General features: G+C 38.5%; 1 pseudogene; it reads right to left on the bottom strand.

The window, feature by feature from the left end:
- Positions 1-18,381: 18,381 nt before the first annotated feature.
- On the bottom strand, positions 18,382-88,322 carry LOC118854580 (annotated as a pseudogene).
- Between the last annotated feature and the right edge of the window lie 51,164 nt (positions 88,323-139,486).

Genomic DNA, 139,486 nt, shown 5'->3' with positions numbered 1-139,486 from the left:
CCAGAATTTTCTCAAATGACCATATATTCTTAGGATACAATGCTATTACACAAACTATCTTATACATTCTGTTCCTTTTGAAAAAGCTACATACTTCCAAAACTATATTCCAGTCATGTTTATCAATATACTATCTCAATGACCCCTATGCATTCAAAGTTCCCTCTTTGCATTGGGAATAGTCCTCAGGATGGTCATTTTCTCTATTTATAGAAAAAAGATATACAGATTACTTTGCTGGAAATCTCTGATGTTCTTTCACCTTCATTATCCATGTAATATTGTTTATTAAAAGCTAACATTTACATAGCACTTTAAGATTTGAAAATGCCCATTTTACAAATGAAGAAACTGAGACTAAGAGAGTAAATGACTTGGTCAAGGTCACACAGCTGGTAAGTGTCTGAAGCAGGACCCAGACTGAGGTCTTCTAGATTCCATGTCCAACACTCCATCCACATGCCACCTAGCTTGCCTCTTTACTCTATGCCCTCGTGACACAGATTAGGATCTTTCTCTTTGCTTCTTCTGCTCCTTTTTCTTCATTTGTTGACCCATTAAATATTTTATTCCATTGTTTTAAGGACAACTTCATTTCCCCTAACAACTTTTTTTTGTAGGAATAAATATTTTATTTTCTGTGTGAATAATCACAAGATGCAGCATGGCATAGTGCATAGAATGTTGAATTTTTTTAAAAATTTATTTATTTAACATATTTAGGTTTCAGCATTGATTTTCACAAGAGTTTGAATTACAAATTTTCTCCCCATTTCTAGCCTCCCTCCCACTCCAAGATGATGTATATTCTGGTCTCCCTGTTCCCCATTCAGCCCTCCCTTCTGTCACCCCACTCCCCTCCCATCCCCTTTTCCCTTCCTTTCTTGTAGGGCAAGATAAATTTCTACGCCCCATTGCCTGTGTATCTTATTTTCTAGTTGCATGCAAAAACTTTTTTTTGTTTTTGAACATCTGTTCCCTTCCCACCCACTCTCCCTAAAAAGTCAAGCAATTCAACATAGGCCACATGTGTATCATTATGTATAACCCTTCCACAATACTCATGTTGTGAAAGACTAACTATATTTTGCTCCTTCCCAACCCATCCCCTTTTATTGAATTTTCTCCCTTGACCCTGTCCCCTTTCCAAAGTGTTTGTTTTTGATTACCTCCACCCCCATCTGTCCTCCCCTCCATCATCCCCCCTTTTTTTATCTTCTTCCCTCTTCTTTCCTGTGGGGTAAGATACCCAATTGGGTATGTATGGTATTCCCTCCTCAGGCCCAATCTGATGAGAGCAAGATTCACTCATTCCCCCCTCACCTGCCCTCTCCCCTCCTCCCACAGAACTGCTTCCTCTTGCCACCTTTTTGCAAGATAATCCACCCCATTCTATCTCTCCCTATCTCCCTCTCTCAAAATATTCCTCTCTTATCCCTTAATTTGATTTTATTTCTTTTGGACATCTTCCCTTCTTCTTCAACTCACCCTGTGTCCACTCTCTCTTTCTCTCTCTCTCTCTATATACACATACATATATACGTACATGCACATTCACTTATATATATATATATATGTATATATATATATATATATATATATATATATATATATATACATAAACATATATATATGCATATTCCTTTCAGCTACTATGATATTGCGGTCTCATGAATCATACACATCATCTTTCCATGTAGGAATGTAAACAAAACAGCTCAACTTTACTAAGTCCCTTATGATTTATCTTTCTTTTTTACCTTTTCATGCTTCTCTTGATTCTTGTGTTTGAAAGTCAAATTTTCTATTCAGCTCTGGTCTTTTCACTGAGAAAGCTTGAAAGTCCTCTATTTTATTGAAAATCCATATTTTGCCTTGGAGCATTATACTCAGTTTTGCTGGTTAGGTGATTCTAGGTTTTAATCCTAGCTCCATTGACCTCTGGAATATCATATTCCAAGCCCTTTGATCTCTTAATGTAGAAGCTGCCAGATCTTGGGTTATTCTAATTGTGTTTCCATTATACTCAAATTGTTTCTTTCTGACTGCTTTCAATATTTTCTCCTTGATCTAGGAGTTCTGGAATTTGGCAACAATATTCCTAGGAGATTTCTTTTTGGGATCTATTTGAGGAGGCGATCGATGGATTCTTGCAATTTCTAGTTTGCCCTGTGGCTCTAGAATATCAGGGCAGTTCTCCTTGATAATTTCTTGAAAGATGATATCTAGGCTCTTTTTTTGATCATGGCTTTCAGGTAGTCCAATAATTTTTAAATTATCTCTCCTGGATCTATTTTCCAGGTCAGTGGTTTTTCCAAGGAGATATTTCACATTGTCTTCAACTTTTTCATTCCTTAGGTTCTGTTTTATAATATCTTGATTTCTCATAGAGTCACTAGCTTCTACTTGCTCCAATCTAATTTTTAAGGTAGTATTTTCTTCAGTGGTCTTTTGGACCTCCTTTTCCATTTGGCTAATTCTGCCTTTCAAGGCATTCTTCTCCTCATTGGCTTTTTGGAGCTCTTTTGCCATTTGAGTTAGTCTATTTTTTAAGGTGTTGTTTTCTTCAGTGTATTTTTCAGTATTTTTTGGGTCTCCTTTAGCAAGTCATTGACTTGTTTTTCATGGTTTTCTCGCATCCTTCTCATTTCTCTTCCCAATTTTTCCTCTACTTTTCTAACTTGCTTTTCCAAATCTTTTTTGAGCTCTTCCATGGCCTGGGACCAGTTCGTGTTTTTCTTGGAGGCTTTTGGTGTAGGCTTTTGCACTTTTTTGACTTCTTTAGGCTGTATGTTTTGGCCTTCTTTGCCACCAAGAAAGAATCCAAAGTCTGAGACTGAATCTGGGTGTGTTTTCGCTGCCTGGCCATATTCCTAACCAACTAACTTGACCCTTGAGTTTTTCAGTGGGGTATGACTGCTTGTAGACTAACGAGTTCTATGTTCCATGTTTGGGGGGGATGTGCCAGCTCTGCCACACCAGCACTCCTCCTTCCCCAAGAACCCCCAGCCTGGACTGGGCTTAGATCTTCAGCAGGCTGTGCACTCCTGCTCTGATCTGCCACTTAATTCCTCCCACTAGGTGGGCCTGGGGCCAGAAGCACAGCAGCTGTAGCTGCCCCACCTCCACTGCCCCAGGGGCAGTGGCCAAGCCGTGAACTCCTTCCAGTCCCGCAGCTTTTCCCACTAACCTTCTCCGCTGTCTTTGGTGTTTGTGGGTTGAGAAGTCTGGTAACTGCTGCAGCTCACTAGTTCAGGGCACTAGGGCCCGTTCTGCCCAGCTCCTGGTCTGGTTGTTCTGCGCTGCTCATGCTAGGCTCTGCTCCACTCCCAGCTCCCAGCTCCCAGCTCTGTGTGGGGTGGACCTCACCCAGAGACCATCCAGGCTGTCCTGGACTGGAGCCCTGCTTCCCTCTGCTGTTTTGTGGGTTCTGCAGTTCTAGAATTGGTTCAGAGCCATTTTTTATAGGTTTTTGGAGGGACTCGGTGGGGAGCTCACGTTAGTCCCTGCTTTCCAGCCGCCATCTTGGCTCCTACCCCGCAAGTCGAGGGATTCATTTCTAATGGTAAAGATAATATGCAAACAGCTGTGTACATCTAGGATATATGCAATGAAAATGGTAGGTAATCCCAGAGGCAGGAACTTGATACAGGATTTTTTTCCCTTCCTCATTCAGAGAGTAGATCAAAGTTTACTTCTCTGAAGAATACGGCAGATGGAGAGATGAAATCTTGGAGTTGTTGCCCCACTCAGCTAGAAAACCTTAGAATTTCTCCCCTGATAACTTTAAAAATAGAGATGCAGCCCTCCTGCCGTGTAAACCTCCTCTAGGACAGGAACCAAGTGTTATTTTTCATCCTTAGATCTCATATTGCTGCTGAAAAATACAATCATTCTCTCTCTCCATATAAAAATTGTCTTCGCCCTCTATACTTGCTATAAAGCAGCTCTTCAGTCCTTTGTCATTCTTGTTAGTTTTTCTTTTGGCCGACCCTTATGGTTAAAAGGTAAATGCCTATAGGTGACCTGTGCTCACTTCACTGTTGACTCAACTGATGAAAGCCCCTAATCGAGGCACATCTCATTTATTGTTGAACTCCCTTCCTTTTTTGAGATAGGATGCTCCATTATCTTCTTGTGGTTACCAAAAATGATGATGATGATGATGATGATAATCATGACTCTAATAATAATAATGTGATGTTTGGCTACATTCATAACATCATTGTGTCCAGAACAAGGAAGATAATGGTCCTCCTGAGTTCTACCTTGTTAGGTATATATGTAGTCATAAGAGCAAGTATCTAGGGAAAGGGATTTATTGATAAGAAAAAGGACAGAGTTCTGGCATCTCATTGAATTCAATTTAATAAGTGTTTATTAAATGTCTGATCTGTGATAAGCACTAAGACAGACAACCCTGGTTCCCCTTAGAACTTACTGTCTTGTTTATATGAAGTAGATATATAGCAACAAACACCCTTGCCAAAGAAGATAGTTCATTTTCACATTACTATTCCATTGAGTGATTTTTGTGAGCCATTTTCTTTGTATATGTGAGAATCAGGGGAGAAGGGCTTTCACTCTCTTGGAGCACATTGTATGTGGAGCCCAAACATTGACTGTTTGAGTCAGCAATACTTTTGTCTGTAATGCATGGATTGTAGAGGAATCCGGTTTCTCCTACAAAATAATAAAGAGAAAATTCCAGTTCATTAACTCTCATTGCCTGTGTCATGGGTCACATTTACTTTGGTTATTATTTCATTATATACAATATTCTAACAGGATAAAAGAATGAATGTATATGATAAGTTAAGTATCTTTTTGTGTGTTGCATCAACACTTATTAACCTTTTATGATTATGTCACATATATTAGAATGAATCTGCTATACTTCAGTGTTCACTTTATGTTCTATTTTCCTAAAGTAAGGTAATCCATTCAACAGCAACATTTCAACTTCAAAGAACCACTGAGCATTTGTTAGTTTTTTTTGGCATCTATCCAATATTCCAAATATTCTATGAATTGATTTTTCTACCACATTCACTCTTTCTTTCCATTTCACCTTTTAGGACAACTAGCCATTCCTTCCAGTAAATAATAAAGTTAGAGCGAAAAAGAAATTTATGAACCAGATTGAGGCATGACTAACCCAAGTCAGTCAAAAAGCGTATAATAAGTGCTTACTATGTGCCAGGCAGTTATAGGAAGTACTTTCTGCCATGTGAAATCTTTATGAAAAAAAAAAGCTTTTTAAGATTCTTCTTTAATAAAATACTTCACTATGAACTGAAAGACAGCAAGACCAGAAAATATCTCCCTTTGAAACTGAAACTAGTAAAAGTTAACATTAACATAGCATTAATGATATGTAGTAGCAAGCCCCATTACTCATCTCTAAGAGATGGCTTATAAGGATATTTCTGATAAGATATAGATGTTTCTCAGATTTCATGAAGGGAATGAAAAGGAAAGACAAAAACTTAAAATATCATAAGTTTATAAAATCCTAGGATTGTATTTTTAAGAAACTCCCTGGGGAGGCAAAACCAAGATGGCAGAGTAAAGGCAAGGACTTGCCTGAACTCTCCCCCAAACCCCTCAAAATTCTAGATAAGCAGAACCCACAACCCACAAAAAAAGATAGAGTGAAATAATTTTCCAGGACAGCAGGAAATGTCTGTTGCAATAGAGTAAGAGAGGAGTGCAGTTTAGCACAGGTCGGGCCAGTGCAGACTAGATCCCAGCAAACCCAGAGCAGGCCTTGGGGCAACTGAATCAGTGGCAGCAGCAGTAGTTTCCAGAACTTTCAGCTAACAGATGCCAAAGACAACTTAGAAGGTCAGCAGGAAAGGTCTATTGCACCCAGGTGAAAGTGGAACACAGTCCAGTGCAAGCCAGCCCTGGCCCCAGCAAATCAGCAACACACCATGGGAGCCACTGAGTTAGCAGAGGCGGCAGCTGCTTCCTGAGCTATCACCCAAAGATGGTAAGGGGTGGGGAGGTATTGAACAACTGGTCAGAAGGAGATTACAGAGGTCTCTTTGTTAGCATTGAGGCAGGACTCTGTTGCTTTGCCCATATTCAGATCGGAGTTGCAGTCCTGAGTGGCAGTCCCAGGGCAAGAAGGAGCACTAGCACACCAGAGCTTGTGGCCACAATGGGGGCAGGGGCCCTTTTCACAGTTCCAGAGCCAAAAAGAGTCCTTGTGGTACTTCATAGACCAGAGCACAGGCCAGGAGAGGAGTAAACACCTCTTGTTGAATCATACTGCCTTGGAAGAACTGAAAACTTAAAGGTCCCTAGAAGTATATCTGAAAATAGCTACACAAAATTCCTGAAGCTTGGGACAGTTCGCCCTCCACTCTGGAGGCAGAGCCCTATTTTGGCAAAGAATTAAAAGTCAAATAATAGGATGGGAAAGTGAGCAAACAACTGAAAAAAATCTGGCAATAGAAAGTTACTATGGTGACAAGGAAGATCAAAACACACACTCAGAAGAAGATAAAAATCAAAGCTCCTACATCTAAAGCCTCCAAGAAAAATAGGAATTGGTCTCAGGCCATAGAGGAGCTCAAAAAAAAATTTGAAAATCACGTAGGAAAGGTAGAGGAAAAATCAGAAAGAGAAATGAGAATGATGCAAGAAAATCATGAAAAATGAGTCAACAGCTTGGTATAAACACACACAACACAAAGTACTGAAGAAAACAAAACCTTGAAAAACAGACTAGGCCAAATGGCAAAAGAGGTACTAAAAGCCACTGAGGAAAAGAATGCCTTAAAAAGTAAAACTGGCCAAATGGAAAAGGAGGTATAAAAGCACACTGAAGAAAATAATTCCTTAAAAATTTGAATGGAGCAAATGAAAGCTAATGACTTTATGAGAAATCAAGAAACAATGAAGCAGAGACAAAAAATCAAAAAAAGGAAGATAATATGAAATATCTCAATGGAAAAACAACTGACCTGGAAAACAGATTCAGGTGAGATAATTTAAAAATTATTGGACTACTTGAAAGGCATGATCAAAAAAAAAAACCTAGATATCATCTTTCAAGAAATTATCAAGGAAAACTGCCCTGATATTCTAGAGCCAGAAGGTAAAATAGAAATTAAAAGAATCCACCAATCACCTCCTGAAAGAGATCAAAAAATAAAAACTGCCAGGAATATTATAGCCCAATTCCAGAACTCCCGGGTCAAGGAGAAAATATTGCAAGCAGCCAGCAAGAAATAATTCAAGTACCATGGAGCCACAGTCAGACTTACACAAGATCTAGCAGTTTCTACATTAAAGGATCAGAGGGCTTGGGATATGATATTCTGGAGGTCAAAGGAACTATGATTAAAACTAAGAATCACCTACCCAAGCAAAATTGAGTATAATAATTCATGAGGGTAAAAAGTAGATATTGAATGAGATAGAGGAATTTCATGCATTCTTGAGTAAAGACAAGAGCTAAATAGAAATTTTAACTTTCAAATACAAGATTCAAGAGAAGCATAAAAAGGTAAACAGGAAAGAGAAATCATTAGGGACTTATTTAACTCTTTAACTGTTTATACTGTAAACTGCTTAAGTTTAACTGTTACATTACTATATGGAAAGATATTTGTAACTCATAAGACCGTTCTCATTATTAGGGTAGTTAGAAGGAGTATACATAGACAGAGGGCATAGGTATGAGTTCAATATGAAAGGATGATATCTAAAAAATGAAATTAAGAAGCAAAAGAGGAATGTACTGGGGAAAAAGGAAAGGGAGAGGTAGAATGGGGTAAACTTTCTTACATAAAGGAGGCAAAGAAAAGCTTTTACAATAGAAGGGAAGATTGGGAAAGTGGGGATAGTGAGTGTACCTTGCTCTCATTAGAACTGGCTCAAAGAAGGAATAATATATGCACTCCATTAGGTATAGAAATCTATCTTTCCCTACAAGAAAATAGGAGAGGAAGCAGAGGGGGTAGAAGTCATGGAAAGGAGGGTAGATTGGAGGAGGGGGTAGTCAAAAGCAAAACACTTTTGAGGAAGGACAGGGTGAAAAGAGAGAGAAAATGTATTATTGGGGAATAGGATGGAGGGAAAGCAAGAGTTAGCAATAGTAAACAATTTTGAAGCAAATTTCTCTGATAAAGGCTTTATTTCTCAAACATGTAAAGAACATAGTCAAATTTGTAGAAATGAGAGCCATTTCCCCAACTGATTAAAAGTTATAAATAGTTTTCAGCTGAAGTAATAACAAGTTATCTATGGCCCTATGAAAAAATGTTCTAACTCACTATTGATTGGAGAAATGCAAATTAAAACAGTTCTAAGGTACTGCCTCATACCTATTAGATTGGCTAATAGGACAGAAAAGGAAAATGACAAATATTGGAGGAGATATGGAAAAAGTGGGAGATGAGAACCGATTCAACCATAGAGCAATTTGGAACTATACCCAAAGGGCTATAAAAATCATGCAGACTCTTTGACCTAGCAATACCATTATTAGGACTGTATTCCAAAAGAGACAAAAAAGAAAAAATGACCTATATGTACAAAAATATTTATAGCAGTTCTTTTTTGGTGGCAAAGACTTGTACGTTGAGGGGATGCTCATCAGCTGGGAAATGGCTGAACAAATTGTGGAATGGGATTATGATGGAATACTATTGCACTATATAAGAAATGATGAGCAGGATGCTCTCGGAAAAACCTATAAAGACTCACATGGGTTGATACAAAGTGAAATGTACTAGGTATGGAGGAACAGCAATATTGTAAGATGATCAGCTGTGAATGATGTAGCTATTCTCAGCAACGCAATGATCCAGGACAACTCTGAAGGACTTATGATGAAAAATGCTATCCATCCTCAGAGAAAGAACTTATGGTGTCTGAATACACATTGAAGCACACTTTCTTTACTCTATTTTTCTTGAGATTTTTTTTGTCTATGTTTTCTTTTGCATCATGACTATTATGGAAGTGTTTTGCATGACAACACATGTATAACCTATATCAAATTGCTTGCCTTTTCATGGGATGGTGGCGGGGGGGGGCAGCGGGTTGGAAGGACAAAGAGAGAGAATTTGGAACTCAAAGTTTTAAAAACAAATGTTAAAAATTGTGTTTGCATGTAACTTGTGAAAAATAAAATACTAAATTAAAAGAAACCCCTGAGTTCATCTAGTTCAGTAATGTCACCCCACCCAAATGCATACTCAACAAACTACAGTGACTACCTAATATTTCCAGGATCAAAAGCCCTTCTTAGTCGCCAAATCAATACTGGCCTACTTACTGTAATTCACACCAGAGACATCATCTCCCAATTCTGAGCATTTTCACAGGGTGGAGCCCATGTCTGTAATGCTTTCTCTCCTCATATTTCCCTCCTGCCTCCCCTGGTTACCTTCACGTCCCTAAAATTCTACTTGTTATGGAATTCTTTCCAGACACCGACCCCTTAATTATAGTGCCTTCCCTCTGTGCATTATTTCCAATTTATCTCGTATATAACTTATCTGTATGTAATTATTTGCATTGGGTCTCCCCCTTGGCCTGTAAGCTTTCTTGATAGCAGAGACTGTCTTTCTATTCTTTGTACTCCTACTGGAATTTTTTTTTAAGTAAAGGAAAAACAAAACCCTTACAACAAATATGCATAGTCAAGCCAAACAAAATCCCACATTGGCCGTTCTAAATATATATGCATACACACACACACACACACACACACACATACATACATATATGTTACATTCTACATATTCTACATATTGAGTCAGAAGTTGGGTAACATTCCTTATTATTGCTACACTAGAATTAGAGTTGGAATCAAAGAGATCTGAAATCTGAAGTATTTCACAGTTATTCCTTTTTTTTAAACAACATTATTATAATTTGACTCTGAATCAGTTCATACAAATCTCTCCAGGTTTCTCTGAAATTGTTCCTTTCATAATTTCTTTACGCCATTTCACTATAAATACCATACAATAATGGAGTGGTCTCATGTAATGGGGTTTTAATTTCCATGACTCAACCTCTCACCTAGGCCTGTGAGATTCCCCCTAGCTCTCTGGGTTTTGCTCACTCCTCCACACTGCTCTCATACCATCAGGTTTAAATTCACTAGGATCGATCATCAACATGTATTTACATTCAACTCCTTCTCCACCCCCACCCCACCCCTGCCCTAGGGGATAATCTTGTTAAGTGGAAATATACTTGGCCTTTTCACCACTTCAGCTCTTGAGGCCCCCTCTAATGTGTTTTCTATCTACACAACTAGTACCATATTTCCCCATGTATAAAACACACCTTAATTTGGGGGCCCAAAATTTGAAAAAAAAAAATGTATTACATAAAGCTATTGAACTCAAATTTTATTCATCTGCCCATAGCTTTCAGGCATCTTTTGGGCAAGTCTGGTGCATGTATGCATGCTTAGTCCATTCCGTTTCATGAATCTGAAGCCCCAATTGTGTCCTCCTTTGAAATCAGTAACTTCTTTTTCATCAGAAATTCTTCTTGCCTCATGCTGAACCATCTTTGTGGACAGAAATTCCAGTTGCCCTTTGCTCTTCAATCCATATCTTCAGTTCCCTCTCTAAATCAGGCCATTTTGCTGACTTGCCTCCCATGGCCTTTTTCTGCCATGGCATTTTCAGTAGGGTTTCTTCTTCCTGTAGCCAGTCTAGGATTGTTTTCTCATTTGGAGGAAGACCAAACTTACATTCAGCAGCATGATTTCCATTCACTTGTGCAAACTGGAACACTTTTAACTTGAATTCAGCACTGTATGAAAATCTTTTCTGAGCCATTTCTGGGTAGAACGTGGCAAAACGTAACCTAATATAATGTTAACAAATGCGAAAAAATGAGCTCAAAGACAACAAGCGGGAAAAAGCAGGAAATGAAAGTAAAAAAAATCTACAACCACTGTATAAGATACACCCAGTTTTAAGACCCCAAATTTTTCGAAAAAGGGTGTGTTTTATACATGGGGAAATACGGTAAAGCATCCACACAGTGAAAGTTATTTAAAACTAGCAAGTCACAATTACTACACCCTTAGATCTTAAATATAATAAGCTATTAAATAATAAAGAAAATCAATAATACCATTGTTTGCTTTTTATTAAATAAAATATATTAATACTAAAATATATTATAACACATACACAAACACAGGTTACACTCTCTCCCCAATGTTCTCAGTAAGCTATGGTGAAGAAATGAATACTGGGAACAAACTTAATAGGGTCTTGGCACTAAAATACAAGAAAGTGAACATGAGCTTATGGGATCTCATAACTCTATGTTTCAGGTTTCAATTTTATTGGTCTATTCATGAACAACTGAACTAAATTTCTTCTCTGCTCATTGCCCGGCTGTTGAGGCTCATCATTCTTCAGAAGGGGAAATCTCTTCTCTATTGTTCTCTTCTCTTCTCCCCTCTCCTCTTCTCTCCTCTTCTCTTCTCTACTAGAATATAAACTCTAAGGTTCTTTCAATAAACCATCCACGTTAAAAAAAAAAGATTTTTAGAAGATACTAGCTCTAAAAGCAGTTCTCTTTAAGACAAGCAACTGCCATGCTCATCAAAGTGGCTGTAACTGGGCTACACAGCCCAGCCCAGTCAGCTATTCATCCACTTGGATGCTGTACTGTACAATCAGAATGAAGCTCACAGAAACAGATGGAGAACTGTGGGCCTAATGAAAGTACAATTAAATGAACTCATAAATTGTGTTTAAATAGACCCCAAATAATAGTTATTAATGGTTGTGCATCAGCTTGGAAAGCAGTCTCTAATGGAATGCCTCAGCAGGGTCTGTTCTTGGCCTTGGGTTGTTTCATCATCATCATCATCATCATCACCATCATCATCATCATTTTAATTCCTTGGATAATAACACAGATTTGTTTGCTCCAGTTTACTTGACTCAGAACCAAAGTGAATTGACTGAAGTCAGCCTTGAAGGATGTCTCTAGCAGTCAGCCTCAACTTTTTTTAACATTTATGAAAGCCTTGGAAGAAGGTAGATGTTGTTCTTATTATGTCTGTAGATGTCAGGAAATCAGAAGATATTAAAAACTAGATGACAAAAAATGATATCTCAAAGTATCTCAACAAGTTAAAATGGTAGACTGTTATGATTAAGATAAAAATAAATGAGAAGAAATGAACATTCAAAGATTGGTTTAAAATATCAACTATATAAGGACAGACTAGGGATGTCCTAGCTGGAAAATAGTTTCTGTGTAATACAAAGTTAATGTGACTCAGGATCACCCTCAAAAATGCTTATGAGTATAGGATTTATTTCGTATATCCTATCCAGACTAAGATAGAAAAAGAGGGATGCTGTTAGTGTTTTACTCAATCACAGCCAGATCACATGTGGAGTATTGTATTCATGTCTGGACATACATTTTAGAAAGGATATCAATAGATTGGAAGGTGCATATCGCAGAGGAGGATTGTGGGGAAATGAAAGAGGCAATGTTTTGCCTTGAGTGGTGTCTAAGTTGGAACTCAAATCCAGTTCTTTCTTACTATAATCCTAATGCTCTACACGCACAATGATGTCTTTGTAATAGGTGGAAGTTACCTTCAGGCACTTGAGGCTCAGTGTAAGGAAATATTTCAAATAATTAAGGCAGCCAAAAAGAATGAGATGTCTTGAAAGGTATTAAGTTCACTATCACTGAGGATCTTATGGCAGATGCAGGATAACTTTTTTCAGAAAAGTTACAAATGAGATTCATAGTTTGGGTGGGTATTGAGTCAGTCAATCAGTCAGCAAAAATTTATTAAATGCCTACTATATTCTAGTCAGTGGGATAAATTCTGAGATACAACAATCCTGGGAGGTACATGCTATACTTATCTGCCTTTTGAATTTTGTTTATTATATTGCAAGACTCCAAGTAAATATTTTCTTACTAGCCATAGTTAGGTATACTCCATTGCTGTTGAGAGGGCTTACAGTCTTATATTTTCAGATATAATCCCCAAATATAAATCATATTCTCTGATGCCATCTTCTTAGTCATTTGCTCATTTTCAGAATCTGTAATTCTCTTCTGCCTCTGACAGCCAGCAGACGTGAAAACACTGCCCATGCCCCTAAGGTTACAGAATCACAGATGTAGAGCTTGAAGGGATTTCAGATGTCTTCTCATCATATACATGACAAAACTGGAACTCTGGAAATATAGTATGATTTATCCAAAGACTCAAAGGAAATAAATATCAGGAGTGATTTGGAACCAGGTTCTCTGACTCCCTCAAATAATGCAGATTGAAGCTCATCCAAACCTTGTCACCCCTACATCTCTTATTAATGCTCTGCCATATATCCACCATAGGCTGGGAACCCTTCATCCAGGGAGCTTTCCTCTAGGATTCATGATGCTGTTTAGATACCAGTGGAGCACACAAGCTATACAACAGTTTTCTCTGGCACTCACTGTGTAGCCTGCCCACTTCCTTTTCCATTCATACCTCTGAAGATATTTCTCATGCTGCTTCTTTTAAAACTCTCTGTTGATAATATGTTGCTGTCTACTCAAGCCCACTATGTACACCTCAATTGTCCTATCCATGATCCTCAACTTTAATTCTTTGACATCTGTTTTGTTGCATGACATACAAGTCATGCAGTATTGCTTTAAAAATGTTAGTGATAAAATGATGTGCTTTTCATTTTTGTACCTCTCTAATATAGGGATTTATTTTTTCTTCTTTATGTGTTTTGTTACAGGGGTCTGGCTTTGCTTCTCCTCTCACCCATAGGGAGGGAAGAGGAAGAAAAATAAATATTTGGAAATTGAAAAAAATTAATAGAAATATTGTACAGATTTAACCATCTGAAAATGTAATCAATTGGTGTGTGTATGTGTGTGTGTGTATTGCATGTGCACCTGTGGTGGTAATTTCTAATTCTTTACCTTTCCAATTCCTCCTGAGTTTCTTCTTGAATAATGTGACAATAATCAAGAATCATGAAGCTACAAAAAAAAATTTAAAAATAAAGAGATGTGCTTTCGTTTCAGAGATTTTTGAGATCAAGAAAAGTACTGTGTAATTTCCCAGAGGCAATCTAGGCCCTACTTTCTTCTCCTCGTTAATTCCAGGCTCAGTTAACTGTCCATTTGCAATGTCTGTCCAAGATAGATAGACTGCATGAACTAGCACTGTGGACCAGCCATCCAACTGAATATCATAATCACAAAAAAATGGTTATTCTTTCTTAACTTGAATTTTTCTGCATGAATAGTTAGGCTAAAGTCTCTTGAGTGAATTTGGATATCATTTAGGAAGTCTTATGTTCCAGATTCTGCTACAGTCGTGAACAAACAAGCATCTGGAGAATTTTACCATCTACAGGAAATCCCTCCTTCCATTTGCACTCTGGGAATATAATAGACATATTCCATAATATTGGCAAAGACTTTTGGTAAGCAGACATCACCGTGATTTATTCCTCACTTGATAATAATCAAAGGGCTTTCGAACAAATTAATTTCTGCAGTGATATCTTCTTAGGAATCCTGAATGATTTTTAACATATGCAAGACATATGTCTTTCTTTTTGGAAGACAGCCTTTAAGGTGACACCTTACTATATCAAATCAAATGCTCTCTTTGTAGTCAACAAAAAGCAAGCCAAAAAAAATTTGCATTTTCTTTACCTTTCAGTCAATTGCATGACTGTAAACAGGCAACTGATATGCACTGGCAAAATCATGTTTCCTTCTTGGGGCTTTAAAGCCTGTGTAGATTGCCTTTATAAAGATGTTGCAGAGATTGGTCAATACTTGCTTATGTTTTGATTGCCTATTATCGTCACTAGTAAAGGCCAAGGGTTTTCCCCTCAGGCCTTTGCTGTCTGCTCCCTTTTGTAAGATATATTGAGAATCAGTCAAAATTTTGTTGCTTCCAACATGGATCTCCTCTCTTAATGCTTTATATCTTCCATCTACATTCCCCATATTTGTTTTCTCTAGTGTTGTTTCTTCTTTGTCATGACAGGATGTCACATGGAAGAGATCTTACATTTGTTCTATTTGGTCCTAGAAGCAAAACTAGGAGAAAAGAAATATGACGATAATCTTGCATCTACAGTAATATAGAGAGAATTAATGTGATCCCAATAGCACAGCACCACCCGCCACAGCTAACAACTTTGTCCTTCCTCTGGCCTCATGTAGTAGACTGTTTTTATACATTTATTATATATTATCTTATATTGATTCATCTATGTGACATATCTATTTGCTAGAATGTAATTTCAAGAGTGAGTTAATAAAGATTAATACTCAAAAACTATTAAATAATGTGCAAGGGAATGAGAAAAATAGAAATGTTAGATAAGCAGCCAAACCCTGTCCTCATGAAGCTTAAAGTCTAGGATGTAACATGAGATACATAGAGGTTTCTGTCACTTACTTCTATATAACCTTGGGCAACTGATTTAATCTCTCTGGGCCTCAGTTTCTTCATCTTATAAAATGAGAGAGCTAAACTAGATGTCTTTTAAGTCTCCTATGAGTCTACAATTGATAATATGCAACATTACTTCCTTTTATCCAAATCATCTTAGCTATATAACAGTTGTCAAGTCGGTAATGAGATACTTAAAAATTCAGCACCCTTACTCTAGCTAAGAGGTCTACAATACAAACTTGGACTCTTAACCTTGCTTTCCAGTAACTGCTAAAAATTTCTCTAAATTTTAGCTATTTCATTCATGTTTTGAAAAACATAATTGTAAAAAAATATGAAAAAATTGGTTTTACTAGCCTATAATAAACACTCCCGGGGTTCTAATCTAACCTTCTTTCATATGTCCTTAAAGAAGCCTCACCTTAATTTCATTATATATAAATCTGGAATGTTGTTTTGTTTTGGTTGTGGTTTAAATTTTTAGATGCTATTGGAATTAATCCAAAAAATTATGTACTTTAGGTAACAGTGTGATTTTTATTTTTATTCCTCTCCTCTTCCTTTATCTTCCAATTCCTTCTACAATCTTCTTGCTCCTACCCCTCCAAAGTCTGAATAGGACAATGATGTGGTGGGTAATGTGGATTTATTCAGGTCTACTGCCAATTATGCAGTGTAAGGGAGACCTAATGCTCCTCTCCTAGCATCCTTGTACAATGCCAGTGGTGGTAAGAAATCCTGGGATTGTTATTCTTCAGAATGGAGAATTGGAGGTATGAGTGAAGAGACTCCCTTCTCTACCACCTCTAGGCTTAAAGGAGAAACTAGCTCAATGATGTCACACAACTTTGTAGATACTACACGAATAGAACTAAATGTAAGATGGTGCTTCAGGACTTCTTAACCATTCCCTTGTCTGTTATCATTAAGATGCTGTCTTCCACGAAAGGCAGACATGTGACCTCATAAGATTTCTTTTGAACTTAAAATGCCATTGCAAACAGCTGAGACAGAAACATGTGTTCCTTGACTACTCTATGGCCCTTTATTATTCTATTGTTTATTAGTTGAAAGTGGTAAAGGGACAAATCGACTTTAAGTGTTCAGTTATCTCATGTTAGTGACTCAGTGTAAAGCAGAATTCAGAGTTAAGGGGTCAAAGTGTATGCAAGATAAGGACAAATAGATTTATTACTACACCAAAATTAAGATTCCAAAAATGCCATCTATCCCCCCATTCAGGCTTTGGAAAGGAAAAGAGACTCCTTAAAAATGCTGAGAGTCACACTACTCTCATCCATGCGTGTTCTTCCTTCAATGATGCAGCTTTTCCCATAATATTATAGATGGTTTCAAGATACGGTGTTTTAGTGAATTATAAGTTTAATATCATTTAATGGAGATGGGAGGCAAGAAAACAAACTCTAACAGGATGTTAGGCTAATTACTAGAGGCATAGTAGGGAAGCAATAGTCCTTCTTAGTTTGCTCTCGTCAGAAAACATCTGCCTTATCAGATTCACTTCTGAAGGCTGTATTTTAAGAACAGTGTTGAAGTTGAAAGTAGCAAAAATGAGGGTGGCCAGAAAGTTAAAGGGACTGGAAACCATACTGGATGAAAATCTATTGAAGTGGTTCCTAATTAGAAATAATTTTAGATAACATTCAGTCTAATCTCTGTCCTCCCCCTCTCATTTTTCATGTGAGCCCGACCGAGACTCAGAGGTACGAGGTGACTTGTCCAAGGGTACACAGTATTTATGAAATAGAGGAAATAGAAAAAGGTAACTTTAACAACTATTGGGAGAATTTTTAACTAAATAAGGGATAAAAATGATAACAATAAAATATGTAATTTTGTTTGCAGAAACAAAACTAACGCTGTTAATTTTGTTTGTTTTTTTAATGAAAAAGCACTCAAGGATTTACTATGGGCAAAGCACATAGAGTAGGTTTATTCCATAAAACTGCATTTTTAAAAGAGGCCTGACATAAACACATACAGGTTCACATTGGCCTTTGAAATGACGGAGGTCTGCTATGAATTTGTCCTGTAGTTCACAATTCACCTTTCCCTAAACCCAACACTGAGGAATCAGTACAGGAGGTTTGATTTTTCTAATTTGGAAATCAATAGGTTTCACAGAAGAAAACACAAATTGGGATAATATGGGGTAATATAGATATTTACAGATATCTGTGATTAGCAGAAAAAAATGTGGGGACAGAGATCAAGAGTGAGTTCTGAGAAATTAGCCATTTGGTTGACAATCCATGCAGAGCCATTGTCTCCGTTTTCCGCGCACAAAAATCTAACTTGATCATGAGGAAACCAGAACAACTGGGAAACAGAACTGATATATGGTGTTAGTCTGAGGGTCATGGAGATAGGCGCTCTTCCTTCCTTTCTCCAGGACTACCCACACACGACATGTCAGTAACACGATTGCTCTTATCCCAGTGTTTTTGAGGGTTCAGAACAGGGGTGGGGAACCTGCGGCCTTGAAACCACATGTGGCCTTCTAGCCCTTTGATTGAATCCAAACTTCACAGAGCAAACCCCCTTAATAAAAAGATTTGTTCTCTAGAATTTGGACTAGGTCAAAAGGCTTCACCCAAAGACCTAAAGGGCCGCATGTGACCTTGAGGCCACAGGTTCCCCCACCTCGTTTAGGATGTGGAGGTCTACCTTCTGAAATATTGAGAAAGAGACTTTCTAGAGAGCACTAAAAAGATGAATCCAGGACCAGATAGTTCTGTCATGTCTATATCCTAGAAGTAGTGGGATTTTGAGGTCTACTGAATTGGAGTAAATGATGTGGGAAAAGGAGAGTCTCTACCTGGGCTGCTGTAGTTTTATGACAGAAGTTACCCAGTTGCCTGGTGGTTCTCAGGCCAGTAAAGTGGGAAGCAGCAAGGACAGTACAGTCAGATGTCCACTTTACTGCTATGTCCATTTGAAAGTTTAAGATCAATTCTGACTTGTACCATTTCCCACATTTCCCATTCTCAAAGCCTTTTAACATGGTTGATGCACTTCTCAGCTGTGTGGTCCATGCCCTCCTCTGTGCTAAAGTGACCAGTGTCAAAACAGATAGAGGAGGTCTTCATCTGTGCCAATGACTCTAAGCATAAAGGATGGTTCCAAGGATGCAGAAGCTTGAGCACTTCCTGAAGACAAAGCTACATCATTGAATGCCATCAGCAGACTTTCCTCTTCCACATTGACAAAGGACAAATAGTGTTGCAGCTTGAATAGTGTTGCTGATGGCCCCTATTAATCACCACATCAATAAAATTGCTCATTATCTTTCTATCAACCTCTTTATTACTAGAGAGATCTTCTTATGGTCATTCTCCGTCTGTTCTTGTGTCATTTAACAAGCAGGCCCCAGCCCAACTATGAAGGGTGTGGTAACCATACCAGGATTCATACCATGCTCCTGGCCTCCTCCATTCTTCAAGGCCTTCAAATACATGGGTGCCAACAGCAGATGTGGACTGTACCAACTCCTTTTGGGTCATAAAGCATAACCACTAATGTTTATGATATCAGCTTTCATATCATTCAATTTGAGTGGAATTTTTTCCAACTGCCTAGGCTCCATCTGTATGGAAATATACTTTTCAGGAGTTGCAAATCTGTCCAGCGTCTTCAGTAGGTTGCTGCATTCCAGTATCATTGTTCACAGTCATGACAGAGACAAGGCTTTTGTCTGGCTGGATTGCTGACTCCAGTTCCTTCAGATAAATGATTCCACTTTTCTGCCCTGAGAGGTAAGTGACTAGATTCTAGAGACTGGCATGAGTCCACCACACATTTGGGCTGTTTGTAGTGAACACATGCTTTCTCCATAACTTATAGAACCTGATGTAACAACAATGTTGCTAGCAGCTGCTGTGGGGGTGTTAGACCAATAACACAAGCACACAGGAGGGCTGCTAGCTAAAGTTCTTTGATCTGCTTGTCTAAGGAAAATAACTTTAAGGGGTTTACAATCTTACTTTAATTAAACATACATATATCATTCACTTAGGGTGAAAAAGTCAGCACCCTGAACTTCAGAGAAAACACAAACAGAAATTACAAGCAGAAATTATATAAACAGAACACATAACACAAATCAGCAGACAGGGCTTCTAAATCTCTGTCCATAGCAATACATACATAGTTACCACAGAGAGAAGCACCAATATCTGGGTTTTCAAAGCCAAGGGGCTCCTTAATGGCTACCCAGAGTCTCCTCTGGCCAAATCACATCCGATATTCAAGACAATATAAAACTAACACTATAAATACTAGATTAAGATCTATTCTGAAATGCATAAGTGGTCAAAGGATATGAATAGTTTACAAAAGAATTGTAAGCTATCAACAAGTAAATTTTTTAAAAGTCCTACAAAACTTATTGAAATAGTCAATTACTAGGGAGGCTGCAAGAAGACAAGAACAATTTTTAAATTCAATTTTATTTTATTTTCAGTTCTGAATTCCCTCTCTTCTTCTAGCCCTTTCCCTACCATAAAGAGGGTAATAAATGCAATAGTTATTGCATTTTAAGTCATGCAAAATATATATTTTACATATTGTTCATGAGCCAAAAGGGGGGATGGGAAAAAGCAAAAAAAAAAAAAGGAAGGAAGGAAGGAAAAGAAAGAAAAAAGACAAAACTATGCTTCAATCTGCACTGAATCCATCAATTCTCTATTTGGAGGTACACAGCATTTTTCCTCATAAATCATTTGGAATCATGGTGGATCACTGTATTGATCAGAACTGTTAAATCTTTCACAATTGATTATCATTACAATATTGCTGTTACTATGTACATAGTTCTACTGGTTCTGCTCAGTTAACTTTGCATCAGTTCATATAAGTCTGCCCAGGTTTTTTTTTTGAAACCATCTCCTTTATCATGTCATACAGTAAAATAGTATTTCATAGCATTCATATATCATAACTTGTACTGACATTCTGTCATTGATGGGAACCCCCTCGATTTCCAATTCTGGGCCACCGCAGAAAGGGCTACTCTAAATATTTTTGTTCATAAGAATTCTTTTCTTTTTTCTTTGATATCTTGGTCGTATAGATGCCAAATTTCTGGGTCAAAGAGTAGTCACCATTTTATAGTTTGAGGGGCATAGTTCAAATTGTTCTCCAGATTGGTTTAGTTTGTTCACAACTCCACTAACGTTAATAGGTACATGAACATACCTATTTTCTCACATCACCTGCAGCATTTGTCATTTTTCTTCTCCATGATCTTAACTAATTTGATAGATGTAAGGGAGTACCACAGAGTGGTTTTAATTTGCATTTTTCTAATTATTAATGATTTAGAGTATTTTTCATATGACTGTTTGCAGCTTTAATTTCTTCCTTTTAGAATTGCCTGTTCATATCACTTGACCATTTAACAAATGGGAAGTGGCTCTTATTCTTGTACATATGGCTCACTTCCCTATATATTTCAGAAATGAGACCTTTATCAAAGAGATGTGCTGCAGATTTTTTCCCTGTTGCCTGTAATTCTCTTAGTTTTGGCTGCCTCGTTTTTGTTTGTGCAATACCATTTTATTTTTAGATATTCAAAATTATCCATTTTACCTCCCATGAATCTTTTTCTCTCTTGTTTAGTCATGTACTCCTCCCAAATTCAGTCATGGCTTATTCAATATTATTTTTCTATGACAAGAGAAATATTCGATTTTTCTCAGTTAATCTGGCAAATTTATATATATATTTGGAAATATTCATCCATTTCATTTAGATTGTCAGTATTATTGATATGCTATAGCGACATTAATAAGCTGATTTTAGAACCGTGAATTGGTCCATCCATTCTAGAATGCAATTTGAAATAATGGGATAAAAGTTACTAAACTATTCCTATCCTTTGACCCAGAGATCTTACTATCAGGTATATATACCAAAAAATTGAAAGCTAGAAAGGTCCTATACATGTCAAAATTTGCACAGAAATCTTTTTGTGGGAGCAAAAACCAGGAAACAAAGTGACAGAAATCTTTTTGTGGGAGCAAAAACCAAGAAACAAAGTGAATTCCCATCTACCTGGTAATGCCTGAACAAATTGTCATATATGAATATGATGAAACATTATTATATTTAAAAATATATGAAAAATTCAGAGAAATATGGGAAGAGATATAAACTAATGGAAAGTGAATTAAACAGTAACAGGGAGACAAAAGACAAGACGACCACAATAATGAAAGTGAAAAGTAAGCAAAAATTTAATTAAATACTGTATAATTGTAATTACTGATTTGACCCCAGAGAAGAGGAAAGACATTTCCCCTCTTTTCTTGGCAAGGTGGTCGGTCTAAAGGTCCAGAGTATTGCATATGTGGTCATATGAGGTGACTCTACTGGTTGTTTTGTTTTGTTTTGTTTTCAGGGTATAGAGGAAGACTCAGTGAGCGAAAGGAATATACATGCATACACACATACATAATACATACATACATACATACATACATACACACATACATACATAGATGTGTGTACACATGTACATACATATACATACACATATGTATATATAAGTATTTAAATACATGTCTGTGACAATGATATAAATTTTATTTTTCTCTTTTTAAAGAATTTTCATATCACATTGAGGCTCTAGCAGAAAGTAGTGTAGCCTATTAGTGAGAATGGCAAGCAACTTCCACAAGCCAAAATCTGACTATAGTTGTCAGAAATGTTTCTTCACTGAAAAGAAAAATGAAGATGTTTCTATATTTCTATATAACCAATCTCAGGTAAATGAAGGCAATGTGAAACAAAGCATATTAGCAGCTAGGTGGTATAATGGGTAAGAGTAATGGACTTGGAGGTAGGAAAACATGAGTTTGAATTCTGCTTCCTACTCTTACTACCTCTATGACCTGGGTGGTTACTTGTCCTCTATCTGCCTCAGTTGTTTATCATTCATTTTGAAGAAGACAAGTGACATCACAGGGTGATGTCTTGACTTGTGTATGAATTGGATTTAAGTGAGGCAGAGTTGCACAGAGTCGTCAGCCTCATTGTTTCTTCCAGGCATCAAAGTCCTTGCTACAGGACAAAAGTCAAGATAAGTGGTGATTGGCCCAGGATGCAGTGGATGACCTTAATGTCTTTGATGTCTGACCAAGCTCTAAGAGCTCCACAGTGCCTGCTTTAGCTGTCTTCATGGTCCACCTCTTCTGCCAGGGAAAGTCTTCACATGCTTGGGGTAGAAATCGCCCTAACTCACCAATGGGTTTGAGCTCTGTTGGTTACCCTCAGCCTAGTTTAGCCCATCTGCTGAGATGGTTTTACCAGGGTGTGGACACTGCACATGCTATACCTTCTTGGAGTCACAGGTAAGAGTTGAGTGAAAGGTGGACACCAAATATGGATGAGCAGTCCTGAAAAGGGCTCATCAAGTCCTCACACCAGAGGTGCTAGTCCTTTCTGTATACCTAACACATCACTCAACTCCCCCATTTACAAAATGGGGATAACAAGAATTGTTGTAAGGAACAAATAGAAAAATATGTACATTTATTGGTATTAATATTAACTTTATAAATTAACATAAAGTTTAAATTCTTCAGTTTGATATTCATTTTGGGAATGAGAGGCACAGGTCTGGATCTACAATTTCATTGGTAAAAGGAATTTGCCTGAGGAAATTCCCTTTATCAATATAGATTAGCTCCTGCTCTGTATTTCATAATCTTAGAGAGCTGTCTGAGGCACTAAGATTTTATGTGACTTGCCCAGGGTCACGCAGCCTGTATATGTCAAAGGTAGTATGTGAACTCAATTTTTGTCTGACCCCAAAACTTTATTCACTATTCCATGTTTCCTCATTGTTAATGTGTTGTTAAGTTGATATATTTTATTTTTACATCACATTCATTTCCAAATATATCCTTCCCTTCCCAATAAACTTTGCCATGTGACAAAGATTTAAAAAAAAAGCCCAGCAAAGCCAAACCCCACATCTCTTTGTCTGACCACATATGCAGCATTCCACATGTAGTCTTCTCTTTCCACAATCAAAGGAAGAAAGAGCTGCCTTCCTTTTCTGACATCAGTACTATAGCATTCCTTAGTAATCAACTGTGAATATAGTATTTACACCCAGAAGCAACCAAACAACAATGAAAGGAAGAAAAGGCAGAAAAGGCACTGGGTTTGGAATCAGAGGAGCTAGATTGGAATCCGGGGTCTGACACTCACTTGCAGAATCATGGAGAAGTCACAACGTTTCCGGTCCCCAGTTGACTCTTCTGGGAAATTAAGTGATTAGACTAGATGGCTTCTAAGGCCCCTTACAGCTCTATAAATCTATGATTAAACTATCTTCTCAATTAGCAGTGATTGATCACTGAGGGTGAATTGAACACGCAGCAGTTCCTGTCTATTGTTCATAGCCAAAACTTGTGCATCAGCTGCATAACAGACTATTCATTCTCTTTGAAGAGGCAGCTATTATCCAGCAAATGGCAAATAACACAAATGAGGTAATCAAAAATGAAAGCCATTCCCCAAGTTTTCCAGAAAGAAAACCATTATAAAAGAATTCAGAACACTCTAAGCCACCTAACAATGTTATAATAGAAACACCTTATCCGTGTCTGATCCACTGACATGAATTTATTTGATAACAAGTAACTTATTCTTAAGAAGAGAGCCCCAAATTCAATTTATATCTCATAGTCCAAGTAAATAAGAAAAGGCTGACAGATCTCCCTCCATAAATCCCAACAATTTCATGTTCCCTGTGGACATGTTGGGGGAAAAGCAGAGAAGAAAATGAGGTTTTACCCTGCTAATAGGCTACATAAGCTGAAAGTTTGTTTTCTGCAGTATGCTGAGAGCACTGTTTCAAAGAGATGGGTATGACACAGAATAATTAATACCTATTTTTTTTTAAAAAAAGTCAAAGGGTAGAAATGGAAAAAATAATGAATGCAAGTTAATAAAATATAAACTAAAAATTGGCACCTAGGCAGCAGAAATATATGATACTTGCTTTAATCGTATTTTAGCTTAAACAGGGAAAAAAGAGCCATATGTGGATATGTCTGTATCATTTATGTACAAGGGATAACTGATGTTCTTCATTCTTGAATTCCTTGTAACATCTATTTACCAGTTGAGTGTGCTTATGAGAGCTGGGATGGAGAAAGTTCTTGTACCTGCATATTAGGAGACTTAACTTGTTAAACTCTATTAGGTACCTGAAGGACAAGCTTAGAATATCTGTCACTACCAGTTACTGAAGCTGAGTTAGGACTGGGGGCTCGAGGGTTTTACCTTTGCCCTTTTAATCATTCTCTAAAAGACCTCACGATGTAAGTGAAATAGCAAGGAATACCTTGTCCAGAGAAGCCTTCACCTAGCAGAAAGGTAACCTATACCGAAGGGATGCTCTGGAGGCACTCTGTTGGGGATTGGAAATATGAAAGAGTAGGAAGCCTTGCAGAAGAAATTTTCGATAATCCAGTCCTATGTGACATATATTTGATAAACTTTTGTTCTGGTAAACTAAAAAACACATCTGAAACTGGGCCTCTGGGAGTTCAGGTCTCATGTTGGAATGAAAGAGACACTTAGGTTATTTAATAGTTAGAAGGAGGCTAACTTTGCCATAACATAGAAAGGTTACTCAACCCTTGTTGATTTAGAACTTAGCTCAGACAGACATACTACCTCCCTCCTTGACCCCCAACTCCAAACAGAAACACATCTGGTCAACGTGATGGGATCTGCTGACTCCCACAGCCTCAAGACAGTTGCCAAGCTGGAAGGGTACAGACTCACTGTGAGTGGGTCTTTTAATGTCTTTGAAAGCCTAACTGTGACTAGGAAGCCACATCAATGTGGTCTGAGGCCAAAGGACAGCCCTAAATGTGGCTTTGGCCTTAGCTCCCCGGGTCTTTCAAGCCTAGGGAACAGCATCTTTGCTTTTTGGGAAAAGAACTAGATTAACCTACCTGGAGTGCAGTTGGGGGGAGAGGAGAAATTCTGTTCAAGACTGACCCAATCATACCCATCAGCCTCTTTTTTTTTGTCCTGGTGATCTCTGATCCTTCTGATCCTTTCCCTCTCTGCAGGGTCCCCCTCTCTTTACAAAAATATTATGAAAAACCTTTCCCTTTATCTCACTACCAACTCAAAGTTATCATTGTATCTCTCTTCTCTCCACTGCCAAACTTCCAGAAAGAGAAGTTTTCATTCATTATTGATTCAGTCAGAGGAGATTTGGCAGAAAATGAGTCTTCAAAGGAATGTAGGGCTCCTGAGAGTTAGAGATGAGGAAGGATCAAATAAGGTAACATGTACAAGGCTTTTCAGACCTTAAAATGCTAGATCAATGCTAGTTATTATCACAATTACTATCATTATCATTGTTTATATTACTTTCACATTACAGATGTAGGCAATTAGCTTTGTGAATTCAGAGAGGCAAAAGATGGAGATCTAAGAATCTCATTTTGTCCTCTCCTCCTTCCATGATTTCCTCACATCACCGCGTCTCCATTTATTGAAACCTTCCTTCAAGGAAAAATTCATATTCTATCCACATAATGATGCCTTTCATGATCACTCAAGGAAGAAGTAGGATAGTTACCAACTCAAATTTATATGATTCTCTATTACCATTCCTGTGCACTTAATCATAATTCATTTTATGATATACTTATTTGTGTCTCATACCTACAACTAGATTGATTAAATGAGATGTGTCTAGAAGAGGGTCTTTATTGTAAGGAGGATCAAATCAGTGCTCTATGAGAAACAATTATAGGAATTTGAGATGTTTAGCCTGGAAAGGAGAAGGTGGAACCTCATCTTCTCTCATATGGAAGAGGAATTTGATTTATCTTACTTAGCACTGCCAGAGCAAAATAGGAATAACTTTGTGGAATTTACAGATAAATACAAGGGAAATATTCATTACTCTTAGAGAAGTCCAAAATTTAAATGGAGTGCCTCAAGAGGAGGTGATTTCCCCATTCCTGGAAATATTCAAATAAAGGTTGGATGTCCACTTGCCAGGAATGTTCTATACACACTTCCTGCTCAGGTAGGGGTTAGATTAGATGATGTCTGAAATTCCAAATCTTGAATTCTATATGCCCTTGAGGACAGGGACTGTATTGTTTTACATCATTGTAATACCAGTGCCTAGCATAGTGCCAAGCATATCATAGATGACTAATACATGTTTGTTTAATTGAATTAGACAAGCTATAGGGATTCAAATAACTGCTTTATTCCTTCATTGCCTTCATTTTTTTCTCTTTATTGATGGATGATACTTTTTGTTAATCAAGCCCTCAGAAAGAACACTCTTTAAAATGATTTAACCAAGTCATTTTTAGTATTGTGACATGTTTGGAGCCTTAATGGGATAAACCAATCATCTCACTGGAAAAAGTTGATATCAAATGGACCTCAAAGTCACCCTTTGCTTGTATTCAATGTTCACCTTTTATGTACTGTGCATTTTGCTCAGACAGGACCACAATACCAGAGAACATAGAAGATCTTCTTTTGCTCATTGAAACAAGGACTTCTTGGATATCTCTTTCTACCCTATCATTTGTTATATCCATTTGCTGGAAGGGAATGTTCTTAATAGGTTTGTCTGGATAAAGTATGATTGTGTGTATATATGTAAGTGGTATCTTTGCAAACAACTCCTCAAGCACTCCACCTTTTGACAGTATTTACTTATGAGTGAAGACTAATTAATGGTCTTGGATACATCGTTAACCTCTGGAAGTGGTTTCCTGCTGAATGGAGGGCCTCCCTCTTCTGTCAGGAATCGATTTTGAATATAGTGCTGCTTCCTCTTAACTTATGATACCAACTCAAGGGAAGAGACCACACAAAGAAAACAAAAGAATAGAGTAGAGAGATGGTGTGAAATACAGAGATGAACTAGAGGGAATGGGCTGGTCTAAGGATCTGGAGTACATAGATTGTATAAAATGTATAGATTTTATGTCAAAGAAAAGAAATAATGGCCCTGTCCAATGATGGACACTGTAATGAATGTTGTATCACGAAAAAGAAAGAAGATGACAGCTATTAAGTGAACTAAAGCAAATCTCCTAACCCTTAAATAATTGAAGATTAAATAATAAAAAGAATAAGGAAAGATGTGTAAGATACAGGAAAGGGGAAAGAAAGGACACCACTTTTAGGCCAGTAAATTTTATTGTATTTTCCTGGCAATCATCCCAGAGGCCTTCTAGAAGAAGAAGAATTCCACAAAGCTCTTGCTGTGGGGGCTGGGATTTTCTTGACACTACTATTTCTTTTCAATCTATAATGTATTTAATAGGGAAGGATTCCTTTTCATTATATGCTACCTCTAGAGACAGTGTTTCCAAACTATTTAATGTCTGTCTAGAAGAGAAAACAGAGTACCATGGGATAATGAGTTCAAAGGAGGCACAAGAAGTATCTTGTGTAAAGCTCAAGAGATTCTCTTGAAATGACTGGATGCCCATGAACTGCAGAAGAAAGTATTGACTGATTGCACAGACACCTATGCCAAGGTATCTAAGAAGTCAAATAGAGAAAAGGGGGCTTAGCAAGGCCTCTGCATGGTGGTAAGAAATAGGGGATTGGCGATGGTGAGTGGAGAAAGTACAGAGGAAAGATCAGTTGACCTAGTAAGAACAAATGTAGCTTGAATGCCCATAGTATTTAGTCCTGGGGTTTTTTCTACTCTTCTCAAGACACCAATAAACAATATTTTAATAAGTGCCTACAATGTGTCAGGCAGTTTGAAGATACAAAAACATGAGAAAACAAAATAAAACAAAACAGTCCTTGCTATCAAGGAGCTTATAGTCTAACAAGAGAAAAAACAAATATATGCCCATAAGACATGGATATAGATATCAGTACAGGATAATTTGTAGAAAATCTCAGAGGGAACAGTTGAGCATTATGTGATAGGGAAAGGCTTCTTGCAGATGGTGGGATTTTAGCTGGGACCCAAAGGAAGCCAGAAGATGAAGACGAGAAAGGAGAAGACACTAGCCATGAGGGACAGGTGAGCATATCAAATCTGCCCCTGCCACCTGTTTTCTAGAGAATCCTGCACCAAACTTGGCAAAGTCAATGATAACAAATTAATTTCATAACAACATCATTAACCTCTGGTTGCCAACGATGGTAACAACCATTGTTACAACAACAAAAAAAATTCTTGAAGTCAGATATAATTCAAATTCATTTATTAAGTGTTTGTTTTGTGCCAGTCACTGTGATATGCCCTAGTGATCCAAACACAAAAATGAAACAGAACCCCTATTCTCAAGGAGCTTATATTCACTGAGGTTACTCCTGATTTTCCAGTCCTAGAGAATGAGCCTGGCGGCAGGATTCAGCACCATGAGACAAAAAAGGCCTGATCGGAGGCCGAGTATGTGAGGGAGGTGTGGCAAGAGCTTTAATTTTTTCCGAAGTAAATCAATTGCATTATCATTCCAAATGAAGCTTTTGATCAAATATTACACTGTGCCCCACATTCATAGAATTATAGCATCATAACTTCAGGGCTGAAAGGAATTTCAGAGATCATTAAATCTAAGCTCATTATTTTATAAATTAGGAAACAAGAGTCAAAGAGAAATGCCTTGTCCCAGATGCTAAGTGGAAGAGCTCATTTTTGAAACCAGGTCCTCTCATTCTAAGTGAAACACCAAAAATCTTTCCCCTATGCCATGGCTAATTTTAAATCCCTTCCCATAGGAAAATAATAATCAGACACTCCAAGATCTTAGTCTGTTTCATAATATCTCTATGGCAGAGAAAATGTTGAATGATTTATTCAACCCAAGTTCCTTTCAAAATTGTTCTTGGCACTGTTCTGCCACCAAAAGAGAAAAGACAGAGAAGCATTTCAGACATTAGCTTTCCTTATAAAGTCTATTTAAGTTCTATGACAGTCATGCTTTGGGCTGAAGCAATAAAGGACAGAGTAGAGTGAGCATTTGGAGCACATTTGACTCCACAAAAGTTTTATATACAATCAAACTGCCAACCTTAGGTTTCCTAGCACCTAACAACACATCAACACCGCATCCCTTCTAGGAGTGGAATTTTCCCATCAGCGAAAGCATGTGCCCAATTGGTTCCATGCCATCAGCCAACTACTTTGAGCCAACATAATATAGCTTGCAAAAGCTCAATATGGTTGCCTGACTGCCCCGAAGTTTTCTCTGGTCAGATACCCTCAGCTGGGTGTTCTAGGCATGAAATTTGTGAGCTAACTACTAGAAAGGCTGCTATTCACCAAGTTGGCTAACATTAGGGTTCAAAGAATTCTGACTGTCAAAGACCCCCAAGACCTAAGACATAGGCACACCTTAGAAAATGGAGGAAGAGCTCATAATATCTTGTCAAGCTATCACTGACTTTGTGATGCAGAGTAATCTTTGGCTAACCCTTTAATGTATTCTGTGGTTAGGATTCCAAGTACATTACAGCATAAGAGAACACACACCACAGAGGAGAATGAAAATGGGGACAAAAAATGGAAAGTCTCCAAGAAGAGATATCACCTGGCACTTCTGCTGCCTCTGACAAAATCAGCTTCACAGCCATAGAATGAAATCATAGGCATTGCGAAGTCTTGATCAAGAGGATAAAGTACTGTACTTAAAGTCAGTGAGACCTGAATTCTAATTCTGCCTGAGACACTTAACTAGACAAATTCATTTAACCTCTCTCTCTGTCTCTCAACCTCAGTTTTCTTCTCATAGAGCTGTTGTGAATGAAGATGGGTGTGATGATATATATAAGGTGCCGTGGAAAGCTTATGACTAATATCACCTTTTAAGAATATCACCATAGATGTCTAGGCTCCCCATGCTTTTATGGGCTGCTCTTTGGAAAGCCACAAAGAAGACAGCGTTGGCCTTTTTTGCTTCCACAGTTTAATTGCTTTGCCTTCCTTATTGTGGTAACAGCCACCAGCTATTCTGGAGGCATATGTATCAGATAAAATACAAATTCACTTATTGTCTTAATTATATACCCATCACTATGCTAGGCCCTGGAGAGAAAAATAAAAATAAAACAGTCCCTGTCCTCCAGAAGGTTACATTCACTGAACTTACTCCTGATTTTCCATTCCTAGAGAGGGGTACTAAGAGGGAGCATGGGACAAAAAGGCATAATTTGGAGTAGGGTATACAAGCTAGTTGCTACAAGAGTTGGTTGGTTTTTTTTTGTTTGTTTTTGTTTTGTTTTTCAGATGAGTACAACCCCTACCAGAAGTGGTCTGGCCAGAGGACTATGAAAAAAGCACCAAGGAATTCGGGTAGCATAGGTCAGAAAAGCGTGGCCGAAAGAGCAGTTTAGTCACGCAAATGAGCCCACCTGTCCTAGAAGTTAACAATAATGTCTGCTGATTAACCTCTCTTCTTGAGATACTTTGATAAGAAATTCTGCCTTTTACCATAGACAATTTTTTTTCAATGTACTAATTGGGGGTTCTTAACTTTTATGTATAATGGACCCTTTTGGCTAGAATCTAGTAATGCCTATGGATCCCTTTCAGAATAATGGTTTAAATCAGGCCTAGATAACATACGGCCCTTGCCGGCCAAAGGATTTCTGGCAGCCTATGAAAAATATAGTGCTGCCACTACGCACTCTCCTCTTCGTCAGAAGACCCAGGGAAACGAACTATTATCAGTCTGTCTCTAGTCTAACCTATCTGTGACCGGAAGAAATTTACAAGTTGTGTAGGTCTGGTTTGAATGTATAAAATAAAGAAACGTTAAATTACAAAAGAAACTAATTATATTGAAATAGAGTTATCTTTTTTTTAAGTTCACCAACCACAGGTTAGGAATCACTGGAGCACTAGCTGGAAAGGACCTTTAAGGTTATATAATTATAGAATCTAAGTTTGCAAAGAACCTCAAAAGACATTCCTTCCAACCCTGATGTAGTGAGGAAGTTAATGTTGATCCTTAATGAATCGGCTTACCTTGCCAGGACAGTTGATGAAATCTCAGAACGTAAGGGAAATATTTAACAAAATAAATAAAAATCCAATAAAACAATGATAATGTTACATTTTAAAACTAAGTTCATATGTGTCCTGCAGCAATCCTGTGTGTATTAATGACCCTGTTGCTATTTAACTCTAACAGCACTTATATAGAATATTCCCCTGGTATACCGGTTGATTAACCTTATGAAGAAAGGAGATGCTACTTATCAAGATTAATTCTTTTTTTTTTTGGAGTGGGGAAAGCAGGGCAATTGGGGTTAAGTGACTAGGCCAAGGTCACATAGCTAGTAAGTGTGTCAAGTGTCTGAGTTCGGACTTGAACTCAGGGCCTCCTGACTCCAGGGCCGGTGCTCTACGCACTGCCCCACCTAGCTGTCCCAACAATCTCAATTCCTGATGGAGCCATTCTGTCCCTTGGCGATCAAAGCTTGCTTTTCTATAGGTTCCTATATGTTCACCAACCAACCTTTTGATGACATTGGTTCAAAATTCCACAAAGAATTGAAATCAAGCTCACTGGTCTGCAAGATGAAGCCTCTACGTTGAAAAGAATCAGGACATAGGCATTAATATTTCACTCATTGTATTTATAGTTCCGGTGCCTAGCACATGATATGTATCTAATAAATGTTTATTGATTGATTGTTTGCACTTATCCAATCCTTGGGAGTCTTTCTTATTCTCTGCATTCTTTTGGGTTTTTTGTTTTTTGGCGGTTTTTTAGTCACAGTCAAGCTATTTTATTCATATGTTTTAACTGAAACAGGATTGTGGTTAATGGATTTTTTTTCCAATTATTAACAGTTTATCTAGATGTCAGTTATCTTAAAACTTCAACATTGGCTCAACAATCTCCTCTACCATTTATTCCAGTTTCTTGTTGACTCGAACTCACCTTGGGCAGCTAAGGGCTCTTATCATCTCTCTACTTGTGTTAGCTACTAACCTCCTGCTAATTATGTCTGTTATATCTTTTCTGGGCCAAAAACCATGCTCCCTGGCAGAGAGAATAGAAGCAAAATTGGAGTTGAACAGGTCTGCCTTCTCTTTGTTATCCTTTAACCTCGTTGCACATACCCCCTGCAACAATCTGATCCCTTATTTAAACCTCTTCTTTCCCCCCATTATAGCTTAAAAGTGTTTTATGGACCTTAGCCGTCCTTGCTAGCCTAAGCTCAATCTGATCTTTAGCACTGTTCTTACAAGATCAAGTCCCACTTTTGTGTTCATCTGCCACATTATATGCCCTTGCTTTCATCTTCTGTTAATGTACTTCCAACCCACTCATCTTGTGGATAAAGATACAGAGACTGCAAGAAGCTATGTTATTTGCTTTCATCCATTCATGCATTTAATCATTCAAGGTCAAAGATTCTGAGTAAAGGGTAATCTTCACTGTACTGATTCCCATAGACAGGTCCAAATTTAGGCAGAACTTACCTGGAATGAGCTAGAAAATTAAATTGATCCCATCAGTAAATTGTGTTAGAGGTTGCAAGGAAAAGTTTAACTGTTTGTTGCCTTATTTATTCTGGGCTTTACACTATACCCACCATCCTACAACTCCAGAGAACAATTAAGCATTTGCCTGGTGGGCTGTGGGGGAGGGAGGCTATACATTTTATGCCCTGTCTTTTTATCCTCTGACATCAAGGAACAGAATGACCTGTTGCCTCTGAACACTCCCGGGAATGTGCTTGATCTGTTTTGAAATGGCAGTCCCACCCATTTAATAGTTAAAACAATATCTCCTTTTATCATCAAAAAGCATCAATTAAGTCTGCAATTGAATAGAACCCTGTGCTAGATGGAATTCCTTTATTCATTGGCTTTTAAAATATCTTTAAATTACATTGCTATCCAACTTCCTTTTTTTAAAGAGGGACAATAACATTGTTTTCCATTCAAAATAAAATAAACTTTATTAAAAAAAGATGAAGGAACAGAAAGAAATGTAAGTTATGACTACAAAAGGGGTTCCAGTTAATTAAAATATATTCAAATATGAATAAAAATGGAGATCTATTTAAATATAATAAACACATCACACATAAGTAAGCAGAACCTTGAAAATACATATAACATCAAATGACTACCACAATGTAAATGAAAAAAAAAACCCAAATATTCAAATGAAGATCTGCGCTTTCCAGCCATAATGGCCAATTCGGGCCCTTTCACTGGAAGATGAATAAATGCACCTCCCTCTGTTTTGGTGGAGAGGTGGGGAAGAATGGGTTCAAGATGCTCTTTGTACCACCTGGGGTTGTTGATGATTAAATTGGTTTTAATGTAACTTTATTTTCTTTATTAAAATGCAAAGTTAACTTAGAAAGTGGGAGTTTCATTATGCAGAAATGGCTGCTATGAAAACAAAAGAAATAAGTAGAGCTTCCAAGAGGTGGAAGGAAGGAAGGAAGGAAAGAAGGAAGGAAGGGAGGAAGGAAGGAAGGGAGGAAGGAAGGAAGGAAAGAAAGAAGGAAGGAAGGAAAGGATCAGGAGGGCAGGAAAAGACTGAGATTTTGTATGGTCCAAAGTTTGGGTGGCCTCTTACCAACCACGTGTAATTTTAGCTGATCTTTTCTTTTGCAACTATGCTAAACACACACACACACACACACACACACACACACACACACACACACCAGAAAAAGCCAGAGGTCATCAAGGATAGCCTCATTTTACAGATGATGAAACTCAGTCTCAGAGATATAAAAGTGATTTACCTAAAGTCATACGTAGTAAGTAACAGTAATGTTATTTAGACCAAGGTCCTTCATGTCCAAACCCAGCACCCTATCCATTGCACCATAATGTCTTTCACTATTATTCAACCAGAAAGTTTAAAAACTAAGATGACCAATAAGTGGCAATTTTATTCTTTTAAACCAGGCAGGCCATTTTACAGAATGATCTTGGTCCTAACTCATTTTGTAGAGGTAGGATTCCATTGTATTTCATATATATATAGATAACTGTTGAATGTTGCATTGTATCAGGTTGTTGGTTTTGTTCTTGTTTTTTGTTTCCTCATAAGAAATAGGTCAGTATTATTTGCCATGACAAAGGAGAAAGGGGCGGATAACATCAACAGATGTTATAAAAATCTCATTTTAAATGTTAGTTTCCACCTTTTCCACCACTTAACCTTTTACTAGCAATTAATAAACAGAATTCACTTCTCTGATTTTTTCCTCTTCTTTCTCCAGGTACCCAATGACGTAAAGGCCAAGGAAGGAGAAGAAAACCAATGGGCCCCATAATTCTCACACGGGATAACCCATTCCAGAATAACATAGAGTTGGCCTGATTTCCAGTTTTCTAAAGGACAGAGCCACATGAGGGAAGCTGACTCTTTAAGTGATTCAGGTTTCACAATTCCCTTATACACAGCTGGAATTAAATCTGAGTCCAGTCCCTAAGGCAATAGTTTAGCTACCTCCCTCTAAAACACATGGTCCCTCTGGCACGTGTTGTAATTAGGGTGACACCTCAATAAATGAGTATCCTAGAACACAGGTGCTCTGTAGCCTTTGGCAGCTGGTAAAATGAAGACATTATTTTATCCAGTTCCACAACAATTATTGTCTTTTTTCATATCCTGCTGGAAATGTCTAGGTTTCAGTTTTGCTAAGGAATGGAGAGTGGGTGTTGTTTTCCTTAGAGGGCCTGAAATTCTAGAACTTGTCTGTTCAGCAGGGCCGAGTCAACAAAGCCTTCAAGGCGTTGGTTGACCTTTAGGCTCCTGTGAAAGGGCCATCCATTTCCGAAGGGTTAGAAACCGAAGGGTAGAAGAGAGGCAGTCCCTTGGCCCCAGCACCATTATTTGTTCCAAGCACAGACTTGTTCTTCCATGGGAAAAACGAGTTCATTATCGACATAAAAAAAGAAAGAAAGAAATCACTTACAAGATAATGAGCATAAAAATGATTGCTTCTTTACCGACAGGTGAAGTGAAGCAAAAATGATGAAGTACAATTCCATAAGGCCACACAGTGAGCAATAGACCCAAACTTCAAAAAGTTTCCATTCTTAAGTCCCTGTCAACATTCATTCTACACACACAGCTTTTCTTTTCTCTCATACATTTATCTTAGGCTCAACAAGGAGAAATTTTAGTTTTTCTGAGGATGAAAGCTTTTGAAGATGGGAGAATTTCCTCAAAGATTTTTTTTTGCTTTAAAATACGTTTAATTCTAAAATAATGAGAACTTCCATGAAAGCCTGACAGAAGATGAAAAATTATCAATTAAACATGTAAGCAAACACAAGAATTCTGCAACAATGTTAATGTTGTAATAACTATCAGGATTGATTTATGAATCTAAAAGGTTTACACAGTAGATTTACAAATAAACCACAAGAACAGCTTCTTTTGAAATGATTATGATCCATTAAAAGCAAATAAATTTTAAATACTGTCATAAAGAATGAAGATCTCTACTTCTTTTATCAAAAAATACTTTAAAAATTCAAACATATGCCAGTTGAACAGGCAACTTCCTTTATACAGTTTTTCAAAGAATTTTCCTCATACCCACCTCCTCCTCACCATTATCGTATTGCTGCCTTTACATCGAACCCAGGATGGTGGAGGTTTTTTCATTGTGAAGATTTCAGAATTGGTGAGGAGGTGCTATGGAAGTGTTAAGGAAGAAGAGCCTTTATGTCTGCATCTGGATCCCTCAGTTCTACTCCCCTTGAATTTCAGCACACAGATTATTTCATCCTTTCTGTATGCCTAATTGCCAAATTCCACTTCATTTTATGTTTTGTGGATCAAGCCAATGTATAAAAAAATAGCCTTGGACTCCAAATGTAGACAAGTGACATTCATTTCAATTGTGGTGGATCAAATATAATCAGATCCTAAATCTCCTAATTTCATCTATGAAGCTAATAGGCTGTATTAATGAATTTCACAGTAGGCTGACCTTTCAGTGAAGCCAAGCTCTGTGGATATACAGCACTGTGTATCCCACCACAAATGTTTCTTCTGCTTAACTCTCCTGGCCTTACACCAAGTGGGCACATGTTTCTCTTTCCCAGAATGCTCAAGCTTTGGGTAGCATGGGTTTCTTTCACCATGGCAGACAGCCATGCTTTCTTTGACTGAAATAGACTTTGGCCGTACATGCTTCTCAGAGTTACAGGTCCAAGTGGTAAAGCCAAAGGGAATTTTGTCTGAGAGGGAGCTTTCAAATTAGACCCCATGTGATTGCCATGTTTTTGGACGTTGACTGTATCTGTTCATAGCCATTAACTATGCTGTACAGTTAGGACAGGTTGGACAGATTGTTGGAAGGAGAAAAGATTTATCATTTTTAGTGAGATCCTAGCTGTATTTCTTTTTTAAATTGTTCAAACAACTTCACTTTGATGCTCTCAAAGAGTAATGAGAGGTAAATAATATATTAGAGGCATTTGAGAAAATTAAAAAGTAGATTCAAGTAGATAATAATTCTTGATATGTTCAGCTTAATGCCTTCAGGACATTTACTGGAGTTTTAATCAGACAGTTTTAATCAGTATGCTTAATATACATAGGCTATACAACACATATTTCTTGAGGATTAGTGTCTATGCTACATAATTTATTTGTTTTGTATATTTACATATATATGTGTGTATATATATACGTGTGTATATATATACATATATAATGTAAACATTTATAGATATTTCACAGTCTTTATGGCATCCCTTTTTGGAACTTACGTTCAACTTATTCACAACTTTTCCTTATGATCCTCAGTCTCCCATGATGTGGAGCTCTCTCACATTGCTATTGAAAATGGGTTACTGCATAACAGGAAATAAGAGGAAATCTGTTACTGCATTGAATGAACGTTCGTGTGCTAACTAAAATTCTCCAGTTTGAAGTGGTCCAACTTAGAGTAAAAGGAATTTAATACACAGGACAGAGACATTAAACCTTCAAGCAGGTCTATTCTGTTTTACAGTTAATGAATTTAATTTTATTAGCTATTTATTTTTATTAGTCAGGATTTATATTATTAGTGACCATACTGTGGATGGGCTCTCAACTAATAGTGAAGAGACCATTTCTGAAATTATGAAAAATGAAAATTTTAACATACAGAATCTCAGTGGATAATCAATCAAGTTTTCTTCTCTGAAAATGATTAAGGCATTGATAGGAATAAAGATATTGAAAGGCAATGATTAGAGGATTAAGTGCTGTTCTGAGAGTAAGGAAAAACCTAATTTTGAATCCCACTTCTGACACTAACCAGTTGTGTACCTGTAGGCAAGGCCTCTAACCTATCCAATCCTCCATTTCCTCATGTGTAAAATAAAGATAATAAAACCTGTAATGCCTAGCTCACAGGGTTGTTGTGAGGTTCAAAAAAATATAATGTATGTAAATTGCTTTGTATATCTTCAAGTGTTATATAAATCTCTGCTATTATTAACTGGAAATAAATGGCAGCTAGCCTTTTAGTTTCATGAAAAGAAAAATAATTTACTTCAAAGTCTATCTTTTTGACAATATAATTCCACCTTATATTCCTATAGTGCTTCAAAGTTACAAAGCATTTCCTCCCTCAAAGTTACATTGTGAGGTAAGCAATGTTTTGTTATTTATACTTTGAAGAGAAAAAACTGAGATTCAAAAGAATTCACTTACCCAAGGTTACATAAGGCTCTACCACAATCAAGAAGTGGTGAAACTGATTTTTTAAACCACATTATGAGATGTCATGTCTGACATTTACTTTATATTTTAATATATGTCTAAGTACATTTAGTTGGACACCATTTTGAATGAGTGGTGCTGAAGGTTCAAAGAATATAACTGTTAATATTCCATAATATGACAAGGAGGAGAAAAGACAGCCATATACAAAAATCACCTTTTTTGTTCTTTAATAAATATTAATTAATGATTATTTGTCATTATTTGTCTTCCATTTGATCTTATAAATTTATAGATTTAATGGTCTTGAGTAAACTCTTATGAATTGCACCATTGTAGGGAACTCTTAGGGTGGAAACTTCTTACACCAATAAAAGTCAAAAATATGTCTATAACTTCAAAGTCAAAGAGTTTCCTGGGCCACTGAGAGATGAAGTGGCTCTGTCACACCATGAATATTAACAGAAGCAGCATTTGAACCCAGAGTTTCTGGGACCTAAGGTCCTCTCTCTATTCACTATGTGAACCTATCTCTTAGAAATCACCCCTTTGCTCAAACGCCACCTGCTACTTACTGCCTCCTTTCCAGATGCCCTCATATTTAGTTCTTTCCATTCCGGAAATTACTCCGTATATATTTTGTATTGATTTATGTGATTTGTTTGTTTGTTTACATTATTCCACCTAATAAAATGTAAGCTCTTTGAAGGAAGGGAGTCTTGGTTATTTTTTTAATCCCTATTTTTCTCACAATGCCTTGCACATAGAAGCCACAATAAATGATTGTCGAATTCAATTGAATTAACTCATATCCAAAGAAATGATGTGTTGTTGGGGTTCAGTTGTTTCAGTTGTGTCCAACTCTTTGTGAATCCATTTGGTGTTTTCTTGGCAAACATACTAGAATGTTTCACCATTTCCTTCTCCAGCTTGTTTTACATATGAGGAAACTGAGGCAAACAGGGTAAGTGACTTTCCCGGTGTCATACAGCCAGTAAGTGTCTGATACAGGATTTGAACTCAAGAAGATGAGTCTTCTTGACGCCAGGTCTTACACCTCTCTCCATTATGCCACCTTCAAAGTTACCCTATCTGCCTATTTTATAAAATTTGCGGTGATTATAAAGAAGGATAATCAAGCCATATGATTCAATTTTTTCTTGTTAAATGTTTTATTGATGTTCTTTTTTCTTTGATACAGCATCGTCAATCTCTGATGATTTCCTCGCTGGTAAATAGAACCCTCCTATGTAACAAATAATTACAGTAAATCTGCATTCTCCACCCATAGTTCGCCATCTTTTTGCTTAGATGTGGAAGGCATATTTACCAGCTCTCTTTTGAAGTCATGATGGTTCATTATATTCAGAGTTCTAAAGTTTTTCATTGTTGTTTTCCTTTACCTTATGGTAGTCAATGTGTAACTTGTTCCCCTGGTTCTACTTCCTTCACTCTGGATCAGCTCAGTCTTCTCAAGTTTTTATTCACATTTGTCATTATCTATAGTGCAATAATATTGCATTTTATTTGTATGCCACATTTGGTTTAGCCATTTCCCCAAAAGATCAACCTCCACTTTCCTTTCAGTTATTTGTTCCTACAAACAGTGTTGCTTTACTTGCATGTGTGTGTATGTGTGCGCACACACACACAAATGTGTGTATGTGTGTATGAGATTTTTCCCCCATCTTTGATCTTCTTGAGTTTATTACTAGTTATGTTGTCTCTGGATCAAAAGGCATGCACAATTAATGGCTTTTGAATATATACACACAGAGAGATATATAATTTCATGTGTATTTTGGACAAATCCACAGCACCAATACATTAGACTGCCTATCTTCCAACATTTCACATTTTTGTCTTTTGTAATCTTTGGCACTCAGAGGCATAAAGTTAAACATTTGAGTTATTTCAATTTACAATACTCTTCATATTAGTGATTTTGGAGCATCTTTTTATCTGGTTGTTGATGGTATTCATTTCTTCTTTTAAAACCAACTTTGACAATTTATTTGTCAGTAGTTACTATTTGCATAAAATTTTCATGTTAATAAGAGATGAGATGCCAAATTCAGGGAAAATTTTGTAGGTCACTTTGGCAGAATAGAGTGTATGAAGTAGAATAATGTTCAATAGATGTGCAAAGATAGGCTCAAATTAGATTGTACAGATCTTTAAATGCAAAATTTGTATATTACCCAAGACAGCTCTGGGATATGCCACTTGAAATTTCTGGTTTTTGTATGGGACCGAAGCTCAGGGAAGTGATTGGATCAGTTACGTAGATCTGTGAATCATTAACCATAAAGATGGCAATTAAATCCATGGGAGAAGGTAAAGTGCAAGAGGACTGACAGAGAGACAGAAGTCAGAGAGACAGAGGAAAAGAAAGAGGCTGAGGTGAGAAGGAAGAGGGAGAAGTAGAGAGGAGGGGACGAGGGAGAGGAGAAAGCGAGGGAAGTTGGGGAAGAGAAGAGAGACAGAGACAGAGGAGAGGAGGAGGAGAGAAACAGACACAGAGGACCTGGAAAGAGAGGAGGGGAAGGGGAATGGGAAGGGGAAAGGGAAAAGGTAGGGACAGAGGAAGAGGAAGGGGAAGGGGAGGAGAGAGAGACAGACAGACAGACAGAGAGACAGAGAGAGAAACAGATGGAAAGACAGAGAGAGAGAGAGACAGAGAGAGACAGAAACAGAAAGAGAAAGAGATAGACAGACAGAAAGAGGAGAGGAGGGGAGGGGAAAAGAGAGGGCTCAAAGAGAGTTTTTAGAAACCCACAGTTAAGGGAAGTAATAAGGCTTAGAAACCAGCAAAAAATGCTAAGAAGCATCAGATAGGGAAGAGGAGAAGCAAGATAGAATAGTCCTTTTTCCCAACAATTATTTTATTATTTAATATTTTAGTTTTCAACGTTGATTTCCACAAGATTTTGAGTTTAAAATTTTCTCCCCATTTCTACCCTCTCCCCACTCCAAGACAGCATATATTCTGATGGCACCATTTCCCAGTCAGCCCTCCCTTCTGTTACCCCAGTCCCCCACTCCACCCCCTTTCCCCTTACTTTCTTGTAGGGCAGGATTTCTATGTCCCATTCCCTACATATCTCATTTCTCAGTTGCAGGCACAAACAACTTTTTTTGAGCATCTGCTTTTAAAACTTTGAGTTCCAAATTCTCTCCCCCCTTCCCTTCCCACCCATCCTCCCTAAGAAGGAAGCAATTCAACATAGGTCACGTGTGTATCATTATGCAAAATCCTTCCACAATACTCATGTTGTGAAAGACTAACTATATTTTGCTCCTTCCTATCCTATCCCCCTTTATTCAGTTTTCTCCCTTGACCCTGTCCCTTTTTGAAAGTGTTTACTTTTATCTCCTCACCCTATCTGCCCTCCCTTCTATCTTCCCCCTTTTTATCCCCTTCCCCCTACTTTCCTGTGGGGTAAGACACCCAATTGAGTGAGTCAAATCCGATGAGAGCAAGATTCACTCATTCCCCCTCACCTGCTTCCTCTTCTCTTCCAACAGAACTGCTTTTTCTTGCCACTTTTATGTGAGATGATTAACCCCATTGTATCTCTCCTTTTCTCCCTGTCTCAATATATTCCTTTCTCACCCCTCAATTTTATTTTTTTAGATAGCATACCTTCATATTCAACTCACCCTGTGCCCTCTGTCTATATATATATATATATATATATATATATATATATATATATATATATTCCCTTCAACTACCCTAATACTGAGAAAGGTCTCATGAATTACACACATCATCTTTTCATGTAGGAATGTAAATAAAACAGTTCAACTTTTGTAAGTCCCTTATGATTTCTCTTTCCTGTTCACTTGTTCATGCTTTTCTTGATTCTTGTGTTTGAAAGTCAAATTACCTATTCAGCTCTGGTCTTTTCACTGAGAAAGCTTGAAAGTCCTCTATTTTATTGAAAATTCGTATTTTGCCTTGGAGCATGATACTCAGTTTTGCTGGGTAGGTGATTCTTGGTTTTAATCCTAGTTCCATTGACCTCCGGAACATCATATTCCAAGCCCTTCAGTCCCTTAATGTAGAAGCTGCTAGATCTTGTGTTATCCTGAATGTGCTTCTACAACACTCAAATTGTTTCTTTCTGGCTGCTTGCAGTATTTTCTCCTTGACCTGGGAACTCTGGGATTTGACGACAATATTCCCAGGAGTTTTCTTTTGGGGATCTTTTTCAAGAGGCAATTGGTGGATTCTTTCAATTTCTATTTTACCCTGTGGTTCTAGAATATCAGGGCAATTTTCCTTGATAATTTCTTGAAAGATGACGTCTAGGCTCTTTTTTTGATAATAACATTCAGGTAGTCCAATAATTTTTAAATTATCTCTCCTGGATCTATTCTCAATGTCAGTGGTTTTTCCAATGAGATAGTTCACATTGTCTTCCATTTTTTTCATTCCTTTGGTTCTGTTTTATAATACCTTGATTTCTCATAAAGTCACTAGCTTCCACTTGCTCCAATCTAATTTTTAAGATGGTATTTTCTTCAGTGGGCTTTGGACCTCCTTTTCCATTTGGCTAATTCTGTCTTTTAAGGCGTTCTTCTCCTCATTGGCTTTTTGGAGCTCTTTAGACATTTGGGTTAGTCTATTTTGTAAGGTGTTATTTTCTTCAGTATTTTTTGGGTCTCCTTTAGCAAGTCATTGACTTGTTTTTCATGGTTTTCTTGCATCACTCTCATTCCTCTTCCTAGTTTTTCTTCTACTTCTCTCACTTGCTTTTCCAAATTCTTTTTGAGCTCTTCCACAGCCTGAAGCCAATTCATATTTTTCTTGGAGGTTTTTTATGCAGGCTCTTTGACTTTGTTCACTTCTTCTGGCTATATGTTTTGATATTCTTTGTCACCAAAAAAAGATTCTTCAGTCTGAGTATGTGTCTGCATCATTTTTCACTGCCTGGCCATATTCCCAGCCAATTACTTGACCTTTGAGCTTTTTGTCATGGCATGACTGCTTATAGAGTAAAGAGTGCTTTGTCCCAATCTTTAGGGGCTGTGCTGCAGTTTTCAGAGCCACTTCTGCACAGGAAGCTCTGCCACACCAGTGCTCCTCCTTCCCCAAGAACCACCAACCAGGATTGTGACCCAGATCCAAGCACGGCAAAGCTGCCTCTGTGACAGCAAAGCTCTCCTTGTGCTCCTGCTCTGATCCACCACTTGATTCCTCCCACCCTGTGAGCCAGGGACTCAGGAAGCAGCTGACTCTGGAGCTCTGGAAGCCACCGCAGGAGCTTCCTGTTGCTTCCACTGCTGCCACCACAGCACCACTCCCGCCACCCCCAAGGCTGGGGCCAGACTGCTCTCTAACCCAATACAGTGGTTTTCCCACTAACCTGTTCCATGGTCTTTGGTGTTTGTGGGTTGAGAAGTCTAGTAACTGCCACAGCTCAATGATTCATAGCCCTCAGCCCTGCTCCAGCCCACTCCTGGTCTGGTCTGTCTTGGCGCGTCCCACGCTGGGCTGTGCTCCACTCCCAGCACCATGCGATAGACCCTTCCCAGTGACCATCCAGGCTCTCCTGGGCTGGAGACCTGCTTCCCTCTCCTATTTTGTGGGTTCTGCAGCTCTAGAATTTGTTCAGAGCCATTTTTACAGGTGTTTGGAGCAATTTGGGGGAGAGTTTAATTGAGTCTCTGCTTCCCACAAGACAGAATAGTCTTATGAAAACCCAATGAGGAAAGAGTATCTGAGGGTACAGTGATCAGCAGTACCAAAGGATACAGAAAGGTCAAGAAGAATGAGGACTGAGAAAAGAGAGTAAGAAATGGCAGGTAGTAGATTCATTAGTAACTCTGGAAAGAGCAGTTTAAGTTAAATGGTGGAATCAGGAGGCAGATAGAAAGGGGTTAGAGAGTGAGTGAAAGGAGAGAAAGCGGAGGCAGTCAGTGTAGACATCTTTTTCTAGATATTTGTCTGAGAAAGGGAGGAGAGATATAGGATGACAATTCAAGGACATACTAAATCTATTGAAGGTTTTTCATTTGTTTTTAAGGATGTGGGAGATAGGTATATTTGAAGGCAGGAGAGAAGGAATCAATAGTTATGAAGGGATTAAATACTTCTCTGCCCACCCCCCAGTCAATGATGACTCTCCCTAATTCTTCTAACATTTTATTTATATCATTCTTGGTTTATTCCTACCTCATTCACTTATCTATTTTTATACTCTATTATACCTATCTGTGGGCAGGTAGGTGGTGCAGTAGATTGGGCTCTGGGCCTGGAGTCAGGAAAATTCATCTTCCTGAGTTCAAATCTGGCCTCAGATACTTGCTAGCTGTGTGACCCTGAGAAAGTCACTTAACCCTGTTTGCCTCAGTTTCCTCATCTGTCAAATGAGCTGGAGAAGGAAATGGCAAACCAGTCTAGTATCTTTGCCAAGAAAACCTTAAATGAGGTCATGGAGAGTTGGACACAACTGAAAAATGGCACAACATACCCGTGTATGTATTATATCCCATCCCTATTTCTACCATTACTACCACCACTATAGTTATAATAATAATAATAACTAGTATTTACTTAGTGATATGATATTTGAAAGTACATTATAAATATCATATATATTCACTAGAAAGTAAGCATTATCACAGAGACTTGTTTAACCATAGATAACCTTGATTGGATGAGTAGTCATTAGGCATGTGAGAATTTTACATTTTACCTAACACTAGGGTAAACTTGGTGTGAGGTTCACTGGGCTCAGTGTTGGGGAGGTAGGCTAGTACAGTGAGGGTGGGATGGTATAGGATGTCACAGCTTTGGAGCTTCGAATCTGACTTGAGGAAGGAATTTAAGAAACAATTCTAGACAGTGAATAACAAAGTACTGAATTAAATTAAAATTAAATTAATTAAATTAAACTAAATTAAATATGGTGCAGAAAGTAAATTCTATGAGAAGTCATCAGGATCATCATTATTATTATCCAAAAACATTTATTAAGTGCCTAATTACGTGTACCAAGATATTAATATTTTTGGTGGTCTCTGTTGGAATGATTTATGACTGTTTCTGAAGACCTAGACACCATATAGCAGCTAGGTGGCAAAGTGAATAGAATGCCTGGCCTGGAGTCAAGAAGGCCCAGGGCCACATCTGACCTCACACACTAGCTGCATGACCCTGAACAAGTTACTTAATCCTATTTGCCTCAGTTTCCTTATATGTAAAATGCACTAGAGAAGGAAGTGTCAAGCCACTCCAGTATCTTTGCCCAGAAAATCCCAAATGGGGTCATGAAGAGTTGGGCAGGACGGAACAACAACAATAGAGACCAAAAGAAATGATAGATTTCATGTACTTTTAAAAGAGATAGTTCTATATATTGAGAGAAAGACCTACAACAAGTAACACAGAAGGGAAAACATCAGAAATGCAACAGCCTAAAAGCTAGCTGGGACTATTTCAAAAAGTAGTAGCAACAAATTTCATGAATACCCAGAAGAAAAAGTGATTGAAAGGAAACACAGAAACATGGAAGACAGCATTGTTATAATTTTGCTAAAAATTATTTATATTTTCTCTTTTTTATTTGGCTGGTTTTGTGGGTATCAAATTTATAAGAAAGTAATTTTTAAAAAGATTACTAGCAAAAGAAAATAATTCTGAAATCGTAGTGCTTTTGAGCAGATAATATTTGGGCTTATTGATGGAAGTCATTTGGAACTGTGGACAATTTTCCTTCCTTAATCACACACATACACACACACACGCGCACACACACACACACACACACACACACACACACACACCTGTGCATATACCCCTCCATGAACCGTGCTTAGAAGACCTAATAAACATTATTCATAACTTCACTTTTAAAGTTATTTCTTAACTACCACTTTAAATGGCTCCTTTCTGTTCGAAGGTGAAGGGAGCCTCTGGTTGAGTTGAATGGGTGCTGAGATGAGGGAGTTGCTATTACTCAGCTGAAGACTATTTCCCATGGGGCTGGATTAACACAGCCCAGTGTATCGGGTTATTCTTTGAAGGTTGAATCCTTACGGAGGAAAGAAACAGAAACATCGCAGGCAGGAAATGAAAGAAAGGTTTGTCTACTGAAAATTGCAGAATCAGAAAAAAATTGCAAGTACTTTGAGTTTAAAAGCTATTCCTTTTTTCTCACTACTCACAATGTTCTCTTGTTCCTAATAGTAAAGCACTCTTTCAGAGTATTTTTCCAAGTGTCCTTTTGTATTTACAATTCTTTTCTAACAAAGACCCCTGCCTAACAAGGAGAATGTGCTCTGCTTTTTCTATGAGTCTTTAAAGAAACTTTCATGATTCTTTGGAAAATCTTCAAAAAATACCAAGGGGTAAAATAAAAAACCCTGGATTGAGGAGACCTCGATTTTTGCTCAGTAACTAACTCACTGTGTGACCTAGGAAAGGTCACTGCCCCACTCTAGACCTCAGTGTCCTAATCTGTAGAATGAGGGGGTTTGATTAGATGACCTCTGAAGAGGCTGTTGTGGCTATAAGATTCTGATTCTTTAACTCCAATCTTATACTGGATAAAATTTCATGGAATTTCAGCTCTGCTGGTTTTCCCATAAGGAGACTGTAGGAAAAAACAGCGTCCTTGGGAGATCTTGAGACTATGTTGAAGGCATACAGAAAGAAAAAGGTCATCCATTATAGAGGAGAGAACACTCAGGGGAGACCTCGGTTTTAGGTACAAAGGCTGTACAACTTTGATATAAAGACTTGCTCTGAGACTCAGTTTCTTTTTCTGTAAAATGATGGGGTTGGCTAAATTGATGTCTCAGATTTCTTTCACTTCTAATATTCTGATTCCAAAGTTCTATTAAGGTATCTATAGTCCTTAAGCCAAAAGGTTTTTCCCCCAGGCCCCTAAAGTCTTTGTCTAATTTTGGCAAAAGAGTCAAATTTACCTCACAGAGCAAATCATTGTGTTCATCTTCGAAATCAATACAAGTGGCTGGAGTCAAATCCATTGTTCAGCCATCCCCATTCATCATTAGGTCCACTGAAGTGATCAGATCAGCAATGCTGAGATGTGATCATTTCATGCATGTACAGTCAGCCATGATTTGTTTTTTTTTTTCTCTCTCTCAAACTTCCCCCAACCTTAGATCAAATGTAACTATCTTCTGTCATATGAGAATTCTTTTTAAGTTAAATTTACATTATTTCATTAATATTGTACAAAATGTACATTATTATACATTATGCACCATATATGTACCTATCTCAGGTAATATACATAATATAAATTAATATACAAAAATGTACATTATTTCATTAATATTATAACCTGTAAACAACATTCTAGGCTGTTTGCGTAGTAGGAAGTACTATAAAAAGATTGAACCAAGTCTAGGAAGATGGAACTGAATAGGGGGAAATGTAAACTCCTATAGGGGTTTAAATAATCAATTGCATAAGTACAGAATGGAGAATATGTGCCTAGAAGGGGCAGTTCTTATGGAAAAGTTTGGATGGCAGGGGCACTTCAGACTACAAGATCAATTTAAGTCATCATTAGTATGGCGGATCAAAGTATGGATGAAAAAGTAGGCTGTATCAAAACAGAGGCAGAATAATGGACATCATCTCACTGTACTCTGCCCTGATTATACTTTATCGGTCTTTACTTATGATAATTTCAAATAGTTTTATTGTCACCTTTTGTTATTATAATACAACTATTAATCCTTCCTCATAGCAAATTGTAAGAAGAACCAAGTGACACAAGACTTCATGTGGCAGTGAAGACGCCAAATCTCTCAACCGAGAAGAATAGTTTGTTTCGCTACTAGTTCTTCAGAACTTGTCTAGAACATAAGCCCATCACAATTCATTGTCATTCAACTGCTTTTTAGTGCTATTATTTATTATTTAGTGCTTATATTACTGTGGTCTCCTTATTTTTCTCTCTCTTCTGCTTTCTCCACTTGACAACACTTCAAATGAATTCTCCCATTCATCTTTTCCTCATTTGTCATTTCTAATGGCACAAAATATACAATTACATTTATATACCACAATTTGTTCAGCCGTTCTCTAATCAGTGGGTACCCATTCTGTTTCTAGGTTTTGTTTTGTTTTATTTTAGTTTGGTTTAGTTTTTCTGCTACTGTGAAGAGTGCCACAGAGGATGTTTTGTTATATATATATATATAATGCTTTTGTTATTGTCTTCCTTGTGGTATAACTTAGGAAGGACACTGACTGCTAGGGCACAGCTAGAGAATGCGATAAAGAGGGCACTAGTGAGGAACAAATGGAAGAATTCAAGATGTTTAACCTAGAAGGGAAATGACTTTTTTATTAAGCATCTACTGTGTGCCAAGAACTGTGCTAAGGCTTATAAGTATTGTCTTATTTGATCCTCACAACAATGCTTGGAGGTAGGAGCTGTTATGATCTCCACTTTTACATTTGAGGATATTGAAGCAGAAGGAAGTTAATCAATTTGCCCAGAGTAACACAATTAGTGTCGACAACAGATGTCTATGGCCGTATTTGAACTCAGGTCTCTCCATTGTACCACCTAGCTGCCTTGAAAGTTTAAATGACCATTTCTCAAAGAAGTACTGAGTGTTGTATTAAGGGTTCCTGAGAGGCCCAAGGTGCACTTGATGGATTCTGAGGCTCCTTCTGATTCTGATATTTTTGGATTTTGAAGTAATAAAGATATTCCAGCATTGCTCAATTTTACAAGGTCAACATCAGATAAATATTTCTAATTTTCAGTGAGAAGTAAAGAATGTGGTAGTTAGTAAAAAGTAGGCTATGTATGCCAAGTGAAACTTGTAGATGTCTCTGATCTCCTGGGGATATCTGGACCGTGGAACCTTAAGCATTTATAGGAATTTGGAGCGTAGGCCCTGAGGACACTAGAAAGCCCTATTTTATCATCCCAAACTGACTACATCCTTTCTTGCCTTTCCCTGACCCAATATCACCCAGATGCCTTGCATATAACAGGCATTTAATAAATGGTTCCTGAATACAATTGAATAAAAAAATGCCATGTATTGAACTAGTAATCTGAAGTTGCCACAGCCAAGACCTATGTGTAGTACAACCCGTTATTTTCAAACAAGGAGAATAATTTTTCCCTTCATTTTCCAATGACATACTGCCAACTTTCCTGACTAGAGCCAAGATTAAATTTAGCTTCAGCACAAAAGAAGAATATTTGAGAACATTGTGAGGATAACTACAAGAATTATCATAAGTACCTCATTGATTGTTTTTGTTCCCATGGAGAAAAAAAAATGCTTTTGTTTAATAAATTGAATTTAGTTCTGCTATGAGAAATGTGCTACTTGAAGTTTTACAGAATGAATTTTCAAAAATCAAAGTTCTTTAAATGGGAGAATGACTCAAAATTCACCAGTGTATGAATGATTAATCCAACATGATGGTACCTTACTGACCCTGGAAAGTCAACAAAGCTTTAAAAGGAAACTGCTCTCAAGGAAGATTTGCATGTTAGAAGAATGGAGCTCATTGCTTTGCTTTTAGAATTATTGACTAACTGGGCAGTAACTGTTGGAAATAAAAATCTTCTAGTGCATCTAATGGTAAACACAGAGAAACAGGGCCTATGTACAGTCTCCCTTCACTGTGTGAGTTGATAAATATATCTGAACCTTGGTTTTCCACTGTACAGCTAGGAGTTATTCTCTGTTTTTCCTCGCATTTAACAACAGCGTAATCAGATGAACCACATGAATTAATTCTCCCAGGGGAAGAGATTCTTGCAGGAGAGAAGAAATCTTTGTCTCAAAAACATACTATTCTTAAACTGGGTTGCAAACCATTTTAATGGCCTATATACTAAAATGGGTTACAATCAAGGATTTCCAAATCTTTTCTCTGTGTTCTAGTCCTATCATTAGCCCTGCCTCCATTCAAAAACTCTATTTTAGAGAAACATATCTAAATGTTATTGTAGCCTTCTGGGCGGTGTGGGGGGGAGGTGGGAAGAAAAAGAACAAAGTAAAAGTGCACAGCAGAGAACAAAAGAAAACCCACAAGAAAGCAAAGAAAAGATGGACAATTCTGAACACAATGTGTATTATTTATCATACAGGCTTTCTTGAAATGAAAATTTATTGCTACACATTTTGAATCCTCTCCTACATTCTGCTATGCACTTGACATGCTTTTTTTCCTTTCTTACTTTGTATTTAAGTTTCAATATTTAAGTTTATGATATGCTTTGTTTCTTTTTTCTATTCTGTATTTGTATTCTGGACCTTGAGTCTAAAATAAAATTAAAACAAAAAGCAACTATTTTAATTTAACAACAAATTCAGCAAATATCAAGTACCTACTGAAAACAAAGCATTGTGTTGCATCTTGGGGAAATGCCAAATTGTCTCTCTCATTGGGAATATGTCAGCTATAGCACAGGTCAGATATATGAATATTTTGAACAAATATATGAATTTATCAGACATAGAGATATATCAGATAAATGAATAATTAAAATTCACAATTATCCATGATAAATAGGTGGGAGAGATCACTTTTCAGTCAATCAATCAAAAGGTATTTATTAAGGGCCTACTATATTCCAACCTCTGCACTAGGTGTTAAGGGTTAAAGTACAAAGAATGAAACAATCCTCACAAGGAACAGATAGAGCTTTACATAAAGGAGTTACAATCTACAATAGACTTTAGAGGATGAATCCTACTTCAAGATGCAAAGGTGGAGACATCACAGGCATGGGGACAAGCACAGGAAAGGAATTGAAATGGAAAAGCATGGTGTCTATGAATGGAAATCACATATTGTTCAACTGGAGTAGAAAACATAAAGAGAAGAAAGATTCATATGATTTCTATAATTTTAGCACTAGAAAAGACCTTATAGACCATTTAACACCCTTGGACACCCCCAGCTGAAAGATTTTCTTTCCTCCTTAGATTTCCCCAGATCACTTTCTCTGTATCTCTTCTTTGCCATCATAATATTCTACCTGCATTATATTTATCTATGTATATGTTGTTTGCTCCTATTAGGCTAGAAGCTCCTTATGGGTAAGGACTATGTCATTTTTTAATCTTTAGATTTCAAGCACCTAGCATAATACCTTGCACATAATAAAGGTTTAATAAGTGTGAATTAAATTTTGAATGAGAAAACTGAGGCTCAGAGAAGGAAATAATATGATAAAGGTTGTATAGCTGAGTAGTAACAAAGTGGAAACTAGAGCCCAGGTTGTCTGACTTCCAGGTCATTACCCAAAAGCATAGCCTGGTTATAGTCCAAATTGAAATGGAATATGAAACAGAAAGTCTCCTCTAACAAAAGGCTACAAAAAATCAAATTTATGAATAGATATGCATTATATGTACATATATAATACATATCTATGCACATGTATATTATATATATATATATATATATATAATATATATAAAATTAGTTTTGGCCTCTCAGCCAATGAGAGTCAAAATATGAACAGTTGTATTTATCATCTAGCTCTACCTTCTTCAGAATGAGCTCTTCAAATTTAAGGACGTAATTGTGGAATTAAAACAAGTGTCCTCTATTGAGACAGATGTGGCTTTGAGTGAATCCAAAACATGAGTAATTTTCCACCATCACATGATAGATTTGATTGTTGGTACATGAATATCACAATCAATTTGACAATTGGAATTTTCCAAAACAAAGGATGACTTAGCCCTTGGAACAGTGACACTCTCTTTTAGCAGAGAGCCTCTAAACAATTCCTTACTTAATGCCTGCTCTAATCCTTTCTCTGAAGGTTTAATAATCAAGTATGAGCATAATAGAATCAACAAAACCCTTCAGATATTCTCACCCAAAAAAAGATGATTTGCCATGTGTATTAAAACTTTTCCATGAGGAAGACCATAAAATGTGTCTTCTATTTTTACCCATGCTAATGACATTTATATAGCATTTTCAAGTCTACATAGTTTTCTATGTAGTGACAAAGGTTCACTAATGTGCAGCCATCAATAAAATCTAATCTTCCACTGATGTCACACTCCGGTTTCTGCTTAGAATTGAACTGGACCTCAATGGTCATCTAGTCCCAGTCCTATATGTGTCCATAACACACCCAACAAGTGGTCATCCAGACTCTGTGTAAGGACCTCCAGTGAAGAAAAACCCACTTCTTTCTAAGGCAGTCCATTTCATTTTGGAATTAGTCTCATTGGAATTCTTTTTTCCTTTATCAAGCCTGAATTTCCTCCTTTATGGAAGATGCTTTCTAGTTGTGTAACCCAGAGCAAATCACTTAACATCAGTCAGCCTGTTTTCTCATCTATAAAATGGGGATAAAAGTAGCACCCACCTCGCAGGGTTATTGTGAGAATTAAATGAAATTATATATGTAAAACACTTTGCAAACCTATATAAATGTTAACTCGGAATATAAACATGGAGCTGCACGGGACTCCCTCATTTTACAAATAAGGAAACTGAGACACAGAGAGGTTAAGTGATTTACCCAATGTCACACAGGTGCCAGAGGCAGGATCTGAAATCAGATTCTCTAGCTCCATAGCCAGTGCTCTTTTCAAAGGTTCACCTTAACTTCCTCTGGAGTTCTGACCTCCTTGGCCATTCTCTCTTCCACATGAAAGTCCTTCAGATCAACTGAAGACAGCTATCATGTTCGTCTTAAGTTTTCACTTCTTCATGTTAACCATACCCAGCTTTTCCATCAAACCTCAGGTGGCAGGAATTTGAAGTTCATCAAAGCTATGCAAACAAACAAAAAAAGCTCTTATTGGTCCCACCCAGCTAGCCAGTTAGAAAAGCACGATGATAGACCAATCCAACTGAACCTGATCATCAGAAATTTGGTCAACAAGTGATAGATTATTTTTTTGGTCACTGCACATCATAGAGATCATTTACTAAGACATGGGGAAATGGGGTCACAGTCAACATTAGTGTAGAGCAGGGGTTTTTAACTCGTTGCCTGAGAATTTAAAGAAATATTTGATAACTGTATTTTCAACATGATGGGTTTTTTCTACCCCCATACATTTTATTTTATGCATTTCAAAACATTATTTTTTTATTTAAGGAGTCCATAAGTTTCACCAACTTGTCAAAGTGGCCATGACAAATAAAGCTAGAAAATCCTATTATAGAAGGAAGAGCCTCTCCCAGATGAAATCGGGGATCTTTTAAAGCACTGAGGATGTATAAAGAATAAAAATACAAAAGATCATTTTACCAGGTTACCAAGATAACTTATACACTGAAAAGAAATCAGATGCAGATTACAGGTCCTAATTATGGTCCAATAAAGCCCTTCTATAGCACTAGCACTTTTCACACCCCGACTTTTATTTTATCTTTCCCATTATTGGAAAAGCTGTGAGTTGAGTTTCTTTGAGATTTGAAAATCAAAGAGAAAAATCCATTCAGTTCTTAGAACAATTAGCCAGATAAGTGTCTCTAGAGCACTGTTAGCTTTGACTAAAGCATTCCCCTTGCCCGGTAAAATATATAGCTGTCATGAAAGAGGAAGGGTTATCCTTCACTGGTCCACGTAAGAATTATGGAAGCAAGACAAGAATGAGTTGTGGGGACAATAGCAAAGCTATTGCTCAAGAGGACTAATGGCATTTTCTCTCTCATGGTAGCTGAGCCAGAAAACCAAAAATGTCAACAGTTATTTTAAAAAGAAAGAAAGAAACAAGTTGGGAACAGAAGTCTATTTAAATAATGCACATGACCCCAGGTTTGCAGATAGGCTCAAAATGCATCCATCATGCATCCATCAACATTTTTTATCAATCTCGACATTTTCATCTGCCCTTCTCTTTCAAAAACTAAGAACTTTAAAATAATATATCTGCTGGAAAGGGGTCTCTGTAAGCCTGAAGAAACACAATTTTCCTTCCTGTGGGTTTTGGTTCCCATTTCTACAAAACTTTCTTTCTTGCTACTATCTTGCTTTTTCTTCTGGTCCACTCAAATCAAATTAATTCAAAACCCTGGCATATGCTAGCAAATTCAATCTTTTCGATTTGAACAAACTCCTAAAAATGAAAGCAGATAAAGCTATGGCACCAAAAAACATATATTCCAATCACTATTACTATTTCCAAAAAGAACTTAACCAGTAGAAAACAGTTATCCAATGAGGAGTCTGAGAGTTCAGAAAACACTTTTATCAGTAAAACACTCAACCTCTTTGCCAAGCAGAAAGAGATGAGAGCCAGGCATAGTACTAGTTTGGAGTACAAACTTTCTCGAAAATCTCCATGGAGGAAGATAATGGAAATATATGATAAGTACCACTTCGCAAATACATAAGTATTACAATATTTGTGACTGTTCATTTATTTTCATAAATTCTTTATACAGCATCTACCCAATGACCAGGAGACTTCCCCTGGTTCTTTTCAACACCTAATGAAATAGTAAAAAGCACTTGAAGAAAATAAAATCTTGGAGAGGTAGCTTAACACCTGATTCCAATAAACTAAGATGTACAATGGAATGAGTACTGATTTTAGAGATGGAAGTTCTGGGTTAAAATCTTGTTTTGGTCACTACTTATGTAATTTTGGGAATGTTGCTTAACCTCTTTGTGCCTCAGTTTCCTTGTCTACTAAAGGGAATTTCACTAGATGACCTTTAAGGTCCCTACAAGCTCTTAGTCTGTGATCCTATGAAGTCATATTATTCCAAAAGTGTTTACAGGCATACCTTGGAGATATTTCAGGTCCAGTTCCAGACCACTGCAGTAAAGCAAATAACGCAATAAAGTGAGTCGCACAATTTTTTTGGTTTCCTAGTGCATATAAAAGTTATGTTTACACTATAATGTAGTCTATTAAGTGTGCAATAGTATGATGTCTGAAAAAATGTACATAGCTTAATTAAAAATGGCTTGTGGCTAAAAAGTGCTAACTGTCATCTAAGCCTTCACCGAGTTGTAATCTTTTTGCTGCTGGAGAATTTTGCCTTGTTCTTGGTGGCTGCTGACTAATCAGGGTGGTGGTTGCTAAAGTGGCTGTGGCAATGTCTTAAAATAAAATGAAATTTGCTACATCAATCGACTCTTCCTTTCACTTGAACACGTAAGGGCCATTGTAAGGTTATTAATTGAGCTGATACTAACTAACGTCTTTGTGCCTCAAGGAATGGGGAGATCCAAGGATAGGGACAGGTCAGTAGAGCAGTCAAAACACACACAACAGTTATCTGCTAAGTTCACAGTTAATGGCACGCCAAAACAATTACTGTAGTAACATCAAAGATCGCTGATCACAGATCACCATAACAGATGTAATAATGATGAAAAAGTTTAAAATACTGCAAGAATTAGCAAAATGGGACACATGGACATGATGTGATCATATGCTGTTGGAAAAATGGTACTGATAGACTTGCTCACCATAGGGTTACCATAAACCTTAAATGTGTAAAAAGAAAACTCAATATCTACAAAGCACAGTAAAATAAGGTATTTGTGTATTAATGAAGTTAATACAGTCAAGAAGGCAGTTGCTATTGCCAATTACCATAATCAGTTCACCGGATCTATCTCACTTTGAGGCCATTCTACAACAGAATTCCAAGTTTCTGAATACATGTAGGTGTTTCTAAACAGATTTTCATATTTCAGAGCCAACTATTTTGCAAGGAGAAAAAGCAATAGAACTGGGAAAGAGCTCTGTGTAAACAGTGAAGTACAGATCAGGAAGTCCTGGTTACCTGGGTAGGTTTTCTTATGCGTGCGTTTGTCTTCCCTTGTGCTGTGTTGTTTGTATTCTTGGGAATAGTGAACAATAAGATGCATTTTAATCACCATAAAAGAAATATAGGAAGACCTCCAGTATATTGGGTAGATTCTCTATGAATTTGTGAAAAATAGGCAATAATCATAAAAGTATAATGCAATAAACAAACATTATTAAGCACCTACCTGTGTCAGGCATTGTGCTAAGCATTTACATACAACTAAGAAAAAGACAGTGCCTGCCCTGGGGAGCTTATTTTTGTCGTTGTGTTTTTCTTTCATTCTCAAAGAGGACCACAACATCAGGGGGATGATGACATGACTTGCAGTTGACTTTGATTTGAGTGACGGAGGGCTGTGCAAGGTCACCAGTCTCACTTTCTCCTCCAGAGCCATCTGGATCCAGTGACCAGATATTCACCAGGAGGACTGGAGATGACCCAGAATGCATTGGGAGACCCTGGCCCTTTCAGGCTAAGGCCTTTTCAGGTGCTCATTGTGAGGTAACACCCATTTAGTGAAAAGGCCTCTTTAAGAATTTAATCAAGGGATGGCCCCTTTAATCAAAAACTCAAAAAGAAATCAAACTGGGTGGAGAAGACACTCAGGGTTCCTGCCCAAAAGAGAAATAGTTACTTATTTGGTATTTATATTCAGTCTGAGCTAGGAGGAAAGGGATCTATTATCCAATCTATGAACTCCAGAGTGGGGGAGCTTATACTCTAATGGGGAAAGCAAAACACAAAGAGAAAGCGGAAAGGGGATGGGGTAGGGAGAAGCTAATAGGACCAAGGGCACGATTATGTGTCATGGACTGGGATCCAAAGAGAGCAGCTACGGGGAAATGAAAAGTTTTCTAGATTTCTGCAATGTCTTTCTGTAGAGAATTTGGGAGGAAGATTTTTGTGCTTTGGTTTTGATTTTGTTTGTTTTGTTTTGGTTTTTTCCTTTGCCCTCCAGCCTTCCAATCAATAGAGCAGAGGCTACTGAGGGTTCTGATAAGATGTGGATACCAAGGCTAATGAATTTTCTGGTGATGAGTTTCCCTGGGGAAGTGGAGGGTGGGGAGATGGTTTGAAAGAGGGATGATGATAGCAGAGTGAAATTCAAAGAGTGTAGCTGAAAGATAGAAAAGACACAGTACAAAGATATGAAGGCGTGGAAGCTTTTGATCTAGGCTGGAAGAAGAAATCCTCCCAATCCTTCCCATGTAAGTAACATCATGGAAGTATTGATGTATTAACATATTTGTTAGGTGGTACTAATCATGTCCGTTATCTTCTTCCACAGTGTTTTGCAAGAAAGTTCATACTCCAAACAACTCCTCCCCTTAGCTATCATCTCTCTCTGCTTGGCAAAGGGGTTGAATGTTTGTCTGGCAAAGGCAGTCGAATTCTCAGACGTTTTGCAGGATACTGGATGGCAAGTTACTGGAAGTCTTTGGGTGCAGCATACACCAAAGGGCTTGAATAGTGATGATGCTATTTTCAAGAGCTTGGTGACAGCTGTGAGCTAAACAACACCTGCTACGCCCTTCCCGATTTTCTCAGGTATGTATGTGCTGGAGGTCCCAAAAACCTGACAGACGGAGCCTATGAGCACATATGAAATGGATCAGATCCACTAGTGTTTTTATATTGATCTCTTCTCATCAACAATAATGGTCGAAGTATCACATTTAGATGTTTTAGTTCCCAATGATCTTTGTGGGGAAAAAATAGCTAATGACACTCAAGATGGGAAAAACAGCCAAATGCATATAGAAAAAAAGAGACTGGAGACCCACATAACTCTAAAGGCATTCTGGGATAGTATTTTAAGGGTATTTTTAAGAAATGATTTTGAACAGACAGGTTTTTAAATGTTGCTTTTCCTGAATAAGAAAAAAGAAGACAGTGCAGAAGAGATGTGTTGCCTTTTTTTGCATGCCAAGTCTGCTAGGCACCAGCACTCCCAGATCTTGTAGACACTGCCCACAAGACTGCCTGAAAGCTGTATCCTACAAAATAAAAATTCCTTTTTGGTTTGACAAAGTTTTTCAGAGAAATTTTAAAGCAATTGGACTATGAGGAGAAATTTTTAGTTTAGCAGAAACATATAAATCAGTCCAAAAATACCTCCTGAACTTAGCCCAGGGTTGCTACAACTCAGGATCACAAAGACTTTAGAAAACCTCTCTAAGATGATGAAGATTGTTTGTAGACATTCAAGAAAGCTTGTGTGGGGGTTTCAGCGATCTTGAGACACCAGACAGGAGAGAAAAAGAAGCTAGACTAAGAAGAATGCCAATGAGTTCATAGACCAAGAAAAAGATGAGTGCGTGTTAGGATTGGAACAGAACTGAGACTGGACTAAATCACCAGACATGACAATTCATTGGTGAGAGGGAAAGTGAGAGGAAGTCAAAGGCTTCTTTGCACTCCCAGAACACAATACTGTGAAAATTTCCTCCATAATCTAAATCCCAAACCTTTCTTCAGCACATAATTCCAGGCAACCATCTTAGACTATTAGCTACAAATGAACTACTCCTATTCCACACTAGAAAGCTTTTCCCACCAATTAAGTCAGTTCTGGCACTACGGATACAAATAGAGAAGAAAAAGAGTCCTTGACATCAAAGGGGACATGTAAGCAAACCCTAAGAGGTGTGAGAAAATTACAACCTCTCTAACCCCATAAACACCACCACCCCCTCTCTGCTGAATACTTCTCCTCTTTCTCTCTAGGGTCAAAGACCTCAGGAATATTCTGATCAATTTCCAAAATTAAGTCTTTTTTGATTGCCTTAGTCCTAACCCCAGGGAAAAAAGTGGAAATCTCTTCTCCAATGAGAAAAGCTTTCCTTCTTTCAACCTCGAATTACAAATTTATAGACTTAGCTAAAATCTCTGTAAATGGCCATGTAATATATTAGTAGTATCAAGTAACATAAAATGCAAATAAACATTTAAACAAAGTACAGACACCTACAATGGTGTTTTCAGGTGACATCAGTTTCCCTCAACTGGTCTGAGACAGTTGCCCTTCACAGTCTGGCTCCAGCCTTGCTTTCCTGGCTTATTCTATAGCACTTCTTCTCCCACATTCTACATTACTGCCAACAGCTCAACTTGCTATTGCTTATATAAAATACTCCATTTCTTATTTCTGTGTCTTTGTATAGGCTGTCTCCCATGCCCAGAACACTCCTTCCTCACTTGCTCTTGGAATCCCTAGCTCCCTTCACTTCTCAGCTCAAGGACTACCACTGTATCCCTCAGTAAAATGCAAAATCCTTGAGGGCAGGAACTGTATCATTCCTATCAGGGATAGTGCCTGATACATAGTAGGCATTTAATAAATGTGACGGTGTTTTTTGTTGATTCAGGGAAGAATAGATCATTCAGTGCCCCTTGATTCAAAGGTGTTAGTTTTTAACTATGATACTGTCAGCCAATTTTGGTTGAACTGAGGAGGCATTGTGACATGGTCATAAGTAGCATCTGCCGTCTCACTTGGCATCTAGGTGGTGAAGTGGATAGGATAACGGACGTAAAGTCAGGAAAATCTGAGTTGGAATCCTCATTCAGATACTTTTTACCTGTATGATCCTATGTATTAACATCTCCCAGCCTCAGTATCCTGGTCTGTAAAATGAAATAACAACCACACAATTCACAGATTGTTGTGAGGATTGTATGACATAAAGTACATAAAATACTTTGGAAATCTTAAGGTACTGTATAAAAACTAGCTGTTATAAGTACAACATCTTTACAAGGATGGTCTATGAGAATATTGAGGGAATCCTTGATGAAAATATGATATTTTGTTTTTTCCTACGAAAGACTTCATCTTAATGTCACTAACCAACTGAGTTGTAGGGAATATAAGCTTCCTTTATATTTGTTGCTAATTTGAAATGTTGAGCATTTGACAGAGTGGAAAAAATGGAGCCTTGACTCTCCTTGAGCAATGTGGCTTTAAAGCATACACAACATTTTTCATTTTCCATTTCAGATTTAAACACAGAGACAGTTTTGTTGACAAGTCCAGTGAGTGTTGACATCAAGGAAAATGATGCAACAATCCATTACCCAAAATAATTTGCTAGTATCATGAAATTGACCTATATAATGTAAAATGGAAAAAAAAGGATTTTCTATTGGTGGTGAGAGTCATTAAATTCTCCTACTGATAGATGACATTATATTACAAAAGTTTTTATTTTAACCATTTACATTCTACAAAAATATACTCGGCTTTCCCATTCTCATTCTCATGCACACACACACGTGCATGCACACACACACACACACACACACACACACACACACACCAACATACCAACTAAACTAGACTTTTATTTCAGAATGCCTGACTGCTTCATGGTCAGAGATATGAAGACCTATCCCACTATTAAGGGAAAGCCATTGGGAGTGAGAATTCACAAGACACTTACCAATACATGTTCCAAATTCCATTTTGAATTCAAAGGGAGATTGACTCTAAATTTTGCCTGTGGAGAATGCAGTAGCCTCCCCAATCCTGATTGCCTTATCTCTCCACTGTTAGTGCAAGTGCCATGCTGGTACAACCTCTTCCTTAGGTCTTCTTCCTATTCTAGTCATTCTTATGCCCACTCTTCATGCCCACTTCTACCTAGTTCACCTGTGTTAGCCCATCCCATTGCTCCCTCTGGATCTTCTGTTATTAATAAATTCCCTTACCTCCTTGAACTTTTCTAACAACATTCCTTCCAACTTCTTGCTTTAACAAAATCTGGCTCACCAAGTCTGTGAAACCTCATACCTTAATAATCCCCATCATCTGATTTTTCCATTCCTACTCTAATGTCTTCTCTCTCTCTCTCTCTCTCGCTCTCTCTCTCTCTCTCTCGCTCTCTCTCTCTCTCCCCTTTCTCTGCATGTGTAGACAGACAGAGAGAGTACCAGGGACTGTTTTTGCTTTCTTTTGTAATCTTAACCAGTTAGCATAATGACTGCCAAAAAAGGTAAGCAGATAAAAATGATTGCTGATTAATTGACTTGTAGCAGGATGATTAGCTCCTCTAAATAATTCACTTTGTCAAATGGTACAAAATAGAAAGGGGTGAAAAAGAAGAAACTGGGCTAGATTACCTTTGCACAATTGCTCAGGGCTTTCAATGATCCTATAACAAACCTTGTCTTTAAACTATCTTTCCCCAGTGATGCTACAGGTGTATGAATTCTGAAGCCCTTGGCCTCATAAGATTAAAAATTACAAATAGGATAGGTACACAAGTAAGAGAAATCAACAAGTTTAGCAATCTACTCTTTGATAAACCCAAAGAGGCCAGCTTCTGGGCTAATAATTCACTATTTCACAAAAACTGTTGGGAAAATTGGAAAATGGTAGGGCAAAAACTGGGCATAGACCAATATCTTACACCATATACCAAAATAAAGTCAAAATGGGTTCATGATTTAGGAGTAAAAGCTGATACTATAAGTAATTTGGGAAAGCAAGGAATAGTTTACTTATCAGATTTATGGAAAAGTAAAGAATTCATGACCCAACAAGAGATAGAGAGCATTACAAAATGCAAAATGGATAATTTTGATTATGTCAAATTGAAATGTTTTTGTACAAAAAAAGCCAATGCAACAAGAATTAGGAGGGAAGCAGAAAATTGGGAGAAAATCTTTGCAACTAGTATCTCTGATAAAGGCCTCATTTCTAAAATATACAGGGAACTGAGCCAAATATATAGGAATACAAGCCATTCCCCAATTGAGAAATGGTCAAAGGATATGAACAGGCAGTTTTCAGAGGAAGAAATTAAAGCTATCTATAGGCACATGAAAAAATGCTCTGGATCACTACTGATTAGAGAAATGCAAATCAAAACAGCTCTTAGATACCACATCTCTCTTGTCAGATTGGCTAAAATAACAAAACAGGAAAATGATAAATGCTGGAAAGGATGTGGGGAAATTGGAACATTGTTGCATTGCTGGTGGAGTTGTGAGCTGATCCAGCCATTTTGGAGAGCAGTTTGGAACTATGCCCAAAGGGCTATAGAAATGTTCATACCCTTTGACCCAGCAATACCACTTCTAGGGTTGTATCCCAAAGAAATCACACAAGCAGGAAAAGGACCCATATGTACAAAAATATTTATAGCAGCTCTTTTTGTGGTAGCCAAGAATTGGAAATCAAAGGGATGCCCATCAATTGGGGAATGACTGAACAAGCTGTGGTATATGAAGGTAATGGAATACTATTGTGCCATAAGAAATGGGGATGATGCAGACTTTGTAACAACCTGGAAAAACCTACACGACATAATGCTGAGTGAGCGGAGCAGAGCCAGGAGAACATTGTACACAACCACAGATATATGGATTATGTGAGGACCAACCCTGACATACTTCACTCTTCTCAGCAACCTAAGGGGCAAGGACAACTCCAGGGGACTCACGATGGAGAATGCTATCTTCATCCAGAGAAAGAACTGTGAAGTTTGAATACAGATCGAGGCGCACTACATGCTCGCCTTTTTTTGCTTCTCTTTTGTTTTTGTTTTTGGGTTGTTTTTTTTTTTTTTTGGTTCTGTTTCTTCTTTCTCATGATTCATTCCATTGGTCAAAATTCTTCTCCACAACTTGACTAGTGCATAAATTAGTTCAATGCGAAGTTATACATGACAGTTATATGAGATGAGATTCCATGCCGTCTTGGGGAGGGAGGGGGGAGGGAGGGGAGAAAATCTGGAACTCAAAACTATGTAGAACCGTGTGTGGTAAACTAAAAATAAATAAATTTTTAAAAAAATTACAAATTGAAAATAAAATTATAGTTAACTCAAAGGGTAATGTAACAATTCTGAATGGTCATAAACAGGAAATACCAGGTTACCAAGTGTAAGTTATGTTCATAAAGTGTTTAAAGGGATATTATGGCAAGCAAGGGCTACCTTTCTGTGAATCTTTACATGATCCCTCTAGTTATTCCTGCACTCCTCCTCCCTAAATTATCCTTGATTTCTTATGAGTTTACATGTTGCCATATTGGGGATAAAGTATGGGACCTGAGTTCGATTCCTGATTCAGCCTCTTACTAGTGCTGTGACCATGGGCAAGTCACTAAAATTCTCTGAGCCTCAATTGCTTCATTTGAAAAATGGTAATAATGAAGGTACCTGCCTCATAGAGTTGTCTTGGGGATCTCATGCAATAACATATGCAAAGTGCTTTGTAAACCACAAGGTGTTATGTAAATGCCAGCTATTATTATAATTATAATTATTATTATCTCCAAGTAGAATATATGTTCCAAGAGGCCAAGAACTTTTCCTTATGGTTGGTTGTCTTTCCATTTCCAATGCTCAGCATAGTGACTTGCACATGCTTAATAAACGTTCATAGCATTTGGATTGAAATGAAAATATATTCTTAATTTTGGACTGGACTTATGATTTCAATGGTATGGCACCTCTCAATATAGGAACTTCTTCTACCTGTACATATGGACACCTTTCTGCAACATGGTGTCTTAGAGGGTGTCTGGGGTTCTGAGAGGATAACTGATTTTTCTACGTTCATGCGACACTTGTATCAGAGATAGGAATGAAACCTAGCCCACATACTAAGACATTCTGCCTTAAGAGAATATATATGAAACCTGAAAAGAAGGCAAGCTAGAGAGAGAAGAGACAACTCTTGTGAAAATAAGAAGCCTCTGGCATGTTTGATAGAACTTCCATGGAACTTTTATGAGAAAGCGTAGACAAGGGTCATAAAAAACAAGAACATATGGAAAGTTTGAGATGTACATTGGTGAAGGCAGTATCCACACCCAAGAAATCCTTCCAAATCCCAAAGGAAATTTTTGCTTTTAGAGGACACAGTGGAGGGGTTAAATTCATTTAGTTTTGAGCTTCATACATAAACACCCAGGGACATTTCTTTCCTGGTAAATAGATCATTTTTCCCCAACATCATTCATACTGAGTCACATAGCATTGTTTTCAACTAATTTACTTTAGCAGGCTGACTGACACCATTTTAGCTAAAATTTATGTTAGGAAATTGGCAATAAAATTTCCACTTTGAAATAATTGTATTTCAAATGGTCATAACACTGGGTGCTTAAAACTAATTTCTTTCTGACTATTCCCCCAGCATTTGGAACTCTGAAGGAAAATCCATTCTTACAGTAAGTTCATACCAAAAGAAAAGCAATTCCAAATAAGTAAATGCCAAATGAAAGATGCCCCAGATTATCCGAACTACACCATTTTTTATATAGTTTACAACTGAATATCCCCTAAAAGCTTTGCTTAGGCTTTATTTATTCTCACACCGAAGTTCCATTAGGGTTCCTCATTGTTTACAACCTTATGAATATCATGAAAGTGTCATAAAATTCAAGATGTATAATGTATGTGGATATATATGTATATATATGTATATATGCATATATACATATATATATATATATACATATACACATTGAAAAAATGGTTTGCCTTGTTATGCTATCCTGAGACAACTGGAAATTGTACAGAACAGGAGGGGGAAAAGCAGTGGGAGAAGAAAAAAACAAGGAAAAATTTCCATTTATCTGCTCTATATTCAGAAGTAAAAGTGATTTCTATGTCTGAGCTGAATGAAAGCCATCAAAGCTGAAAAGTATTTAGGAGATGATTTGATACTGAGATATGTGCTGCATTAGGTTCAACGAAATTATTTCTTGGAATGTACAGCACACTGCCTGGATCTCTCCTAAATACTTACCACATTCAAATTTGCCTTCGAGTTATTTGTGTCCCTGTATTATATCCCCTACTAGATTATAAGCTCCTTGAGGTAGGAGACTGTGCATTATTCATCGTTGTATCCCCAGTGGCTAACTCAGTGTCTTGTGCATGGTAAGTGGTTAATAAAAGTTGTTTTGAATTGAATGGAATATAGAAGATAGACATCCAACTGCTTCATATTCAAAGCTGACACTTTGGGGAGTAGATGATGATAGCTCACTTTGATAAAGCACTTTAAGGTTTACAACAAACTTGGCTCACCCTTGTGAGGTCAGCAGCGTAAGGTGTATTATTCCCATTTTATGGGTGAGGAAATTGAAAATGGAGGAGGGGATTCGACTTTACTCTGGGTTATACAAGTAATAAATAAAAACGTAGGTGTTTATTTCTGTATTTATTTATTTATTTTATTCAAAATATGGTTTTAACCTAGGTCTTCTGATTTCAGGCACAACAATCCTTGCATAACATCTTAGCATGGATGGCAATTTTTTCACCCTCTGTATCAGCGTCCCCTCTCAGCTATAAGTCACTCTCAAATTTAGTATGCATCTCATTTATGTTTTCATTGGAGTACCACGGTTCACATCCCACCCAACTATCTGTCCTAGATATCTAAACACTTCTGATTATGCATCTCCTTCTACTAGACTGAACCACCACAAAAAAAAGAAAAAAGAGTGGTATTATCAGTGGTGGGATTCAGCCAGTTTGCATCGGTTTGGCAGAAACGGTTACCTAATTTTAGGTTGAGTTTGGCCAACTGGTTGTTAGCAGGGGCGGGGCCTGTGCCCACCAACGTGAGTGGTGGTGGCACCTCAGCTTGGTTCTATGGAGAACCGGTTGTTAATTTATTTGAATCCCACCAGTGGGTATTATTTATTGCATTGATGAGCCCAGAGCAAGAATTTAAAAGCAGATATATTTGTTTGGAGGAAGGGGCAAATATGCAGTTGGATGGCAAGATGACTGGAATGGATGACTATGTGGGATCTGGCATATGATCTAGTAGGATGTTCTCAGACAATTATATAGCTACTATGGGCTACTTGAGTGTTTGCTCACTCAGATACTCATCAAGGTAGTTGGGCCCTAAGGTGGAAGTTCCAAATCTGAGTGGATTAATTCTCCCAGTACTGCCATAGTGTCATTGTTCCTACAAAGGTATGTCAGTTGATTGCCTTATAACAACTCTCATTTCCTGTGATTCCCTTCCCTGACCACCACTGTCACATATATACTATCTGTCCTTATTAGAATTAGACCCTTGGAAGGTAAGGAATATTTCACTTTTATGTTTGTATCTACAATGCATAACATAGTTCCTGATACATAGTTAGCACTGATTTTTTTTAAATCCAATTAAGTTTAAAAAAAGTTTATAAGAACTAGGTTAAGGACAGAGGTCCAGTTCACTTAACTAGAATTTTTTTGTGTTTCAGCTCAGTCATTTCAGTCATGTCTGACTTTTTGTGACCTCATTTGGGGTTTTCTTGGCAAAGATGCTGGAGTGATTTGCCATTTCCTTCTCCAGCTCATTTTACAGATGAGGTAGCTTCCTGACTCCAGGCACAGCACTCTATACACTACACCACCTAGCTACTCTATAGATTGTTATCAATTGATTAATCACTAGTCCCTGAGTATAATATTTCAGCTAGGTATGAATATAATAATAAGTATTAATAATAACCACATTTTGTATAGTGATTTATTTTGCATAGTAGTTTACATATGCCTTTTCCTCTTAGCCTCAGCACAGCACTGGTAAGCAGGTTGTCTAGTTACTTTGTGCCAAACTTAGGATTCTATCATTGTCAGAAGCATCCTTTTTGGAAACTGCTGATATTGACGCGGATGAGCAACTCATCTGTCATTTCTAGTTTTGGGCGACTTTCTCATGAACAAAAAACCGTTATGTATCAGAAGAAGGACTTGGACCCAGGCTTTTCTGACACCAAGGTTAACTCTCTATCAACTACATGACACTGGTTCTTGTGTATTAATATCAGCCTTCGATAGATGAAGAAATTTGAGACTCAAAGAGATTAGGTGATTTGCCCATAGCTAGCAAGTAAGGGTCAAAGGTTGGAACTGAACCCAGGTGTGATATTCCTGACACCGAGATCAGCAGCATCATAATATTGACACCAGGGCCATACCTTTCCATCTGAGAGTTTATCAGAAGCCTGGATAAAAGTTCAGCTCATCTATCTTAGGTCTATAGAATTTTCCTCACCTGCTGATCTGGTAACCCTGTCCAGAAGTTAAATGAGATTAAGCTGGTATTATATTCTTTTCATGATAAACCTGTGTTTACTAGAGATGGTCAACACTATCCTTTCTTGGTGCTCATTCTAGAATTTTTTTTCCATAAGATTCAATGTTAAGATAATCAGCCTATGCTTTGAAGAATCCACTACCCTCTTCCACCCCTCTTTTTTTGAAAATCAACGTTTCCCTCTGGGCTGGCATCTGCTCTCTGATATGCCATAATCCCACAATGGTTGCCTTTAGCCAAACAATCTATTTGTAGAGACAATACATATGTAAGAATGTAAATAACACAAGTTCTTCTCCCCTGTGTGTCTAATGAGTGGAAGGGTTGATAATTGCTGCTAGAATTCAGAGGCTCAGGTACTCTGTTCTAGCTACTAAACTAAAGAGCCACAAATCAATCAAACTTGCCAGCAGTAAGAGCATCGAACAGCCATGGTAGTCTCAAAGTCAGTGTTTTCAAAGACAGGTAAAGAAAAATCTTTACTTGTCCCTCCACCTCATACTCTGTGGGCTAGCCATATTGGCCCATTTGCTGGTCATCACACCCAACGCTCCATCCGCCACCTCTTTACTTTCGCACAGTCATTCACCCTACCTAGAAAGCCCTTCCTCCTCACCTTGGCCCTTTAGAATCCCTGGCTTCTTTAAAAGCATAGCTCCAGAGCATTATCCTTAGGAAGCCTTTCCTGGTGCCCCGCCCTCAGCAGCCGATGCTTTCCCCTCTATATTGTATGTTCTCAGATGTGTGCTAGTAAATATTTGGGGTGGCGGTATTTGTGACACACTTTTAAATTTAATCTGCTCTAATAATGTTTTCTCCAACACTTTCTTAAGTTGAGAAAATCAACAAAACAATAAAGCAATGCCTGATTACTACAGTGTTTGCCATTTTTAAATTTCTTGTTACATTTTAAGTTCTAAGCTATTTCCCTCTCTCCCTCCCCATTTTGAACTAGAGAAGGCCACCATTTGACATAGATAGATAGATAGATAGATAGATAGACAGATAGACAGACAATATAAACCATACTATTCATAATTCTAGTTATTTGTTCTTTATCAGTATTTACCTATTTCCAAGTTATAAATGCTCACATTGAAAATGAGGGCTGATACAACCTGGCTCTAGCATACCCTTATATAAACTTTGTCTACACATATGTCACGTCCCCTGTTAGAATGTAAACTCATTGAAGGCAAAAACTTTTTTTTTACTTTTTAAAATATATGTCCCTAGTGCTTAGCACAGTGTCTGTTACATATTAAGTATTTAAGAAATGCTTAGTAGTTGTGGTAGATTGAAAAATTCTTGTAAATCCATAATACTACAACCAATGAAAATTTCCTAAAAATAAGTTAGAAATTGCATGGGATTTTCGGGACTAGATTGCTACTGAAATCCTATTCCAATACCACTGCATGATATGGATTTGACCCCAGGAGGCTCGGTCTTTGGAGATTCTTCAAGCCCTTCTCCAGAGTGTCAGAACAAGACTGGGTAGGTTGCCAATACATGTGTTAATTTCTACTTCCTCTTCCTTACCACTCATTCTGTATTCAATCTCTTAAAAGTCTCTATGAGTGGCGTGACACTGCTGTCTAGATATTTAACTCATTTTTTTTTTTACTAAGAATGTGTAACATGCCTGAAACAGAGAGGCCACCGTGGCTCTCCCAGGTTCTTCAATTCTGGAAAAGCTTCCAGTATGTATCTTGGGTAAGACTCAATGTCTTTCATCTGAAGACCAGCCAAACCAAGTTCAAAAATACATGGAAAGTTTAGCCACAATAAATCATGCCTCCATCCAAGGATTCCAGTTTGGGGGTCAGGGGTATGGGAGGTGCATATGGGGGTACATAGATCTGGAAGTATTAAAGATCAAAGCCATTAGCAATTTGATTAGTGACTAATTTTAATGAAATGGAAATTATTTCAATGTCACTTTTTTTTTTTAAAAAACAAATCAAGTTCGGGATGTTTCCAGCTTCAAGCTGGCAATGCTTTCATTCCAAGCAGCCCATAAAATTCGTACTTCGTCTTTAATCTGATTAGCATGCTTTAATAACTATCTTTCTGTCTGGGACTTATTTTACACTAATTAAAGCTAGTAAATTCTCCAGTGCCAATTTAATTAACAAGGTAACTCATCCTTGTCAGACATCATCTTTCTTGTTTCACTCACATACTTGTAGAGTCCTTAAGGAGGGAAGGTGATTTACTCAAAGATCCATTCTAGTAAAGCTACAAGTTTTCTCTTTCTGGCATTAAGGGAGACTGAAAAAAAGTTGCATTGCTCTTTCAAACTGCTGTGCTTGAAGCTTCTGCTGTGAAACCCCCTCCCTAAAAGTCTAGTCTGTGTATTTGTAACATACTGACCCTGAAACCTGTAAGGGAGAGGCAGGAAGTCAAACAATCAACAAACCCTCTAATGGGGAGGGAAAGAAAGGCAAAAGCAGGACCTGAATTCAAGGAGCTTACATTCTAATGAGGGAAATATAGAAATAACTAGGTATATAAAAATATATGCAGAGTATTTGTAAGGTAATCAGGGAGGAGAAGGCATCAGCAGCTAGGGAGACCTGGAAAGGCTCCTGCAGAAAGGGGGATTTGAACTGAATCTTTAAAAAAGCTAGGAAGTCCTTGGTATATGTAGAAAGCAGGAAGGCAAGCAGGTAGGCAGGCAGGGAAGCAGGGAGGGAGGAAGGCAGGAAGGAAGGAAAGGAGGGAGGGAGAAAGGAAGGAAAGGAGAGAAGAAGGAAGGAAGGAAGGAAGGAAGGAAGGAAGGAAGGAAGGAAGGAAGGAAGGAAGGAAGGAAGGAAGGAAGGAAGGAAGACTGTCTTAGATGTTTTGGCTGCCACATCATACTGTTGACTCAGACTGAGCAAAAAAGTCCATTAAAATAAGGCAGATTTTTTTTGACAAGTTCTGTCTATCCATACCTTCCCCATCTTTATTCATAGAGTTGCTTTGTTGTCTTCAAGTGCAAGACTACACTCATCACTACTGGTTTTCATCTTACTAAGTTCAGCCTGATGTTCTAGCTTGACAAGGTTCTTTTGGACTATGACTTTGCCATCCATCGTGTTAACTATTCGTCCCAGCTTTGTGTCACCTGCAAATTTGATGGGCATGACAAAGTATGCCTTTGTCCAAGTCGTTAATAAAAGTGTTAAGTAGCACAGAGCCAACCGGAGATCCCTGGGGCACTCCACTGAAGACTTTTTGCCACATTGATATTGAACCATTAAAAACCACTGGACTCTAGACATCCAATAGGTTCAGAATCCCTCTAACTGTAATTGTCATCTAATCCATCTCTCTCCATCTTCAGGAAGTTAGTGTGAGATACTTTACCAAAAGCTTTGCTGAAATCTAAGTAGACTATTCACAGCATTCCCTTCACCCATCAGTTTAATAATTCTTTCATAAAGGAAATGAAATTATCCTGAAATGATTTGCCCTTTAACAAAGCCAGGCTTGTTCTTCGTAGACTGATTACCTTTCTAGATATTTGCCATCAATCTCTTTAATAACTCTTTCTAGAATTTTCCTAGGAATCTAAGTCAAGCTTATGTTTTGAAGATACTATTTTCTTCCTTTTTGAGAACATTGGCACTGATTTGTACTTTTCCAATCTTGTGAAATCTTTCTTATTTTCCAATTTTCAACTATCCCTAACAACGGCTTGGGAATGATGCCTTTTAGTTCATTTAGGACAGAAGGATACAGTTTATCTGGGCAGGGTTGCTTGAAGTAGTTTGGACAATGAAGTGTTCTCTTCCTATCTGCTTACTTATGTTGGGCATCAACTCTCTAGGTCATGTTTTCGGTCTTGCCAAATATAAAAGTCCTTATCCTTTCCAGAGAAAATGGAAACCAAGTGAGAACTGAGCATCTATTCCTTCTCCCTGTTGTGAATTATCATTGTCCCATCCACCCCAAGAGAAAGTCCAATTTTTTTCATTAATCTCCCCTTTTTTCTGAAGGAAGATGATAGATGATAGATGGCTAGATAGAGTGATAGATAAAGCACTTTTTGTTGTCCTTGCTTCCTTCTCCAGCTTTGGCTCATTCCGAATTGTGACATTCCTGACTTATTTTTTCAAGATCATACCATACTTTTTATTGAACTTCTATTACCCATTCTAGGTGCCATCTTCTGTAAATTTATTTTACAAATATAAGTTAGATGTCAAGATACCTGTGCATACACATAACTCTACTCTGACGAATCCCATGTTCCTTCTCCTTGGAACAAGTAACTTTTGTGGCATCAGGTTTTCATTCTTGAGCATATCCCATCCTCCCTGAACTAACTTTCCCTGGTGCATTTTGTTGCATGGCATCCTATTGATTTTTCTTCTGAGATGTTTGTGATCTACCTACCGCAAATATAGAGCACATATTTGATTCTATCCAGTTTTCCTATTTTTTTTTCTCTTAAAAGTTCTAGAGTGGAATGATCACTTCCCTCAAAGGTTCTTATTTCCAGCCTGTCAATCATTTTCTCTCTGTTAGTGAGAATTAGATTTAGAACAGAATTTTCCTTCATTAATTTATCTAGATTTTGAAGAATGAGAGGTGAATGAAGAGGTTATTAGCTGACAAAAATATTTATAACAGCTCTTTTTGTGGTAGTGAAGAATTTGAAACTGAAGTGATATCCATCAATTTGGGAATGGTTGAACAAATTATGGTATATGAATGCAATACAATATTATTATATATCTGTAAGAAATTATGAAGGGGATATTTTCAGAAAAACCTGAGAAGACTTGTATGAACTAATGCAAAGTGAAATGAGTAGAACCAGGAGAATAACTTATATACTAACAACAATATTATTAATAATATCATTCTGAGAGACAGGAATTCTTATCACAATGTCAAAACACAATTCCAAAGAACTCATGATGAAACCTACTATCCACCTCCAAAAAAGAAGAGCTGACAGACACAGAGTGCTGATTGAAGCATAATTTCTTTCTTTTCCTTCCTTCCATTCATTCTTTCTTTCATTGGATTTGCAAGGCAACTGACAAATACAGTATGCCCCAAAAGTCTTAATGCAATTTTAAGCTATTAGTTTCCTAGCGAGAGATGGAGCAAAACTAACAAAAACTAGTTTTTAAAAAAGTACATGGCGTCCTAAAACTTAATGTAGTTTTTTAAGCTATTAAAACTGTAAGCCACAACCTAGATATACAAGTCTATTTCTCAGATATCACCTTCTTAGCCAGTTTATTCATTCTCCAAATGATTTTGTTCTGCTCCATATACTTTGAAGCAACAGCCAACGATGAGGGAAAAAACTGTGTCCTATGGTCTTCAGTTTCTTTCTCAAGACTTTGTAAGCCTTGACAATACTTTTATAGGTTCCTTCTGGTAGTATCATTCATGACACATGGATCAGCAAAACTTGGTGGTTGTCATCCATTTTTATAAGCCTTGGGAGATTCTCAATATGATATACATTCTAATAACAGCAACCCTCTATTGCCAGATAGCAGGGAATAACAAACTACTGCAACTCTTCCTGTGCCTCTTAATGGATGATCTCTCACCTCATAGCTTCTGTGGTTCTATTATAACATTCTGCAGAGAATAAACAGCTTCTTCTATCTCAGAGAATCCAGCCTCTTCTCTTCACGAAGAATCTCAGATTTGATTTTAGGCAATCCTTTTCCTTCCCTTTCTCCTCTGTGTAATGTTGTTCCATTCTCCATCATCCTGACCAGGGTCAAGTCCCCCTTCCTTCACCTCAGATCCTCCTTTTCCCCCAATGAAGCTATGCATATTTTTCTCTCCTAACTGTATGGAGGGTCATTCTTTGAATCCCTTCACCTCCTTTAAGAAGGAAAAGAGATGGGGCAGCTAGGTGGTGCAGTGAGTAGAGCACCAGCCCTGAAGTCAGGAGGACCTGAGTTCAAATCCAGGTGCAGACACTTGATACATGTACTAGCTGTGTGACCTTAGGCAAGTAACTTAACCCCAATTGCCCTGCCCCCCCCCTCAAAAATGAAAAGAGCCTACACTTGGAGTAGAGATAACAAGTCACTGCACAACCTCCCCAATTCTCCATAATGTTTGAGACTTCTTAAAACTATTTGTGGAAGAGTGCATCTCAACACTAACCATATAGTTAAAATTTTTTATGGCCAATATCACTTGATCATAATTTGATTATGTCATTCAGATCCCTTTCCAGGTCTTAACAACAAGGTCACTGCCATACCTATACCTCATTCCCCTTTAGTCTTTTTATTTTTTTTCAAAGAAAGGTTCTCTTTATTTTACTCTGACTAGGAGGGCAGGGACTTCTTGGGGCTAATCTTACTCATCTTTGACCTGTTCTGTGTCCCATCCGATGTAGTTTGACCCTCATTAGGCAAGCTGGTGATTTGGTCCCAGAGGCTCCCCAGGCTAATGCCAAGTTCAAAGCAGACAATAGATCAGGTTAGCTCACTGCAGCTCAGAGCTAAGGAGATCCCTCTAGCTTCATTCTCCTAGGCAGCAAGAATGGCAAGTCCCTTCAGTTTTATACCAATCTCAAATCTGTTTCCCCAGTTCTCCTCCACCCACCAATACACTCTATCAATTTGTTTAACCTGCTCATTGTTCCATTTACCTTATCTCACTGACCTTGCCTTGTCTGCCCACCAAAATTCTCCTTTTCTTTCTTGAGTTGACCTCTGTTGGATCTATTTCCTGTTCCTTGCTCTTCTTTAATCCCATTTTTATCCGCCTTAATTGTCCTGGACCCTGAGCTACTAATAGGATCAGAAGCAATATTTGGGTCTAGAGATTATTCTTCATATTTCTTCCAAATTTTACCATATTTCTCTCTCCCAAATTCCATCTCTGAATCTATTTCACTAGTCCAAGGCCATCTAAGTCAGCTAGATGATTTTTGTCTCCTATTTGGTTTAAATCCTTCTTTTTTCTCCTGCTGTTTCCACAACCTTCTATCATAGAAGCCAGAAACAGAAGAAATAAAATAGTCAATTCCACCAAGGAACTTACATTCTACCATTGAAATTAACCTGAACACATATGCATATATGGCAAATTTATACAAAATAAATGCAATGTAATTTAAGTGGAAGTTGGTACTAGTCCCTGGTCCAGCCTTTACCTACTTGGTTTCATGCAGAAGGTGATGTCTGAGCTGAACATTGGAGGAAGCTATGGATTCTAAGAGGCAGAGATGAAGAGGGAGTATATTCTGGGTAGGGAGAGACAGCCTGTATGAAGACATGGAAACAGGACATAGAATATTAGGTGTGAGGAACATCAAGAAAACCAGTTTAGGTGGACTATTGAGTGTGTGAAGGGGAATAACATATAATAAGGTAATACTGAAAAAAATAGATTGGAGTCAAGTTGTAAAGAGTTGTAAATGCCAGAATAGCTTGTGTTCATTCTTCTTTTTTAAAGAGGACCAATGACATCACGGGGTGATATCTTGACTTGAGCATGAATTAGATTTAAGTGAGGCAGAGTTGCACACAGTCATCAGCTTAATTTTCTCTTCCAGAGTCAACTAAGTCCAGTAGTAAAACAAAAGTCAAGATGACTGGCAATGGCCCAGGATGCAGTGTATGATCTTGGTGTCTTCCATGTCTGACCAAGCTCTAAGCACTCCACAGCGTCTGCTTCAGCTGCCTTTGTGGCCATTGGAACAAATCCTTCTCATCTGCCTATTGGATCCTAGAGATAATCTGGAGTTTATTGAACATGGTGACAAAGTGTGACTAATGCTTTACGTATATCACTTTGGCACTTTTGTTAAGTATGAATATGAATGGAGAGAGACTTGGGGTAGAGAGGAAGTTATAAATCTGAAGGTGTAGTTATAGCTTGCTCACTTTCTTTGCTTGTGTTGCCACGGGCAAATTATTTTCTTCACTTAATGGTGGGTACAAAATTACCAGTCACAGACTCTTCAAGTTTAAAGCAAGCAGAGACATCATCTAGTCCAATTCCTTAATTTTAAGAATTTCAGGCTTGAGAGCAGAAGGGACTTTTGAGATTCCCTAATTTAAGTCCCTCCTTTCACAAACAAGGATACAGATGCTCAAAGAAGTTCAAAGACTCTCCTAATGTCATATAGCTAGTGGGGAAACTGTAACCCAGATCTCCTGGCTCCCAAGTCAATATCCTTTCCACTATGTCATGACAATGGATATCAAGTGACATAATGCATTCAAAAACACTTTGGAAACTATAAAATGTGCTACATTTCAGTATTATAAGTCTCTTAACATCTTTCAGTAGTAATGAGGGTGAAGAAACTCTTTGCCAAATGTAATTGTAGATTTTCAGATTTGTAAATAAAATGTCGGGCTGAGGAAAAGTGGATCATACCAAAATATTTCAATCTTTCAATAAGAAAATATTTTATTAATTGGAAATTAAAACTGAGAAAGTATAAGTAAAACTGTCTAAGTTAATTGGAACTAAAGGAACCTTTCGAGGACTTCTAGCACCATAAAGCCAGAGTTTGCCTAATCTATCCCTAACATACACTCTGTCTCTCTGTCTCTGTCTCTGTCTCTGTCTCTGTCTCTGTCTCTCTGTCTCTCTCTCTCTCTCTCAATCTCCTGTCTGTCTGTCTCACTGTCATTCTCTGTCTCTCTGTCTCTATCACTGTCTCTGTCTCTCTGTCCAGATCTGTCTGTCTGTCTCTGTCATTCTCTGTCTCTCTGTCTCTATCTCACACATATACTCACACACAAACATATACACACAAACACATACATACATCTTTCACACACATACACTTGCTCACACACACACAAAAAGCAAGCTTAATCTGTTTTAAAACTTTCCAGAGATAGTTATCATGGAGATTTTTTTTGTCTTTTGAAGGATTGAATCTGTATTCCATTTTTTTTTTTTACTGTTCCTATCCAAATTGGCAAACCCAAGCAATATACCTTTTTTTCTTTCATTCTGAAGTGCGAAGGAGAAAGTAGATGATAAAATTCATGTACTGTGTCTGGTGTTACTGATTAATGAAACAGGCCCTTATATTTTATTAAGGTTAAATAAGCAAGGCAAGGCAAAAAGCTCAACTTTTTGCATTTTAATTCATGGACATTCAACACTAATAAAACTGTTGAATACAAAGGAGTTGAGGGCAAGGAGCCATTCTCTCCAGGATTCCACCATGCCTTTTTCTCTCCAGGACACTGGCTAGATTGTGATCTCGTAGGTGAGCAGCCTTCTTATAAGGGAGAGCTCTCTAAAGTAACACTTAGGGGGTTTTTCAAATTATTATTTGAGACTTGAGACCATCTCCCTGCCTGAATTGAAGAGCCTGTTGAATAACTATTTAAAATTAGAGTGCTTGAATAACAATGAGCTATTTCAATATATAAAACTAAATGAGCTCTGCTGAAAATTTTTAATTAAAATGAAATCAATACTTTTTTCCCCCTGAAATCATTTTAATAGCCCAAATTGCACCTTAGGCATTATGGGCTGAGCCTCATCCTTTCATTTTTAATCAACTATGATCATTTGCTTAATTGTCTCTTTTACTCTGTATGATATGTGCAACTTGACTTTGGGATGGAAATCAACTCTTTCCCCCTTGAAGTACCCCCACCCCAATCCTTGCAGAAGTGGACTGTTTTCTCTGATATTTATTGGTCATCAACGCCTGAACTATCTCAGGACATATGTGGTTCATGTGTGTTTGTGTAGGCAAGCAGAAAGGCACTGGGGAGAAAGCACATCCCACTAAAAACAGGATTAACCTAATTAGAGGTCCTACCCTAGTCATGGTGTCTCTGGGTTCTAGTCCAAATCATAAAATCCTAGAATCTCGGAAGGGACCATAGAAGTAATCTATCCCAACCTATATGTGAACAGAAATCTCTCCAACATCCCTTACAAGTACTTATATAGCTTACTCTGAAAGATCTCCAGTAATGGGAAACCCATTAACAACTATATTTTAGGATATTGAACTAATTATGTAGCATTTGAGGGCACCATACCCCCACTTAAAACTTGGGTCTTCCAGGGAAGACCGATCCAGATTCAAGTTACCCTCTGGATCCTTATCAACTCCAAATTCTGATTTGTAAGTCCCCATCTATGTGTTCACATTTAATAGTCAGCCAGAGGAAGCAAAAAGTCCCAAGCAAAGTCATTTAATGAATATCATACTAGGAAAATTAGCAATAAGATATCCGCCCCCCCAAATCTGAAGCATACTCTTCCGCCATCAGGGAGAAAAGTAGATACATGTGGGGAATACACGAACATAAGGAATGCATGTTGCTAAGGTACACATATATAGTACAGTAATACATGGACAAGATAAATACATAAAGGGGAAATTCACTCCAGGCAATGTATTCATGCTGCCTTCGCCCAATGACATTGTTCCACTGAACTTTATATATTTAGTGAGTGGTTTTTGCTAGATGGTACTTTACTGGTCAAGTATTATCTGTCAGATGATGCAGGGCATGCTGCCACTAGACACTGGGTTGTGATGTTTCTATTTCCAGGTTCTGACTTGAGCTGAAATCCTTGATTATATTGCTGGTTCTCCCTCATGAGAAGAGCAGGTGCCACTGTGTCTTTCAACACAAAGCACTGAGCATTTTATTTTTATCAGGTCTTTTAGAAAAGCTGAAATATTTACCTCAGTCACAGAACCAGCAAAGTTCTCTCTGGCTAGGGAAGGGGAAAAGTCTTCCTAGTTTTTTGCCTGTGTTTTGTTTTGTTTTCTTTTTCTTTAGGAGTGGCTTTCTAATTTCTGATAGGAGAGTCTCTGCCCTAGCACCAAACTCTTTAAAGCATTTCCTTGGAAACAAAGAGCAGAGACACACCTAACTAAATATGGAATCAGTGGGTCAGAAAGCATTTATTAAATGTGCCCTGAACTGTGCTATGTGCTGAAGACACAAATTGAAGCAAAACCAATCCTTAAACTCAAGGGTTGGGGGTGCGGGGAAAGAGGAAGAACGAGAAGGAGGGGGAATGGTAGGGGTAGTTATAAGACATAAATCACTAGATATATCCACAGCAGGTAGGAACCTGTGGCTTCCAGGCTATAAGTGGCATCTAGGTCCTTGGGTGCTGCTTTTTGACCAAGTCCAAGTTTTATGGAACAAATCCTTTTATTAAATGGATTTGTTCTGTGAAGTTTGGATTCCGTCAAAGGGCCGCACTTGAGGACCTAGAAGGCCACATGTGGCTCAGCAGCCACTGGTTCCCCACCCCCATACAAGATATATCTTGTATGTATCTAGTCTACACAAAGTAGATCAAAGAATGAGGAAACCAGTAGATTCTGGGGAATCAGGAAAGGCCTCCTGTAGAAGGTGGGATTTGAGCTGAGTCTTGCAGGAAACTATAAGGTAGCAGTGAGGAAGACAAGCATTCCAGGTATTGTAGAGAAAGCAGTGCAAAAACCTGAAGGCTGGAAATGGAGATGTGGAACAGGAGGCAGGCCAGTGCTACTGGATCATAGACTATGCGGAGGGTAATAAATAATCTGTGTGGAAGAATGCAAATAATCTAGAAAGGGAGAAAGAGGCTGGGTTATTAAGTGCCTTCAGTCTTTTTTTTTTAATTCAACTTTCTGGTCCAGAGCCTAGGGTCTTGGGTATAAAGTAGTTAGTTAATAATGAGCAACCCCTATGCCTGCAGATTGATTTGTGAAGGCTACCAGTCAATAGGAAGGCTAGTTACACAACTATTTCCAAAATGCTTCCAGCTTCCTTCAATTCCTTAAATCTAAACCCTTTCTGCTCTCCCAGTGGATGAGCTAGTAGACCAGGAACAAAGTTAAACCCAGAGGGCAAGATCAAGGAGGTCTCTAAGAACCTAGCTACATCCCAACCTTTCATGTGTATGTATGCACAGGCCACAAAGCCTGGAGAGGCTTGGGCTCCCAACCTTACAATTGTTAATAAAGTTTTCTCTTTTACTCACTGAAATCTGTCTTCCTCTGGATTTCCTTTGGCTGCTTGTATCTCTGGACTCTGGGGTCAAACAGAATACGACTATTTCTTCTTCTGTGTGAACACCCTGTGCGTGCATGAAGACAGGTAACGTGATGCTCCCTTGCCGAGTTAAGGGACTTGCCCAGTATCCCATAGCTAGTAAGCATCTCAGCTACATTTGAACTCAGGGCTTCCTGATTCTATCCACTCCACCACCTAGCTGTATGAGGAGAAAAAAGCTTTTCCCTGATGTTTAATGGAGGGTAAGGGGGTAAGGGTAAGATTTTTCTACCTGAAAGGCACTTATGTCGGGGGTGAGTGGGGGCAGGGGTGGTGTTGGTGGTACTTTCTCTCTAAAAACAGGAGGTGATTCAAGGTACCAAGAGGCATGAAGAAGCATCATGGGAAAAGACCGAATTCCCTTTCCCTTGCCCAGTCACGGTTGCCACCCTCAAGGGTCTCAGTCTTAGTCAACCTCTCCCAGGGCTACATTCCCCTATCACGATTCTGGATTAACAGAACCGGAATGGAGCAAACTTCCCCGGTATTCTCTGGCCTGGGCACCCAGAGAAGTGGTATTTTCATAGTCAGTAGCAATGGCATTTTGTGGCAGCCTTTAGCTGTCTGTCTTCTTCCCTTCACCTCTATCCAACCAAATATTCCCCAGGTATCAGAATTTTTACTTAGATCTCTGAAAATAAGAAAGACTGGTGAATATACCCTTCAGGGAGGAGAGAATAGTTGTGACCACAAGCATTATGAGAGAGAATGAAGCTAGCATATGCCGATCTGACATGAAACCCAGGGGCTGTGTTGCCCGTCCAAGTTCTGAATCCAAGACATTCAAAAAAAGGCTGCTGAGAAACACTGCATCTTCTGGCGCAGGCCCCACACTGGGGCACAGAACCAAATGATTCTGCCAGGTCAAATCTTAAAATACAATAAAGGGAACTACAGGGTCCTGAAGTAGACCGAGCAAGTGAGGTGTGGGCACGAGTCGGGTTCATTATCTTTGATCCTTTCAGTTAAGAGGCCAGGTAGCCATAAAGACTGAGGTGGTCTAGAGAGGAATGTTGATCTTCACAAGGTCTTCCATTAAGTACATTTTGACTTTCTGGGTCACTGGAAACCTGCCAAGAAGAGATGAAAAAGATCATTTTTTGAAAGAGTTTGGATAATTTACTAAGGTTGTTTTGAAATGAAATTTTATGGGACTGAGCCATATAAATATGTGTGTATGTATGTATGTATGTCTATGTATATATGTAAATGTATATATATGTAAATGTATTAATGTCTATGTATATATGTAAATAAGCTAATTCTACTGCCTTTACCTACATTTCCTCTTCCTCTTTAAAATCATGTCATTCGCACGTGCACATATATGTGTGTGCACATGTACATGTGTATGTATGTGTGTGTGAATATGTATGGGGGTATATTATGTATATAAATATGAATCACATGCCAGTTAAAAGACATATGTGTGTATAAATATAAATATATATTCTATGTAGAGAGGCATAAATATATATGAATATTTTTAAACATACACAGAGAGAATTCCTATTCACGGTGAAAAATTGTAGTGAAATAGTAGTGAAAAATACATAGCGCAAAACAGTAGCAAAAAAAATGAACAGAGGAAATGGTTAGAAAGGCTCTGAAATGGGCATCAGAAGGTCTTGTTCTCTCTCTGCCAATTTCTGCCTTGTGATTTGGGGCATGTCATTTAATCTTTATGGGCCTCCCAACTCCTTATCTACCAAATAAAGAGATTAGATCAAAGACTCACCAGTCTAGAGGTAGAAGGGACCAAGCAGAGGCCATTAGTCTGATCCGCTGAGTTTACAAATAAAGAAACTGAGGTCCAGGGAGTGTAAGCAACATAGGTCATACAAAGTCAAACAAGGTAGCAAGTAGCAGAAGCATGATTTGAACTGGATTCCATAATTACCACTCTTTCTTTCTACAAGACCGCGCTGGAATAGCTGTTCTCTACAATCTGATCCTTCTAGAGTTCTAATGATTCCAAGGTAGAAGGAAGAGTTTCTGAAATTATGGCTAAAGTCTCAACATGGGTTAATGGGCCTGCCCTAGAAATAGTGATCATTGTGGGGACCGAATTTTAGCATATTTGTGAAAATGATTTATAAAACCTCAATTAATTTACAAATGTAAGAGAAACAAACAAACAAAAATCAAATGACTTATGGTGACAGTGTTATACAGTGGAAGTTCACTGATCTAGGAGTCAGAGGACTTGAGTTCTAATGGAGGCTGTCACTATCTTCCTTCCATCTATTATACTGAACTTGTGTGGACAAATTAAAGAATATATTGCCTTCCCCACCAGAATCTTAACTTCTTGAAAACAAGAACTGGTTTCGTTTCGGGATTTTTGTACCCCCAGCATTTAGAATTGTTTGCATGTTACTACCCCCTATTAGACTGTGAGCTCCTTGAGGTCAGGGACTGGTTTGTTTTTTTGCATTTATTTGAATCCCCATAGTGCAACACAGTGTCTGACGCATAGTAGGTGCTTAATAAATATTTATTAACTGACTTAGTAAGCATCTAATAAATGATTGTTGCTTGATCAATTTAATTCTTTGTAATTATTTTTGTAAATCTTGTATTCTCTCCATATAATAGTCTAAGAGGACATTAGAAAGAATTTTAAGATACTATATGGTTTAGGCTACCATTTCTGAGAAACAGGTGAGAGTTGGGAGGAGCTGAGAGTGATCTCATCTGCTCCCTAAATGACTAAAATTTTCTTGAATGTTTCACCATAGTATCTCCCCAGAATTAGTATGGTAGGCTAGATTTTACATTGAATTTCAGTTGCAATGGCTTCCTTTACAGGCCTTAACATGGTAAAACTCAGAATTGCCTACTGGCGTTGGAATTAAAACCATAAGCATCTCACACTCTAGCAAGCATCGCTCTTAGTACCGTACACTGTTGAACAAGTGCCCTCACTCCTGTCCTATCTCTACTCCAGGGGCCATCTCCAGTCATACTGATCTATATGTTGACACTGGACCCAGATGGCTCCAGAGGAGAAAGTGAGACTGGTGACCTTGCACAGACCTCCCTCACTTAGATCCAATTCACTTGCAAGTCATGGCATCATCTTCCTGATGACACGGTCCTCTTTGAGAACAAAGGACAAACAACAGCAATAACCTCTCTGCTTCTGACTATCTAAACTTCTCTACTATACCCCAATAATCTTCTTATACTGGAAAATGTTTCTGTCCTTACAGTCTTCTAACACTAGAATATCCTTCTGCTCTGTCGCCCCATCCTCCGAGGGTTGACTCCTTTACAGTCTTCACTTGAGGACATGCCCAAGGCAGCCGTACTCACTCCTTTACCTCCTCACCTGACTCCACTCCTGGCTCTCGGTATTCCAATAACTGCCTTCCAGCTCCCTTTTTATGTGCTGTCTTCCCTTAATTAGAGTGTAATCTCCTTGAGGGTAAGGATATGTTTTTCGTTATATTTATATTCCGAGCATTTTTGACCCATTGTTCTAATTGTTCAGCCATTTTCAGTCACGTCCAACTCTTCGTGACCCCATTTGGGGTTTTCTTGACAAAGACATTGGAGTAGTTTGCTATTTCCTTTTCCAAGTCATTTTACGAATGAGGAAACTAAGGCAAACAGGGTTAAGTGACTTGCCAAGGTCACACAGCTAGTAATTGTCTGAGACCACATTTGAACTCAGGAAGACGAGCGTTCCTAACTTCAGGCCTGGCACTCTGTCCACTGCACCCACCACCTAGCAGCCCTTCTTGACACTCAGTAAGTACTTAACAAATATTTTATCTAGCTAGCTTTACTCTAATAACCATTGCCTTTGGTACAAAGAGAAAGTTTCCTTCCTAGGGGCAGCAAAGAGTAATTATGAGGCATAGCTAATGAATCAAAGCAGGAAGATGAAAAAGGAGCTTAGCAAATTTAGATTATGTGTAAGGAAATACTTCCCAATGATAAAAGCCTCATGAAAAAATCCCAAATGGACTGGGATGCCTTTGGAGGTAGTGAGCCCTATCCTTATTAGAGGTTTCCAAACAGAAGCTGGATGACATCTTATCAAACATGTTATAGAAATAATTCTTGGTCAGGCTTATTAAGGAACCACTAAGGTCCCCTCCAACCATGAAATTCTATGCTTCTGTTAAATTGAAAAGAATAGTTGCATCCCCCTCTATCACTTAAATGCAAACTGGAAATTTTCTACAAAGGAAAGAATTTTTAAAAGAATGAAAACAAAATAAAATGACTGAAACCATTATACTTTTTTTTTCTGGTGCAATAAGTCATCACCTTCCTGCTTGGTACATTCTTCATTCCTGTGGAAAATTACTCCTGACTTCAAAACCTTTCCTTAAGTGTTAGAAAAGAGTAATTACTTCCTTCTTGAAGTGAACATGAGATTATTGGTTGCCTGGGTTCTCTAATGTGCATCAACAATGTTATTTTGTTTGGAGTCTGGAAAAGGGTCTCAGAAAACAAGAAAGGATGGTCCTCTTTCAGAAGCGATGGCACGTCTGCCAACGTGTTTATTCTGCCACCCAGAGAGTAAGTGATTTCAGATCTTCCCTCCCAGAATGCTGAGGGCTCACCCTTCCTCTGTTCTCATTCCCACTCTGGGCAGAAGCTCAGCATTCCTTTGTGGAGGTAATAAGAGGAAAGAGAACAATTCTAACAATATAACCACCAAGGAAGTGAACACTTTTCTTCCAGGCTTTTAGAGGCAGATTTTGTTCTCTTCAAATTTTCTGGTAGCAAGAGTTTGGATTCAGATTATCCTCAATCAGTTTTTGGTTCACAGAGGATGGTGTACAAAGGAAGAATCATAGGATTGTAGACTTAGACCTGGGAGAGGCTATCAGAAGCCAACTAGGCCAACCTTCTCTTTTTGCAGTTAGGGAAACTGAGATCCAGAAAACTGGTGACTTGTCCAAGTTCACGCATCAGAAATGGGCTGGGAACTAACTTCTTCTGATTCAAATCATTTCTCTTTCTTCTGTACCATGTGCAAAAGATAAGAAAAATTTCAATATAGAAACTCCTTCTACCAATATAGATTAGCAACTTATTTGTAGTCTGTAATATATCAACTAATCAAAGAGCATTTATGAATATATATGAATATATAATATGTGCTACTCATAGTTCTAGACAAAAACACAAAATTGAGACTCGGTCTTCCCTTAACAAACTTGCTTTCTGCTGGGAGGTTGAGCAAATGCAATACATATCAGAAGAGGTGATTAGGGAAGGGTGCTTTTCTCTAGGCCAGGGACTCTTAACCTGGGAGCTCCACAGACTTACTTTTTAATATCTGGGTAACTATACTTCAGTTAGATTGATTTATTTTACAGTCCTACGACTCTGAAAAATCCATAGTTTTCCCCAGAGTGCCGAAGAGGATCATGATATCTGAGGTACACCAAGGACAACTAACTCATTTTAACCGTTAATCTAAGTAAAACATAACAAGGAATTTGAATTGAGAAAAAGGGGGAAAGAATACCCAGCTGAACGAATCTAATCAGCAGTCCCATATATTGAGGGAACTTCATGAACACAGATGTGATTACTAACTCACTATCAGGATCTTTGGAAATTAATGGAAAACAAAAAAGACCAGTCTTACTGAATTCTCTACTTAGGGATGTCTTCAATCAGATGGCCACTTGTTAAATATGTTATAAAGGGAATTCTTATTTCAGGTAGGGGTTGAATTAGATGTATTCTTATGTGCTGAAAATTTCTGAAATTCCATAATTTTATGATTTGGTGAATCTATTTTCCCAAATATCACTACGGGGCCATAGGTTACTTGAATAAGGAGGGCTCTTAGTGGCCTTCTGGTCCAACCTCTCATTTCATAAATGATGAAATTGATTATGTCTATCATTATAACCATGACATATAACTATAACTTGATTATTATCAAATAAATATCTAGTCATCAAGTCAATGCTCATTCTGCTATGCCCTATTGCCTTTTCCTTTGTCATGAACTTATGTTCTGAATTGTATAAAATGTTAGATCTGACAGGGATCACAGAGATTATTCCATCAATCCTTCCTCATTTTACAAATGAGAGAAGTAAAATGACTTGCCTGGATCACACATCTCTGTTAGTGACAAATCTTGGACTATTCACATGACTGGGCTGGGAAAATCATTTCTATTTACCATTTTTAGAGGTCTCTGAAGTTCAAAATCAGGATAAAAATAGTGTGGGCTTTTTTTCCCCTTTCCAAAGCAGTTAGAAAGGGTTACAAATATAAAATAAATATTTGATCATCTCTGCTATTTTTTCACTTGCACAGATCACTGAGAATTCATTATCATAAATAAGGTTTGGTTGATGATAAGAGTGACTGAATTGGGAGCATCACTGGTAAAGCAATATACCTCAGGCAGACCAGTATGCCCTTAGCATTAGGGAAAGAAGGCCCATAAGGCATCAGAAATGTGAAAAATGGAGAAGACTCCAGTCCCTGGAAACATACTGAAACAAGTATTTAGCCACAAAACACCTGGGGTATCTTAGAGGAAACAGAAACATTTAGTCAGGCACAGGAAGTAAACATGGAAAAGTAGTTATTAGGAACAAAGTACAAGATCACATTGGGACCAGCAGGAAGTTAGACTTGAAGACAAATCAACAGCCTATGCAAAAGTTCTGATGGACTAGCATGGGCCCAGAATTTGGGGTTGGGCTAAATCTATTGGTGGTAGATCAGTGACCGCATCCTCAAAAGATAAAGGGCAAGAGGAAGTCAGGTAGCTCAGGAAAGGACCCAATGTCTATTTAGAATATCATTTGATCTGCTTTTTAACCATTTCCATCATAGGAGTTTAGGACTGGAAATCTAGTCCCCTGATTCTACAATCTGAGACTCAGAAAGATTAATTGCTTTGACCACTTTTATGATGCACTTATGCGCAAGAGTGGTAATCTCACAGCATGAGCAGGCATGGGTGGTTTTCCATCGGCATCATTGGAAGGAATACCCACATCAATAAAAGTATTGATTCATTTGAGTACTCATCTTGAACACTATCATTGAGTTTTCTTCTAGCTATTTTCCCAAAAACAGCAATTCCAGGTCTTTTAACCATGCTTTATAGTTCTTATTTTCTAATAATTCAGTCACTTTGATTACTCTCCTCTGGGTCCTGTTCCTTCTCCCAAAGGCCGTAATTTTGACCCTTTGATTGCCTATTATGCCCTCCCAGAAGTTTTCAAACCATCTAAATTATGTCCTTAATTTTTAGGATCTTGTGTTTATCAAGGGAAATATAGTCCATGTGTTTCTATCTAATTTAAACTGAAATCTGCAAAATACTGACTTTTGAGTGTTGTTTGATGTCAGTGAACTCCTTAGGGCCTCTTTAATAGGCTTTTAAAGAACGTTTTCATTCTTAGAAAGAGGAAGCTATGTTTTGCTAAGGGCATCCTGGCACATGGGCACAAACACCAAAAAGATTAGAATTCCAATCCCAGAATTCTAAATTGGTTTTAAATTAGACCAAATTCTCTAGCTTCTAATTAAGAAGGTTTTAATCATGAGCGAAGAGTTATACTCAGAAGAGCCTGTGAATCTAGAAAAGAAATCATCATTATTTAGATGAGAGGAAGCTGTATTGGGCAAAAATCTGTTCATAACTTATCATCCCTTCCAGGCACAATTTCAGAGACAAACAGAAGAATTCCCTTCCGTTGCACACCAACCTGACTAGCTCAGGCTTCAGCAACTCAAATTCCTTTGTCAAGTGATTTAGACAGGGACTTCCAGCTTTCAAGACCATGTTTATGCAACGAGATTTGAGGAGAAATAAGACGGCAGGCATACACTCTTCTGAGCAACATGTTCAAATGAGAAAACTCTCCAGCCAAGCAATAGAACCATTTTGGGAAAATGATCGACTTCCCATAAAGGTTTTCAGCCAACAGGCTGAATGGTTCCTTTCAACAAGCTGATAACTGCTTGCTAAGGCTCAAACAGTCTATTTTCACAAGCAACCAACCTCACTCACATCAATGTATGTAATAATACTTCATATTTATATGATATTCAAAGGTTTACAAAATGTTTCCCTCCCAACAACCCTGTGAAGGAAGCAATGGAAGCATTATTATTCTCTTTCCCAGATGAAGATACTGAGGTCTCTTAAAAGTTTAGTGACTCCTCAGCTTCATACATCTAAGTTACTAATGAGGCAGGATTTTAACCCAGGTTTCCTTGACTCAAATCCAGTACTCTTGCCATTTTGTCAAGTGGACTGAGTCCAGGCAGGTTAATTAATGAGAGTATCCCTATGTAGCAGATATGTATTTCACCACTCCTATTACTCCTGCTTCAGTCAGTTTATCTCTGGGCCATCCATATCCAACCTCTGAGTTAGGTAGGTATCAGAGGATAATGAAGGGAAATTAAAAACTTGGGTGAGGAGAAAGAGCAGGGGTCCAGGAAGAGAATATTAATAATAACCCACAATTCCTGAAGAATTTTCCATGTTCCAGCTCCATGAGATGGTTCGGCAGTATTAGGTAGCTTCATAAATCAGGATCTATGTGGCCCAACTTCCTAATTGTTTAGTTCAGAGCACCCATGATACTGTCGAGAAGATATTCCAGATTACCTTATTGGTCACTATAACCATAGCGTCACAGGATTTTAAGCCTCTTGGGGACCTTCAGGATGACTTCTTCTGGACCCCTCCTTTGACCCATCCCATCTACCCTTTACTACTCCCATGTACAGGACAATTCCCTCATGGAACTAGATGTTCCTTGAAGAGAGATGTGTTTTCATCATTACATCCCTAATGCCTTGCATTTTGGTTTGACTGTAAAAGCTGAACAAATATTTGTTGAATTCTATTTGTTTTTGAATCTTCTAGCTCAACTATTTCATTTTGTTGATGAAGAAAGTAAGGCTCAGAGAAGGGATGTGACTCTCTCATGGTTGCATAGCAATTTATCGGCAGGTCTGGGAGCTGAACTCAAGTGATCAGGTCCAGCACTCTTTTGCTAAAGCATAATGCCCAGAACTTCAGTGTCCCTTCTCTGAGATCCCCCTATAGACCTGAGCTACTAACAAAATAAGATATTTAACAAGAGCAGATTGATTTACCCAGATGGGACTGTGATCTCAACAATACGAACATTTCCTCCAATGAGGCAGATCACCACCCACCTTTGTCTATGATCTCGTGGGACACTTGTTGGTGTCTTCTCAGACATTCCCATGGGGGTCGATCCAACATGATGAAGGCCTTTTTCTATTTCTCCTGCCATTGTCGAGAGGCCAGTGGAGGACTCTGGCTGTGCACTCAACATGCCTCATCTCACCATTTGAGCAGCTCATGTTTCTACAAGAAACTTCCTTATAATAGCTTTTATTCCATCTCTTCATTGAAGTGCTTCATTGGTTACTTGCTGCAGTTTGCTCACACCTTTCCAGTGCTTCTCCTCTGACTTCTTTCTGATACTCATTTCTAACTCTTTGAAGAGGGCAGCTAGGTGGTGCAGTGGATAGAGTGCCAGGCCTGAAGTCTTTGTGACTTCAAATATGGCCTCAGACACTGTTTGACCCTAGGCAAGTCACTTAACTCTGTTTGTCTTAGCTCTTTAATCTATAAAATGAACTGAAGGGGGCAGAGCCAAGATGGCAGCTAGAAAACAGGGGCTCACCTAAGGTCTCCCCCAAATCCCTCCAAACACTTGTAAAAAATGACTATATATAAATTGTAGAGCTATAAAACCCACAAAATAACAAAGGAAAACAAGTCTCCAGCTCAAGAGAGCCTAGATGGTCGCAGGAAGGGTCTGTCACACTGTATGGGGAGTGGAGCACAGCCCAACATGGGCTGTACCAGGACAAACCAGGCAGAACAGGGCTCAGGGCCCTGAATCACTGATCTGTGGAAGTTACCAGACTTCTCAACCCACAAATGCCAAAGACAACAGAGCTGGTCAGTGGGAAAACTTCTGAATTTGGGTGAGGGAAGTACCTGGGCCACTCACAGCCCGGGGGGTGGGGGGGTGGAGGTGGCAGCAGAAGCAGCACCAGCAGCTGCTTCAGGAGCCCCGGCCCCACACTGTGGAGGGAATCAAATGACTGATCAGAGCTGGAGAGCAGGGAGCACTTTGGTGGCACTGAGGCAAGGTTCTCTTGCTTTGCCCTGCTTGGATCTGAGTTATGGTCCTGGTCGGTGATTCTTGGGGGAGGAGGAGTGCTAGTGTGGCAGAGCTTTGTGGTGGCTGTGGAGAGGGAGTTCTCCTGGTGGTTACATGGCAGAAAGCAGTGCCTGCACTCACAGACCAGAGCACAGCCAGGGAGAGGAGTATCATACCACCTAAGAATAGAAGTGGCTCTGAAAACAGCAGTGCAAAACCCCTCAAAGCTTGGGACAAAGCACTCTCCACTCATAAAGCAGTCATACCCTGAAAAAAAGTTCAAAGGTTAAGTAATTGGCTGGGAAAATGAGCAAGCAGTATAAAAGGACTCAGACTACAGAATATTTCTTTGGTGACAAAGAAGATCAAAACATACAGCCAGAAAAAGTCAACAAAGTCAAAGAGCCTACATCAAAAGCCTCCAAGAAAAATATGAATTGGTTTCAGGCCATGGAAGAGCTCAAAAAGGATTTGGAAAGTCAAGTAAGAGAGGTAGAGGAAAAATTGGGAAGAGAAATGAGAATGAAACAAGAAAACCATGAAAAACAAGTCAATGACTTGCTAAGGGAGACCCAAAAAATACTGAAGAAAATAACACCTTAAAAGCTAGTATTAAAACCAAGAATCATCTACCCAGCAAAACTGAGTATAATCAATGTGGGGGGTGGGGAATTGACATTCAATGAAATAGAGGACTTTCAAACATTCTTGATGAAATGAACAGAGCTGAATAGAAAATTTGACTTTCAAATACAAGAATCAAGAGAAGCATGAAAAGGTAAACAGGAAAGAGAAATCATAAAGCACTTACTAAAGTTGAACTGTTTTGTTTACATTTGTAACTCATGAGACCTTTCTCAATATTAGGATAGTTGAAGGGAATATATACATATATATATATATATGTATGTATATATGGACTGAGAGCACAGGGTGAGTTGAAAGTGAAGGGATGATATCTAAAAAAAATAAAATTAAGGGATGAGAGAGGAATATATTGAGAGAGGGAGAAAAGGAGAGATAGAATGGGGTAAATTATCTTGCATAAAAGTGGCAAGAAAAAGCAGTTCTGTGGAAGGGAAGGGGGGCAGGTGAAAGGGAATGAGAGAATCTTGCTCTCATCATATTTGACTTAAGGAGGGAATAACATATACACACAATTTGGTATCTTACCCTACAGGAAGGTAGAGGAGAAGGGGATGAAGGAGAATGATAGAAGGGAAGACAGATTGGGGAAGGAGGTAGTCAAAAGCAAACACTTTTGAAAAGGGACAGGGTCAAGGGAGAAAAGTGAATAAAGGGGGACAGGATAGGAAGGAGGGAAATATAGTTAGTCTTTCACAACATGACTCTTATGGAAGTGTTTTGCATAATGATACATGTGTGGCCTATGTTGAATTGCTTTCCTTCTCAAGGAGGGTGGGTGGGGAGGGAAGAAGGGAGAAAATTTGGAACTCAAAGTTCTAAAAACAAATATTAAAAAAAGTTGTTTTTACATGCAACTGGGAAATAAGATATACAGGCAATGGGGTATAGAAATCTATCTTGCCCTATAAGAAAGTAAGGAGATAAGGGGGGAGTGGAAGAGGGGTGATAGAAGGGAAGGCAGACTGGGGAAAGGGGCAATCAGAATACATGCTGTCTTGGGGTGGGGGGAGGGGAGAAATGGGGAGAAAATTTGTAACTCAAAATCTTGTGGAAAGCAATGTTGAAAACTAAAAATATTAAATAAAAATTAAAATAAAAAAATAAAATGCCAAAAAATAAAAAAGAAATGGCAAACTACTCCAGTATCTTTACCAAGAGATCCCCAAGTGGGGTCACAAAGAGTCAGACACAACTGAAATGACTGAACAGCAAACGAAAAATTCTTTGAAAACTCTTACATTTCATATCTCATGCTCATAAAACCAATAGATTATCAGTATTTTTAAAATGCGCCTTTGTTCCTCTGAGAAACTTAGTAGCATTCAACCTCTTGAAAGCAATCCAGCCCATGTCCCTCCTCCTGCTTAATTCTAGTCCCAACTTACCGTTCATTTTTTTGCCTGGCATATAGATAGATACATAGATACATAGATAAAAACATAGCTCCATCTATATCTGTGTATCTACCGATACATGTAAATATCCATCTCTCTATGTCTATATATTTATCTATATCTATTTATATCTATATCTATACATCTTTATCTATCTCTAGAGTTAGAGAGATAGAGATAGATATAGACATATATACTGATGGGTGAATTCTGTAAATTGTCCATTCAACTACATATGATAATCTGGAAAACATATTCTTTATCTACTTGTTTTTGTTTTTCCCATGTAGACGATCAGGCCAATTTTTTTTGTTTCATCTATAAACATCTGTACAATAGGGATTATTATTTTTGCCCTACCTCCTTCACTGGGTTAGTGTGAGGGAAGCACTGTTCAATCTTTAAACATTATATGTGTGAGTTACTATGATTATGTAAAAATTGTGTAGATCTTTTCCAAGAAATTCTGCAACCCTGAAATTCTCGATGGAGCCAGTTCAGTAAAGAGGAACATCTGGAAGATGTCAATATCCATGAGGAATCACTCTTCCACTTGCCCTCTCGACTGACTCTCCTCTATGATGGTGGCAAACACACCAGAGGAGAGGTGTGATGCAAACTAAACACGCAAAGTCTGAAAGCTTGTAGGATAAAGGAATGATCAGAAGCATAAGTTTTCGTCTTCTATGTAAATTTAAACTTTTTAAGTTCTTTAGTAGATTTTACCACCCTCTGGGCCATTGAAGAATGTGAGGTGGAGGCTGAATTTCCCCCTTGGCATCTTTGAACCTTTCTACTGTGAACCTGCTGCCAGCCTAATATTTGATTCCTCATCTATAATCTCCTTTCTAGTTGGCCATTTGATAAATTTAGGAGTGTGGCAGCAAGAAAACTACACTTTAAAAATTGACAGTGTTATACCAGCAATTCCTTTTTTATCAATCCAGCTTCTTCTATGTTTCTAATACAAAATGATCCAAAGAACTCAATGCTAATATATGTCAGACAGATTCTTTCCCTTTGGATTTCCTTTGCTTTTCTTCTGGCTAGATACACTGATCAAATGGACCTGAAAATATCCCTCATTTTGTTAGACTATTTCACAGGGTGATGTCTCCTTAACTAACAGTTCATTTGTCTTCTGGCTCCCATGCAGAAACAATTCCACCACACATAACCTTGATATTGGCTCTGGGTCAAGACCCATCCTGAACCCCACAATCTCTGTGCCTTGAAGAATCAAAGGACTGGCATGTTCAGCAGCAGGGCCACTGGTGCTCCATTCAGTTTGGAGAGTGATATTTTAGAAGACCATTGATATGGTGTATAACAAGTCCAAAAGAGGATGACCAGGATGACAAGAACTGGAAACTCTACCATGGACAGATCTACTGAAGCACCTCAGAATGTTTACCTTGTGAAGGAATGGCCTAAAAGAAAATCACATCTATCTTCAAATATTTGAAGGGCTTATCCCATTTGATCCTAAAGGAGAGAACTAGGAATCATGGCTAGAAATTGCAGAGAAGTAGATTTCAGCTCAACAGAGTTGAGTTTTCTTGAGAAGTAGAGTTCCCAAACACTGAAGGTCTTCAGATAAAGGTTAACTGAGAACTAGTTGGGAGTACATGGTCATGTATGAGCTGAACCAGATAAGTTCTGAAGTCTTCTCCTGGATCTGAAGTTCTATGATTCCTCCAACCCAGAGTTCAAACATTTCCTTATGGGTCAGGTTATTCCCCCGGGAATTAAAGCCATCATTCTGCCTTAAAAGGGAAATAAACATCTCTCCATTTTCCAAAGTTAATAGATACTAAATCAGAGGGTAGGCATAAAAGAAAAGGTGGAATGGATGACATTCCGTAAAGTAAAGACAGGTTATTCTTAAAGATGGCTCCTAGAATAGCGCAAGCCCTGAGGGCAGGGAGTAGGGTCAGAGTCGTAACAATGATATTAATAAATATTTGTATAGCACTTCAAGGTCTGCAAAAGCCAATTAAATAGAGATACTTTGAAAAATACATGCATCACATTAACAAGAATACTAAAGTTGGACTCAGAAGACCTGGGTTCAACGAGCTAGAGCAAGCTGCTTTCCTTCTCAGAATCTCAATTTCCTAATCTGTAATGTGAGAATAAATCATATTTGAAGTTCCCATCTTACAGGGATATTGGGGTGGAGACACTATAGAAAATTTGCTTAGTTTCATATTTAAAGCACCTGTGATCTTCTCCAAAATTGGCATTCTCTCCACTGATGCAAATCTCAATCCTTCTATGGCTTTGTAGATGCTGTGGACAAAAATTTCATCCCCCTGTAGCCAATATAGTGATGACTCTCTATGAACTTAACTAAGCTTAGATGACTGAGTTCCATTGCTGGAACCCATATTCAAAACCATTCCAGGTAGGTAGGACATCTCAGAACTTGTGGTACATTTGTATAGCATTCAAGGACCTTGGGTCACCTCCACATCACAGTGAGAAATCAGAGGTTTCAACTGGCAAGTAGACATATGAATCATTATCATTAAGACATATGCCTCTTAAGGTGCACTAGTTCATAGGGTCATATGGTTGAGAGCTGCTGAGTCCTCTTCCCAAGACATTATTAGGCTCAACCAATCACCAAATAGATCACTTTAATGGACTAAAATTTTTGGATGGCTCTCCTAAGGCCTAATAATAAATAAATATTGTACTTAAATACAAGAGTGTAGTTACTAAATTGAAGACAAAAAAAATAGAAAGAACCTATGGATAGAAGCCCTTAGAGTAAAAACTCAGAGAGAACCCCCTTTTTCCCCTGACTCTCTGACCTAAAGGAAAATGATGCACTAATATTTATAGCCACTGCCAAAATGTTCCTTAGAGTTATAATGTCCCAACTGATTAATGAAATTGTTTGAATCTGAATGCAACATACACTTAAAGTATCTCAAAGGGTAAACCTAATTAAGTCAGTTCATCTAAATGTCTCTTAAAAATTGAGGTAGATCAGACCAATTGCAGTTGGAGAAGATTAGTCCTGAATTATTAAAATCTAAATGAACATGTGGCAATTGGCTTCTGTTATGCAAAATATATAATTCATAAGGCATCTGGGTCTTTTTGGGGGGAGGAGGTGTTAAAGGGGCAAAAACAGCAAAATGTAGGAGGGCATTAAATACAGAGAAGGAATTTTTCCACATCACACAATACCTACAATTGGTTCAACAAAGTCAGGCAGCAGTACAAATAGAAAATGGGAGATTAAAATTGAGAATTTAGAATATTTTAATACATTTGTGTCAATGGAGAGCACGAGTCAACTTGATATATCCCAGCTAATCAAGGCATACATAATTGAGATTTTTCTGTATTACATTTTGAAGAGCAAGGGCATAGAGCCTATTAAGAATTGATACAGACCTTAAAAACATTTTGTCTCCTTAAACCAAGCTAACTGTGATTGCCATTGGTAAATGACATTCAAAAACTTTAAGAAACCAAGTGTGATGGAATGCTGATCAAAATCTGAGCTCTATTGCAAAAATTTAATATTTAAGCGATGTCTCTGTACCCAAAACATTTTTGTTGTTGTTCTTAGGGTGGGGGTCTCCACCTTATGATTTCATTAGTGTAGGGAACTTCTGATGAGTCAACTCCCTCTGCCAATGCAGTTCTTCAACTTGGGGTCTTTGGGGATTGTCTAGGACATGGAGAGGTTAAGGGGCTTACCCAAGTATGCACAGGTAATATATTTCAGAGGGAACTTGAACTTTGGTCTTCCTGACTAGTTTCCTGTCCATAATACCAGCATACCACTCAATTTAGTACTTACCAAAACCTTAATGTGTAGATAAAGTTAACAAATACAGTAAAAACTGACCAAACTTCTGTGGGCTCTGCCTACCAGCAACCTCCTGACACCTGCAAATCATTCTGATTGTTTCAGTAGGACATATTGGCAGAATATATGACTATCATACATAGAAACACCAACTTTCAGAAATTAAACTAGGTGATCCTGGGAGCTGCATTAGAAACAAACTTTGCAGAATCTGTGACATCCAATCTGTCAACATCACCGATTTAGGAACCATTCAAAGTACTGCAGTATATAAGTGGCCAATGGAGCTGCAAAAAATCTGGAGTGATGGCAAGAATGTATCTACCATTGGACCCTTTAATTGAATGAGTTAAAAATAATTGCACATTATAATTAAATCCATGAATAATTTTAAAGTAAGGGAAGTTGAATAGCAATAAAATTCTATAAACATTGATTCAAGTGAAAGTATCATCTATTAAGAAAAATTCATGTGGAAAATATTAGAACTCTTAAAATAGCCTTTGAAATAAAATCAAACATAAAAACTTAGCTTTGGGGGTTAAGAATCTTTATTTTATATAGTCTATCTTTGAGTCACTGTGCAACACTGGAAAAGTCTCTTACCCTCTCTGAAATTCAGAGAGAAAAGGTAACATAATATCAGTCATGTCATAATATCAGTAATATCATAGAATCATTGATTATGCCTTCTAGGGGTAATACAAAAAAATAGGAATGTTGAAATATAAATTCTGTTTATTAGTTCAATAAGTGGTACATTTGTTACACCATAAGAAGGCATGATAGAATCAAGACAATATAATAGATTCAAAAGAATATTTTATCTAGCCACTGGCTTCCATGCATGAGTGTGTTTAAACCATTTGAAATTAAGGGTTTCTAATCTATTCTTAAAGATTTTCCTTATTTATGGTCTAATTTTTCCCTCCAGTTTTTAAGTGCTCACCTGTGTCCTGATTTCTATTGGTCAATATCCTCTTTATGATAACAAATAATTTTAGTATAATAATGATAGTACTTGTAAGTACTATTTTTTTCTTCTTCAATTTAAGAAACATTTAGTAAGTTTCTACTATTCAGTAGGCATGATGCTAGGTTCAGTGGGTACAAAGATGAAGGAAAGCATGTCCCTGTCTGTAAGGAACTTACAATATAATAGGAAGCCATCACATGCATGTTAAACAAAAAGACACAAGGTAGATACTAATAAGGTCAAAGAAAGGAGTTATAAGAAGTATCAAGAGAAATTTGAGAAGAATGAGGTCACTTTTAACTGGGAACACTGGGAACAGACTAGGGAGGACCTGAGCTGGACTTTGAATTTCCCAAGGAAAACCTAGTTCCCAATACACAGAAAGCATGTAATAAATACTTATTTAATTTTTCTAAAGGACATTTTTTCCTTATTCTTATTAAAAAGAATAGTATAGAAAGTTGCTTATTTCCATCCTGAAATTAAGAACATGTTAGATAAAGCAGAGATAGATGAGAGTTGTGGATAAATGAGAAAAATACATAATTGTTCTTAGATTTTTGCTTTTCTTAAATCTTGCCTAAATTATGTCAATTCTACGAATATAGTAATTAGCATTGCTAGGCAATGCTTTTCTTATTTAGCCTAATAAAAGTTCTATGGATTTTTTAAAAATGTATGATTGAATGGAAATAGCATGCTGGACTCTGTTAATTACACCTTTGGGGAAGCCTGGTTGTTGGGATCATGAGGCCTTCAGAGTCCTTGACCACTCATCTAGTGACAGTGCAGTTTAACTGCAAAATATAGGAGGAAATAAACAGATTCATGAGTGAAATCTTCGAAAACTCAATCCTATACAATGATTGCAGCATCACAGGAGGTTTGTACTAATTCAATTGCAAAGAACCAAGGTTTTCCTGTAAAATTTAAGTACAAACAATTCCACGGATAGACAAAAGCTTTCTTGAAATAAAAACCAAACATGATCACAACACATACAAACATTTTCTTTTCTCCCAGGGGTGTTCTAAAGTCCTAATAATGATACATTTAAAAAGAACACAGGATAAAAATAGAAAATAAATAGATAAATCCAGTATAACAATAAGTTGGATAACACCTAGTCTGTCTCACCAAAATAAATCCACTCATATGATGTTTTGATATCTATATGGGACAGAGCTTATAGTTGCATCAGGCTCTATGGAGTTAGACAGTAACATTAGCTGAACATTGTATTTCAAAATGAACTTCCAAAAATATATTACCACAGAATACAGTCTCAAAGGGATTTTGTTAAATGCCTTACTGAAATGCATTATTAAATATAGCCATAGAAAATATTTGATTCCACAAAGTAACTTTAAAAGGCAATAGATAGAAACAGTCCTGGGAAGTATTCTCTGGTGAATTATAATCAATCATGTCTTTTGCTGGAGTATAGTCATAGTTAAACCGAGGACTCTTTTTCACGAGGAGAAGTGATAATCTTCAAGACAAGTCATTTATAGTATTTCCTTTACCAGAATGAGTCTGATGGGGGCACTGGGAGTGGGGAAAGCTATATTAGAAAGTAGTCATATGATCATTTATCAGTGATCCAATTAGCTATGGATAAAGTTGTTTTTGAACTTGGTAGATAAGACCAAAAACAGCCTTCAGTTTAAAAGTTATTGATTCTGTCAGGTCAAGACTCCCTGTGTTATACTTTAAATATTTTTTACACCTCAGTAATGTAGATGGTCTTTCTAAGTTGTTATAACTACAAAATTTGTTATAACTACAATTATAACTATAATCTACAATTAATTATATAAATATATATAATAAAAATTACAATTATAATATACAATTATAACTACAAAAATTGAACACCCAATGATCAATTCTCAAATGATGAACTCCCAAAGTAGGCTAGTCTTCAGATGTCAAGCACACCATCCTTCTTGGGACCCTTACTCAAAGACTTTTAAATTTAGCGAAAAGGACTTCCATGACTTTAATTCTAAGATGCACGGTTTTTGAGACTTGAGGTTCACCTTTAAATCACCATGAATCAGAAGAATATTGAAGAATATTCTTTTTTTCCTTATCAGGCATGCAGAGCATGGGCCAGGTGTGCCACCTCAATCTGGGGCAAATATTAAAATTAGACCTTCTTCTTTCCCTTCCCCTCAGAGGGACATCCAGCCCACATTCTATGCATAAGTAATTGCAGAGTTCAACCCTCACACTCAATATTATCACAGAGAGCCAAATAACATCAATTAAATCAATTAACGAACATGGGGAAGTTTGAATATGTGAGGAAAATGGTTTATACCCTGTGATCTCTTCACAAGATGTGAACCTCTTTGTTTGGATCAAGAAAGAAAACAATGTGTTTGGCTAAGAGGATCAGTCAATCCTATTGTGCCTAGTAATAAAAAATAGAGAGATAGATATAGATAGATAGATAGATAGATAGATAGATAGATAGATAGATAGATAGATAAAACAGTAACTCAGTCAAGCAGTAAACGATTCTAGTGATAGAAGAGTCCTAGTTTGAAGGATTCCATTTTGATAGTTGAAGCCAAGTCCTTGAGAGGGAATTGTGAAGGGACTAGGGGAGAAAGAAGTTGTTCCTGTCTCAACCTTCTCACTGACCATATCATGACAGACCAGACTCAATGGCAGTCAGAGCATGAGGCTGAGATCAGAGAGAATGAACCAGTAGGAGATAGCTCCAATGAGATAGTAATCTGAAGAGAGGCAATCTCAAGGAGAATGACCCCTCAGGGCAGAGAGAAGTACTGGCTATGGGCTCTTCAAAGGCACTGTCATTCCAATCCAAGGGAGATCTCTACAGAGGAGGATCTTATCAATGGATAAAAGGATATCCCATAACTAGGAGTCATAAGCTACTCCTTTACCACATCTTCCCTGTATGTGTTCCTAAAGGCCTCTTTGGTCTTTACATTTGTTTCTATTCTCCCATGTATAATTGTTGGAAACTATGCTATGAACTTCAGAGAGGGTTGGTTTTGTATCTATTGGTCTTGCTATTCCATCTTAGTAAATGCCTTTTACTAAAAAAATTAACAGTTCCTGGCTAATTATTAGTGGGAAGCACATTGATGGGATCTTGTGAGTGACTAGAAACCTAACTGTTACCCCTAGAATCCTGAAAGCAGTAGTCAACCTCCTTCTGGGGAACCAGCCCAACTATGTAAGCAGAAGTTGGGGAAGTAACCCTGGGGCAGGGGAGTCTGTATACACCTGTGTTTATACGTTATGTACAAAATGATGTTATTATTTTACCATTCTCAACTGTAAAACAAGAAGGTTGTATTCCAACATTCTAATTCTGTGATTCTATCTATGCTATGAAACTAATATGTTGTTCTTGTGTTTGTCCTTCATTCTCGAAGAGCACTATGACATCAGGGAAATGATGACATGACTTGGAGTTGACTTTGATTTGAGTGGGGGAGGGCTGTGCAAGGTCACCAGCTTCACTTTCTCCTCCAGAGCCATCTGGATCCAGTGGCCAGATATTCATCAAAACAACTGGTGATGGTCCAGGATGCAGTGGGAGACCCTGACCCTTTTAGGCTAAGGTCTTTTCAGGCTCTCACTTTGAGTGAGAATTCAGTGAAAAGGCCTCTTTAAGAAGTGAGTCAAGGGATGGCCCCTTTAATTAAAAAAAATCAAACTGGGAGGGGAAGACCCTCAGGGTTGCTGGCCAAAAGATAAACAATTACTGTTTACTGGCCGTCTCCAGTCTCTATGAATATCTAGCCACTGGATCCAGATGGCTCTGGAGGAGAAAGTGAGGCTGGGGACCTTGCACAGCCCTCCCCCACTCAAATCAAAGTCAATTGCAAGTCATGTCACCATTTCCCTGATGTCACGGTCCTCTTGGAGAACAAAGGACAAACACAACCTGTGAATAGTCTCCTCTCCTCTCCTCTCTTCTCCTCTCCTAATACCTGAGTATACTCTGCTCAAAGGAAGGTACATTTTGTTGGCTGAAAGCTGTGTCATTAATTTGGGGTTTACTGGCTAGATCTCTTTCTCAAAGATGAAGCCACAAACCCAATTCATTCTGGAGCTCATAGATTGGACAACAATAGGTCCCTGCCCTCCTTGCACAGAGTGAATGTAAATAAATTAATATATCAGCTAAAGAATCCCTATGCCATTTATGTAATTCAAATATATTTCTGTAAAAGTCCAAGAACTATATTGTTTAACTAAAAAGTCTGATTTTTTTCAGTATCAGTGACATCACACTTTTCCCTAAAACCATCCTGGGTATCATGTCATGTAGTTCTTAATATCATGACTATAAATTGGAACATAACTCTTTGGCAAATGTGGTCTTTTCTGTATTGGTCCATTGATTTTAACTCAAAGAATCTTTTTTTTAATACACCCACAGAGCCAGTGGTGCCATGCTAAGTCTCTGTAACATAATCATGGAGATCTTTTTTCAGTCTTGTGAAGTAGTAACAGACAATAGTACATTGATATGAATATCCAATGGAATTTGCTTTGCATGACAGCCCTAAGAGAAAAATATGTCTCAAGAAATCAAATGAATTTCAATAGCAATTTCCATGTGATTTTAATTTTAATTAGTGAGGCTGATATATTCAGTTGTCATTTTTGCTTTTGAGGGCATGGAGTACATTAAAGAATAGTTCAGAGAGATACATTGGAATCATGGTCAGCCTGTAGTTGATGATTTGAATAAACTACTTTCAGGAGAGAAATAAAAATATGATTGTCTGGTTGTCTAATATTTTTATATTATTTTTATTTGTTTGTTTATTTAAGACTGGGTCTCCCTCTCTCTCCCTAGTGGGAAGCTCTGTGGGCATTCACAGATGCGTGATATGCATGGAGATTTAACATCCCTCATTTTTCCAACCTGGGCTTGTTCAGTCCTTCTTAGGGAGCCAATGGCCTTCCACCCTCAAGGGCTTCCCATGTTGGCATTGGCTTTAGCTCTACTGTAGCTCAGAACTCTCAAGTTGAAAGAGTATGTCAGAGTTGGGACCTGAACCTAGGTCTTCCCGATTCCAAAGTCAGCCTTCAATCAATTATGCAAACTGACTCTTGGGGCTTGAGCATAAGGCATAAATCATGCTTATTATGATATAATATTGGTCAACGTAATCTTAGATAAGGTATTCCTATAACATATGGGAAATCTTTCTATCTATAACCAGTGAACCCACAAAAAGTTTTCCTTATCTATAAAGTGATCACCATCCATCTAACCCTTTCAAGACATCTAAGCATAAACGTTAGTGTGGTATCATGGAAATACCACTGGACCTGAAGTTTGAGTTGTGCATGCAGCACTTACTAGCCACATAAATTTGGGAAATCAAAAATCAGTTTCCTTTTCTGTGAAGTGGGAATAGTAATTCACTATCTCCCTGAACAAATGAGATAAATGTACATAAACACTTGGAAAAAACATAAAGCACCATACAAAGGCAAACATTTTGAAAGAGTTGGGAGGTCCGTATCTGTGATTTCGTCAGTGTGAGGAACTCTTTACATAGAAATTCTTCCCTACAAATGCAGATCAGCAACTTAACTGAAACAAAGCTTATACAGCTGCCTACAGCTTTGATAAATTAAGTGACTTACTCATGCAGGAGAAAGAGAGGGGATGAGGGAGTAGGCCCCATATGTGTAGTGAGACTCTACCTGTGATAAGGACCTGTCCATGTGTGGGTGCTCAAAAGGAATCAGAATCCATATCTCTAGCCTTTTCTCCCCCATCCCTCTCCAAGGGAAATTTTTGTTCTTGCCAAGAGGGAAGCAGGAGGTCAGGGTCAGAGGCTCTCCTCAGAGAGAAGGGAAAGCAGGCTAGGAGCATATCTATGTGCTCCCTTAAATACTGTTCATCTAGAACAGGGGTGGGGAACCTGCATCCTCGAGGCCACATGTGGCCCTCTAGGTCCTCAGGTGTGGCCTTTTGACTGAGTCCACATTTTACAGAACAAATCCTTTTATTAAAGGGATTTGTTCTGTGAAGTTTGGATTTAGTCAGAGGCCTACACTTGAGGACCTAGAGGGCCACATGTGGCCTTGAGGCTGTAGGTTCCCCGCCACTGGCTAAAACATATGACTGGGTTCCATCTAACTTTTCATCATGTTGTTATTTTGTGGGGGAATGGGGACCCCAAGCTCTACATCCAAGACTTGGCTCCTTCACCATTTAATACCAGTTCCACAATGAACACATATAGAAAATAACAAAGAAAACTATTTAACCAAATCATTGAAAAATAGAAATCAGAGAAGGTGTACATGGGAGAATATAATTCCAGACTATACAGAGTAAAGGAGCTTTCTCCCTGGGAGTAAAATAATTCAGCTCAACCAAGAGGGAGGGTCCTTGATCTCGCCCAAGAAGAAACTCCAGGAAGTCTCCAGAGTAGCAAGCTAGGAATAGGGACAAGATGGAGAGCGCCTTCTCCTGTCTTGTCTTCCCAGAGTCTTTTCCTTTTGCAACCTAAAGTGAGGTTGGCCTCTTCCCTCTTCTTTCTCAAATCTGGCAACTCCATGCTAATCTTGAAGAATTCCTGTTTAAAGAGTCCCAAAGAGGGACCCTCCCATGTGAAGAGTCCCCAAAGAGGGGACTGACTAAGAATTGAATCTCTTGCCTCTCACCAACTCCACCTTGCCCCTTATCTAGGGCAGGGCCTTCACCCCCTTCAGTAAGAAGAGCATACCATACCAATGGACTTTGGGACAAGAGTTATACCCCTGGTTTGAACCCAGTTCTTCCTGATTCTAAGCCTAACCCTCCATCTATGACATCAAGATGCCATTGTTTAAAAATAATAATATGTAACAGTATGTAATATAAACCTTAAATATAGTCATTGACTAGGCATATTCACCATTTTCATTTAATAGCTGTGGTTATTTATCACTAGATTTTGTTGTTGTTTTGTAAGTAGTAAAGAAATCGTTTTTATTCCTTATGTCAGGTAGGGAGATGTAATAGGGAGCAGTATCAGTTTCATGGCTAGAGAAGCTGGTTTTGAATTCTGGTTCTCTCTACACTTGCTTGACTTTGGTTAAGACACAACTTCTCTGAGCCTCATCGATAAATGAAGAAATTGACCTTGGGGATCTCCAAAGTACCTTGCCAAATTCCTCATCTTAAAATGAATTATTTAACTTACCACTTTAATTGGAAGTTTAAAGCATTTGGGGACAGGTTCTTTGATGGCTTGATTACATTGTATTTGTTCTTCAGGCTAGCATTTATATTCATGGATATAGCTGAAGAATAGGTATCTTCCTGTTATGGTTTGATTTACTTCCTGGCCTTCTAAAAGGCAATGCCTGAGTCACATTCCTCAGCTGAAGAAAAATGGTGTATTATCTGTTTTATGTCTGAAGGTAAAAATATTTACTCAGGTCAAGTCCTCTCCTGGAAAAGCAAGAGCTGTTTCCTGCATGTGACGTATTTTTATTTGCTACTTTGGAGGATGTGACCACTTTAAAGGCAGTCATAGAAATTTCATATTGAATTCAGCCTCATATGGAACAGCATCTGGCTCGCTAGAAAGAAAAAAAAAATCCCCATCCACGCTGGGATGCTCCAAAAGTAAAAAGTCAGCCGCTTAGAGGACGAATATGGCAACCTCCCAATGCAGTCATTCATCTAACACCACTGGGCTTGATGGTATCATGTCTTGGTCTTTACCTTACCCTGTTTCTTCCTACATCCATCGTCGTCAGGCCTACTGAGTTTAACTCAAAATGAAATCTATTTACTCCACTAATTTCATTTTTACAAATCTCCCTTTAAATTAATACTTCGTGGCATAGAAACAACTCAAGACTGCCTCGTGGTATTCATTACACCGTTGTAAAGCGACTGGCTATTCACCTAGAATAACTGCTTATTAAAACTAAATGCAATAAATACTAGGAAATGTGTAAGGTAATTTGGCCACTTAGCAAAGCTATGGCCCGTTAAGCTATCAGTGGGCAATGAGCTTTCCGTGAAGCTATGTTGCTTAGATCTGCAGTATGTCCCCACGTTGCTGCGGTTGTTTACAAGGCTATGAGTTGGGATGGTCTCAGTTCGGTTATTAACAAACAGGTGTCTTCATTATACAGCTGCCCCCAATAGCGTTAAATGCCTCCCTTGTTGAAGATCTCAGCAAAGAGGCCGGAGATTTAATTCACATGGAGACAGATTTGATCACTGAGCTGGTCTCTGTAATTTCTGCTTGGGAAGGAAAGGTTAGCCCCATGGTCTAATGGCTATGCCAGAGAAGAAGTTTTAGTTAGGAGACTTTCGTGAGTAGTAAAGACTAATTTTGTGTCTCTGAGCAGCAGTTTTTGGTTGATTTTTCCACAGACAATTGTGCTGGTTATACTCAAGGATTATAAATAAGCAGGAGACCATGCTATACATAGCCATGATATAAACAAAGGGGGTGGGGGAGAACAATGTATCCCAATAAACAAACAAAACAGGAAAGACATGCTTGCTACTTCAAAGAAAATTGGCCTCCATAACAGAGAGAAAGGAAAACATGCTGGTTAACCATTTATAGAAAAGACTTAAAAGACATGTAAAAGAAAATCATGAACATAGGATCATAGTTTTAGACCTGGAAGGTAACTTATAGGCCATTAAATACGGTCCCATCATTTTATAAATGAAGAAACTGAGTCACTCAATAAACACTAAGTACCTACTATGCGCCAGGTGATGTACTGAGCTCTGGGAATATAAGAAGAGGCGTAAGACAGTCTCTGCCTACAATGAGCTTACAATCTAACAGAGGAGACAACATGGAAACTAATATATACAGAACAAGCTATATACGAGATAAATGGGAAGTAATGAAGAAAGTGAAGGTGTTAGAATTAAGAGGAGAAGGCTTCCTGTAGAAGATAGAATGTTAGCTGGGACTTGAAGGAAGCCAGGAAAGTCAGTAATCAGAAAAGAAGATGGAGAGCACTCCAGATGTAGGGAGCAGCCAGAGAGAATGCCTGGAGCCAAGAGATGGAGTGTCTTGTTCATGGAACAGCCAGGAGGCCAGTGTCACTGGATCAGAGTATATGTTGGGAAGTAAGGTGCAAGAAGACTAGGAAGGTAGGAGGAGGTTAGATTATGAAGGTCCTTGAGTCACAGAGAGCACAAGTGACTTGCCAGTGGTCACAGAGCTAGCAACTATCTGAGGCGGAATTTGAACCCAGGTATTCCCGATCCCAACCTAGCGTTCTATCCACTTCACCACAGTGTGTCTCACTGGACTTAGTATCCAAGTTAGCGGAGTCTGGATCTCCATTTTTTAACACACACTATCCCTCATCACTTCTTCCCCAATGAAACTGGTGTAATAATATTTGCCTCACCAATAATGTTGTAAGGATAATTCAAGAGGGGTCGATTATAAAGGACTTGGGGGAAGGAGTTCGATAAATACTGTTCCACCATAGGTCCTTCATATCACCCCCAGGCTCCCGTCAACTACTATTATTCTAAAAGAGAATGTGAAATTCAAGCATGTACTGTCACCATCTTGAAGCACATTAAACCTATTCTGTTTGGACTTGGAATAATTAAAAGAAGTCATACAATCGATGTGAACCTTTGGGGAGTATTGCTTTGTGAGTGTTCACAGTAAATTACATCACTTGTATTAGCCATTTTTCCTTTGAAAATTCATTTCCTTAGTTGTCAGGTAGAATTGCTGGTTTGATTCCATGCAGAATAAGAAGGGTTTGGAATATCTTACAGGCCACACCTGAGATACTTTTTTCTCTTTTTCTTCTCTGATAACAGAACATTTTTTCAGCATATTAATTAACAAGACACATACATATACATGCACTTACATATCTAGAATATACTTTATATTATACAGTGCAGCTGATAATTGATTTCCTTTGCTTCTCAGTTCAGAATGTAAGAAAATGTAATTTTATAGGGATCAATGCAACGTCCTACACTTGGGCACAGAATATTAGGCTAGGAAGGTCTGACCAGATAGCAAGTCATGTGGAAAAGGACCTAAGGAGTTGCCAAGGATAATAAGGCAAATATGATTCAAAATGTGACTTGGTAACCAACAAAGACAGTGCCATCAGATATGAGGAACCCTGGCTGTAGTAGCATGGTGGGGTTTTGTTTTTGTTTCCTGAATTTTGGATATGTTAGACCTCTTAAAAAAGACAAAAGTACAGAATTAGAAAGGTTTTGGGGCTACTGTAAACTGCATATCTCAGGGATCCCCAAATTTCCCATTCTAGTAGGATACATTTTTATCTTATTTTTATTTATTAGTTTTTTGTTTTTATTTTGCCGTTAGTAACAACATATCTTTTCACCACCCACCTATTGAGTAAGCATCCATTGTAACAAAAATTTAAAAATAAAATGGAAAAAAGTCCAGCTCAGCAAAACCAACAAACATATTAACATCGTCTGAAGGCATATGCAAGAAACAAAAGATTGTCATTGAGTCATCTTTTTAAAAATGAAAGAAAAGAACCAAAGGAAGGACAGAAAGGTCAGGCAAGCAGGAAATTTTTCAAAGCTACCAGTTGATCTTATTATGTACTTAAAAAGAAAAACAAGCTGCACCTGATATAGACCTGCAGTTTCAAGTACAGTCCTCTTATTTTTCTCTGTTCCACAATGTTTTTGCAAATGCCCATTTATGAAGTGAGGAATAAAAATTAAAAATTAATTTTAAATGTATTTGTAGTATTCCACATCCATAGTTCCTGATCCCTGCAAATGGAGAAAGAGGCGCATATTTTCAATTCATCTCTGGGGCCAATTCTGGTCATTATAATGACATACTATTTGGTTTCTTTTTTTATTCTTTTTCCATTATTATAGTCATTTCTGTACATTGTTTTCTTGATTTTATCAGGCAAACTTTGCCTAATATTTCACTGAAAAAAATCGAAGCTATTTGCCAAGAACTCTCCCTTTTCATCTCCTCAACTCACATCATTCACTTGCTTTCTACCACTATCTCTTTGTTCACCCCTATATCACATGCAGCAGTGGCCCTTCTCCTTGCTAAGGCAAACCCCCCCGACGTGGACAAGCAATCCAGTCTATCCAGGCTTCTCAAGCAGATTTCCTCCTCCGTCATCCCCACTCTCCTCTGTCTACTGGCTAGTTCTCTACTGCTGTCTTTTTTTCCTTCTCTCTCTCTCCGCCCCCCCTCTCTCCCTCTCATTGTCTCTCTCTCTCTCCTTCTCTCCCTCTCATTGTCTCTCTCTCTCTCTCTCCCCGCCCCCCCCCCACCTCTTCCTTCACAAAACCTTAAACCCAGTTCACTCTGAAGCTCATAGATTGGACCACAGTAGGTCCCTGCCCAAGGTGCACTTAAAGGCTATATTTTGGGCCCTGCTGGCTTAAGGTGAATGTCAATGGTAACTGTTTCTCTTTGGAACAGCAACCCTGAGGGTCTTCCCCTCCCACCTTGACTTTTTTTCCTTTTTTTTTTTCTAATTAAAGGGACCATCCCTTGACTCACTTCTTAAAGAGGCCTATTCACTGAATGGGTGTTACCTCACTCTAAGTGAGAACCTGAAAAGACCTTAGCTTAAAAGGGCCAGGGTCTCCCATTGCATTCTGGGCCGTCTCTAGTCATCCTGATGAATATCTGGCCACTGGACCCAGATGGTTCTGGAGGAGAAAGTGAGGCTGGGGACCTTGCACAGCCCTCACTCACTCAAATCCAAGTCAACTGCAAGTCATGTCACACTTTCTCTGATGCCACAGTCTGCTTCGAAAACAAAGGACAAACACAATGAAAACACCCATCTCTTCCTCATCCTCAAAAAATCCTTACTAGATCTATTTATCCCCAATAGACATCTTTCCAATACTTTCCTTTCTTTTGTGGCTAAACTTCTTGAGAAAGCCACCAATGCTTCCACTTTCCTTTTGTCTCACTCTCTTACCTCTTTACAATCTGGATTCCAACCTCATCATTCAAATGAAGTTGTTCTCTCCAAATTAATTAATTAATTGCCAAATTAAATGGTCTTTTCTTAATCTGCATCCATCTTGATCTCTCTATAGCCTTTGGATACTTGATCACCCTCTTCTCCTTGACACTTACTTCTCCCTAAATTTCTGTGACTATCCTCTGTTACTCTATCCTGGCTTTCCTCCTTTCTTTCTGACCACTCTTCTCACTCTCTTTTGCCTGATCTTCATCCGGGTTGTACCTACTCATCCTGGGTCCTCTTCACTTCTCCCTCTATGCTATTTCTCTTGGTACTGCCATGGATTTAATTATCATCTTGATACTGATGATCCTCAAATCTTCTTATCCAGCCCTAACCTCTTTCCAAACCTTCTGAGTCTCATCTCCAACTACCTATAGGGGCACTCAAATCAGATGTTCTCTAGACACCCTAACCTCAACATGTACAAAACTGAACCCATTATCTTTGTCCCCAAGTCCTCCCCTCTTCCAAAGTTCTCCCTTACTGAGAGGGCAACAACATTAATCAATGAATGTGAATTCATTAAGCGCTACCATGCCCCAGGCACTGTGCTAAACTCCGGGAATACAAAAAGAAGCAAAAGACTGTCCCTGCCCTCAATGAGCTTACAATCTAACGGGGAAAATATTCTTCCAGTCACCCAGGCTCACAACTCTTCAATTTCACCCTTCCCATCTAATCTGTTACCAAATCCTGTTGATTTTATCTTCATAACCTCTCTCTTCTATGCCCCCTTCTCTCCTCTAACGCTACCACTGGGATGGTACATATCCTCATACCTTGTGCCTAGAGCCTATTGCAATAGGCTAATGATCAGAATACCTGCCTCAATTGTCTTCCTGCCTAGCCCATCCTCCACTCAGCAGTCAAATTGATCTTCCTAAAGCACAGATCTAGCCACCAACTCCTTTTTCACTGGCTTCCTATCACTTCCTAACTCCAGTGGCTTTCTATCATTTCTGAATCACAATTACTTCCTATCATTTCAAAGATCATCTTACTTTATTCCACCCTAGTTAGACTACATATGGAGTATTGTGTTCAGTTCTGAATGCCTTATTTCCAGAAATACATTAACAAATTGAAGCAAATGCAGAAGGTGACCAGGATGGGGAGAGAAGCAGATACAATACCATGTAATTGTCAATTATAATATCTATAAATGTTTAGCCTGGAGAAGAGATGGGGGGTGGGGTGGGGGAGGGAAGTGATTGCTATCTTTGAATATTTAAAGAGCAGTCAGGTGGAAAAAGCATCAGGAGTGTTTTGCCTCTCCTTAGGGGTCAGAATGAGGGGGGCGGGGTACTGTTGCTGTTTTTAAAACTGTTTGTTGTGATGGTCTCAGTTCTACTATTAACAAACAGGTGTCCTCATTATATGGCTCCTCCAAATAGCAAGCAGGGACTCCCTTGTTGACAATATCATCAGAGACTAGAGACTCAATCCACATGATGACAAATTCAGTCACTGCAGTGATGCCCATAATTCTTGCTTGAAGGGCAAATATACAAATTGCCCAGAGGTAGATTTTGGCTCATTGTAAGGGGGAAAAAACTACCTAGTTGTCCAAAAATGGGTTTCCTGTAAATTAGTAAATTCCCTATCCCTTGATATCTATAAGCAGAGTCTGGATGACACCCTCTAAGAGATGTTGTAATCGGGATTAGTGTTCATCTGCAAATTAGACCACAGAAGTCCTGGAGACTCTGAAATTATAAGAATAAAGAAAGAGGCCAAAACGTGTTTTATGTTAAATGATGCAGAATGTATAGCACATGCACTTCAAATAACTCTTCTACTTTTAATGGATTGGGGTTCTTTATTTTATTTTATTAAGTTTTATTGATGCTTTTTTCACACGACAATAACCCTCTTCACTGAATTATCCCTTTTAACAGGAGAAAACTTTGCCATAATCAAGCAAGGAAAATAGTACCATCTGTTTGATTGTGAGGCCACCTGTCCCCGCAAATGGGGACAGAGGTCCAGCCTCTGGGGTGGGATTTCTTAGAATTGTTTGTACAAGGATATATATCCTCTTGCTTGCCTTCTCCCCCTTGCCTCTCTTCACTACCTTCTCCGCCCTGGTAGTGGGAGATGCCCAATTCTCGCGAGACTTGCTCAAATAAAGCTTCTGTTTTGTTTCTACCTTGAGAAAGCCGAGTCACCTCTGTTTTTTTTTTATTTGAGTCAGTGGTCTGTTGTCCCACACAAATATATGTGGGGGTCTGCCGGACTCAGCTCAGACCAGCTTGAGGCAATTGTTAAATTTTCAGTGTAAGCATTTACACTTCAGAAATCTGAAAACACTACAAATCAGGGCTTGGTTTATTGTTTTGTTGATTGTCTAGTGATGGACAATATGTTAACAAAGCAGATTATACTTTAAAAGGTAGGGAGCATACATTTTGTTTTCAGAGGCCAGTTGTTGAATATTTAACAGCCCACACCTAAATATATCACCACTACTACCAAATAAACCCTCATTCAAAACAAAGAAAATTGTTATTTAAAAATAACTTGCTGTAATGTTAGCATATGGCTATCTAGGCAACATTTCCCACCTGTAGTCTCCCACTTCTCTATTAAAAGGAAGGAGGTGATTTCAAGACTTCAGTTTACAAAAGAGGTGAAGTACTCCTTAAAGCTGTGATCAGCTCTAAGTATAGCTTTTGCCAAGTTTTTTGATGCAGAGAGACAAGGCAGTCACAGATAGATTCCAGCTATTTCTGTCTGGCAGCACACTTTTAAAATCTAGCTGATGTAATTCTGCTTCAATCACCCTTTTTGCGACGCCCCCCCTCCCTTTTCATGTTACCAAGCGGTTTAACCAGATCAAATGATTGTATAACAAAAGCAGAAACATTACTTGAATGTAACATAGGATCAGGATTCCATTCAATCCCTGGACTCTGCTCCTCCTAAAGGCTGAAGCTTTGCCCTAACAAAGGATTTGAGATGAGAGCTGCCCTGGAAGTTCAGTCTTATTTTAGACTTCCCATCGCCTCGTGAAAGGGAGCTGGAAATAGACAGTTAATTCATAACTCATTGTCCATGCTGATATTTGAGAGTGCTATGGAAGCTGTCATGATCACGCCTGCAAGGGTAAATAAGAAATCATACAGTTACTTAGTGCCAAGGTTCCGGTGACTCTGAGGTCTGTCCCTACAAGCCCAGAACTGAGGCTGTGCATCGGTCAATTGCCCTCAGGGGATACTTTTAAAAAGTAATTTAAAAGAAAAAAAATTTAAAAAGAAATACAGCATTAGAAACTCTGGCTCCCAGTTCTAATAATGTAATCAGGTTTTAGGCTCTAAGAGATCACATAAACAGTAGTACTAAAGGGATACCTCTGTATAAGTAAATTCTGAGAGAAGAGATCAGTCAACGTGTTAGGTTCTTGTGTACACATACAGTAGATTTTGTTTCCTTTCCATAAGGAAACATTTTTCACATTCTAGCAGCAGTTAAGTGGTATAGTAAACAGAGAACTCAAATCTGAGTCAGGGAGAACTGAGTTCAATCCTTCATCAGACACTGGGTGACCCCGAGTCATCACTTAACCTCTTCCAGCCTGTTTCCTCGTCTGTACAATGGGGATCGTAATAGCAGCCATACACTAGAAGTGGGGCAGTTAGGTGGTGCAGCCGATAGAATATGCAATCAACAAAGGGCTGAGTTCAGTCTGAGTTCAGTCACTTACTAGCTCTGGGACTTTGAACAAGTCACTTCACAGTCGTCTGCCTCAGTTTCTTCCTCTGCAAAATGAAAATGATAAAAGCCCCTCCCTCCCAAGAACATTGGAAAGATAAAATGAGAGAATGCGTCAGGTGCCCTGCAAACCTTAAAGCAGTATGTAAGCGTTTCCTGTTACGCCCTTCTAAGACTCACCAGCCAAAAATATTCATAATTTGTGTAGAGCTTTCACGGAAGATACTTTTTTCATGTAAGACACAAGGTCATCATTCAGTTTAGATATTTAACATATCCGTAATTCCATCGGTGCAAGCCATCTAGAATAGTGGCTAGTGTTTACATATGGCTTTAAGGTTTACAAAGCACTTTATAAATATCATCTTGTTTGATCTTCCCAATGACCCTGGGGGTTGGGTGCTGCTTTATAGATGAGGAAACTGAGACTGAGAAAGATTACATGACTTGCTAACAGTCACACAGCTAGAAAGCATCAAGGCCAGATTTGAACTCAAGTCTTTCTGACTCCAAGTCCAAGACTCAACCCATTGTGCCACCAAGCTACCCCACTGAAAGTCAATAGTTCTACTTCGAGAGTGTTATTATTTAGTCATTTTCAGTCATGTCCAACTCTCTGTGACCCCTTCTGAGGTTTTCTTGGTAAAGATACTGGAGTGGTTTAACATTTCCTTCTCTAGCTTATTTTTCATATGAGGAAACTGAGGCAAACAAGGTTAAGTGACTTGCCCAGGGTCACACAGCTAATGAACTTTTGAGGCCAGATTTGAATTCAGGCCTTTCTGAATCTGGACTCTATCCACTGAGACACCTAGCCGCCTACCTCAAGACTGCCTGGAACTAAAATTTAAAAAAAAATTTAATCACCCCGAGGTCAGACTAATGATGAACCACTCTGAACTTACCTCTGAATTACTGAGCCCATACATAACACTTTCCTAGTTTTCCAGGACCTACCACAGCTTATACTACATTGTCATTGTCTCTGAGAACCCAAGGTCACCTCCACACCCTAACTAAAACTCACTTCAAAAAAAAAAAAAAAGGAAAAGAAAAGAAAATGTTTCTCAGTTTACTTTGAGATTGAGATTGAGTGTGTCATTATAAAAGTAGTCAGGAAATTAATATTAAAATATGAAAGTAAATATTTTCTCACCTTTCCCAGAAACTCTAAGCAGTTTGCAAAATGACCTATGAGAAATAGAGAGAGAGAAAAAATCACTAATGTATATTTTATAGATTAAAAAAAATGAGGCAGAAAGAATAATGCCTTCTTTATAGTTCATTTGGGGATACTGGAGGTTAGGGAAGTTGGAATAAAACTTCTCAGGCCTGTTCAAGAATCCCAAGGGAAAACAGCCTGCATATAGTTCTGACAAGTTTGAGGAGCGACCAAGTATGAGAAAGGAAGCTCCAGATGTCCACCCAAGAAAGGCACCTTGTGTGTTTGTCCCTTTCACCTGGAGTCACAGGTTAAGGAAGTTATTTTCCACAAACTCAGTTTTATGGAAAATATAGATCTTTAGATTTATGTTTTTAAATGCGTAAAATAAAATATATAAGATTATAGAGGAAAGTAATAACATTGAAATACAGTTATCGAAATTTTTAAAAATATACATAAACATACGTGCATACATATATACATGCATACATACATGCATATACATATATGCATATATGTGCATGTTGTCATGTGTGTATACACTCACAGATCTCAGATTAAGAACTCTTGTCTAATACTATCTGTACAATATTGGTTATTCAATTACATCCACAGCCCAGTTCCAATCTTAAGGGATTTTGAGATGGAACATAGCAGGGAAGGGAGAGATTATAGCCAAATTGCCTCTATTCTCTCTTTAAAACGTGAAATGAGCTTCTCTGCTGAGAGGGAGGGGAAGATGGTACGGGTAGATTGAGAAGATGCTCGCAGTAATGACTATGAGGAATAAGGCAAGAGTAAAAAGATGGTTCTGTGCATGTTAACACTCATAGCAGAAGAAGCCAGTGCACTTGAAGAAGCTGAAGAGGGGAGTCAAGGTGTTGAGCCCGGCTGAGAGAACAAAGTCTCAGAGCACAAAAGGGGGGAGGATATCAAGGAACCGTCAGGGATGAAGCTTTGAGGAAAGAAAGAAGATGTCTTTTTCTTCCCGTGGGACAAGAAGGAAAGCTCACGAGGACACAGAGAGAGGTTGGAAAGGAGTAAAGTGTAGACTTGTGTAGTCTAGTGTAGACAGAGGGAGGTTAACAGATTAAATGAAATAGCAGTATTGAAATACCGAGGAGTCAAGAAGAGGCCTGAAGTCCAGTACGTATGATAGGGAATGGCAGAGTTGACAGGTAGAAGTGCCTTCTGCCAGAGATGGAGAAGTATCTGGGAGGGAGAACAGTGTGGTCAAGGGATGTGGTCCAGAACGCGGCCATTCTGCTGTGGGTGCAAGGCTGAAGTGGAGACACTGTTGTTAGGTATGAGCTTCAGTATTATTACTAGATCCTGGAAACAGATTTAATATACAATGACCTCTATTAAATTGATTTCAGAGAATGTTTTACAACATAGGCCCTTTCCAAGTCAACTCTCCTGCTTTCAGTAACACCAAATGACTATTCTGTATCAATTTTTGAACATGCTTATTTATGTTGTATAGAGGAGGCTGTATGGTGCAATCTATTGAATGCTGAACTTGGAGCCAGAAAGACCTGAGTTAGATGCCTGCCTGACAAATTGCCTATGTCCTCAGAGAGAACATCACAGTACAAGTTCTAAACCTGAGGTCTATGAGGGTGGAGAGAGAGACAGAAAGAGAAAGAGAGAGACAGAGACAGAGAGAGATCTAGCTATATGTTGTGTATGCATGTATATGTATGCATATGTGTGTATCTATATGCTATATACATATATGTATAACTATATGCTAGATGGTAAAGTAGATAGAGTGCTAGGTTTCTTACTGAATTCACATCCAGCCTTAGACACTAGTGTGTGACCCTGGGCAAGTCACTTAACCCTGCTTCTGTAAAATAATCTGGAGAAAGAAATAGCAAACCAGTACTATATCCTTGCCAAAAAAAAAAAATCCAAATGGGGTCATGAAGAGTCAGACATAACTGAAATGACTGAACAACAACAAATGTCTATGTGCACATACATACATAAACATATGTAAACATTTTGATACCTGCATTTCAACATAATTCGTGTCCTTTGTAATCATACATTTTTTATTCTATACATTTTAAATGTATATTCTGAGACAGAATCCAAAGACTTCACCAGATTACCAAAAGGATCCAGGACACAAAAAATAGATTAAGAACCCCTGCTCTAAAACTCTAATTTGCAGAGAAAGTGCCAATCTGGTAAAAGGAGTCTTCTCATTCAGAAGTTCCCTATATCAGAAGAAATAGAGAGCCAATCCCTATCTTATTTGTATGCATATTTATATAACTTCTCTCTCTCCCAATAAAATGGGAGCTACAAGACTCTTTCATTCCTGTTTTTATAGCCTCAGCACCTAGTAGAGTCCCTGGCTTGCAATTAATCAAAGAATATTTATTAAGCACCTACTATGTGCTAAGCACTAAGGATACAAAAAGAGGCAAAGGACAGTCCCTGCCTTCAGGGAAGTCACAATCTAGTGGGAGGAGACAACTTGCAAAGAGATGTATAAAAATATATGAGATGAATGAGAAATAATTAACAGAGTGAAAACACTAAAATTAAGTAGAGAAAGCTTCTTGTTGAAAGTGGAATTTTAGTTGGGACTTGAAGAAAGCCAGGGAGGTCAGTAGTCTGAGCAGAGGAGAGAGAGCATTCCAAGCAGGGGACAGTCAAAGAGAATGCTCAAAGCTGAGAGAGGGAGTGTCTCATTAGTGGAACAGCCAGGAGGCCAGTGTCATTAGAAGGAAGAATGATGAATGGGTGGTGATGGATATGATCTAAGAAGACTAGAAAGATGAGAAGAGACTAGGTCATGAAAGGTTTTGAATGAGAAACCAAGCATTTTGCATTTGTTCCTGGGGGCAATAGGGAGCCACTGGAGTTTATTGAGTAGGGAGATGCCATGATCTGACCTGTGCTTTAGGAAAAATCACTTGAGTGGGCAAATGGAGGATGAATTGGAGTCGAGAGAGACTCAAAGCAGGCAGACCTATCAGCAGGTTATTACAGTAGTCCAAGTGTGAGATGACGAGGGCCTGCACTAGAGGGGTGGCAGTGGCAGAGGAGAGAAAGGGGGGGGCAAATTTGAGAGATATTGCAAAGGTGAAAACGACAAGTCTTGTCCACAGCTTGAACATGGGGGTTAAGAGATAATGAGGAGCTGAGGATAACTCCTAGGTTATGAGCCTGAGACAGCATCACTCTCTATAAGAATAGGGTACAGTAGGTATTTAATAAATGCTTGTTGATTGATTAGAGTAAGAGAGGTAGCTAGGTGAAGCAGTGGATAGATATGACATTGAAGTCAGGAAGACCTGAATTCAAATCCAATGTCAGACACTTACTGACCGTGTGACCCTTAACTTCTGTCTGCCTCAATTTCCTCGACTATAAAGTGAGCATAATAATAGCACAGAGCTGTTGTGAGGACCAAATGAAATAATATTTGCAAAGTGCTTAGCACAGTTTCTGGAATGTCATAGGCATGCACTTAAAAATGATGATTCCCTTTGAGACAGAGAGAGAAAGAAAGGAAGGAAGGGGGAGGGAGAAAGAGAGAGAAAGAAAGAGATAGAAAGAGAAAAAGAAAGAGAAAGAGAGAGAAAGAGAGAAAGGAAGGAAGAGAGAAAGAGAGAGAAAGAAAGAGATAGAAAGAGAAAGAAAGAAAGAGAGAGAGAAAGAGAGAGAGAGAGAAAGAGAGAAAGGAAGGAAGAGGGAGAGAGAAAGAGAGAGAAAGGAAGAGATAGAAAGAGAAAGAAAGAAAGAGAGAGAGAAACAGAGAAAGAAAGAGAGAGAGAAAGAGAGAAAGGAAGGAAAGAAGAAGGAAGGAGAAAAAGAAAGAGAGAGAGAGAGAGAGAGAGAGAGAGAGAGAGAGAGAGAGAGAGAGAGAGGGAAAGAAAGGAAGAAAGAAAGGGGGGTGGTAGTTTCTGTGACTCCGGAATCACCTCCACGAGGGTAGCCATTGAGAGTCATAAAAGACACTCTTGGTCCAACTTAGCCAGGAGAGCCTTAGACCTCCCTCAGATCATTTTAAATCAGAATATTGTCCTTAGAGGGGCAGGAGGTTAACTGAAAGTCAGGCGAACCATATCCATAAAAACAGAACGAAGAGAGTAGAGCAAGAGGCCCTCGTGCAGCAGTGACTAAAAACGAAATTTATGCTTCCTATCAGAGACACAGGTCAGACGCTCAGAAAGAAATGATAATGTAAGACCTGATAGAAGCCTTTTAAAAGTAAAGTGTATCAAGAGATTATTTAAAACAGGCATTACACTTTCAATCTGTAACAGGCTTTATCTACGATGACACCAAATATCCCTGTGAGAGAGGTCTCTCTTCTTATCACCTTAATTTTATTAGGACCTTTATTTCTCAGTGTAGCAAAGGCACCGTGAGGGTAAACCAGCTATGCATCAAGAGAATAGCGGTCAGATTTAGAGCTGAGGGCTTCTGTGCCCTCCCCCCTCCCCCCCCCCACCCCAGTACTAGCACTGACCCGAGTTTTGCTGCTTCTCCAGAGAGGCAGAGAATTTTCAGTGGGCCTAAAGGGAAAAATGAGCACAGCCTCAAAATAGCATTTTTTATGGAGTTGGTTAAGGCTCAGTGAAGGTGGTGAATTTTTTAAAAAGAGATCACACTTGCTGAAAAGAGATTCGTGAGCTCTCTCGGTCACAGTCTTATGAAAAAATGGTCTTTCAAAGTCAAAGCGATTCAGCGTGGCCGCAGCCAGTTACAGCTAAGACCTTCCATCAGCATCAGTGCAATTAGACCAGTATTTCCTAGTAATGATACCCCTACTATTAAAAGATATTCATTTTATGGATAGGGGGATGCTTTTCAAAAGGGGATTATCATTCTGTCCATATTAGAAACATAGACTCAAGCCCTGTGGCACTGTAGTTCCATCATGGTAGCAGCTCAGTTCATAAATTCAAGAGCAAAATCTCTATCCTAGTCCCAACTTCACCTACTGGCCTCCACTAAGTCATTTACCAGAGGAAAAACAGGAACCTCTCAACTTCCCAGGCAACAGGAACTACTTTCTACTGTACAGAATGCAGAAGTCACACTCCCCAGAGCAAACACCATGCAAAGAAGGCCTTGGAGGACCTGGTTTGTTCTTTCACTTTGATGAAACAGATGTCAAATTCACTGCTGTTGGGGGCTGGAAAGGGCAGCCAGGCTGATTAAAGATGGGATACTTTTCCTTTCAGGAAAAAAACCCATAATTTCCCCCTTTTTCCTTTTAAAAAAATCATATAAAAAGGCAGGGACAGGAAGGATTGAGTTTGACTCTATGAAAACGATGGCAGGCTTTGAATGAAGGAGTAAGAGGTGAGAAGGTCATAAACTTTTCTAGTTCCTGAAAGCTTTCACCTTAGAAAGCCACCCTGTATTAAGTATAATCCTTGTCTTAAAGCAGGGGTTCTTAACCTTGTGTGTGTGTGTGTGTGTGTGTGTGTGTGTGTGTGTGTGTGTGTGTGTGTGATATACTCCTTTGTCTGGTGAAACCTACAGACCCTTTTTCAGAATAGTTGTTGTTACCTGCCTTTGTAATTGAAGGAAATGGTGGGATACAGATACAGGTTAGGGAAAATATGTTTTTGTTTGTTTGTTTGTTTGTATTTTATTTTCCCAATACAAGTTCACAGATGCTTTGAAATCTATGTACCCCAGGTTAAAAACCCCTGCCTTAGGGACTTACAGGATAATGGAATGAGTACCTTTGAGTGAGTTCCTTTACTTCTTTTGACTCTTGTATGCCCTTCGCCCCAGAAACATGAAAAATCTCATACATTACATTATGGGGAAATGTTTTATTAAAGTAAAAAGGAAAGAAAAAAATTTGGAGTCCTCAAGTAAGTGACCCTAAGTGCAAAAGATTCTAAGTTTCCAAATTTCCAGTCTCCTCAAGTTCCAGATGGGAAGGCCTATCAGCAAGAGGCCCCGCCTGGGTACTGTCTTCACACATTACTCCCTCTTTTTGGAAGTAGGCATAGTATGGGGAAGTATGGGCAGGGGGAGAGCTGGTGAGGTTTCGGTTACATATGTGTAAAGGTGAATTGAACCACTCTCATTTAGCCTTTGTGCCTTAACTAGGTGCAAACATTGTGATTCAATTGAACAATCGGAAGAGAGCATGAATAGAACTTGTACACATTCTTGAATCAACTAAAGTCACTGTGTGATAGACTAGATTATACTCTATACAATTTGTACAAAAGAGAGAAGCTATCTCAGAATTTGGGGCAAAGAGATTCTAAGCTTGCACGTTTCAGAGTTTGGAGCAAGCATGAAAAAAGGGGAGGACTGAGTCATGGCAGAAATGGGGGCTATCAAGGAGAATCATTGGCTATATGAGCATCCTGGCATGCAGAACCCAGACTGAGGAATGTCCAAAGAAAGAGTTAACCCTTTTCCTAACTTTCCTCTTGATGCCTATCTATAATGTAATCTGCTGTTTTGTTTTCCTAATGTTTCTAGTAACTGGAATTTTGCCTTAGTAATAATTAAATAGAGAGAGAGAGATTAATGTAAGGATAGGCAGAGATCTTAACCTCAGCCTTGGTGTTAGGAATTTTATAAACTGGGGACTTGGAGTGATTGTGACTAAACTCAGAATTTTTCATATAAAATAAACTCCCTAAAGTGGGAGAAGCCAGAACCAAGTACACCTTAGGGGCCAGTTTATCGCCCCCATATGCACGAAACAAGCTAATCATTTTAGTGGGGCAGTAATAATAAATAAAAAACCTCATCAACAAGATCGTTTATTTTTGATAGGACTTGTGATTCATAGGTAGAGAGAGCTACCCCTGTGAGAAATTTCTACCAGTGCTGGCCAGCACCTGATTAGCAACTTAAAATCTTAGGGAGTTCTAGAGTATGAAGAGGTTAAAGCTACTTGCCCAAGATCACACAGGCATTGTAAGTCAAAGGTGAAATCTGAAGCCAGGTCTTCCTTTGAGGCATACAGGGTCATAATCTAACACATACACAAGCACCCACAACAGTAGTTCATGGGCCACTGGGAAATCCACAACCACTTCCCCACCACACACACACACACACACACACACACACACACACACACCCCACATTCACCAAGTAAACCATTCTTCCCCTGGGGGGAGAGGGAAGGATCTGAATTAAGAGGAGGATGGTACCAAAAAAAAAAAAACTAAAAAACTTGGAAACCACTGCTCTAAATGAACATAAATACCAGTCAGAACATAGTAAATGAGTAAGAGAGGATTAAATTAGGTAGTGTAAGAGATTAAAATGGAAATATATCACATTGAAATGGGGTTAATAAAGGACAGCATCATGGAGAAAGTAAAACTGAGAAAGTCTGAGAGGACCTGTTAAAGCACTATCTAGACTAATGATTATATGTATGTGTGTACATACACATGTTTATATGTGCTTCTGTATATGTATATACAGATACGATTTCTAATCATTGGTCTGTATGGCACATTACTCATTTCTTGCATTCTGGCTGGTATTTGTATTCATTTAGAGCAGTGCACACATACACATTTAAACGCACACACATATATACAGAAATGTACACATACATGCATTTATAGTTCACTCTCCATGTGTATACTTGTACCTGATGAACTCATTTCTTTATTTCATATTCCCCTTAAGATGTCATACATTTATGAAACAAATCTGCTTCTTTTGGAAAGATCTGACCTTTGAGAAGCCAAACACAGATCTTTCTTTAGCATAATCCATAAGAAATTTAACTTTATTCATCCAAGTGATTAGATTTATGGAAATATTTGCTTATTCAGGAGTGATTTGAAATTGCATAATGAAATAATCTAAATGACAGAGCACCGTTATGTAAGGGAAGGAGGATAACAAGAAGAAAAAGCCTCAGGAATTCCAGATGTCCTTTGAGAATGAGCTCTAAGGTCATGGTAGACTGGCCTGGGGCATCAAGAACTAGCCATTTGCTGACTAGATGAAACCCTGCCTAGTTACATTGTGTTTGGCAGGGCAAAGGGCACTTGATGCCAAATTGTCCATCAGCGCTGGGTCTGCAGTCAGGAAGACTCATCTTCCTGAGTGCAAATCCGGCCTCAGACACTTACCATCTATGTGATCCTGGGCAAGTCATTTAACCCTATTTTCCTCAGTTTCCTCATCTGTAAATTGAACTGGAGAAGGAAATGGTAGTATTTTTGCCAAGAAAACTCAAAATGATATCATGAAGAGGCAGGTACAACTGAAATGACTGAATAGCAGCAACAACAAAGTGAAGGAACTTTTTCCTGATAAATGTTGCAATCATCTCTACATCTAGGACTATTATTTTTAGGGAACAGGCATATGATCAATGTTGCTGGCTACCAGGCTAGCATCAGAAATGGTGTTTCAGTGAATAAGTAAATATATCAGAAATCTGGAACACTTGTTTCACTTCTCACTTTACCGCTACCTTCCTGCCTATAAATATTCCCAAGCCTGCCCTATCCTTAAAAATCATCACTTGACCACCAGTTCCTCTTCTTTTATCTCTTCTCCCTTTTGAGGTCAAATTCCTAGAAAAAAGTTGTTTATATGAAATGGAGGACTTTCAAAGGAAATTGGGAAGATCTCTATGAACTCATGCTGAGTGCTATGAACAGAACCAGGAGACTAATTTATATAATAATAACATTATGACAAAAAACAACTTCGAAGGACTTCAGAACTCAGATCAATGCATTGACAAACCTTGATTCCTCCAGACTGAAAATGAAGCAACGCCTCTACCAGAGAAGTAATAGATTGAAAATGCAGAATGAGACATACATTTTTGGACATGGTCAATATGGGAATTTGTTTTGCATTGACAAACCATGATTCCTCAGGCCTGAAGATGAAGTAACTCATCTACTAGAGAAGTAATGGATTGAAAATGCAGAATGATACATACATTTTTGGACATGGTCAATATGGGAATTTGTTTTGGATGACAAGGCATATTTATTATAAGGGTTTTCTCTTTTTTATTTTTCAGTTATGAATGGAGTAGGAGGGAGAGAAAAGAAATTCTTTTATCAGAATTTTTTTTGTAAAAAGAAAATTTTGTCCATACTTGTTGGCTCAATTTCCTCTCACATTTCCCAAAGGAATTCACCATTTTCACTGAGGATATTTTGTTAAAGATCCAAATGGAAGAAAATTCCTTGCAGAATTAGAGGTCCTCCAAATAAACATGTTTGAGGATGACATTGTACTAATTGCATCAATTCCCAGACTATTACAGAGCCCCCTTGATATGATCTACAGATACTGAAAAGAGTTAGGCCTAATAATCACACAAGAGAAAACGAGTAGAAAAAGACTAAGACATTTTATGATGTGCAGTTAGATGAAAATCCCTTTGAACTGGTGTATCAGAATATGTGTGTGTGTCCATACATACATACAATTATGTTTGCAGTTACAGCGATAGATTGGTAGATGTACAGAGAAAAGTGATGGATGATACAGAGTAGAGATAGGTAGGTAGATAGATAGATAGACAGACAGACAACAGGTATGTAGATAGATAAATAGATAGGTAGACAGACAGACAGACAGATAAGTAGATAAATAGTCTGGGATAGCCATTCTCAAAGGACGTTCAACTGGGCCAGAATGGACAGAAAGATAGCTCAATGTACTGCTTTTGAGAAATTAAGCAGATTTTTCATTAATGCCAAATACCATTATTTTAAACACCATTGTTCTATCAGTGGTGATATGTGACCACTAATGATGGAAAACCACAATTGTTCAACTCCATGGATGCTTGAGTTGAAAAGCAATTCCCTGTGTGAAAGCAAAGAACATGTGTAGCAGCCTACAGCTGATAGTTCCCTGGTTATTTAGACAGTATCAAAACATTCCTGTGATGCTGGTGGTTGTGTAAGATGGTAGGAAGTTGTCCTCTGGGTATATGAAAGGAAGGCTGTGGAGCCTTTAGGAGACAGAAATAGAGCCCTAGTGAGAGAAGATAGTAGTGTGAGCCTATGTATGGTAAGAGAGAAAGATAAAAGTGGTCTTACTGTGGCAGCTAAGAGAGGTGATGAGGTCAAAATGGAAGTGGAAGTGCTTTGGATGCATATCCAGGCATGAATCCCCAGCAATTTGTTGTATGACCTTGGGGAAATCACTTTACAACTCTGGGCTAGAGTTTCCTCCTCTATAAAACAAAGTGGTTGGATCAAATGACCTCTAAGCTCCCCACAGTTCAAAATCTATTAGCCTGTGGCCCTGTGCTGACAAGAGTTGGACTAATAGTCAGTAAACCATAGTTGGAGACTAAGCTCTGCCATTTAAATGACCTTCCTCAAGTCAGGTCACTTCTTTGGCCTCAGTTTCTTCACCTGTAAAATTAGAAGCATAGACTAGATCAGGGGTGTCAAACATGCTGTCCGTGGGCTGCATGCACCCCACACTATAAAATGCATCCCAAAGCAGATTAAAATGTACCTGGGAGGGGCAGCTAGGTGGCACAGTGAGTAGAGCACCAGCCCTGGGGTCAGGAGGACCTGAGTTCAAATACAGCCTCAGACACTTGACACCTGTACTAGCTTAGCTGTGTGACCTTGGGCAAGTCACTTAACCCCAATTGCCCTGCCCCCAAAAAATGTAACTGGGAAATAGCTAACAAAATAAATAGATATATGATAGCATAGATGATTTTTAAATATGTGTCAATATGTGGTCCCACAGGGATCCTTACATATAAATTTTCTATTTCTGTTTCACTTGAGTTGGACATCATTGGACTATATAACTGGAAGATCCCTCCTAGCTTTGACATTCTAGGATGCTATGATTCCATCTTGCCCAACATTTCCCAGCCTTGAGATGCAAAGCTTCTATTTCCAAACTCAAGGTCCACACTTCTTAAAATCTTATGAGATTGCCCTTTCATGAGGTTGCGCAGTACCATTCATCCCCACACCCCAATTCAGCTACCCAGGGAACCATCTTGTTCAGATTTTGAGCCTTGAGATTGTAGTACCTTCCCCAAGGAAACATGTCAGTATCTGAGAAGAAAAGAGGAAAACACCTTCTTCTTCCTAACAAGATCCAAGATAATCAAAATTTCACTTAAAAGACGATGGAGAAGCATGCAACGAGTGGCAGTGGGATTAAGAATAAAAGCAAGGATAATTTATGCACAAGTAAAGGGGTTATTACTATCATTATTAAATTAGTTGGGTTTTTTGGTTTGTTTGTTTGTTTTCATCTAGACCTGTGATTTCATTGATGGAGGGCACTCCCAGTGTGGAAACCCTTTGTAATACTGCCTATCCACAACTCTTTTGCCATTTAAAGTCCTAAAGAGTTGCCTCCAAGAGTGATATAGTAATATGATTTAGGGAACTGTGGTAAGGTCAGGAACTGAGTGAAGCTATGGAGAGTAAGACGAGAAATAGTGCAGCTTGCATGAAACAATAAAGACCTTCTTGAAGAAAGATGACCTAAGGCACAGGCCTTGGGTAAGGACCATCTGATGGAGAGAGGCCACCAGAAGAGCACATAAGGGACACCCTATCTACTCATTTGTTTCTCAGACTGCATAGAAGCCCTAGGTCCCTGCAGGCTGCCATCAACTGTGGCACTGAGCAGGTCTTTGCAGAGGAATAGGGGTACTGGGAATCTGTACTCATTATGTATACTCCTACCACTATAACTTGAGCCTTTTAATCTTTGTGTCTTAGCACAACAACAGCATTGTGCCAGATCTTGTTCCTTGTTGGAAACAAAAAGTTATGATCAAAAAAGGAGGTAATCCAGGCATGAAATAAGAGATAGAGGTGACAGATGGATAGCTTAAGGGCTTCACTTGTACCCATGGTATGTCAAAAGACCAAGAGGAAGGCTTCCAGTGTGCTGGGTGAATCATCCACAAAAGATTTCTAGGAACATGTGGGGGAAAAAAAAGCAAAAACAGGATGAGAATATGTAGATAAATGTATAGAGACATGGAAGGACCTACATGAGGCAACATTTTTTTGTTTTTGACAATAATATAATCAAGAAAAAATAATGAACATGTGTCTTGCCCTAAGTCTGTATCTTACAAGCACACTTTTAACACCAAGAATAGAAACATTAATATGAAAGCGAAATAATATTCCCACTGATCCGCTTCAAATTTTACATTTCATTACTGTATATAGTTTGGATAATATTTCTCTCTCCTTCACTAAACAGAATTTCTTAATTTCAAATTGAATTTAACAAATAAGACAAGGTGTTTTTACTTTTCATTGAATAATATACGTATATACCCATTTATATTTATGTATACAAATATGTCATTATTAGATTGAAACTGTAATTTACTAAGGAACTTCCTTTACCAATGGAGATCAATGAAATCTGATTTCTTCTCTGCACTTTACGACTTTGAGTCACTTGCCAAGAGTCACAAAGTAAATATATAGCAGGACTAGGACTAGAATAAAAGTTTTCCTGATTCTGAGGCCAGTGCCCTTCTCTCTGCCTCTGTCTGTCTGCCCATCTGTTTGTCTGTGTGTGTGTATATATATACATATATATATATATACATACAAACATACATCTATATGTATACATATACACACATATACATATAGCTACTTAAATACGTAAATGATATAATATGAATTAAATAAACATATAAATATGTGACAAATATATTTATATCGATACATACACACACACACATATACACACACACACGGTAGCCAGGTGGCACAGTGGATAGCTTGCTGGGCCTAGAGTCAGGGGCATGCCTCTCTTTCTGAGTTCAAATCTAGCCTCAGACACTTACTAGCTGTGTGACCCCAGGCAAGTCACTTAACCCTGTTTGCCTCAGTTTCCTCATCTTAAAATACACTGGAGAAAGAAATGGCAAGCCACTCTAGTATCTCTGCCAAGAAAACCGTCATCAGGACATAGCTGAAAGGAGTGAACAACAACAAGTATACATATGTATGTATATATCATTTTACCCCGACCATGCTAAGTATGATTTCACTTTTTTCATTGCTGATAGCCGATGGTTGCGTCAATATTGTAATAACTCATTACTATGAAATGGTGAAAAATTCAACCATGCAGATACCATCACCACAGTGTAATCACAGCCTAAGACTTTATGTTCCATACTAAACGTAATATTTTTAAATGCATTTAAAGTGTATTTATTTTGTCTGATTTGCATTTCACATTCCCCACAGTGAACATATCAGTTCATGAACCCTTTATTTGACTTTAGCAGACCCAGCTTATCTGCCAAGACCAGCATTCTTTTTTTCTGTTTTTATACTTACTTCATTTTTTATTTCACTCTAAATCAACCATGCCGGTAGCTTCCCCTGGAAGAAAATACCTAGGGCTGTCTTTGCATGCTCAGCAGCAATACACATTCGTCCAGTTCTGCAGAGGCCAGCAGGGTACAGTGAGCTGGGGGATTGGTGTGGCCAGCAAGCTGGGAGGTAGCTGGCACAGTGGCCATGTGGAGCCAACTCAAAAACTATCATTTGTCATAAATTATCCCAGGAACCAAAGCTGTAATGAAACTTTCCTGCTGTTACTTAACCCTCATCACAAGTGAGCAGGAGCCGCTTAGAGACCTGACTGCTTTAAACGCGGGCTCACAGCTGAATTCAGCCAAATGCAATTATTTTTGTCCTCAAAGAAACCATCCTTTTGTGCCTGTCCTCAGATAACTCTTTGGATCATGGTCATTGTGCAATAGACTGAGTGAAAATTTAAAAGTGTATCTATCCTAAAGGTTTCACTGAGAGGTGGCTAGTCTATTCTGGGAACCACATTTTAGGAGACATCCAGAAGAGAGGATTGGAAGGCATGCTAGGTTAGGATCAGGTGAAAGAAGTAGAGATTCACCTGAAGAAGAGAAGACTGGAAGGAGGTTTGCCAGGTTCAGGGGGTGGAGACAAGCAGACAATAAGCATTATGTACTTACAAAGCACCAGGCACTCTGCTAAACAGCTGGGATACAAATGGAAGTGTATTTGTACATATGTCTGAAAAGCTATTTGCACAAGACTCTCCACATTGATGGAGATTACTCAATGCTCTGTGTCTGTGTGAGGAGGAGAGTTGTTGAGAGCTAAAGTCTTCTGGTTTACATCTTTGAAAGAGACGACACATAGTTTCCAACCCCTCTTCACATCCCTGAAGGGAGAAAAAGGCCGGGAAGAAGCTGAAAAGATAGTCCCTTCCCTTGAGGATCTTACTCCTAATTCTAATAGAGATTGATAACACATAAAAGGGAGCTAATGGTGGGTGGAGCCGGGGAGGGCAGCTGCTCATGTAGGGAAATGGTGGTGACGTCCTTAGGATCAGAAACACAGCCAGGAGGGGAGTAAGGCATGACTGGTCTGCATCTGTCCCCAAAATGGATGTCCCAGAAGGAATTCACCAATGAGAGAAGAAGGCCATCGTGGTAGAGGGCTCTACTACGGTGAGAAGCTCCAAATTTCAGGTTAAAAAGACAGCTGAGGCATGACAGCAAAATCCCCAGTCAGACTCACAGCCTGGTGGGGAAGTGATGTGATCATTGCCTTTAAGCATTTGAAAGCCTGCCATGTCTTAGAGGATTAAGAACCATCGCTGATGAAAGACAAGGCATTGCTCATGCTTTCTGTAGCCATTAGTCCCATTCCTTCCCAACATCCACATAAATTTCTTCCTCGATAACCCCAGTACAAGGCAGGATGTAGTAGAGTCGAGCTGCAGACAATGAATCCAAACCCACCCACACCACCACTAACACTACCACCGTGACATAAAGAAAGGAGGCAAAATCTGGAATAACCCACTTTTTAAAAGCTAACATTGTCTTGTGTCATTCTCTAATGGTATCTGACATGTTAACCTTATATCCCCTAACTAAACTATTGACTCCTCAGTGACATAGGAGTGCTGAATCGAGGTCTTGGAATCAAGACCTGAGTTCAGATTCAGCCTCGGACACATACTGACTCTAGGACCCTGCATAAGTCACTCATCCTCAGTTTGCCCAAGTTCCCCCATCTATAAAATGAGCATAAAAATAACACCAACTTCACAGGGTTGTTGTGGGGATCAAACAAGAAGATACAGAAAGTGTTTTGCAAACCTTGGAGCACTCTCTAGGCATCAGATATTACTAATATCTCCTACTTCTCTTGAATCACCCTGTATACTCCAGAGCTCAGTGTTAAGCACAAAGAAGACATCGGATAAATGTGATTGATTTTCTCATTTCAGCATCCTTCCTCTACTTTGCCTAGAGTCAAATGGTTCCTCCCCTGTGCAAAACTCTCCTACCTCCACAGTTGGTCTCAAAACTTGGCTCCCCTTGACCTGGAAATTTACAGCACACAAGCCTAAACTGGTTGTCTGAATAATTGAGTTACAATCTCGTTTGTGTCACTCACTCTATCACCCTGGGCAACTCACTTAATCTTTCTGGGATTCAATGGTGTGTTTTATTTTTTAGATAAAGGAGTAAACCTTGATGATCATTAACGTTCTTGAGGCTCAAAGGCCTAAACAATATATTTGATGTACCTCTTCTGCACGCATAAAGAGACACAGCTTGGAGTTGTGGGTAGAGAACTGGGCTCAGAATTAGGAAGACTAGAGTTCAAGTCCTTCCTCTGACACAGGCTGGCTGTGTGACCCTGGGACAAATAAGTCACCTCAGCCCTCCGTGCATCCCCATTAAGCTTTCAGAGATTTAACTTGTCAGAGGCGGGAAAGTGCCTTGATAGAAGGGGTTCCTTTACCAAGAATTTCCTGTGCCAATGAAATCACAAGTCTGTTTTTTTTTTTCCTTAAGTCTATGTGCGTAAATTATTCAAATCCCAGATTTCTAGTGCTGTAAAATGAATAGCTCCCACTTTGGTGATTCTGGAACTTGCTGATTCTGTTAAAATGAATTGTATATAAGTTACCTACATAGGGTGTCCCAAAAGTTATGAAGTTATCAAGATAATAAAGCTTAAAATCACACTCAAACTTCCAGGTATTTGCTAGAGAAGCACAAATTGTCACACTTGCAATACCTAGGAAAAAACACATGGAACTTTAAAAAAAAAGTGTGAAAATTTAGAAAGAGTCAAATATATAGAAACCCTTTGATTTTTTTTCAACAAGTCAAAGATTAAATTCTGGAAAAGTAAAGATGACTAACTCAAAAGCACTGTCATTTAATAGACTTTTAAATAACAAGAGAGAAAATTTTCTAAAAACTCTATCTACAACAGCTTCTAAGATAACTTGCATTTATACCACACTTTAAATTCTGCAAAGCATTTTCTTCCCAATACCCCTGTGAGCTATGTCCTGCACATTATCTCCATTTTACAAATGAGACTGAGGGTGATTTGCCCACAGCAACCTAGGAAAGGAAGTGATATAATCAGAATGCAAACCCAGATCACCTGACTCCAGGACCAGCATTCTTTTTTTTTTTTTTTGAGGGGGGAAGACTGAGCAATTGGGATTAAGTGACTCGCCCAAGGTCACACAGCTGGTAAGTGTGTCAAGCTTCTGAGGTGGAATTTGAACTCAGGTCCTCCTGACTCCAGGGGTGGTGCTCTACTCACTGCACCACCTAGCTGTCCCACCCCCACCCCCCAGCATTCTTTTTACAGCACCATATTTATTGCTTCATGAAAGATAGAAAGTACATAGAATTATCTAAAGTTGGGCTTGGATTTTCAAGAGTTATTTTGAACTGGTTTGGGACATACAAGGGTAGTGAGGAAGCTGGTAATAAATAGTAGTAATCCAGTGAAATTACTAGCAGCTAGCTGGTGTGGTAGATAGAGCGCCAGTCCTGAGGAAAGGAAGAGTTTTCCTGAATTCAAATCTGGCCTCAAACACTTACTGGCTGTGTGACCCTGGGCAAGTCACTTAACCCTGTTTACCTCAGTTGCCCCATCTGTAAAATGAACTGGAGAAGGAAATGGCAAACCACTCTAGGATCTTTGCCAAGAAAACCCCAAATGGGGCCATGAAGAGACAAACAACAATGAAATAATTATTTCAGAACTCTTAAGTATCAAATTAGGATAAGACTCATTTAGGTCAATGTGTACACACACACTCATGGACGTATATGCTCCCTTAAACCATACTGTTTTGCTGCAGACTGAGATACCTTAAATAAGAAATAAAAATCAGATTTTAATTAGGTATTGTTACGCACACATAATTAAGTTTTAAAGTCTTCTCTCATCTCCCAGAATGTTCTCACAATCCCATAGCTGTGAAGAATGTCATCTTAACCACTATTGCTGGTTTTTCTATGTTATAAAACTTAAAAAGAACTAACGCATCTTCATTTAATATAATAGTCCTGGAATACCAGAAATAACACCATGTACTTTCATCAGATGATCTCAAAGAACTTTCAAAACAGTAGTTGACTCATCCTCAAAAGAGACCCTTCAAAACTGTCATAATGATATCTAGTCCAAAATGAACTTTCTCCCCACATCTATGACACATTCTCTACGACAGACAATAAGAAAAAAAAAGGATGAACTTTTCCTCAGCATTGTAAAAACAAACAAACTGGCATGACCATTCCCTTAAGTACCTGTTGGGAAAATAAACAAGAAGCTTTATGCAAAAAAGATCTGTCGTTCCACAAGGAGCAGGTCCAATAAAAACAGAGGTAAAAAATGCTATTATTTTCCCTAAACCATAACTTTTTCCCTGAGGAATATGATGGATCTCCTGCCTCTGTAATACCGATAAAATATGCCGGCTAAGAAAGAAATGACTGCTCTCTAAATCCCCACTTTAAAAAAAAAAAGACTATTGGGGGCAGCTAGGTGGCGTAGTGAGTGGAGCACCAGCCCTGGAGTCAGGAGGACCTGAGTTCAAATTTAGCCTCAGACACTTGACACATTTACTAGCTGTGTGACCTTGGGCAAATTATTTAACCCCAATTTCCCTGCCTTCCCCCCTCCAAAAAAAAGACTATTATTCCCACTAGAAAGAGAGAAGTTTACCTTCAGTGGGCCAACTGCCTACTTTGGGAGTTAGTGGTTGGCATCTTACAACTCTACACATACCAAATGTTAAGGTTAAGTGGCTTACCTAGGGTTACCCACCTGGTAAGTATCTAAGGTAGGATAAAATTCAGGTCTTCTTAAAACTCAGGCGAGGGCTTTATTCACTATACTACCTAACTACCTTAGACAAGACAGGTTCTCGGTTCTCACAACCTGTGAATCTAGTTGGTGGTGGGAGCAGGGGTTGGACAAACATAGATAACAATAACGCACACTATTATCTGGGTTGTAAAACAAAGTGCTATGTGAGGTCTAGGTCAAAGGAGGAAGTCTGTCTTTGACTCAGCAGAATCAGCAAATTCTCATGCTAGGGAGTTCTATACTGCCATGGTAGTGGCCTCAGTGAAGCATCATCGGCATTTGTCTTACCTAATTTAATTTTCTATTGAGGCAGCCATTTTGTGAAACAAGTTGAAATTTATTAACCCATCTACAATGGATTCACTTTTTTGATCTATTGTCCTACTCCATATAAAAGAGACAGACAGAAAAGCTGCTATGATGCAGCGGAAATATTCCTGGTCCTAGAGAACCTGGGTTCAAATCCCACCTGTGACACTACTTCAGTGACCTTTGGAATGTCATTTAACTTCCCAGGTCTTCAGTTGCCTCATCTATAAAATCAGAGGGTTGGATTTCATGGCCCCTGAGGTTCCATTCAGCTCAAGATTTGATTGAAATCATTAGCATCTATTTGTGGGTAAGACGCTATAACATAACATGGAATTCTAAATGTAAAAATACACCATAGCAAAATACTCAAGTTGCATCCTAAGTAGGACTTGATGCTACAGCTCAGAAACTGTTGAAACTACAGAATGTGAAATTTCCCCTTTCCTGGTCATGGTAGGGATGTTACCACTGTCAATCAGGAGTCAGGCATTAATTTTCTTTGCTGCCCCCTTATAACCGATCCAAGAGTCGTTGATTTCCAATTCCTAAACGATGAGTGGTTCCCATTTAAGGTTCTGACATACAAGCAAAACAGAATCTTCTGCCATATCCCTTTTTCTATTAACTTAAATATTAGCTTGTTGCTATGGCATGGCATGAAAATTTTCCAGTTAACTGTTCATCTGAGGGTGAATTTCTCATGCACAAATGAGGATGAGATTTTTGGGTATAGGCAGTACCTCAAAAAATTTGTTGCTTTGATAATTATTTGTACAGCATAGACACAGACCCACTATGAAATGGAGCTGAACAACAGAGAAAGTGGATATAAGAGGAAAAGAACTAGCCAGAAGGATGGGTTGTTTTTTAATGACTTTGAGTCATCCCCAGTCAAAACTAGGGAGGGAGATTAGTTGCCTTATCTGGAGAAAAGTCTTTGTTATTGATCATAAAAGAAAATGACAACAAGCAATCCTTATAGCTCAGAACATATACTGAGGAAAACAACATAAGGCAAGTAATAGGATGGAGCACACTTGATAAATGTGTATCTCTTAGCAATTTCACATTGTGAAATGAGATTGAAATCCACAAGAAATGGGATTATTAATCGTCCTACTTGAAACCTGGCATCTAGTAAAATGTCAGGTGATCACATACAACTACAAAAGTTAGGACATTTCTGGATAAACCCTGGTCATGGTAAATGTTTTTTTTTGCCAGTAAAAATGCAGTTATTGAGCAGTTCTGGGTCCTTAATTTTTTTTTAATTATGGCACCATGTTTTGCATTTGCAAGGAACAGTTTTGAAGCGTGGGAGACATTCTATGACTTTGTAGATAAGGCCAGGAGACTTATGCTATCCTCAGAAGATATTAGTTAATTAAACTGAATTACAACTTTTACTGGAGTTACATATTTTGGCTCCTAAGATCATAGAGCTGGAAAGTTCCTTAATGACCGCCTAGTACAATTACTTCATTTTACATATGAGGAAACTGAGGCCATAAGGTAATGATTTAGATTTGGAAAGGACCTCAGAGGCTATTAAGCCTAAATGTCTCCTTTTATACACAAAGAAACTGAGGCACAGAGAGGTGAAATGGTGCCCAGGATCACAAAGTGAGTGTTTGAGGCAGGATTATGAGACCAGGCATTTCTGACTCCAAGTCTAGTTAGCCTGTACACTGTGGCTCTTCTCCATGACAGAAAGATCAAACCTAAGCAAAATTGAGGAACAGGAAAAGTTTGCTGCCAGGCAGTCTCCAACCTTCCCTTTTTGGACTTTTGTTCCCCATCCTTCTGATTTTTCTTTCTTCTAAAATCGGCTTAGCTTGTACTTCCCACTGTTTCTCTCCAGCTACATACATTCCATCCAGGTCTGCCACCCACAACAATGACTGACTGCCATGCCTTTAGCCTCCCTCACACCCTCTTCACCTCCAATCAAATTTATGGCTTCTATCTACTTTCTCAGAACCCTACTCTGCTAATAAACAGCTAGCTAAGTATTTAAAGTCGTTTTGCAAATGGGGTCACAAGTACGAAGAATTTAACAGCTTTTTTAAGTAGCAATATTTTCCTGGAGTCAAAACCTCACCCAGAATAATTGACAAATATTTGGGTAAAGAGGGGTCTTTTGACTCTCCTTAAAGCATAGACCACTTCAGAGTGTACTGTGTGATAGGATCAGCTCTCCTCTAATAATAAGGTTGTCTTACTACAAGCTTTCCCTACATGAGGGAGCCCCCAAAGGCTCCAGAGTGGCATTGCAGTACTGAAAAATCTGCTGTTGTCAGCCTAACAGAAGCATACACTGCTTCAAATCCATCCAGTGTCTATTATCTCCTGCAGAAAGAGTACCGGAACTGGAAATGTGATGTGAGTTCTAGTAATGTCACTGGTAATTGCAAGTGGTATGAATTTGGGCGAATCACATATGTTCTCTGAGCTTAGTATAAAAAGAATAATACTGCCCTTCCTACACTACATAGATAGTGATAGATAGTGGGTAACTCCCCATAAATTCCTCTAAACAAGAGAAAAAAGCAGAAATGCCCATATGCCTCAACAAGAAAACCAACCCAAACTCTATTAGCCCAAGACCCACTGTCAAGATGCTAATGGATCAGTGATCTCATTAATGTGGGTATTTCCTCCATTAATCGTAACCTATCCAGGCATGCCCAACTTGTGTGACTCTTACTCATTTCCTTTGAAGGGTTTGCTTCAGAGAGTCTTTCCCTGAATTAGGCTATCCATTAGGTATCCCTCACCTTCACAAAGAACCAGAATCTCTTCTTTTTCAATCATACATTTCCTCAATGATTTCCTTTCCACCACTTTTGCATGATTCCCTGATTATAATTTATTGCTGCCTGTTCCTGCCCACCATGTGTCTCCCCATCGCCCTTTGTGTGAGTCTTAACTTAAACTCTTCAGATTGGCTGCCATTCCCCAGACTACTCCATAAAATGTCAAGATGGTGGAGGGAAGGGGAGAGTGAATGTACATCAGCCTTTATCTGGTCATTTTTCTTTCCTTTTTAATTCATGCTCTAGGACGGTAGGAGCAGTGCCTTTCATATGTTCTATCATAATGATGATATTCATTATTTCAGCCACATTGGAAATGAGTATACAGCATCTGGCACACAGTCGGTGATTATTAATGTTAAATAAGAATAATCATTGTCTCTAAGCGGGAGGTTTTCACTCATCAAGTTTTCCTGATGGCAGTTTTCTTGAATATTTTATTAATGCCATTCCAGTGGAAATGCTTCCTAACTTTAGCAAAATTAAAGTAAAATACATCATGCCTCTTGAAAAAGCCCAAGTTTCTGTCACTTCTACTTAGGAACATAAAAGATTAAAAATCCTCATGACCTCTTGGCTTCTTTATTTCTCCAAGACAACGCATTTGCTCTCTTTTCCAACTGTCATGAAAGCTTAATTAATTGATTTGATCATCAGAAAATTCACCACAGGTAACAAGAAAAAGAAAAGAAAGAGTTAGGAAGCACATTTTGCTCCTTTGCTCAGCTGTAGGTAGGGAGTCGTCCATTGCAATTACCTTGAATAACTGGGATGATCCATCTCTCATCAGCCCTCACATTCTGCTTTCACTTCTGAGTCACCCGTCCCACACAATGTCTCCTCCAGGTTCAAGTGGCTGACGTGAGCTCTGGAAATGGAATTAATAATTCCATCTCCAAATAAATAAGATTCCCTCCTTGTAGAAAGAATCCAGGAGGTGGCTCAGCTCATGGTCATGGCCTTAGAGACTGTATTCGCCGGAATCACAGAAGGAAACAAGCCACCTTCCCCTGGAGAGTCCTGGTACTTTGTTCCATCTTGGAAAGCCTCAGGAAAAAGGGATGGAATGTGGAGATAAGGGATATTCAGTGTTCTAGTCGTGACTTTGCCAAAGGAAGAAGGCAGAATTCGATCCTCCTCCTTTCCTCCACCTATCCTTTTCTGACCCTTAGACTAATCATTATCTCCACAGGTACATCGGGCTTTTTCCTAGCTTCAGGTAAAACTAGCCAATGCAGGAAATGTTTATTCTGAGACCCCAAACAAAATATTGCCTCTCTGAGAGTTCTAAAAAGAATATCGACCTGAAATTACCTAGGAAAAATCTGTGTATGTTGCTGTTGTGGTTTCAATTTGTTTTCATTCTTGGCAGTCAGGCATAGTGGAGAGAGCTGGCCTTTGAGCCAGGAGACCTGGGTTCAAGTCCTATTGTGTCTCCAGGACTACAAATTACAGAGCAGATGCTGATCTACATAGGGTCCGATCCAAGTGAGCCATGGACTTAGATGGAGGTGATGCCCACAGTGAGCCACCTGCCTCTGTCCTTTGTCTGTCATTTACTCTGTCCACCACAAACTGAGCTGAATCAATTATGACATAATAGGCAAGGAGTTATTTGATAATGCATGGCAAGCAAAGCAAATCCTTGGAATAAAATTATGGGGTTCATTAGGAAAGATTTTATTTTTCAAAATGACAAGGTGTAGGGCTAAGAGCTATGTATTAGAAGTCAGGTTCTGGTCACGAGTCTGACACTAACTGTTTCTTCAGGTAAATGGTTAAGCCTTTCTGAACCTCAATTTTCTCATCTGTAAAATGGAAACAAGACCATTAACTTGGTCTTCATTTTGTTGTTGTTTTATAGTCATATCTAACTCTTCATGACTCCGTTTAGGATTTTCTTGGCAAAGATGCTGGAGTGGTTTGCCATACCTTCTCCAATTCATTTTACAGATGAAGAAACTAAGGCAAACAGGGTTAAAGTGACTTGCCCAGGGTCACATTGTTAGTAAGTGTCTGAAACCACATTTGAACTCATGAACACGAGTCTTCCTGACTCCAGGCCAGTGCTCTATCCACTGTGGCACCTAGATGCCCCATTGCCAGTAATACTAGCATCACCAGTATGATAACAGACTTTTAAGGACTAAATAAGATCAGGTGTGACCTCTACGCAGAGTAAAATATTTCGCCAATTTTGGGAATGTTTCTTTTTGTTTGTTTGTTTGTTTTATTTTTTAGAATGGACCTGCCATTTCATTAGTACAAGGAATTCCTCATGAGGATACTCCTGCTAATACAAACCTCTACCTGCTCTTCAGTTTATAAACTTCTGTAGTTACTGGAAACACTAAAAATTGAAATGAGTTGTCCAGGGTCAGTCAGGCAGTATTTATCAGAAGCAGGCCCTGAACCCAGGACTCCTGGCTCCAAAACCATCTCTCTAACCATTACACCACACTTCCTCATGCGTTAAGGTAATATTATTAATGTTATTCACTTTAATAAATTCTTATTGCTGGAGTGACTAATTAATAAAAATGGTTTATGGACTCTAACTCCTTCTCCTCTCCCATAATGCTGCCTGTTGGTTATATGAATTTTCAAGTTATTTTATCTATATTCTAGACTGCAGATAATTTAATTGGTCTTTCCACAAGAAAATTACTTTTGCACTACTTAAATTATTGCACGTCTTATTATTCTGCTTTTTCAAATATTTCATAATTAAATGATACTTATTCCCTGGAAATAAACTAAAAAGCTGAGTTCTCATTAAGCTAGGCAACAGAAATAAATAGGTTAAATAGGGTTTTTTTTGCTACGGAAAAGGTCCCTAAGGAACTATGTGTTACTAGCTTAATTGGTATTAAATAGAGCTGGGGACCAGGACAAATAGAGGCCCTTAGAAGAGCAATGCAGTCCTGAGTATGTGAAAGCAATAAGGTGAAGTCATCTATTACTTACCTCCTCCTCCTCAAAGCTAACCCTTTCCCTGTCCTCTTGAACCTACCCAATCCCACTTTTTCCAGGAATTTGTTCATTTATCCATTTATTTTTTATTTGTTTGTGTGTTTATTTATTCATTCATTTAATTAATTATTTGTTTATTCATTCATTTATTTATTTGTATACCTATGTGTTTGTTTGTTTGTTGTTCATTTATTTATTTTGAGACAACTAGTGTTATGTGACTTGCCCAGGATCACACAGCTAGTCAGCCTCAGGTCACATTTGAACCCAGCTCCTCCTGAGTCCAGGACCAATGCTCCATCCACCGTGCTACCTACCTACTCCACTATCTTAGTTGTACAACTTCTTTCATATCTCCCTCTCTATTATTTCCTTTCCATCTGCCTTCAAATATCAATAATGCGCCCCATTCTAAACAAGCCCTCACATGATCCTACCACTCACTCTCGTCACTGTTGTATCTCTCTCTTTCCTCTTACTCTCAAGCTTCATGAACAAGTGGCCGACACTCCCATCATACGTTTCCTCGCCACTTAACCCATGGTGATAGGACTTCTGTACCCATCTTCCTATAAAAAAATGACCCTCTCCAGGGTCATCAGGCACAATGACCTTTCCTCAGTCACCATTCTCTTCTCACTTTATGACGCCTTTGACATTGAACTTAATCATTGCTACTTTTGAAAATAATCTGTTTCCTCTGGTTTCTATCATGCTGTCATGCTCTCCAAGTTTTCCTACGCATTCTGACTATACCTTCCTAGCTGTTCTTTCTGTATTTCATTTCAGATGTTATTCCCCAATTACATTTAATCTGGTTCTGGCATTTGGGTGTTTTGCTGACCGCATGAGACCCAAGCAAGTTTGACACCTCTGCTGTATATCAGACTTTCAGGGGAATCTCTTGCATCTGGACCTTCCTTTCTGTTTCCATTGCCATTCCTCCACTGCAGTCCCTCATCAAAGTTTCTTGAGGAAAGGTAAAATCTTTTCACCTTTCTTTGTGCCCATGGTGCTTTGCATAGTACGTTAGGCACTTTGAACATAAGGAACACATGATAAAGGTCAACTTGACTTGAAAGGCTTCTGAAAGGTCTCCCGGCTTCCCTCCTCTCCCTCCTCCAATCCTCACTTGATACTGACATCAGAATGTTGTTTCCTTACACATACATGTTGTTGTGTCTCTCCTCTGCTCGACCATTTCCAGTGACTTCCTGTGGTCTACAGAGTAAAGTTTACAACTTTCCTAGAATTCGAGCCCTTCTACAATATGACACCACACTGCCTGTCTAGCCTTATCTCATACTCTTTATCTCATGCACTTTATACTCAAGTCAAACTCCACTGCTCTCTGCTCTCCAAAGCACATTCTGTGTATTTTCCCACCTCACTTTACACACTAGTCTTACTTCCTGGGATGTTCTTTTCCTACTCTCTATCCTACTTTCATTTATTGATACTTTCAAATTAAACTCAGATTCATTCCCCACTTCTTTGATCCTGCTTGTGGGTAATTATTCTCTCTCTGGGACATCTTGTTGTTCAGCCATGTCCAACTCTTCATGACCCTCTTTGGGGTTTGCTTGGCACAGATACTGGAGTGGCACAAGCCATGGCAACGTTTCCTTCTCCAGCTCATTTTACAGATGAGGAAACTGAGGCAAACATGGTTAAGTGACTTACCCAGAATCGCACAGCTAGTAAGTGTCTGAGGCCAGATTTGAACTCAGGAAGATAAATCTCCCTGACTTCAGGCCCAGCATTCTATCTACTGTCCCATCTGGAACCTACTACAGCTCTTTGTTTTGTAATTCATTAAAGCACTTATCATGCATTAGTATATTGTACAGTTGCCCTTTTTTGCTCCATATCTATAGTATTAATTTAACAAGTTCAGAGACTATGTCTTATCTAAAATATATTTGTCCCCTGGGGCTTAATTCAGTGCACTCCATGCAATAAGTGCTAAATAAATTCTCACTAAGTGGAATTATATTGAAATTGTATGCATTCTTCAAGACCTGCTTCTTCCATCAAACCTTCTCTGACTGTTCCTGCCTTCTCTGATCTCTTCTTTTTTCTGAGCCATGAATCCACTAATAGTATATTCCAAAGTCTTTGGTATCTGATTATATGTCATCTTGATCTTTTCTATAGTTATTTTGTGCATATAAATATAGTATATCAGCTAGATTGTAAGCATGTTACACATGCTACTGATTCATAAGTGGCTTCTTGAATGGGATTAAAATGAAGAACTCATTTGT

The sequence above is a fragment of the Trichosurus vulpecula genome, chromosome 6 (assembly GCF_011100635.1).
Source record: "Trichosurus vulpecula isolate mTriVul1 chromosome 6, mTriVul1.pri, whole genome shotgun sequence".
Taxonomy (NCBI): domain Eukaryota; kingdom Metazoa; phylum Chordata; class Mammalia; order Diprotodontia; family Phalangeridae; genus Trichosurus; species Trichosurus vulpecula.
Note: the sequence above shows the minus strand (reverse complement) of the source record. Positions and strands in the feature narration are given on the sequence as shown.